Source organism: Telmatherina bonti (genome assembly GCF_933228915.1).
Source record: "Telmatherina bonti genome assembly, chromosome: 15".
NCBI lineage: Eukaryota > Metazoa > Chordata > Actinopteri > Atheriniformes > Telmatherinidae > Telmatherina > Telmatherina bonti.
Window position 1 is genome coordinate 6,829,821 of NC_136613.1, and position 144,179 is coordinate 6,973,999.

General features: G+C 41.5%; 4 protein-coding genes across 5 annotated transcripts; 1 reads left to right on the plus strand and 3 right to left on the minus strand.

Annotated features, from left to right (window-relative positions):
• Nucleotides 1-20,784: 20,784 nt before the first annotated feature.
• rgcc (regulator of cell cycle) lies at nucleotides 20,785-27,809 on the minus strand (the record flags this gene model as incomplete). 2 transcript variants are annotated; one of them, XM_079254115.1, is made up of 5 exons in its annotated part: nucleotides 27,679-27,809; nucleotides 27,426-27,599; nucleotides 25,188-25,295; nucleotides 23,200-23,262; nucleotides 20,785-21,514 (listed from the first exon to the last, which is right to left on the minus strand). In XM_079254115.1, exons 1-5 carry the CDS (start codon nucleotides 27,704-27,706, stop codon nucleotides 21,507-21,509), a joined length of 381 nt encoding a protein of 126 aa, XP_079110241.1. In that variant the 5' UTR covers nucleotides 27,707-27,809. The 2 variants fall into 2 exon arrangements, with proteins under 2 accessions (XP_079110241.1, XP_079110240.1); XM_079254114.1 differs by lacking the exon at nucleotides 20,785-21,514 and having other exon boundaries at nucleotides 23,189-23,262.
• Nucleotides 27,810-31,817: 4,008 nt separating this feature from the next.
• Nucleotides 31,818-47,446, minus strand: f5 (coagulation factor V; the record flags this gene model as incomplete). Its single annotated transcript, XM_079254302.1, has 25 exons — nucleotides 31,818-31,964; nucleotides 32,064-32,246; nucleotides 32,462-32,613; nucleotides 34,030-34,174; nucleotides 34,265-34,420; nucleotides 34,512-34,597; nucleotides 34,732-34,803; nucleotides 34,887-35,003; nucleotides 35,089-35,268; nucleotides 35,449-35,662; nucleotides 35,808-36,044; nucleotides 36,323-36,491; nucleotides 36,612-38,592; nucleotides 38,680-38,892; nucleotides 40,975-41,122; nucleotides 41,868-42,073; nucleotides 42,158-42,254; nucleotides 42,430-42,610; nucleotides 42,701-42,866; nucleotides 43,783-44,004; nucleotides 44,486-44,647; nucleotides 44,750-44,962; nucleotides 45,499-45,621; nucleotides 46,819-46,901; nucleotides 47,286-47,446. 25 exons carry the CDS (start codon nucleotides 47,444-47,446, stop codon nucleotides 31,818-31,820), a joined length of 5,814 nt encoding a protein of 1,937 aa, XP_079110428.1.
• A 5,393-nt stretch (nucleotides 47,447-52,839) lies between these two features.
• Nucleotides 52,840-76,989, plus strand: slc35a5 (solute carrier family 35 member A5). Its single transcript, XM_079254426.1, has 10 exons — nucleotides 52,840-52,889; nucleotides 54,694-54,853; nucleotides 54,992-55,090; nucleotides 58,825-58,958; nucleotides 59,147-59,214; nucleotides 70,350-70,538; nucleotides 74,072-74,272; nucleotides 74,339-74,466; nucleotides 74,687-74,955; nucleotides 76,648-76,989. Exons 2-10 carry the CDS (start codon nucleotides 54,727-54,729, stop codon nucleotides 76,714-76,716), a joined length of 1,284 nt encoding a protein of 427 aa, XP_079110552.1. The 5' UTR covers nucleotides 52,840-52,889; nucleotides 54,694-54,726; the 3' UTR covers nucleotides 76,717-76,989.
• A 2,519-nt stretch (nucleotides 76,990-79,508) lies between these two features.
• Nucleotides 79,509-101,372, minus strand: ccdc80 (coiled-coil domain containing 80). The gene is made up of 10 exons (XM_079253693.1): nucleotides 100,081-101,372; nucleotides 99,807-100,004; nucleotides 96,239-96,738; nucleotides 95,190-95,513; nucleotides 93,332-93,488; nucleotides 90,188-90,324; nucleotides 86,928-87,079; nucleotides 84,765-84,868; nucleotides 80,700-80,783; nucleotides 79,509-80,312 (listed from the first exon to the last, which is right to left on the minus strand). The coding sequence occupies exons 1-10, from the start codon at nucleotides 100,766-100,768 to the stop codon at nucleotides 79,990-79,992; spliced, it is 2,667 nt and encodes an 888-aa protein (XP_079109819.1). The 5' UTR covers nucleotides 100,769-101,372; the 3' UTR covers nucleotides 79,509-79,989.
• Nucleotides 101,373-144,179: the final 42,807 nt, after the last annotated feature.

The window sequence follows — 144,179 nt, forward strand, 5'->3', positions numbered from 1 at the left end:
AAGGGTGGAGTCGTTGACCTCAGAACTGTAGCGTCCGCAGACAATGCCTCAGCTGGCTTTCATCCCCAACAACAGCCCCGAGAAGAGACGCAGTAATGACCATAATGAAGATGAATGGTACCAGAAACGGTGACAGGTTCGAGGGGGATCTGTGGAGCCACGAAGGCCAGATCATCCACTTTCTGGTATGACAGAAAAACATTGTGCAGCTCTAAAACATTCCTTTACAGGAGTTTACAGCAGCGGTACAGAACCATGGCTCTTATCTGGCCTTTACTCCACCAAGGCCCGGGAAGTTCACCAAAGGCCAGTGCTGTTTTGGAACAGTCAGGAAAGACGTTTTCGCTCCTGCTCTGTCACCTCCCCACTTCCCTCCCCAAATATAATCACCCAAACAACTGCTACTGTACATTTATTTTTAACTTATAATAGTTGGTGACAATTTGTAGCCCGATGGGCCGAGAGATTAAAAAAACCATCTGACTCAGACTAAGAGTTTTCCTGTTCACTCCTACGCTAAATATTTGGCCAACTTGGGATTCTTCAAAGCTTGAGAGCACTAATGGAGTGTTAGTAGTGTGGCTGCTGTTATATTTGGTTGTTCTTGTGTGCCAGAGTCCTGATTCGGCCTAATTACCTCAACGGTCAGGAAATGCCTCTCTGAATGAGCAGTTTCCTTTTCTGCCAACTGACACAATCACATCTTCTGTTTGTTGACTCAGTGATCTCTCGGGCCGATCTCACAGCAGGTTTACACGTTGCTGCCATGAAATGTGTGGGGAAGTGACTTGTGGAGCACAAAGATGTGGCAATATCTGCATGCAAGTCTGGTGAATTCTGCTCTCTGATGAAATTCTGACAGTAAAACTCACCGTTCTGGGCTCGTTTTACGGCCCACTGACAGCTACCGGCATCCTGAAGCTGAGAAGCTGCACCATCATCTCCCAACATGCCACTGATATTGCAGCTGAGTTTTGCTCTCTCAACAACAATGGTTGTTTGGACCGTACACCATGGCTGATTCCGCAAAGGAATGGAAGAAAACACTGACTACGGTTACATGATGTTTTTTAATTTGGAATTAAAATAATTTGGAATTAACGTATTGTCCTACGAGTTTACATGGAAATAATAAATCCGAATGAACGTTTACATGAAACACGTCCTTAATTTCTCTTTAGAGCGGCGGGTTGGGAAGGGTTCTGATTGGACAGAGGGATCACGTGACGTATGATGTATACCGGAAATAAACAAAGTTGGCTCCCTGCTTCTCGTCTTTTCAGTCGTAACTTGTAAATTCTACATAATAAGTACCAGTTTCACCGCTATTTTTATTATAAATATGAAGTAGCAGCTCAACACCAACATAATACTTCCCTTTTAGCAGCAACTGAGAAGAAGAAGAAAGATAGACCACCGAACATGGGAGGCAAAACAACGCGCGTCATCGGGACAGGACAAGGTAACGAGCATGCTCAGAACGACCGGAATTAACTTAGAGCGGAACGAAGGTTTACATAACAGAGGAATTAAATAGATCGGAATTAAAATGAGAATAAACCAGCAGCTTACATCGGAATTAAGTTTAATTCCGAATAGAAATTAGCATTAGGAGTAAAATGGTCGTTTTTCATCAGTTTAAAGCAGAATGAACTTTTATTCAGAATTAAACAGGAATTAAAACTTCCATGTAATTGTAGCAAATGTGGTGTTAATTTACCAAGTTGAGTGACAACTGCCAGGAAAGCCAAAAAGACTGAAATGTGTGGCGCTCTGAGAGTCGACACTAACAGCAGTAGAATTATAAAAGACATGCAGAGACAAGGACAACAACCCTTCTGTGTGGAAAGTAGGACTGGGCAATTAATCTGGTTTTAATCTCAGTACGATCTGGGTTTCCAACGATGATAAAACTAAAAGGGTGTGATTATTTTTCTCTCTGCAGTTTCCTCTCCTGCTGTCTTCAGCTGCTAATCGAGCGTCTCTGGCGTTGCAGCGCTGTGCTGTAAACTCCTCCCACAGCCGCTTTGCTTTCATTCAGACACTGTTGCCAACTTGGAGACTTTCTCGCTAAATCTGGAGACTTTTTTTGTTAAAAGCGACAAATCTAGGAATTAAGTGTTTACATGGTCGTTTTTCATAAGTTTAAAGCGGAATTAACTTTCATCCCATGTAAACATAGCAGATGTCAGAGGAAAGTAGGAAAAGAAAGAGAGAGAGAGGCACAGATCAATAGATAAGATGAGAGTCAAGATAAGACTGTCTCTTATTGCTTAACAGAGTTCCAGCACAGGGATGCTGAATTAAGTGTGTGTGTCACTGAGAAAATCTGTAATATTTATGATTCAATCAACAAAACATTTTTCAGAAAGCAGAAACATCTTAGTCTTTATGCAACACAAACTAAATGCTCCAACGTGTCTCTTTTTACACTGGTGTAAAAAACCAACGTATTCTCATTACTGCTTCGTATAATATCTACGAAAAACTATGCTCAAAGTTACGTAGGATTTGCTACGTATTTCTAGCTACCAGTGCGCCTGCGCACAGCAAATGTACGCCATGACTGTAGTTTTTCTAAGTTTCACACCCACTCTTAAGCTAGGGTTTGGAAAACACGTATATGCTTCATGAGTCAAATACCTATAATATATGCTATATATATATATATATATATATATATATATATATATATATATATATATATATATACACTATATGGATAATGTCACTCAACACAGACAGCATCCATTTATTTTTAAAGACAAATATTCATGTATCATGATCCCATACGACGGATTAAATGTAATTAAGATAAAGAGAGAGAAAAAGGTCCTATTTTCTCCCAGATTTGGAAAACTGGCCCCATAAGACAGCCGTGATTGGACTGCAGTGGTCATGTGGTGCGGACATTAGTGTACTTTATACGTTCATATCAAGTTGTGCTGTTAAACAATACTTTACAGTTTGTTTTATTTTAAACATCTAGCAATGCAGCCGATACCGAAGAGCTTAAAAGCTTTACAGTCATAATCAGCGAGACACGATGCATTTTACTCAGACTTCAATGTGTTTAATGCTCCTCGTGGGGACAGAACCATAGACTGAAACGTCACGTGATGAAAGCGCCTGCTCAGGATTACGTTGGAAACGTACCAATGTCTGTGTGTTACTTTTCATATGAGATTGTACGAATGATTTGTGAGAGCAGCCTGAAAAAACACACTGCAAATGTCTGGCTTTTAAATGCAAAGTGTTTAATCACCATGCAATGTTATGTGAAATGACTCTGTAGCATGAACAGCTATCTGTCGGCTCAGGTCTGATGGGAACACAACCTCTGGGTGCACATATTAGGACACATCCACATCAGCCTGTTTGATTGGAAATCCTCGTCTGTTTGCTCAGAAAATCTGCTTCATTTGGGGAAACAAATTCTAAATCAGACCAAAGAAGCGGACTCAGATCCATTTCTAGTGAACCAAATACAGGAAGCAGACTACAAAAAAAGTGACTTCCTGCATTTAGCTTAGCATTGCATTGTGGGTAAATACATAGCGATGGCGCTAAGGGTCCTCTGCCTCGTCTGGTGTTCATACTGCGTCCATTGTTGCAGTGGATTTCTGCAGGATACTTGCATAAGACACAATAAAAACCTAAAACAGCCATAGTTTGGTCTCCATGTTTAACTGGCAGGTGGAGGAAACAGAGTTTTCTTCTTCACGCCGGTCTTGTCCTCTTTTGCTAAATACTAGAGCAGCGCCACCTCTGGTGGGAACGGGGATATATTATTCTGATGGTTTGGCTGGTTTCACCAAAGTGCAGCGTGAACACGATCTTTGTCTGCATGGATACACCCCCCTACAGCTGAACAGAGTCCCAAGTTGGACCAAGTCTAGCGGACTATCCTGAATTTTAAATGAGGGTGCTGAAATCAAGGCCTTCCAAGAGACCAAAGCTCACTTTTAACCTCTAATGAAGGATGTAAAGCTGAAAATAACAAAAAGAAACAAGACATTGATTTTACCGTCTGTGAGACAACTTATAGTTGAAAGAAAATTTAAGACTCCTTATATGTCATGTAATCAGTCTACAGTAGATCGTAGAGGGGTGGATAACTCCGCTTGACCTGCAAACTCCCTCCTGTTATCCTTCTGTTCTTCATTTTCTTAGTCTGCAAATATTCAGCCAATATTCGGGCTGCATGCAGCCGACTGCGGCGGGATCTGATGAATCCCAGCAGGCTGTTGGGGACGACAGAATTTACATCACATGGACTTTGCGGCCAGGCAGATGTACAAACCGCAAAATGCGTCTCAGTCCAACTGTGTGGAATAACATGTGTGGATCAGTCAGAACTCATAGATTTCATTATTTCATAAAGTCACCATCTCATGCTGTTACAGCTCACAGGTTTGCTCTCTGGAATGCAGCTGCTATTACTCCACATAACCTTAGTGTTGCTTGTGTTCAGTCATGTGATCAAACCAACCAAATGGATGCAGTCAGAGGGAGATGCTGGAGAATGTCAGAGGTTTTTCACAGCTTACATGTGAGTTCAGACAACTGAGGCAACCTGGTGAATGAAGCCAAAGTATCAGCTAAAATGAAAATGGTTCTCAACTCACATGTTGGCTTCTTGCATAGCAACCACAACAAGATAGCATCTCTGGGTTTTTTGGACCTGAGCTTCAGTTTACTCACTACCTATCAGAAGCTGTCAGAGGAGCCAGAAGCCGCCGGCAGACTTTTAACCGAGCGATCTACAAACCCTGGCATGCTTTAAGCTTCTTTTCAGACCAATCAAAGTCACTTTTCAATAGATTTTTATCAAATCTTTATCTTACTTTTCCTATTTTTTGACTTCATGAGAAACCCTGAAAGGTTTCTGGTGATACTGATTAAGTTTACTTCAGCCTTAAACAACCTCAACCATGATGTGAATCATTTAAACAGAGAAAACATCAGAAACATAAAGCTTTTTGTTAAGAACAAGTCCAGTATACATGCTGGGGTCTACAGTAAGCCAGGCTGACCACCACTTTTTGTTTTGCAGAACTAATGAGTAAAGCACACCATCAGGCACTGGAAAACAGTTGCTGGCGTTGTGGGCTGGTCAGAACCATGTTTAAGTCCCAACTCATCCCGTCCTGCAGCTTCATTGATGTGAACATTTTCAGTTTTAGCTAAACATTGATGATAAAACCAAACTCCTAAACTACACAGAACAAGCCTTTTTATTACCTTGACCTTCATCTGCACAAGGAAGGCCCTGGAAGTTCTGCTAACCTCTGACTGATAAAGAGACTACGTACAAATCCATAATAAACATGCATTTAATATTCATAAGATGCAGAAGTTGTTCTTAGAAGCAGAGTGTGATGAAACATTTTAATAAGTTCTTTTAGCACTAATGACCGATGCACAGCAGAGTTCAGGGAGGCTGCAGCATGTGGGGTCTTGTTCAGGCCTCATCTGCAGCTTTGTCAGACTGCACTCCGAGTGACGACAGGATGATAGAATCCTCTGCTTCCACCTAAACACATCCAGCTGATCAGTTGTGGATTTGCAAAGAGAAATCTAACAGGTATGAAGACAAATCCTAGCGACTGCACGCCTCGTTTCAGGTGGGATGCACATGCGGAGAGAGTAAGCTGGATTAACATTTTTACAAGATAAAACCTGCAGAGGAGGGAAGCTAGATGTTTGATTTCTTCATTCTGCATGCATAAAGAGGTGCAGATCAGTTCCTTCAGAGGAATCAACACACACACACACGAATAAATGCAAGACTTTGGCCTGAGGGCTGACGAGGTAACTCCAGGTAAAGTGTTGACACAAGTGCTTTAGAGAAACCGCCTGTCTCTGTGTTGAAATGATGGCTGCCATTCAAAGCTCAGTGTAACAAATAACTTAAGTATCATGACTTTCAACATGGCCTCAGTGTTTTCTTCCCTTTGGCGCAGTTGGCCCTTCCTCCTGTGTGTGTGTGTGTGTGTGTGTGTGTGTGTGTGTATTGTGTTTGTTTTGCAGCTCCTTCTGCACATCTGCTCATTGTTTCTTCATCAACTCCTGCCACACATCTACTCCTCTGACCCAAATCCTCCTGTCCCTCACAGTGAAGCCTGTACAGCTCTTTATGTTGGCAGCTCTACAGAAATGTACATTTCTGCAGGCAGGAGACCTGAGACAACACTCACTTCTTCATCTTTTGTTTCCTAACTTTCCTGAAATCTATTAAAGCGCTCTTGAGCAATAGTCCTCCAGGCTTTCTGCTGGCTGTGATCCTGAACCTGGTACGACTTCTTTTCTTTCTGAGTCTAGTCCTTCTACCTGATTGTTTCAAATTGCAGCAACTTATTAACCTCGAGGGATGAGCCAGCGTTGTGTCGACATCTAACAGCGCAGAATCAACCAGCTTTGACTGGAGCTTTGTTACTGTCAGAAACATCATTTAAACACGTCTTTGGTTTCATGGCTGAAAAACAGCAAAGATTAGACAGTTTAACAGGCGGACACAGGATTTTATCAGCAACAAGCAGCTGTTAGCTGGATTTTTGTCACGTCTCAGCATGGTGGCAGAAAGTGGACAAAAGGAGTGTTGATACTAAAAATCTATTTACAGCCGATGAAGAGGATCTTGGAGTGATTTCATAAAGAGAAAGGGATAAATCCAGACCTTCAGCTGATCCGTCTACCGTTGGCCGAAGTCTCATCAGAAGCGGTCTCCATGGAAACGGGGAGGAAAGGCCGAGATATTTCACATGAATCCTTCCCAGAAGCTGGACCTCAACGTTATTGAAGCAGTGTGGGATTGTCTGGACGGAGAACAGAACAAACATCAGTAACATCCAAAGAGCTTTGGGAGGTCTGGAGAACTGTTCCTGAACACAGAACGCTTGTCTACGATGCTTCACACAGGGATGAAAAATAACGCTGCTTACTTTCAAAGCTGCAGTGTAAATTCTGTGTTTAGCCTCAGAAGCTCTTCATAGATGTTCGCTCATATTTTGACAAACTCTTTAACAACAATAAGTAGGAGTGACTCAGTATATTTGCACAGAAGTTGCATGAAAATGGCTGAGTTAACACATTTTCTGCTCCACAAGTCTTCATTTTCAGAGATCTAAAGTACTAATCCTGTGTGAAACTGGTCATGGCTACATTTAGGTTTAATGAAAGGGTGCTCCCGTTAGCCTGAAGCTAAACCCTGACCCACTTATCGAACCTGGCCCCACGGGGCAAAGAGGAGGAACAGAAAGACTGACAGAGGTAATGAGGATTTAGATGGAGAGGTTAAGTAACCTGCCCTTCTTAGAAATGCCAGAAGCCAGGTGGTTTTACTGGTGAAAGGCAGGAGTTGAGAGGAGAGACTGAAAAAACTGCAGACGGGGGACAAGTGTACAGTAGCAGTGAAAAGGAGACATGCTCAGATAAAGGAGGAGGAGGGGGGAGGTCAGTCTGAGGAGGGGGTGACAGATAAAACACAGAAGGAAGGGAGGAGTAGTGAAAGCAGGAGGAGTAACTGTTTTAACTTCATTACTGACAGAGGTCCTTTTCTGCTGACGTTATGCTCAGTTTATTGGTGTATGAATAATGTTTTTACAGTTACAACTTTGCTGTTTTTTTTTTTACTGTTATTTCCATATTTTCCTCCATAATTTGTACAATTTGTTTGTGACACAGAGATTTGTAGTGCATAAACCCCCGCAATTGTTTATATTTTACATTTGATTCTTTATTTAACAGAAATAAAATAAATAAACTATTGCAGGGTTATTTATCTGACAGATTTACAACCTAAATACTTTAAAGAATAAAATAGTCTTTCTTCATACCTTCACACAATCTGTGTATAAAGATGCATATGACAGTCATGCAGAAAATGCTACATGGTATTTATTCTATGTATTGTGTAAATGTTTGCTCGGACCATGCTGAAATGTGTGTCTCATTTATTCCGTCTTTACACGGTGATGCTCCATGTGAAAGTCTGACTGAGATGGTTTCGCGAGCCCTCTGACTCATGGACACCATCATATGTAGCTCCCGCTGTGGGTTGGTCATCCTACTGGTAGCGTTGAGTTAAGACAATGCTATGCAATGTGCCGGGTGACGTGTCGGGAACCCTGTTTTTCAATTTGGGCTGCAGATAAGTGTCCCACATGGGTTCCCATAGTGGCATCACCTGTGTTGCCCAATGGGTTTCAAGTTCTGACTGGGTTTCAACTTGGTGAGCTGCACAGGACCCATGTCCCAGCAAGTATGTCCATGTGGGGCCCATAAAGGTTCCAGTTGGGCTACGTGGGTACTGAGTGGGCATGCGTTTGAACTGGGTAAATTTTGGAGGTTTCTGTCATGTTTTTGCCACCCTGATCTCCTGGCGCTCATCATTGATTACTCGATCCACCTGCTGGCTTCCTAATTGCCTCTGCTACCTCATTCAGTTCACCTGGTTTCCTTTTCTCTCACTGCCTACTTAAGCTCCCTCCAATCCCTCCTTTTCTGCCAGATAATAATCAGACCTATGTCTAGTTTTGTTCCAGCGTTCTACGGATTGTTCCTCAGTTGCCGACCCTCTGCTTCATGCCCCTGGATTACCCTCCTTGCCTTGCCCTCGACGGATACCGCTACCTTTCGGATCTTCTGGTTACCGACCCTGCCTGTCTTTGGATCTCTGAGCCTTGTCTTTGCTTGGATGAGTATTTTGCCATCCTGTTTACCTCCCAGCTGTTGCCTGGTTTCTTCTGCAGACCACTCCCCTGGACTGATCTTCTGTTCATACTCCTTCACCAATAAACTGGTCATTTGTCCAGAACTCCCTGTGTGAGGCTGAATTACGGATCCTCAGGGTAACTCATTACAGTTTCATGTGGATTCAGTCACATGGGGCCCATGTGTGAAGCCTGTATGGGCTGTGTGAGACTGTAAGGGATGTAGGTGGGCTAAGTGGGCATCAGGAGCCCATGTGGGTGGGCTAAATGTGCCCCAACTTGGGGAAAACATTGGTGGAAGCAATCCAAGTGGGACCTTTATACACCCCAAATTTAACCCTTAATGGTCCTGCATGGAGAACGAAGTTTGGCGATTTAAACCTAAGGTTTGAGATTTCTACTGCCTTTTTGGACACCAGAGGCAAATTTAAAACTACTCCTTTCAGTTTCAGCCACCAGATCATTGGTGGTGGACACCAGCAGCATGTTTAGGTTGCGAGTTAAAAACCCTGATCTGCAGTCCGCACTGAAGCTTTCAGGGGATCATGTTGCAGAGTAAATGGCTACCACCAACAGAAAATCTTTTTTGTCATGTCTGATCAACAAGCCAGGTCATGTGAGATCACTTGACAGTCGATGTTTGAATTGAACAGATCAGTTCAGGTAATTTCTGGCCCAAATCTGGGTGTTTTTAGTGGGTCCAAACTCATTACAGAGCGATAATGTGATAATTACAATCCTATTTGCCAAATCAGGGCCATAGTTAAGCCACAGGAACTCTATTTATCCACCAAGAACAAAATAAATCATCCTTTGGAAAGGCTTACAGCAAACTATCTTCCGTTTTTATTGGGATTGCATCAACATGTTCATGTCAAGCTCAATGAGGAAGTCAGAAAATGTGACCAAGTTGTTTATTGGCTCATAGACCTTGTGTTTGTAGAGCTCAGGTTCTTTCTTATTGGCTTTTTGCTACATATTAGCCACACCCAACCCTCCAGGATCCCCAACTGCATTGTCTGAGTGCTTCTGGGTCATGAAAGCTGATCATCTTACTGTTGTTTCCCTTCACTCGCTGTTGGAAAGTGTACATGTATATCCCTGAACTGTGCCGGCTCTCTTTCTGCTGCTGAAACTCCCTGTTAGCACCACAGAAAGGTCTGCTGAAAGCGGAGAAGGCTCATTGTGTCAGACATCGGGGCCTTTCAGGCATGAAGAGGAGGCAAATCCCAGAACTGCATGGCATCTATGGAGACTAACTGTCAGACGTGCAGTTGGACATCAGTGACTTTTCTTTTTCATGTATTTCTGTCTGCAGCGGAAGGGATTCTGTAAAATTCTAATCTGTTTAGCATGACATGTTTGATTTGTACAGATTCTCTGACATTTTGCATCACTTTGTGGTAAAAACTAATGCTGTTGAACACAACCTGTACTTGTCTTTTGCACCTCACACCCCCCTGACCATTACACTACAGTAAAACTGAAATGTCACATGGTGATAAACGGTAAATATACCTCAACAAATTTTTTTTATTTTCATGTTATGTTTTGTTCATTCATTTTCCAAACCACTTAATCCAATTCAGGGTCGCAGGAAGCTGGAGCCTATCCCAGCTGGCTTTGGGCGAAAGGCAGGGTACACCATGGACAGCTCGCCAGTCCATCGCAGGGCCACACAGAGAGACGAACAACCACTCACTCACCCCTAGGGGCAATTTAGAGTAACTAATTAACCTAACATGCATGTCTTTAGATGGTGGGAGGAAGCCAGAGTACCCGAAGAGAACCCACGCATACACGGGGAGGACAAGCAAACTCCACACAGAAAGGCCACTGACCAAACCTTGCCAAGGATCGAACCAGCGACCTTCTTGCTGTGAGTGCTAACCACTATGCCACCGTGCAGCCTATGTCATGCAGTTATGTTTTGTTAAATGGCAAAATAAGGACATTATCTTTTAAAAAAAAGGGCTTTTTTTAAATCAGGATTTTGGCTTTATAGACAAACGTTTTGCCATTTCCCCGTCAGCGCCCCCAATCGACGGCGAGCCTCCATCTGGCATCCTACCTGACCTGTTAGCTCTCTCCAGCAAGCAGAAGTCGACCTTATGAGAACTGTTGTTTTGATTCTTTCTCCCTTTTAATCTTCCACGACGTTGTGTGTTTTTGAGCGTGAAGCGAAACTCTGCTGCAGCGTCTGAAAGTTACGTGACGCGTCTTTAAAGGGTTAAGCTTGCTTAACTTTTTGACACTGGATTTCCAGACAGTGTCGCTTAGCACAACTAAACTAATCTCTGGTTTTACCCTGCAGACTGTTTCTCTTACTTTTGCATTAACTTGATGCTCACTTAGATTTAGGGATTAATAGCTGCTTATTTGACATCATGTCTTCCATAAAACAGTCACTGCTTTGAGAAAATCTCCTGTATTAAATGATAAGCAGCTCCTCCAACTGCAAACACTTAAAGCCATGTTGGCTGCAGAGTGTGTGTCCATCTCAGGGTTGGACAGATGCAGAGGCTCCGGCTTCGTGGATAAACACGTTAAATGTCCTCCCTGTGCGGGACAACGTGCTCATCCACAATTAGTTTTGGCTTAACCACACAAATAAAAGAAAAAAGTTGTTCATCAAACATCGGTGTCCAAACTTCACCATCCTGAGAGGTCAGCTTACAACTCGAATGGCAGGAAGTGTGACGGAAACAGTTGGAAATAAAGTTATTGTTTGATATGTTATGGATAATGCGCCTGAGGACAGATGGATAAATCGCAGGAAATGGATGGAGGAACAGATGGGAACCAGATCAGATTTAGGATCCTCCCAGTGTCTTTTTGTTTCCTTGAATACTTCCAAGTAGACCAAATTTCTGTTTCCATACCTACAATGTTCATTTGGCTTGCTCAGGTCGCTGACAGATGTGGAATGCAGTCGCTGTGTTTCCTCTTGGGTTCTATACATCCGTCATATGTGCAAGAGTCCACTGACTCATCAGGTGGAAATATGAGGTCATGCTAACTTTATGCTAATCAGCCGTAAACACTGACTCAGAGTCTGTCTGTAAAATGGTTCACAGGCCACCAAGATGTCCAGTGGGATTCACCAGTATTATCTGGTTTCTCTCCAACTATTTAATCACGTCTGATGCAACATCACCAAGAAATTACACAAGTTTACACCCTTGTCCTGATTCCTCCGACAAGGAAACTTTTTTTAGATTTGACTAAGCTAGCTGAGAGGAAGTGTTTGAGGTTTCTGAGGGAGACAGCTGTGAGTGCTGGCAGGTAATCAAATCCCAGTGATATCACCACATCTCCTCAGCAAACATTTTCCTATTTATGATTCATCATTTCTGATCCGCAACAGCCGAACTGCAGTCCAGGACTTCCATTTGTAAGTGGATTTGTTCAGAGTTTGGATTGGTGGATGGATACTTCATTCACCACCATGAGGGAAATCTCACTGTCAGACAATTTCACACTTATACACCATCTGTGTAATAAAGATCTACAACAGTAAGTGTTTCCATCTTCGGTTTTGAGCGGCGTGTTAAAAGTCGCTGTTGAAAAGGCTAAAGGCCGTAAAGATAAAAGACTCTGGATCAGTTTTGTGTTGAATTTATTTAAACCTGGCCAGAAAATTGATCCTCACCAAATAGAAGGACTCACAGCCCCCAGTTTTTGGCCAATGGATTAGAAGTGTGATGAGTTACATTCAGTTAGAAAAGATAAAGTTTACTATTAGAGGATGTGTTGAAAAATTCCATGCTTGCTGGCAAACGTTTATGGACTATGTTGAGATTATATCTGCTGCAGATATTGATTCATGATTTTATAGTTGTTTATGTTTATTAACCAGTGACCCATATAAATGTGAATGGTGTGTACAATCCTTGTTTTTTTTCTCTTATGGTTAAGATTTATGTGAGATCCAGTAGCAAGGGGTGGGATGGGGAAGCTCTATATGTTTGTATGCTGAAATGCTGTAAATTATAATAAAAAAAAATACCTTGATTAAAAAAATCATTTAAACCTTTCAATAGGTCATCTGGCATCTTCTGAAGGAACAGCATTTTTAATCCTTTAGGGGTTGCCAGGCCAGCAGGTCGGCATTGGGTTCTGCTCTCAGTTGGCAAGTTGTGATGGGAGGCTACCAGGTGGCGTCTTGCTCAGCTGCTCAGACGTTTCAGCTGATTCCTCTCAGTTTAATAAAATATTGAATCTTCTCCCAATTCCTAAGCCAAGACTGAGTCAAGCCACCCTCTGAAGGAAACTCCTTCCAGCTGTTCTCCTCTTGCAGAGAGATATACACGGCCCACATGAGTCCAGTTTGTAACTGTGTTCAGATAAAAACACCTTCCTCGCTAAGGAAACCAACAGACGACATCAAATCTTTGAGATTTGAGACTGAATCTTCTCTTTGATTCAGTTCCTGAACCTCAGCCTGTACAGAGGGATGACAGCGGGGAGGAGAAAGTCCAGCAGATCCACAACCAGGGAGGACTTCATCACAAAAATAAGGGGACTCCTTTCCAGGCCAGGCAGGCTTCAGTAAGTTTCAGAGCCTTCCGTCAAGGAGAAAAGCTCTGAAATTCACTGAACTGCGGTGCTAGTCCCTGGGTCCCTGCTTTTTGCGGATGACGTGGTCCTGTTGGCTTCATCTGGTCCTGATCTCCAGCTCTCACTTGAGCGATTCGCGGCCGAGTGTGAAGCGGCTGGGATGAGAATCAGCACCTCCAAATCTGAGACCATGGTCCTCAGCCGGAATAGGGAGGATTGCCCTCTCCGGGTCGGGAGTGAGGTCCTGCCTCAAGTGGAGGAGTTTAAATATCTCGGGGTCTTGTTCACGAGTGAGGGAAGGATGGAGCGCGAGATTGACAGACGGATCGGTGCGGCGTCTGCAGTAATGCGGGCTCTGCGCCGGTCTGTCGTGGTGAAGAAGGAGCTGAGCCAGAAGGTGAAGCTCTCGATTTACCAGTCGATCTACGTTCCTACCCTCACCTATGGTCATGAGCTGTGGGTCGTGACCAAAAGAAGGAGATCTCGTATACAGGCGGCTGAAATGAGTTTCCTCTGCAGGGTGGCCGGGCTCTCCCTTAGAGATAGGGTGAGGAGCTCGGTCATCCGGGAGGAGATCAGAGTAGAGCCGCTGCTCCTCCGCATCGAGAGGAACCAGTTGAGGTGGCTCGGGCATCTGGTCAGGATGCCTCCTGGACCTCCCTGGTGAGGTGTTCCAGGCACGTCCCTCTGGGAGGAGACCCCGGGGAAGACCCAGGACACGCTGGAGGGATTATATCTCTCAGCTGGCCTGGGAACGCCTCGGGATCCCCCCGCAGAGTTGGTAAATGTGGCTGGGGAGAGGGAAGTCTGGGCTTCCCTGCTTAGGCTGCTGCCCCCGCGACCCGACCCCGGATAAGCGGTAGAAGATGGATGGATGGAGGTGCTGGTCAGAGCCGGGATACTACTGCATGATCGTCCATCAGTTCCAATAAGTCCAGTTTCACCAGTTTTCTTCTCGTTTCCTTAAAAAGTGTTTAAAACGTTGTAGGCCGTTCTGTTGACGGATGCTTTAACAGAGTTAGAATATGGACAAAACCTCATAAAATAGTGTAACAAAGCTTGCCAACTGAGTCACAGATGTTAAAAGAGCACATCTATTACATAATTACCAGACTCAGTTCTGTTGTCATAACACACTCTGTTATGTGTTCTGTCCAGATTTACCCATCAGACGGTGTTACTTAGTAACAAAACAAGCCAAAAAGGCACGTCTTGCATGTCACCCTCTTTAGAAACCCGTCTAGCGCCTGCTACGCAGCTCTCCATTCAGCTGCCGGACATCCACAGCAGTAAATTCACTGCTTTGTCAGCTCCAGCACACACACATTGTCCAGACTTCCCAGTGTCTGGTGTGTGTGTGTGACGCATCTGCCTGCTTTCATTACCGTGACCTCATTCCCATGGTGGAGCTATGACACTGAGTCTTCATTTAACACAGACAGGAGGAGTCTGAGTAAGTGTTGCAGTTATTAGCTGTCAAATATTATTTATTTTAAGTTTCCGCTCGAGGTTTTAATGATGTTTTCATTAACTGGAGATGTGCAGCTGTTCCAGCTCAGACAGGTTGCTGCAACCAGTCTGAAAGCATTGCAGTTCTTCACATCAGTGTGTCTGAAATCTGCACTGATGATGAAAAAACCTCTTATGTAATCCTTTAATCTTTTTCAGGCTTTTCTGGAGCTCTTTCAAAGTCTGACTTTGCACATTTTCTGACTCAAATTTCTGTCCAGTCCTTTCATGTAAAACAGTTTTTTTTTTCTGTTTTTTGCAGCAACAAGGTGATTTCCAAACAGCTGAACGATGTAAACATGTCAGTATGGTGTGCAGAAACCGGACAAGTGGAGGACAAAAGAAGTCCTGACTAAAGAGCTACCGTAGCTACAGAACAGGATCTGACTGTGATGTCCTGAAGAAATAGGAACAAGTCCATCAAAGACCTGAACCAGGACCTAAAGGATACATCTGGACCTTCAGTTAATCCACCTACAGAAATGGTCTCCATGGAAACGTGGTGGTCAAGAAACCGTTCTTAAGTAAGGAAAACGGGTTGGCCTGTGCGGGTGTATGTGTGTGTGTGTGTGTGTGTGTGTGTGTGTGTGTGTATGTACATATGTATGTAGGGGGGTATGTATGTGTATATATCTGTATGCATTTATCTCTTTCTCTTGTTTTCTCTGTTTTCTTCTCTGATCTCTTTCTGTCTCTCTTCTGTCCTCTCCGGTCTGGTCCAGCAGCATGAACTCTGTAATACGAACAATTATCCAAAACAAATAGAAAAATAAAATAAGAATCCAGAAATACAAGAGGATCATCATATCTATAAAAGTTTCCCTTGGCAAAATAGATTTGCTCAGCAGAACACAGCATCCAGAACATCAGTCTGCTTGCTTAAATGCTGGACAAGACAATTAAGAAAGAAAGAAAAAAATAGGAAGGAAAACGGGAAGAAAAAGCTGAGGTGTGTCATATGACCGGTGGCAACAGGTCTGATGGAGGGATGGGTCAACTGCGGGATGATCTGGACAGACAACAGAACAAACGGATCTATAATGCTCACATTAAACATTAAGCAAAACACGTGTAGTCGATGCCATTTCCACATGATTAACATTCAACTTGAGAAAAATAAATAGTCAAGAAGTTGACAAGGTACACAGTGGACTCATGCAAAGTATTTTATTTTGTGAAGTCAAGAAATAACGCTGGTGTGCTGAAGACAGAGCAACATCAGACAATCTTTTTTTATTTGACAAAAGACAGATAAGAAAAAGCAAAGACAAAACAAACTTAAACGACGGGTCGATCTAAGATGAATGGAGAAGAAAAAAGAACGAATAAAAAAATAAGATAAGAAAATAAATGGAGTGTGTATATGTGTGTGTTTAATGTAAGTGTGACTATAAAACAAACATACTGAAGCTTTGGGGATGCTGTGGGTTGGGATCAGGAAGCTGGCAAGTCGCATGTGCCGCACCTGAGGATGGGGCTGCAGATGACCGGGGATCAACCAGGGAGGAAGGTGAAAGGTGGAGGTTTTCGCTTCTTTCACCCCATTTTTAATCCAGCCTTTCAACCCACCCCCTTTAGCTTCGGTTAATACGATGAGAAGCATTAAAAACAGGCGGAACATATGTAGATACTGCAGGAGAAAGCACAGTTTTCCAACCTAAACAAAGTTTTTAATAATAAACCCAAGTAAAGAAGAACTGAAAACTAAAAACATGTGAAGTTTTGCATCAGATGAGAAATGCCTGACCGTCAGGAGTATACAGGACAGTCAGAAGTCTGGACACGCTTACCTGTCAGACTTAGTGAGTGTCCAGACTTTGGACCGGTGCAATATGTGACCATCCTTCATCCAATCCATTTCTGTGTGTCTGCAAACATAAAACGTTGTCAGAGTATTTATGCTTCATCGTCATACTTCCCATTTATTTCCCATTTTACATCTACACATCAGTTACTAGCCAACCTCATAAAACCGGTTTAACCTCTCTGCTAGGATTTCCATCCCTCCTTTCTTTTACGTCTTGCTAAATGAAACAAGGGATTTGTGTGTTTGCAGACGGAATCACCTTTTCACCAGAATGGTGAAGAAGACTGAGAGCGAAGAGAGTTGAATTAGACCTTAAAGAGATGAGAGACGTGCACATGCTCATTAATGTTCCCTCTCTTCGCGTTGCCACTGGCAACATCTGGACTCCAGTGATGCGAGGAGACCCAGTGGAAAGCTGAACCTGATATTTGGCTCTGTGTCTTTGTGATGTGGACACACACATCTGTGTGTGTGTCTGCTCAGCCTATTCATAGCGCGACCGCTTGGGCAGTCATCAGCGGCCTCCCTTTGGGGATTCTTCTCCACGTAAAGACATGTGGCTGGAAGGTTTTCTGCTTCGCTAGAGCTGGCAGCTTCCTTCATTTTCTCCTCTAAACATTGAAGGTCTCTGTATTTAATCTATTTTCTTATCTTCACCATCCCTCTGCCAGCTGTGTGCTCTGCACATGCTTTCCCTACCGCTTCCAGCCCAACGCGCATGCTGGCTGAGCGCTGCCAAGGCCAACACTTGGACAGAACTGACCCATGCAGCCAGAAAGACACCAACTGCTGCCAGGAGCGGAGGTTGTTTTAAAAGAAAAGGGCACCACGTCTCTTTGCCCTCAGGGGGATCATGTGTTGTGTCAACTCGCTCTCTCAGAGAAGTACAAGCTGACCTCTAAAAACATGGCGCAGAGCATCGCTGATAGCTGGTGGGACCGTACCCCCCCAGCTTCAGCCTCTGCCAACTGTCCTGCAGAAACAACGAGGAAACTGTTGTTTCTGTGCCAGCTTCCTGCCATCAGATTAATCCAGACTGGCATGGAGTGATAGCGCGTTGGCAGGACCTACAGACGGAACCGCAGCTGTTTGCCTCGAAGCAGCCAATGGAAACTTTTAGCCAATATTAAGATTAAGATTTACTTTATTTGAATTGCAGCAGCAGCATATACATTAAAGATATAAATACAGTATTACTATAGGATATATATATATATATATATAATATGTATATTTTAGGTTTTTATTTAGTGTCTTCATAGATTTTATATGTTTTAAATGGTGTTTCCTTTGTGGGAGCTGTCTGCAACCGGGGTGGCGGTGGTGGATAGGGTACAGTGCTGCTGATGCCTTGGTGGATCTTTTTTTTTTTTGTTCCACACATGCCTCCTATGGGTGCCAGGGCCTGTGCCTCTGTGTTACCGCCAATGCGCTGCCCTGGTGCAGACGGCTCCTCGGATGGGGTTTCCACAACTAGTCCGTCTGCACTTACCTCTCTCATTTAGATGTATCTAAAAAGGGGGGTCGGAGGTTTCTATTTTATATAATGTGTCTGTTTGTGTGTTTCCTTTATGTCTAATTTTAAACTGTAAAGCGGTTTTATGTTGGAAAAGCGCTTCATAAAATAAGTTTGATTGATTGATTGATCTATTATCATGCACCATGGTGGTCTAGTGGTTAGCACTGTGACCTCACAATAAAAGGTCGCTGGTTTGAGCCTCAGAGGTTTGAACTGTGAACTTCCTGTGTGGAGTTTACATATCAATGCGTGGGTTCTCTCCAGGTACTTCCTCCCACCCACAAGACGTGTGTTAGGTTAGTTCAGGGGTGCCCGAGTCATTATGGGAAATGTAGGATCTGCAGCAGATCTTATTTTGCTTGTGAGCCTTGCTGTGTCTGCACCTGCTGGACTGTCTCCATGTCTCCCCAAAGTTAGAGACATTTGACCTCCGGTTGTCAGCAGACGGAGAGGTGCCTCTGACATCAGATGACTTTAGCTTCAGCTGCTGCCAAACAGGGTCACACCCTGCCGTCTCCCTCCTCCCCTGGAAATAGACCCTGGTAGTAAAGACGTTGCATAAGTCCTGCTTTGTTGAGTGACTGATGAAGATGTAAGGTTAGAGATGCGTGGTATCCATTTTCAGTCTCTCTGTGATGCTGCATGTGAGTTTCATTCTTGGAAAGAGGTGAACTTCCAACGTTTTTTGGTGTCTCTTTCTTTTTGGTGGACTTCATTGAAGTTCCACAGAAGATTCCGTGTGTGTGTGTTGAACCTCAGCTGGATGGTTCATCTGATTGACCGTCTTCACAGCTTGCTTGGAAGGAAGATGGAAATAGAAAAAAAGCGGGTTAATATCGTGCTGAGGGGGTCTCCAGCAGTGGATCCAGTCCAGCCAGTCAGCAGCTTTACACCCACCATGCAGAAGAAAATCACTGCATAGTGGTGTTATTTCATCTGACTGCAGATACGAGGACTTTGTTTCTGTGTGAAACACGCTGCTGTGAACTAAAACTCAAAACTAAACAAGCAACATTTGAGGTCAAAATTCAGAAAAACTGTGAAGAGCTCAGTCGTTGATTTTATAGAACTTTAGAGGGTAAAAATCAGCCAGGTGCAACGGAAAGTGTCCTCCTCTGCAGCATTCAGGTGTGTGTTAACAATGCCAAGGAGGAAAGACATCAGCAGTGATCTTAGAGAGGTAACTGTTGCTGCTTATCAATCTGAGAAGCTGTAAGATCATTTCCAAACTATCTAGAATCCATCATTCTTTTTTTTTTTTTTTTTTTTTTGTCTTGTCCAGCATTTAAGCAGGCAAAAAGGATTTTCTGGATGCTGTGTTCTGCTGAGCAAATTTGCTTTGCCAATGGAAGCATCATAGATATAATGCTCCCCTTGATATTCTGGATTTTAATTTTATTTTTCTATTATTTTGCATAATTGTTTGTATTACCAAGTTTGTACTGCTGGACCGGAGAGGACAGAAGAGGGACAGAAAGAGAATCGAAAAGAAGAAAAAACAGAAAACAAAAGAAAGAAAAAAAAAAGAAAGATTGAAGAAGAGAACAACCTACATACATTTGCGTGTATATAAGCACACTTACACACCCACTTATATATACACACATCCATACACCTATACACACTGGAGTCATGTTCCCCCTGCGGGAGGACGAAGCCATCAACTATCAGGAAAACCCAGAGCTTACAAGCTAAATCAGACACACAGGAATAAAAACCAGCCATTGTTAGTAAATAATCCTGCATACGACTCAGTGACTGTATCACATGCAGAACATACAGAGTGGAACGTGTTCAGAGAAGAGTGATCATGCCAATGTGGCCCCGCCCACACACAGGCAAGAGGAAGGCCCGGAGAACCATCCTTCTACTGAGAGGAAGATATTCACAAAGTGGAAAACATTTAAGTCAGATGGAAATCCTCCCAGGAGTGGACGTCCCAGTTAAGTTCAGCACCAGACTGGGCCGTGAAATGATCAGAGAAACTACAAAAATCTCAGACTCTAAAGCGCTGATTCAGCATGTTGAAGACTCCTTTAGAAGGGCTGCAGGAAGCACAGCTGAGGTTTGCAAAGCTGCATCAGGAAGAGAGCGTACCGACGGGGACACGTTTGGTCAGAATGCACAAAAAAACAAGCACCTCATACCAACTGTCAAGCACGGTAGTGGAGGAATGATGATCTGGGCTTGTTCTGCCGCTACATGACCTGGAACCAAAGCATTCTAGTCAGACGTGAGTCCATCTGTCTGACAGCTGATGGCTGAAACTGTCTCATGCAGCTGGACAACGATCCCAAACACAGCAGCAGATCTACGACAGAAGGACCGGACAGGAAAAGAATCAAGATGTTGATGTGATTCAGGCTGTGGGGAGAGCTTCAGAGAGCTGCAGAAACCGACGTACGGAAGCAACGATGGGGAGAAAAGCGCAGCAAAATTCCTCCACAGTGATAGAAGAGACGGATTATGTCACTCTGACAACCATTACTTCCACTTCTGCTGAGTCACTGGGCGGACTGCGGTTTCCACGAGCTGCTCGTCAGATGTCACGTGTTGCTCGTCATCTACAGACGTAATGTTGGAAACAACGAGTTTTATTCACAAAACTGCTTTTCATGTTCATTTCAGACATCTGAGTCAAAACAAAAGAATAAAAAACAGGAGAAGAGGCTTCGTTACTGAGACAAACAGTTTTTTCTTTGTTTATTATCTCTGGCAGGCGTCAGCTGAATTAAATACACATTGCTTTCCGGTTTTACGTTCACATTGAATCACCTTTTAATCACCGTGTTATAGCTCAACCTGGCGGTCCTGTCCAAACCCGGGCGAATACACAAACAGTATTTACATATGATACAAAAATATATTTCACAAAAAGAATCATACATTTACAATAAGAAGCTCTATAAAATTACAAATATAGTTTTCTTATAAAAAGCCTTTTTTTCTCTTTCTTTCTGCCTCGTATTTAAATCCTCTTCCAGCTGAGGGTGCGGACAGGGGAGCGTAGCCTGCTCTGTGTGTGTGTGTGTGTGTGTGTGTGTGTGTGTGTGTGTGTGTGTGTGTGTGTGTGTGTGTGATTTGGAAAATGTAATGAAAAGTATTCCAGTGATTCTTGGTTGCACGATCGACATCTTCATTCCTGGCAACTGTTCAGTTCTTGTCGTCATGGTGACAGACCCTCCTGCAGCCCACCGCAGCGGGTTGGCTGTGTGGTCTGGAGGCGGCGGTTCGATGCTGTGGTGGAGGAACTTGGCAGTTGCCGCGGCGCCCAGCTGCATCCTGTTGGGTGGCTTTTCTGTGTGCGGGGGGCAGGTGCATTTTAACGGCTCAAAGGGGGGTGGCGGGGGGGTCCAGACATCCACTCCCTCCTTCCATGATGACTGAGCCCCCTGTGTCACATGCCTAAGAGCAGACAGAGAGACGTGATTAGACCGGGCCCGCCGGCTCCTGGGTTGCTGGTTCTATTCTCAGAGCGGCAGACGGTTGGTTTTACAGGCCGGCCATCTATGGAATCAGATTTGTTTCAGAATCTACAAGCAAAACTTTTTAAAACTCAAGCAAAAAAATAAAAAATAAACAGTTAAAACCAAAACTTTCCAAAACTTGAGTAAAAAAAAAAAAGATCTCAAAATGAAAAATAATCAATCATCATGAAACCTATTAGGCTTTTATTTGGTTAAATTGAGTAGTTTTGTTTGTAGTTTCCTCTTCTTCTTTCTCTCTTCTCTCTATTTTGGTTGCGCTTCACCGTCTTTGGTTTTTTAGTCATTTATTTTACTTACAGCTGTGTTCATATGTCTTCATCCCCTTTCATTAAAGAAAAGCTGAATTTACAACAGTCACTCAAATAACTGGAGACTTAAAAAAAGGAACAATAACTAAAAATTTTCAAAAATATCATTTAGTAATATAAGACACTGTTTTTTCATTTAATAGAATTGAAAAAAGAAAAAACAAACAAACAAACAAATGTGTCCTGGACAAATGAGAGACTTTTCTGTTGAACAGTGGGACAAAATACCTGTCAACAGGTGCAGAAGTCTGACTGAGAGGAACAGAAAACACCTGACTGGAGCGGAAACATTAAAGGATTCTTCAACTAAATATTACTTTATAACTGATGGAATATGTAATAAATTATCTTATTTGTTTGCTTTATAAAAATATTTCTATTGAACCAGAATTAGAAAATAATGTCATGATTTTCATGAAATGTTTATTTATTATTACTTTAGTTAATTTCAGCTTATTTTACAGGCAGCTGTTTTTTTTCCTTCTTTAATGAATAAATATGAACACAACTGTACGTTTTTAGAAAGTTTTGGTTTTAATTGTTGTTTTTTTGCTCGAGTTTTCAGATGTTTTGCTTGGAGATTCTGAAACAAATCTGATTCCATAGACATCGTAAACCAACCTGATAAACGCGTCGTTCTTTTGAGGGGGAGCTGGCCGACTGTCTGGCTGAAAGTTCAGACTTACAGAGCTGTGAAAGGCGAACATTCAGGGGCCGAAAACACGGGAGCCAGGCGGGATATGGAGTGCACTTAACTCCCACTTCTGTCTCATTCCATTCCTGACATTTACAGCTGGAATTTCAGCTCTGGTTTGCACCGGCACACATTCCTCATCCTCAAGTATACAAGTTCCAACACAGGCCTGGAGCGAGTGTCCTGTAAGCTGCCACACAGCCACACGTTGCCCCTTCAGATGCATTTTTGTGGGAGTCAAGTTGAGGTTTTTCTTAAAACACTCGGAGCCTGTTTTGTAACTACGTGCTACGACGTAAACCTGCACAAAGCCGCCTTGCAAAGTGCTGCTGGAGGAAGTTTCCTCGCGGCTGAGTGACAGGTGGAAAAGGATACGCTGCCTTTCTCCTGCGTAACCTGAGAGGCCTCGAGGTCCACGTAACAGACCACAAGCCCTTCATAGTCCTGACACACGATTGTTTCTTGAAAAGCAGAGCGAGTGACTTCTGCGTGGCTGCACGAGCGGTCGTTAGCATATCGGCCACTGGGAACAAACCAGCGCGTTAATCCCTGGAGCGGGTGGCGAATTCGTCCTGACAGCCAGATCGCATTAACACTTACTCTCTAATGTCCTGTCCAGGTCTGCGATGAAGTCCTCCAGCTCTTTGGTGTCTCCCAGTTTGGCTACAGGGGAGAAAAAAAGATCCCAGTTTCAGAACAAGATCTTCAACACTCTCCCAGTCACACGGTGACACTCCCAGTATATCAGGACTCACATTCTTTCTGCAAGATTTATCACTCTGATGCACGTTTCACATATTTAGATTAGACTCCTGTTCCTCTTTTCTTTAATTAAATGACATATGGAATAATGTGAATGCCTTAAACCAACTAAATAAATAAACATAAATATTTATACAACAATATATGAATAAATGTGTAAATAAATGTTAAAAAATAGCAAAAATATACCAATAATTTTCTCTTTTTTTACATTTATTTGTTGATTTTTTTGTATATATTTATCTACTGCATGCATAATTTTATTTTCTGGCATGAAAATATTAATTAATTTTCTTATTTAGTAATTTTATATTTTTTCTTTTTATATTTTAGATGTTAGATGTTTTATTTTTCCAGATCAATTTAGCTATTTTTTTTATTTTTTACTTTTCCTCTCCAACTTTCTAAAAAAAACAACAAAAACAACAACAACAAACAAAACAAAAACAAAAGAGCAGACTTCAGCAACTGGTTTTGCACCACTAAACTACCTCTCACACGTCAGATGCTCTGAACCTACTCTATATGTTAACGTTGAGACACCGGTGTCTGCTCCTGCAGACATGTCACCATACCGTCTGCTTTCTCGTGAAGCACTTTGCATGACTTTTTTTTGTATGAAAAGGACTTTATAAGCAAAGATGGATAGATTTTGTTGCCACAAGCAAACAAAACATGAAGTAAAAATAAGAAAAATCCTCTCTAACATCTTCTGCCAGCTGTGCACGGCGTGTTTACGATGAGGAATTTCCAGCATTACGTTTGAGATGTTTGTCAGATTTACAGAAGCACAGCTCCAATACAGCAGCTGCAACAACTTCAGTTCAACGCACTCGTGCAGCGACCTTCTTATTAAAGATGAGAAATACTTTATTATAAAAGAGAAAAACACTTAAAACGGGAGAACTTATGTCTGCAACTCTCATCAGCAGAAAAGCACCTTAGTTGTATTCTGACATGACACCAAAAAGCACAAGAAATGTCAGAAATTTCCCCAGAAGGTCTGATGAGCTGCTGTAACACTGTCATGTACAGTTGTGCTCATATTTATTCATATCCTTTCATTAAAGGAGGAAAAAAAACAGCTGCCTGTAAAATAAGCTGAAATTACCTAAAGTAATAATAAATAAAAATTTCATTAAAATCAGGTATTTTGTCCCACTGTTCAACAGAAAAGTCTCTAATTAGTCCAGGACACATTTGTTTGTTTGTGTGTCTTAAATTACTGAATTATATTTTTGCAAATTTTTAGTTATTGTTCCTTTTTTAAGTCTCCAGTTATTTGAGTGACTGTTGTAAATTCAGCCTTTTCTTTAATGAAAGGGGATGAAGACATATGAACACAGCTGTAACTACCAGGACTTTCCAGGGGACCTGGGATCTCATTTCTCTCTTTTTTTTTCCAATTCAATTTATTTTTATTTTAAAGGGACAATGCCAGTTAATGAACGAGTTTGCAGACGTAAACAAGCCAGATTATAGCCATAAACTAATTTTCATCTGTTGTCGTCTAACAGATGTCCCCTAAAATTACTAAATAAAACATTGTAAAAGCATATTATTCCATTGTTAAACAATCATTATTACAAAAGTCATTAGATTCATTACATGAGTTTATACATTAGTCTGGGTAGTTTTTAACCCAAACTACCTTCCATCCATGTTCAACAAGTCCTCCTCAGGCTTTAGTTGCATTTTTCATGAATATTTCCATCAGTGAAAGAAGCAAAAGCAGATGGGAAGAGGTAAAAGACCAAGCAGAAAGTTTTAGAAAAACATCACCAACCAAACAGACAATAAAATGGCGATGAGTGTGTTATGCTCACGTTTGGGTGACATCAGCGGGGGCGTGCTGGTGGCGGGGGACAGCCCGGTGGGGGAGTTCAGCCTCTCGTCGCTGAAGCTGAAGCTGTTTCTGTTGAGCGACTCTGCGCCTGTCAGAAGGAAGGACAGGACAAAACAGCAGCGAATTAACCCCACAGAGCTGATGTGTGTCAGTGGAGCAGAGCTGATGTGCAGCCGCTGCATTCTCCTCTAATGACACGCTTCCTCTACGGCCTGTCAGGGTCATGCAACACGTGCACGTGGTGAGTCCGGAGGTGTGGAAACAACCTGCGTGGAGTGCTTATCTATAAAACTGCATACTTTCTGAAGCTAAGAGCTTCATCCAACCTTTTCAACCCATTTGCAGCAGAATCTGTTGCATCCATCTCTCCACGTGCACGCCGCTTTGGTTCCATCAAAACATACTTCAACCTCAACTCATAAATAATATTCCTGATGAAGAGATAAAGGAAGGAAAAGCAGGCAGAAGATCTGCGAAGAACTCCAGAGGAGCTGATGTCCAGCTCCTTATTCCCCTCTCTGACCTTCAGCTCTCCCAGCGCCGAACACAGCGTGAGATAGAAGGCACACACACACACACACACACACACACACACACACACACACACACACACACACACACACACACACACACACACACACACACACACACACACAAAACTTGGATCAGTCCTTGACTTGAACCCTGCAGCTTCCTCATATTCCTCTCTGTCCCTCCCCGTCTCCTGCCTCCTCCTCCTCCCTGCATCTCTTCCTCCACTGCTCCGTCTCTGCCTCCCTCCCCGACACACAAACACTACGGGGGGGGGGGTAGTTTTTGTCATTTATCTGCCCCTTCATCCGTCCATCCATCCATCAGGCTGTGAGACAATAGCTAATCCCTGCGTGGGACAGTTTTCTCCTCTTTAGACTTCCATGGAGAGGACGGAGCTCGTCCAGGAATCTGATCCTTTACGCAAACCGACACCTTCCCTGTCTTGTTTTAATCATTTGTGTTGTAACATGGATTACTAAACAATGTAGACACTAATGACCCCCTCAGAAAACCACTGGAGCTCCACTTATTATGCAACTACAACTGAAGAGAGACAAAAAAAAGTCTCTGCTCTTAAACGGTTCCACAGACTTTCCAAAACGCTCCTTTCACGCCTTCCTTTGGAAGTCCCAACCCACTCTCATGTGTGTGTGGGGAAACCATCTCTGCATGTGAGCCTGCAGGGGTGTTTTTCCTCACTGTGTCAGCAGATCAGGCGGTCCCATCTGCGCGCCTCGGGCCAGCTCTTCAGCTGGGGAAGCAGACTTGTCTAAACGCTGTGTGGTAGAGCAGCTTTAAATGTTGCAGATGTGCCAGAGACACGCAGCTGGAGTCTTATCTGATGCATCATCTCTGGTTGTTGATAAGGAACTTTCCAGAACTCTTTGAGGGTTGTGTGTTGGAGCATGCACACACACACACACACACACACACGTCTGCAGCAGCTTGTCAGTCACATCCGCCGCTCTCTGGACGATGAGATGCAACACGTTGCAGGTCTGGAGTCGCCGTGTTTTCCTCCTGCCAGGAAAACTTTGGTGCACTGAAGCATGCTTCACAAACTGGAAGGAACTTTTGGTCTGCAGCTTTATTCCGAACCTCTTGCTATCATTTCCAGCCTTCAGGAACAGTTCTGGCTTCATGGAGGTCTTTCCAAAGCTGATGTGTCTGCCGTTTGTCCCGTTCTCTGTCCAGATGGTCCCACGCTGCTGGACGGGGACTCATCCGTCCATCAGACCTGTTGCCGTCCCTTCCTTAAGAACAGCATCTTGTCAGCCGCCCTTCCATAGAAACCATTTCTACTGAGGCTTTGGCCAGCAGCAGATGGGTTCATCCCTTCAGCTGGGAGCCAGTTTCATGCTGGAATGATTCAGGTCAGACTTTAGTGGCTTAAAGCCTGATGAGGGGAACCTTGAACTTCCCCTCTGGGATAAATAAAGTATTCTTGATCTTGATTTTAACAGAGAAAGTTTCTTCTGAACAGAAGCAGAACTGGTCAGAAAGCCTGTTAGAAGCCACAGGATCTCCTGAAAACGTTCAGACCCCCAAAAAGCTGCTGTGTAAAGTACAGCAAGCTGCTGAAAGGCAGCAGGGATGAAGAAGAGGTTTCAGTTGAAAAGAAGTGTTATGCGCGTGCGTGGCCACGCACTGACCCGTCCTGTTGCGGCTTTGCGCGCGCACTTACTGTCAGAGTCGCTGATGCCGCTGTCGCTGACGCTCGCGCTGCTCCTCCTCTTCATGGTCTTCAGGTGTTCGTCGTACCTGAAGCGACGCTTCTCCACCGGAGACGAAAAGTCTTCGATCACCGCGTCGAACTCGCACAGCACGTCGCTCAGGTCCTCCGCGTTCACGAGCTTCTCTGCAAAACAAGGCGCGTGGTCAGGAGGTCTTCCTCATCAACAGGTGAGAGGGACGCACACACACACACACACACACACCTTGTGTTTTCAGCTTCGGGGACTTCATGATGCCACTTTGTCTGAGATGATCCAGTAACCCTCCTCAGTGGGAATAATGGTCTAACTGGGCCGGTCCGGGTCAGCAGCTGCTCCGCAGGTCTCCAACTAACCCTCCCGGCTCGCGACTGCCGCTTTTAAAGGCGCCGCTCAGCGGGGAGGAGCGCGCGGGAGGAGGAGGTGTGTATTCGCGCGTGTTTGTGTGTGTGAGCGTGCGCGGTGGCCCATAAAGCTCCCCCAGCTGAAATTACACCCCTCCTTCATAAAAAGTGTGTTTGTAAACAAGTTCCGTGCCGGTCAGGACGCGTCCACGCGGCGTCTCCACGCAGACCATGACGCACCGTGGACACACACCCTGACTGCACCGTGGACAAACTGTCACAGGTCGCTCTACCTTCTGATCCGGTCCATTAGATGGAGATTTAAGCAACATTTCCTTATTTATTTTCAGATTTTTGTAACTCAAACAACTTTAACTAGCTTTAAACTAACCATACGATAGTATTTCCTATAAAACCCAGTAAAAGTATACTTTTACTATGTTTTATTTAATTACTTATTACCACATTAAGTAATTTAAACACTTAATCTTTCACATGCTTCTATTATGACAATCGAAAGACCCAGAAAAAAAACGTGATTTATGATGTTTAGGACGACTTATAGTTGCGTTATTTCTATACAAGCAATATATTTCGTTTAACCTATAGATTTAAATCAAATCAAATCAAATCAAACTTTATTTCTTGAGCACTTTTCATGCCTCAGGCAACACAAAGTGCTTTACAGGATAAAATCAAGTCATAAGGATTAAAACAAACAGTGGATAAAAAGGCATTTAAAAATAATAGACACAAGCTCTTTCCACACACTCACACACAAACACACACACACACACACACACACACACACACACACACACACACACACACACACAAGGACAGAGCAAAGAACCCCCCCCCCCCCCCCCCCCCCCCCCCCCCCGAAAAACATCATTCCCTGAATACTGTCTCTTTAACTGAATTCTGGTTAATAAAACAACTAAAAACATTAAGTAAGTGATAAAAAAAATTCTGACTTTATTCAGTAATTAATCACGATTCTGATGTAAATGTGTAGAAATAAACGACTTGTTTGTATTAAAAGTAAAAGGTCTGGATTAGAAGGTTGGAAAGGACTCTTAACAACTACATGAGACTTCAGCTGTTTCATATCTTCTGATCTCCAGAATCTGAGCCGCTCCTGTCAGATGGAAGTCTGGAAGTCCATCATGATCATGGAATCAGCTCAAGCGAGCGAACAGTGACACCTGCTGGTGGAAAGCCGCAGTTGCATCGTGATCTTTGTTCAGAGTTGATCTGATGCGCAAAAGCAAACAGCTGGAAACATCAGTCCACAAGACAAATAGCTCAAAACTAACTTACATGAGTGTGTCAAAGCTTTCAGTTGTGTAAAAGTTCTCCTGTCTGTGTAACACAGAGTTATAATACCATCCAGCAAAAACCTAATTTTGTTCTTATTTTGGAGATAAGAGCACAATGTGTAAGCTTATTTATTTATTTATTTAAATGTTTTATTTTATTTATTTATTTATTTTTATTTTAAGAGTATATATATATGTTTTGTTTCTCACTTAATGTATACTCTGTACATCATTATACATGCATTTTAAGTTCAATCACCTGTTTCAGGTGACATGTCTTTCACACCCAATTTTGTTGCGTTTGAGAATTTTTCCACTTAATACGGGACTTGAAATGAGTGCTTGTATCAATATGTTTCCTACTAAAGTTTTTCTTTTATATTTAAAGAAATCTTAACAAATCTTATTTTACCTGATTAAAGTCATAATATTCAAATTTTTTCTTATATTGGCTCAATTTTGCAAAGTGTTGCAAAGTCTTACTTAATAATGAAACTGAGGCATATATATATATATATATATATATATATATATATATATATATATATATATATATATATATATATATATATATATTTTTTTTTTTTTTTTTTTTTTTTTTTTTTGGGTTTTAAAGTTTATTTTTACATCCCGGATACAAAAAAAAATAATTCTGCAGAGAATAAACATGTGCATCCTCCCTTGCAACCCTTCCTACAGCCTCCCCTTTACTCCAGATGCATCTTATAAACAATAACATCCTTTAACATGTTGTCTTGAAATACGTTTTGAGGTCACAAGCAGGAGGATGAAGAAGAGAGGAGACATGAGGAACAAAAATGACTGAATCCACTCTGTGGTAATACATCTGATTAATTAGTATTGGTAACGAAAAAACCTTCATCAAATATAAACGTCATGCTTTGCAAACTAGGCTCTGAGAAAAGTTTAAACACAATATTCAGGAACAGAGTTACTCCACAAAAAGCTTTGTTTCCATGCCATGTTTCCTCTTCTGGGTAGACTGATAACTTCTCTGAGCTAATTACCTCAGCATGGATGATGAGGCTGAAATCCTCCATTCCCACTGCTGAAAAGGTCCTCTTGCTCCTGATAAAGACTCTCACTGTAACATCTGCCTTTTTTCTCTCTCATTTCTCCCCCATTACACAGTAAAACCTCTACAGACGGTCAAGAACACAGCGCTGCATTTAATGTCTGATTGGCCAAGAAGAACATGTCACCCCATATAACTTCTAGGTCTCCCCATCAAGGTAAGTTATCAGCATCTGGGTCTGTAGCAAGTGATTTATCTCCCTGACGCTCCTCCCCCATCAGGAGTGTCTTCTGGTCCTTCCATCCTTACAGCCGCTCTCGGTCCAGGCTGGTTTAACATTGGCATTACGAGCAAACAGTCAAACAAGCAGACTTCACTTCTACCACTGAAGTCTTCAGCAACATAGCAACATCTCAGCTGTAGTTTTAGTGCCTGTGAGACAAATGTCACTTTTTCATACTTTTTTAGCATTATCTAATCAATAGTCTTGTTTTTTATAGTGTTGTTTCTGTGTTTACTTATTTATTTAATAGTTTTTTTTAACACGAGAGCGGTCTGTGTCACTTTCATTGCACTTGTGCAATGACAATAAAGTTTATTGAATTGAATTGAATTGAATTGAATTAAGCTTCAGACATTCTGATTGCTTTATACCAGGCGTATCCAGCGCTTGCCCGCAAGGGTCACAATCCTGCTGGTTTTCCATGTATCCCTGCTCCAACACATCTGACTCCAACTAATCAGCCACAGTGCAGAACTTCATTGACAGCTGGATCCACTTAATGGAAGCTTGGCGTGTTGGAGCAGGGATACATGGAAAACCTGCAGGACAGCAACCCTCGAGGACCGGCTTTATACTAACAAGACCAGGTGAACAGCTGGCTCTGATCTTTTACCCCAAAGCTCCACAGCTGTCAAGTAAAGTTATCCATGAGTTCATTTAGCATGCGGATCAGTAGCAGGCGGTGAAGCCATGCTGAGACTTTCACACCTCCAGCGCCCAGTTTAACATGATCAGCAAATGTGTAAACATAACATGTGTTTGCAGCTGCACATGTCTGTTGACTCTGGGGGCCCTCGGGTGCTGCTTTACCATGAGTCTGGCATCAGCAGAGGCGCTAAAAGCGACACCTTCACGACGCTGTGAGAAGATCACAGTTTTCCCAGACTCGTACTCGGGATACCAAGGTTCTTTATTTGGAATTTGTTGTGGATTTCTGTCAGGAAAAATCACTGAGACGGACACTGGGTGAAAAGGACAGAAATCATTTTTATTAAAAAATAAATTCCGTGATCTGTACTTACATATTTACATAAATCAATTTTCAAGTGCAGCTGATATTAGAAAAAACAAATAAAACTGGTGGTTTAGATTCCTCATTTAATCTAAAATATTTGTATAGCTTTTCACATCTCGCCTGATGCAAACCTGACAAAAAGAGAACATGACATTTCCTGGTGGCACACTGAGTTCATGCAGCAGCCAACGTCCATAAAAAGCCTCCAAGCTGCAACTGCATATATTCATGCCTGTAATATGGTCTCATGGTTGTATATGTGAGGGTGGATGTGCTTATGTCTGGACCTGTATTGTAAATAGTTTAATATGTGTTTATTAGCATGGCTGACCTGAACTGCCACCCTATCAAATATAAATATGCATCACTCAAAGTCGCAGCCCAGTAGCTCTACTCTCATGGTGATGGAGCCCATCCAGGACTGGGGGATGATTCGTATGAAGCGGGAAAAGATGGGAGGATAGATGTAGTTTTTCACATGATCGTTGTTGTTCGTGTTTCCTATGAAGGTCTGGAGTTTGTGTGCGTGAGAAAGAGAGAGACGAGAAATAGTTTAAAAATCCAGTTTTGTCCAGTTTACGTCCAGTGAGGTTGTATGATGGTTCGTTACCTTAACAGGTTGGTCTTCGTCATCGGTGTAACTCGTCCAGTGTATCCCGTTGTTGCTGTGCAGCAGAGTGTACGAGATGACGTACATCTCCTTCCCCATGGACTTGGCTCCCTGCGTTATGATGCCGGTGATCTTCTTGATCTTGGGCAGTTCTATCTGAAGCCACTGGTTCATGTCATTGTACTGAGGAAAACAAGGCAGATTTACAGTTTACACACATGACTGTAACATCCTAAACCGAAACACGTCCTGCTACATATGTAGTTAAATCACATGTGTTCAAGGCGTCTGCAGGTTCTGAGTGTCTATGCATCTGGTTGCTTATTATAATACAAAACCTGACATTTTCTGTTAAGACTGGATGCTTTTACTATAAATTTGCGTGTTGGGGTAATTACCTTAGCCCTCCATGCGTTGATGGTGCCTTGTAGGTTGAGACGAGCCAGGGAAGGTTTCCAGGATCCACCGAACCAGTTGGAACCAGTAGAGCTGGCTGTGATCTGATGGTCCGCTATCTGTCTGCTCTCCATCCCCAGAGGTACTGAGCAGCCTGACGAATCAGAAATGTTGCTTTTACAGGAACTCACTGGAAATGTCGTCTAAGCTTAGGGTTTCAATAAATCCAACATGATTCATTTGAACCCCCCACCCCCCAAAAGGAAGTCCAGCAACAACTTATTGATCAACTTCATTCAGTACATGGATTAGGATTCAAGTGCATTAATGAGGGTTGTGTTCCACTTCGGCACCAGTTAAAGGGGAGTTTTTTCCTTCCCACTGTCGCCTTGTGCATGCTTTGCAATGTTTCGAGCCACAACCCTGAAGACACCATATGTTGCATGTTTATTACCATAATTATAATAGAATTCCCAAATTATTTTGATAGATACAATGAAATGATCATGAAACCCCAGTTTGTAAAAAGCTGTTATATATAAAACCATTTAGAACATTCCGACCAGTATAATCCAAGTCTTTTACAATGTGGAAATTGCACAGATTGACACCCTGATAATGATCAATATTTCAATGTGCAATCTTTATTATTACAACAGTTTTATTGCCTGAATCTAAAATGATCTAAAGTCTCTGATAAATCAGAGAGGTTTGGTTTTTGATCTGAGCTGCTGAGTAAAGGATAAATTATGCTTCAGCTGCTCTAACAAAAACCATCCATGCGGCACCTTCCCGCAGGGCTGAGTCCTGTTTCTATTGGTGCTTTTAAAACTAATCAGATGTCTTTGTTGTTTCATTGCTTTATTCTGATGATCGCTGCTAGAACTTATTATTTTTCCTCTTACCTGTTCCTTAGGGCCATATTTGTGTACTTTGTAGTAATTTCAGTTCAGGAGTCATTAATTTGGGTTATATAATAGTTTCATGATTTAACTGGATTTAAAATAGTTCATTTCAGTTATGTTCATTGCTGATTTATTTCCACTAAAACTGTACACAGATATGAGTAATTCAGATATTTGCTTGTTTTTACATATATCTATTTGCTATGAGTATATGGACAAAAAGTAAGATCCGGAGACTTTAAGGTTTCGACTTAGTTACCGACTGCTGGAGGTGTCAGTAGTTTTCTCAGTTCTGGTTTTTGTGCAGTAGGACATGAAGGTTTAGAGAGCTCACATTTTCTCTTCACTTTGCTGCAGGTTTTCCATTGAAACTTATCTAAATCTAGAGTTTATGGTGTGTTTATTTGTGTCAGGGACAAAAATAGCAGTGAATTACTTGAATTTTTCTGGACTTTTTCAGGAACATAGTCAGCTATAAGCTCCAGATTTTGATGGGCTTTTGATGAAAAAACCTACACCGTTCGAACAACCACACCCCTCACGTTGTACTGTCTGTACGTTCCTAAGTGGAAGCGCATGGTGTTGTTGTTACGACAATCTCTGTCCAGTTTCCTTCAGCATCAAAAACACAAATAACTTTTTCTTCCACTTATTTCCTGGCATACCGTCAAGCTCACAGCCGTAGAACTCCATCCGGACTGTTGCTGTGTTGTACCAGGTGATAGGGTGGAGCCTAATGAAGCGTCCAGTCACAGGAGGGAAGAAGGTGTTTACGTTAGTCTCGTAGGCCTCTGTGTTTCCAGGGAACACCTAGTTGGAAAAATACAAAATTACATATAGAAGAAGTGATGTCATGCTAGATTAATTCCTAATAAGCGAGTTAAACTCCGCCCCTCCCACCTTCCAGAAGTCTTTGCTGTCGCCTTTGTAGTAGATCCACTTCCGACGGTCATTGCTGTATGAGACTGAGTACTGTGTGACATACTGGGACTGGAACATCTGCTTGGCTCCCTGAGTGGCCACCTGGCTGATCACAACTGGCCGCTGGAAGTCCACCTGGACGGAATAAGGTCCACAGAAGGCAGATTACGTTTGAATATGATGTAAGTGAATGAATGTTTGCAGACAAACGTGTACAACGTGATACCTGAATCCAGCTGTTGTTCTTCTCGGTGCTCCATGCGTTGTATTTGCCGTGATTGTTCAGCCTGGCAAGATGGGCCTCCCAGTATCCTTTAGAAACAGAATGATTGTCATTAATTCGTGAATTCATGAACTGATTTTGATAAATTCACCAGTTGTTTTAGTAGAAATGGTGCGTTTGCTGTAAAAGCAGATGGATGCAGAGAAGAGCAGGTACAGTTTACCTCTCGTGTTGATTGCTGTGATTTGGTTGTTATTCACGCTGCCAGACTCGAGACCCAGGGGACGGTAGCACTCTGGGAGTCACAGCAAAAATATTCCAAAATAAAGCACAATATCTCACAGGAAAAGGAAAATCATCACGCAAAATAAAACTTACCGTTATCTAGAACCAGAAAGAGGGTCTGCATGCCCTTCTTTTGGTATAAGCCAACTTCTGTTTCCAGCTGCCAGAGGCCCGGTTTGGATGGATACATCTCCAAAGTTGCAAAACCCCCTGCAAAGTCGGCGAATAATTAGAAACACAAAGTCTCTGGTCTGTTGGTTACATCAGACACAGCTGATCTCTGCGTGCTTCTCACCGGGAAGCAGAGGGTAGACAGCCTGTCTGTAACTTTTAGTCTTCTTGTGGATAAATGTTTGTCCGTGGAAGTGGACACTGTGATAGTCTGTAGGAGAGCCCATGTTGATCATGTGCCAGCGCACAAGTTGGTTGGTGTACATTCTCAGCCCCTTCAGACTGAATATTATTCCATTGATGGCTACAGAAACAGACAAAAAACAAATTTTTCACTAATAAGTCTTAATACATCAGTAATAATATAGAACTCAATCTCCAGGGTCATGTTTAAATTAGCATGTTATGTGATTCTTGGTTATTTAATTAAAAAAAGGTTAATCATTTAACCCAGACTGGATGAAAGGAGGTAATAATATGTTACAGTGGAACTTGAGGCTGTCCTTGTCGACATTCAGAGCTTTCCTGCGACTCTTCCTCTGCATCAGTTCGCGGTTCTTCTCGTAATACCAGCTCTGTGACTCATCAAAGGTCATGAAAAGCAGCATGAACTCCCTCGAGTTCACTAAGCTTTCATTCAGGGTCCCCTTTCGACACACCAGTAAAGGTCCAATCAAACCAGAATGGATATCCTTCTCCTAAGAGACAGAGAATTTACAGGATTGATAGATTTTTTTCCTTTGTGTATAAAGATACAAATGAATATTATAAATTCCTAAAGTTCTTGACATTCTACATGTAGTTTTTACAGCAGGACATTTGATCTCTTCTCATAATACTCACAGGATTGACACCCGAGTAGTAGGCCCACGTCCGACAATTCGACTCTCCTTGGGAAGGTCCAACCATAGGGCTGACCTTCCATGAATATGTGTAGGTGGTATTGGGTTGAACCTCGTTGTCATATTTAAACCAGTACTTGGAGCCATCCTCATACGACAAACCCTCAAACTGCTTCATATAAGAAACCCCGTTGGGGTGAATAGAGTATGGACGGTTGGCATTGTTCCTGAACACCACCTAAACAACACAAAGAATGAGTCAGTGTTTGGGTACTGATGACCTGATGCAGCCCCCTAGTGATGGCTAATTTAGCATCTCTCTTCATCCTGTCTCTTCTCTGAGCTCTTTCCAGCCAGTAAAAGTCAGTTCGATCTTGACTTTTATTTTGCTTATTTAGTAATTTCTTGTTTATTTCTTTCTTTTCCTTGCATTTTAATTTTATTTCAAGATGCATGAAAAGAAGGGTGTGAAATTAAAAATCCTTTAAAGGAATTTGGCAAATGCTTGTTTCTTACCAAAATGCTTTGTCCAACCTCTGCCTTGATGACAGGCCCCAGGATTCCTAGATGCTCATCCAACTCCCCACGGACATCAGGAGTGCTGAAGCTTCCATCCAAGTAACTTCGGAAAACGACCTTCTTGAATTTAGTTTCTCGACTGTTAAATAGTGACTTTTCTTGCCTCCTGTACAAATAAAAGTACCCTACTTTAGCTATGGTTAGGGTCTTGCATTAAAACAATGAACAGCAGTCATATCCTTTCTTGTTACAGAAGGTTTATTTAGGTTCTTACTTCTGAACTTACCTTTGCCCGTAGCCAGCGTAGTCCCATTCAACCTCCTCCGCAGCGATGAAGTAAGTTTTGACATCTGGGCCTGATAACTTTAAGTAGTATTTGGTGGTTTCATCCAGGTTGAGATTCTTGATATCTTCGTGACTACTGTAGGGGTCTTTGTACATCACATACTCATATTCATTAGCGGTCACATCTTGATCATTCAAATCTAGATGATCTGGTTCATTTCCAGGAACATACAGCTGGTAGTCACTGAAATCAGGTCGGGGAACACCAATGATTACAGATGCATCATTCAGATCTTCATCATCTGGGAAGGGCTGCGGTGAAAGAGGCCGTGACCCACGAGGGGTCATCCCTGGATGAAATCCACGTGGGGAGAATGGTAGACCACTCCTAGCCTGAGGTTTGTATTCTTTTCTCTTCTTTGTTTTCATACCTTGGCCTTTCTTGGGTCTTTTTCTGAGATTTACCTTCTTGGTTCTTTTTGGGGGTGGGGTTGTTTGGGGGGCCTCTTCCTCAAAGTATTTCTTGATGTGGTCAGGAATCTCCTCAGGTACCATGTAGTGGGCTCCGTCATAGGTCCAGTTATGTCCTTGTGGTTTGAAGGAGGATGTTTTAATAACCTCTGTTTTGTTTTCTTTGAGGTAAATAAAGACTTCCTCACTGCTGTCTGAAGAACTTAACTCCTCTGAGCTGATTTGTTTCACCTTACCACCAGAGAGGGGCAGATTGGGTGAAACTTCAATCTCCTTGGAATCACTTTCCACGGAAGACTTATTGTCCAACTTGCCAAGACCCATTGTGACATTTCCCCCACTCTCTGAGCTATTCCCGCTTGACAGATCTGATCTGGAGACATTCACAGTCATATTTGAAAGCAGTCCAGTTTGGATCAGAACATCTGTAGAATTTTCAAGACTGGAATTGGCTGAAATTGTCACAATCTCAGAGGAATTTTCAAGATCAGTAGCAATGGGGGACACACTGCCATTGATGCCTGTGTTCTCAGCAACTAACTCAGCAACTGTCAGGTTGTGTGTGTCTGTCCTGGTGATGTTAACCTCCTCAACATCAAGTTCAGGAAAAGACAATGAGTGGTTTGTTCCCAACGCTGACATGTTTGCTGCTGTGTTATTCCTGTCCTCCAGTATTATATCCAGAGTCGCATTGGATACACTGCTGTCTGAAGTATTGTTTGGACTGTCAGGCTTGGACCGGGGCATATCATAAGAGAAAACATCTCCTCTGGTCAATTGTTCTTCAGAGTTTTCAGCAATAGCTCTGTCCACAGTCGCATGGCCATCGCTGGGTAGGCTTATATTGACTGTTTCATTCTTTGAGGGGAAGCTTGAATTTCCTGGCTGTGTCATTGTCAGATTGGCTGTTTCTTGTAAAGGTATATTCAGGTTGGTACCCTGCAAGGACATGGTCTGATTGCCTACTTCTTGTAAGGCCATGGTAAGATTGGTGGTGTCTGCAGATATATTTCCTGCTAGTGATGATGCTGTAGCATTGTGAACGGTTGTGTTCAATGACCGAGACATGGAATTAGTGCCTGTAAGATTATGTGGTGGACCTGGATCTTGAGAAGGTTTAGTTATAGTTTTTGTCTCCAAGAAGTTAAGGTCGCTATTCACATCTCCATCTTGCACGTCAATTGCATCATAATCAAGAAAAGACAGGTCTAGCCTCTCCACATCTGAGCCAGTGGACTTCTTTTTCAGAGATCTGAGACCCAATTCATTTGCAAAAATTTCTGTATAAATATCTACCTCCACTGGGATTTCTTTTTTAGGCGTCGGTGTCGCCTCTTCCTTTTTTGTAGCATCCAAGACTGGAGGCTTCCACACAGTAAATTCTTTGTCTAATGCGGGATCTTCGTCTTCATACTCGTATTGGTAGTCACGAAAGCATTCAACATCTTGGAACTTAACACGCACTCCTTTTGTTGTCTCATGAGTGTTCAGGGAAGCTAAAAGCCAAACACCTGCCACAAGAAAAACTTATTAAAAATCCTTCACGTGGTGCTAAAGAAATTTCAATATGAACAATTTTAGGGTCAGTTCTGACTCACCAGTGTTGTCCATATTCATAGTTATGGTTTCTCCAGTCATTGGGTAGAGGCTGAGAAAGTCTTCTGTCCTTTCGTTCAGCTCAAATGGGTGTCCATAGAAGGTTGCCGTCTGAATGTAGTCTTGAGCGCCAATGCTGGACACATGCCATGTTGCAACTTCACCATTGCAGAAGCCCAAGACTGGTCCACCCTCAAAGGAATAGCCATTAATGGCTGGAATGCAATTTGCATAAGGATTAGTTGCCTAACTAAAGGGTGAAAACTGAGCTGCATGTAAAACAAAATATAATGATTTCATAATGTCAATATATTCTTATATACACCGCCTCCCAAAATCCTGCTACTTCTTGATGAGCCAGCCACTGGCTGCTTGTAAGAGTATTGATTGTGATCTCATGTCTTCTTAAAAGCAAACCAAACCATCTAAATCTCAATTTATAAATTGACTGGAAAGTGCAAATTCTCAAACTCCTTCATAAACTCCTTCGTAATTGAGCCAAACATCCTAACATTGATTTAAGATTTAGCTGAATAATATAATAACATTAAGTACATTATGCCTGATTTTGCAAAATACTAATTCAGCTTCTGTCAGGATGTGATGTTTTGTGTTCTCTTTAATTCCTGGTTTCCTGTTTTAGTTTGTAGTTTTCCTGGTTTAGTTCCCTGATGTCTAGTTTCCTGTTTTGCTTTCCCGTTTATTAGCTCACCTGGACTCATTAGCTAAGTCATTCCACCTGTGTCTCGTTCTTTTTGTGTGTGTATATACACAGCTTGGCTTCTGTTTTTAGTTCCTGGATCATTGTGTGTGTTAGACCATGTTTCCCTGGTGAGTTCTGCTTTTAGTTTATTCTGTGATTAAAACCTTTAAGTTCTGCATTGTAAGTGTCTCTGAAATTACAGAGAAGCCAATTAAGAAGATTATTATTTTATTGCTGTTCCAAATGCTAAGGTGTTTTTTTTTTGTTGTTGTTTTGCCTGAAATTATTATTCTTCATAATATGAAAAGGCATTTCATTAATCATTATAGTGTTCATAAGAATATTTTATTGTATTACTGCTAATATTGCGAGGTTTGGCTCAGTGTAAGAGGCTTCGAGAGCTGCATACGCTCAGACATACAAAGGACTTTGACCGAGCCACATCTATAGCAGCTAGGCTAATTAGCTAGCTGCACAAGACTGCCCCCAAACCGCGAGTTTACCTGATTAGGACCTCCAAAGTGGCAGGCAGCCACGAGGTAATACTTTTCTAGCATTTGTATGTTTCTGTTGATGATAAAAGGTGTTTAAAACTACTGTCTTTTATTTCTGTAGTTTTCACGGCGTTTGTTAAGCCACAATAAAGCGCCCATCTTGAGAAACCGTGCCAGCGTTGTCATTTCGGAGCCACATGCATCTCATCGTGACAGCTTCTTGTTGACATGCTATTCAAGACTTCCAGGACTAGTCAATGTATAATAGTGTCATGTACATTTATTGTGTCTTTTTATCTATACATGTACACAAAATTAACACAAGTAAACTGCAATCTACAGAAATAGTAGTGAGAATAGTTAATGTGGATTTTATGTGCATTTTGAGTGTGCAGTGCTCAAATAGTGGCGTAATAATGCAAGTTAAACATGGTGGATCCTGTTCTTACCACTCTCGCAGGACGTGAGGTTTCTGACTCATGATGAAAAAGCTACCTTCGTTTACTAAACAAATTCAATTTAAAAACTAGGCGTTGCATTCATAAAACTGCAGCAACTACTTTTAGATGTTTAGAAACATTTAGATTTGTTCATGGTCAAAAAAACTGTAGTTCCTTGTCCTGCTCCATCTACTAAAAAAACACTCAACATCCTCGACTATAATCTAAATGTAAGATATTAAATAGGAGCCAAAAATAGCTGTGATAAATGTGATATGTATAGTAAGCTAGCTAACAGGCTAACTAGCTTCTGTGATAAAAATAAATTGCAATTCTTTTGTAGTGCTTTGGTTGGACTTGGTGGATAAGCAACAAATAAACCAACGCAAACTTCGTTCAGGAAATAAACTGTATAGCCTATACACAATATAAGGGTCTTTTTCTAGCATTTCCTTCAGCTGAAGGCTAGTTCGACCTGCTAGTTGCAGTGAAGTCTGACCTATAAAATAACATAGGTTTAAATGTTTTGAACCATGTAACAAGGAGACGCTTGTTTCCATGGCAATGCAGTGACTATAAATCTGTTAAGTTGAGACACAATGAGTAAATTCATCATTGTTTCCCTGGAATTAAAATCAGTGCAATTGCAATAAAACTTACTGTGCATGACATTGGACTTGTAAAAATCGGGGTCAGCTTTGTTGACTTTAGTTCTGTCACAATATTGACGAATGTTGTCATCCAGGTACCAGCTCTTGTTTTCATCGAACACAGCAAAGACGGCATGCTGCTCCTTGTCTGCTCTCAGCTGCAGAAACAGACAAATGATCTGAATCTTTTTTAGGATTTTAAAAACCAGAGGATGCTTCATTTGGTTTGGTTTCTTTTCACCCTGGACCTTATCCAAGTGGACCACCTGGACAACATCACATAGTTACAACAACTGCTTACTAGGGGCGGTAATCCCTTAAAGGACCCAAACTAAGAGTTAGAAGAAAAGCAGGCAGCGAATGAGCCATTTTCAGTTCTGGTCTATCAACAGCCACAACTGAAAATGGCTCATTCAATGGCTAATTTTCTCATCAGCATGTCATGCAGCTCTTCAGTGACCTGAAAATGAGAAATGAATGGTTGTGTACGCTCTCCAGGACCAGACTAGAGTACCCCTGCTACAAGCGAACTCCACCAGGGTTCATTGGCAAGTGAAGTGAGACCCACTGGAGTTCATTTATCATGTCCGCTTCATAGTGCAGATGAGCCTTTACTCTAAACAGATATTATCATCCATAGAAGCACATCTGACAGTGTCAGTGAAAATATCCTCTAAGAGTCGGTAAAATATTAGATTTCAATGATCAAATATAAATATTTATGTCTACTTGTAAGAGAATATAACTCCTTAATGGATTTTCCATAAAAGTCTACCTACTTCTTCGTTGGCTTCTCCAATACAACATTTTTAATCCTTAATTAGAAAATACAAAAAGTAAAATCGTACATTTTTTGTTCAAGAATAATAACAAATAAAAACAGCCCTGTTTAACTTTGTTTACCTGTACATTCCTGACGTTGAGGGACTGACTCTTGCAGATGAGGATGGGTCCTATGAGGCCCGAGGCGATGTCTCTCGGCGTGTCCACTGCACTGTGGTACATTCTTGTCAGACATCGTGGATCTTCATCTAAAGGTTCGTCCTCTTCCAGCACTTTCCACACGTAGGTGCGCGTTTCACCTGGCTGAACGGCATGAGACTGATTCCCTGGAAAACACATACAAAGCTTTTCATCACTTGTTCGGGTCAGAGTGGTTTGTGCTATTGTTTCAGAATGTGAGACATCGCTACCTCCTTCTGGGTAGCTGACTCCCTCCTCTGACTTTTCTATTTCCAGTCCATGAGGGTAGATACTGTACGGCCTGGAGGCCATGTTTTTAAAAACAATCTAGAAGAGGAAGAGGGTGCATGAGGACACAGAGTCTGTAATCAGCCTTAAATGTCTGTACACTGTGTACCGTCCAGTTCAACGTTACATTAGCTTCATGTTCAGAGTTAATACTGCTGATTAGCGTGGAAGTGTTGATATTTTATCAGCAGAGCGGGACTTGATGTGGCCTCACCTTGATGACGTCCCTGACTTGTGCTCTGATCACTGGACCCAGAATCCCCAGTTCGTTTTTCCTCTGCTTGTCCTCCATTTTTTCAGTGAACGATGCATTTTTGTACTTGGTGTAGACCGCCTTCTTGTACTTTCCTCCTATTCGTGTTGATGAATGTCTCAGGTACTGCTGCTTGAAGTTTCTGTACGAAAAAAGACATTTCCACCCACCTTTAGGACACCGGCTCAGTTAAAATTACTGATGTGAATAAAAGGATGAAGGTGGTTTTTACTCGTCCATGTGGTCCGGCATGTTGGGGGTGTAGTCCCAGACTATTTCCTCAGCAGCGATGTAATACGTCCACTCTTTGCTATGTCGTTTTTGTGCAACTGTCATCGTCCTCTTCGGTTTCTCAAAGCCGTCACACTCCTTAACATCCACAAAACCGTGCATGCCAGCTGCAGCGGTCGGAAAATCAGGCATTATTCAGTCAAACAGAATTTAATTAAAAAGCTCTTTTCATGTCCATATAAATGTTGCAGAGAGTAGGATTACATTTAACCCCTTAACCATTGGGGATCCACACTTTTTATTAATTTTTAATATAAAATTTCTACAATCTGTCAGACATTTCATGTCTGTACGACTGCAGATCGTCATACGCCTGGTGGTTCATCAGTAGCACTGAAATACAATGTCAATGAAGGTATCAGTGCTTTCCTGATATAATAATAATAATAATTAACTCTATGTGTTTATTGTCCACAAGGGAAGGGAGAGACCTCTCTCCTGGGACCTTAAAATACACAAGCCTGCACCATCATCTTCACACCAACCCGTGGGCAGCCCCCCCCGCTGGGTAAGGGGTTAAATAAGAAGAAAATACAAACAAAAAACATAGCTTACGTAATAAACAGCAAATTAAGATGAATCGATTAAATAAATAATAGTTAACTGAGATCTGAAGACTTATTTCAGACATATCCATTTACATAAAAAAAGAGAAGAAAAGCAACATATTCAAATAAAAAAAAAAGAGAAGCAACATTTTAGTCCACAATATTGGAGTAGGAAGAAGCATAAGTCAATCAAATTCCTACCACTACTCCATTATTCAGCCTTAATCCTTAACAGCCCATAACACACAACACACCCTGACCCATTGGTATTTACATATTTGTAAATAATTACACACATAGAAAACAAAAAACAATCAGCTATAAAATCACTTGTCTCAACGTGTCAGAGTAACAAATAAAAGGATATTTTATTATTATTATTATTATTTGTTATTTATTATTATCATCATCAACAAAAGCAACAAGAAGTTCCTGTAATTGTAATACTAACTGACTACGAATCGGTCCCATGTACCTTCCATGTGTTTGACGGTGTGTGAGGAGAGCAGCCACCGGCCGGGGTGGAGAGGTGCCATGCTGGCGCTGGCTGTGGATCCACTGATCAGCCCCACTGAGGACACTTTGTGACCAGTCTGATTCAGAACTTGTCCGTTCATGTGCACCGAGAACAGCTCGGGCTCTGAGCTCATACCCAGCAGATGCAGGCTCACGGAGGTGTACGCGCACATACTGACATCTGGAAGGAAACTCAGGGTCACTTTGTGTATGTTGGACTGGACATTTCATGCATCATTTCCTGTTCCAGTCAGCAGTTAGACATATTCACACTGCTAGGAAAAATATTCACATCATATATTCTGGTAAAAGTAATTCAGTGACTAGTAAATGTTTAGAGTTAGACATTAATTTGGCATGTTTCCTGTGATGTGACAGGAAATACGTTTCTTTTCCTCCAGGACTGCTTCTTCTTTACTTTGCAAAGTGCAAAGAAACCTAAAAGCATTAAACTTTGCAACATGGTCCAAATAGAAAATTACAGCTTGGAGCCCTAAACCTGCAGGATTTCTGACAAAGCTGTTGCTGCAAAGTTAACAAACCACTGGTCCACAGCCTCAACTTTAATCTCTTACCGCTCTCTTTTACCAGGGTGGAAGCTCATTATAAGAGAATCTGTTGCAAACTCCCACACACTCACACTCACACACACACACACTAACCAGGCAGGGATCCTTTTGTGTATCCATTGATGGTGTATTTTACATGGTCGTCCGGGGCGTGACCCTTTGGACTGTACATGCTCTCGTTCTCATCGAAGACCCCAAACAGGAACACGTACTCCTGATGGATGCCCACCTGTCTGCCCGACTCATCCAGACTGCCTGCAAACAGACAGAAAAGGGATAAAAACCAACAAAGTCATCAGGAATGAGAACGTCATGCTGAGACCAACGACAACACCCATCACACATTTCGCCTCTTACCGGGTTTGCAGATGAGCAGTGTGCCGATGAGGCCAGAGTTGTAGTCTTGTAGCACGTTTTGATGGGAGATGTAGGTGTAGGTGAGACAGGTGGGGTCCGCCGGCTGTGGAGAAACCCCCGGGGTCACCTCCCAGTAGTAAACGTGTTCACCGTTTGGCAGCACTATGTCATCCTCTTTTTCTTTCAGCGACGTGTTGTCAAAGTAGTTGGCTCCTGTGGAAAAAAGGAGATGCAGGTCCGATAAACGTTGTCTGCATTACAGATTAACAGAGAATTATTAAAGACAACATTTCAGGATGGTCAGAATAATTAGATTCCACTGGAGTGAAGCAAAGGTAAGCGGACATTATTGCTTCACTCCAAATCTGAGTAATGAAATTCCTCCAACTGAATGAAAACATCATGTTGATTCCCTCCCAGCTGCTCTTTAACTTCATGCTTCCTCTTTCATTTAATTTGTGCATTAAGTGCAAATTAAGCAGCATTTAGTCTGAATTTCCTAAAAGCGCATTCCAGTAAAGCTTCTTTTTCTGTGCAAACAGCACAGACAGTGATTTCCAAAGGGCTTCCTGTTGGACTTCAGAACCGCCTGCTTGGATAATCTGCCTGTCCTGGTTAATATTTTAGAAAAGACAAACAACACTGTTTGTTGTTCTGGCTAATGTGTAATTCTTCTGATGATGCACCCGCTGCGACACGAACGGATGCACTGTGTGGATCTTCAGGTTAGAAACATCTGCAGCTCTCACCCTCTGACTGTTTCCCGTAGGCCACCCCGTGTGGGTGGAGGCTGTACGCTCCAGTCGCCATGTTTCGGAAAGTGACCACAATGGTCTCCCCCTCCTCCGCCCTCAGCGTGGGTCCCAGCAGACCTCCAGAGACAGAAGAACCACAGTTTATTTTCTCAGTTCTTTGCTTTGGTGCATCATCTCAGACTGACTCTGCCTTTCGCAGTTGTTGTGTTAACAACCGTAGCTGAACAGCAAGTGAAATTTCCTATATATGTCTAAAACTTCTTTGCAGTAACAACAGTAGTACAGTACATTTAGACTTTCCATTTGCTGTATTGCAGTGTTTCCCTCCAAGGAAAATAATATGTAACTTGTTTTCTTTCCTAGAAAGGAAAGTGCACTTTGGCACAAGGTTTAAAGGGGAAAAAGAAGAAAGTAAAGAGAGTGGGAGGTGTGTGTGTGGTGAAGTGTCCACACTCATCCACTGAGACCTTCAGACACAAAGCAAAGACAGTGATGCAGGTTTTGTAACTTGTATCAGTATTTCTGCATGTGTGAAAACAAGCACAAGTCAAATCTACATGTCTGCAAGAGGGACTGATGTTTAAAAGAATGAATTAAATGTAGAATTATGAGTCTGAAAGTACAGATCAGCTGTATAAACAATCCCATCTACTAATATGGATGCAATTTACAAGCAGAGACCAGATCTGCAAGTATTGTCAGAATCGAAAACTTGTGCTTATATGGTGAAAATAAAAAAACAGTTTTTCAAGTGCAAAGCTTTGGTTCTGCATTTTAAACTGATTTGCGTTTGTTTTTGCAGTGAAATACAGCGATGCAACTTGCAAAACATATTAATCAGACACAGAAATGATGCCTATCTTTACTACCTGCGAGGCTCCGCTTAAATCAAAAACCCAAAGCCTTATTTTTAGGATGGAGAATGTTTCATTTTCTCCATCTAAAGCATTAAACAAATTACATAAAAACAAACTGTAAGTTTAAAACCTCATTTTTTATTCTACATGAATCCTGTTTCCCTTCATCAGCCTTGAAAACAACACGACACTATGCTGCTGCATTCACTGACAACCCGTAAATCTGACAAATAACTTTTAGGACCTAAAAATAATCATTTAGTGCCTTCATTAAACCCATCTGAATTTTAGTCTTTAACTGTTCCAGCTTTTCTTGTAGGGGAACCTGTTGCACAGAGGATATTACTGCACACAGTAAACGTTTATGTGTCTGGGAAGTGACTTTGGAGACAGGGTGTTTCCTCATAATTGCATACAGACAGGCAGTGTGTTCATACAGATCTCAAACATCATTTACCTAACCAGGATGGATGAGTCTTAGCCTGTCTGAAGTCTTTGTCATACTCCCGAAAGACCACTTTCTTATAGGTGGGACTAAACCTGAGCAATGAGGGAAAAACACACATTAGTCAGCTTTAAAAAAACAACAACAACGCAGCAGTGCATAGATTTCAAAGTGCAATCTTTTTCCTGATACACCGTAGCTTGTACTGGAACTAATGTCCCTGTGTGTGAAGGAGTGTTTGTGTCACAGTGACTATGATAAAACCAGGCGAGGAACAGGCTGCTAAAGAAAGACAAACAAGGTCAAATTGGACTGATTTCAGTACAAACTTGTTAAAAGTCTGAGTGAAGACATCTTCAACGGACTTAGTAGGATAGAAACAGAATAGATAAATACAAAAATATACATATATGACAATAAAAGAGTAAAGTTCTTCACTTTTGTTATTCCTTATGAGAACTTTTCTAGACATGTCCCACCTGTTTGCATCGTTGCCAGAGTAGTTCCAGTCTATCTCCACAGCAGCAATGTAGTAGTGTCTCTCTTTGGCGTGATTCTGGTCCGCTCGGACACTGAGAACCGTCAGTAGAACCAGGACAGGCAGGAGACGGCAGGCTCCAGCCCAGAGACAGAGCCTCATGTCTGGGATCAATCCTCCAGGTGAGAGCAGAGTGCACTGAGAGTCTGCTGGCTGCGATCTGCCGGGGAGCTCCACTCTGGGCTTTATCTGTCACTGACACACTCACACACATGCACGTTCACACGTTACGTCCCAGGGCAATGAACTATGCTTTTTTTCCCTGTTGTAATTGAAAGCATATGTCTTGTCGTGAATGACGGTTCCCACCCTGCCTGAAAAAAACGAGTGTTGAAAGATTCGTTGGAAATTTCTCTGACCTCAGAATGTCCTCAGAACATCTTCCCGCAAAACCACGGCATGGTTCAGGACTAAGACATCACTCACAGACCCCCAGCTTGTTTACTTCTACGTTCTAAACAAATACATGCACATGTGATTTCTTTCTACATAGTTTATCAGGTTTTCTCATGTCTGTTAATTTTGTATGAAAAAGGTTTAAAGTTTCAGATTTACAACAATTTTGCTTTGTTTCCTAAAATAAAAAGATTAATTTGCACAGTTACTATATTTACCCCCCCCCCCCCCCCCCCCCCCCCTATTCCTGCCTGTTTTTACTTATTTATGTGTTTTATTGTTCACTTTCTAATTCTATTTCTTGGATACTTACACATCATCAAGTTTAGTTCGGAAAGTTTATTTGAACATAATGAAATCTAAAAAAAAAAAAAACAAGAAAAAAAAAAAAAGAAAAAAAACCCGTTAAAAATGAGTGGATATATGTATAAGCTTATATGTAATTCCGCCCCAGTGATGAGCAATACACTATCAATAACAACAATAGTAACCCAAAGCAATACAACAGTAGCAACCCAGTAGTAATACCTGTATAGTAATAATAATAATAATAATAATAATAATGATAATAATAATGATAATAATAATGATAATAATAATAAATGAGATAGTATTGAAATACTTCTATATTGGACAAATAAATATTTACATAGTACAGTATCTACAGGTTTTAAAAGTAGCTGAATATTATAACATTTACATTTCCATCCATCCATCCATCCATCTTCTGCCGCTTATCCGGGGTCGGGTTGTGGGGGCAGCAGCCTAAGCAGGGAAGCCCAGACTTCCCTCTCCCCAGCCACATTTGCCAACTCTGCGGGGGGGATCCCGAGGCGTTCCCAGGCCAGCCGAGAGATATAATCCCTCCAGCGTGTCCTGGGTCTTCCCCGGGGTCTCCTCCCAGAGGGACGTGCCTGGAACACCTCACCAGGGAGGCGTCCAGGAGGCATCCTGACCAGATGCCCGAGCCACCTCAACTGGTTCCTCTCGATGCGGAGGAGCAGCGGCTCTACTCTGAGCCCCTCCCGGATGACCGAGCTCCTCACCCTATCTCTAAGGGAGAGCCCGGCCACCCTGCAGAGGAAACTCATTTCAGCCGCCTGTATACGAGATCTCCTTCTTTCAGTCACGACCCACAGCTCATGACCATAGGTGAGGGTAGGAACGTAGATCGACTGGTAAATGGAGAGCTTCACCTTCTGGCTCAGCTCCTTCTTCACCACGACAGACCGGCGCAGAGTCCGCATTACTGCAGACGCCGCACCGATCCGTCTGTCGATCTCGCGCTCCATCTTTCCCTCACTCGTGAACAAGACCCCGAGATATTTAAACTCCTCCACTTGAGGCAGGACCTCACTCCCGACCCGGAGAGGGCAATCCACCCTATTCCGGCTGAGGACCATGGTCTCAGATTTGGAGGTGCTGATTCTCATCCCAGCCGCTTCACACTCGGCCGCGAATCGCTCAAGCGAGAGCTGGAGATCACAACCAGATGAAGCCAACAGGACCACGTCATCTGCAAAAAGCAGAGACCCAATCCTGAGGCCACCAAGTCGGATCCCCTCAACACCTCGGCTGCGCCTAGAAATTCTGTCCATATAAGTTATGAACAGAATCGGTGATAAAGGGCAACCTTGGCGGAGTCCAACCCCCACCGGAAACGAATCCGACTTACTACCGGCAATGCGGACCAAGCTCTGACACCTGTCGTACAGGGACCGGACAGCTCGCACAAGGGGGTCCGGTACCCCATACTCCTGGAGTACCCCCCACAGGAGTCCCCGGGGGACACGGTCGAATGCCTTCTCCAGGTCCACAAAGCACATGTAGACTGGTTGGGCAAACTCCCATGCCCCCTCCAGGACCCCAAAGAGGGTATAGAGCTGGTCCACTGTTCCGCGACCAGGACGAAAACCACACTGCTCCTCCTCAATCCGGGATTCAACTATCCGGCGGACCCTCCTCTCCAGGACCCCTGAATAGACCTTACCAGGGAGGCTGAGGAGTGTGATTCCCCTGTAACTGGAACAACATAAGAGTGTCCATATGTACACCTGGCATCAGGATTCCCTGGGCCGCAGTTCGATGATCGATTTTGTAGTCGTATCATCGGACCTGCGGCCACATGCCTTGGACACTCGGGTGAAGAGGGGGGCGGAGCTGTCAACTGATCACCACCTGGTGGTGAGTTGGCTCAGGTGGTGGGGGAGGAAGCCGGTCAGATCTGGCAGGCCCAAACGTGTTGTGAGGGTCTGCTGGGAACGCCTGGCTGAGTCCCCCGTCAGAGCGAGCTTCAACTCCCACCTTCAGCAGAGCTGCAACCATGTCCCGAGTGAGGCGGGGGACATTGAGTCCGAATGGGCTGTGTTCCGTGCCTCTATTGCTGAGGCGGCCAGCTGGAGCTGTGGCTGTAAGGTCGTTGGTGCCTGTCGTGGCGGTAATCCCAGGACTCGTTGGTGGACACCAGCAGTGAGGGATGCCGTCAAGCTGAAGAAGGAGTCCTATCGGGCCTTCTTGGCCTGTGGGACTCTGGAGGCAGCTGATGGGTACCGGCGGGCTAAGCGGCATGCGGCTTCGGCTGTTGCCAAGGCAAAAACTCGGGCATGGGAGGAGTTCGGCGAGGCCATGGAGAAAGACTTCCGGACGGCTTCGAGGAGATTCTGGTCCACCATCCGGCGGCTCAGGGGGGGGGAAGCAGTGCTCCGTCAATACTGTGTACAGTGGAGATGGGGAGCTGCTGACCTCAACTCGGGACGTAGTGGGCCGGTGGAAGGAAAACTTCGAAGACCTCCTCAATCCTACCAACACGGCTTCCGATGAGGAAGCAGAGCTGGCGGACTCAGGGGTGGACTCTCCTATCTCTGGGGCTGAAGTCGCTGAGGTGGTCAAAAAGCTCCTTGGCGGCAAGGCCCCGGGGGTGGATGAGATCCGCCCGGAGTTCCTTAAGGCTCTGGATGCTGTGGGGCTGTCCTGGCTGACACGCCTCTGCAGCATTGCGTGGACATCAGGGGCAGTACCGCTGGATTGGCATTTACATTTCATTAGGGCATTTCAGTCTGTTGTAAACCATAAGCTTTATTTAATCGTAATAATGAATAAAACCATCATACTGAGGCTGAGTTTGACATTTTGGTAGTTTGGCTGAAAGTAAACATGAACATGTTTGGACAGGAAGGGTTAGCTGGAAATACGTGTAAAGATTATTAAACAAAAACAACCACCTACACAGAAGCTGATGACTTCTAAAAAAAAATGGTAAACCTAAGCTTTGCTTTTAACTGCTAGCTGACATTTTTCCCCCAAATTCTACGTTTGAATGAATTAGAAATAAACCAGCAAATCATTCGTTGCATTTAAATTATGAAATGAGTGGACTCGCTGACTAAAATGATGCGCTTTTTTATCTTTATTTATTTCTTTTACATGTCAGAGCTTCATGTTATTGATAATATCATAAGGCAGAAATCTGATCACATCATCTTGTTATTACATGAACTGGTAACTGTTTTACATACAGTAAAAAAGGTTAAACACGGAGTTCCCCAAGGGTCAGTGCCTGGACCCCTACTTTTCCCCTTGCATTGTCTTCTTACAGTGATATTGAAGTTTTATCAGTAACCAATTCATTCACTTTCATTTATTGTAACAGGAGCCCCTGCCATGTTCATCTATAAAAACCTTGTTGCTCATATGTTGCACTGAGAATTCTGATGAAAACTACATAAAGAAAAGAAGTTCTGCACTTACCAGCCTGTCTTGATTAGCTCCCTGTGAAATAACAAGTTGTTTTGTCATGGGAGAACTCATAGTTACACTTCTGACATGTAAACTCTTCAAATCTGAAACTGTTCTGACATCAAGACACTCTGAAGGAATAAATTAGTTCATTAATACATATTCTCAGATACCTTTTTAAATGCAACATTTGATGAAAATATGCATGTAATCTGCTTTTATATATTGTTTATGTACTATGGCTTTGTATTTTGCTGGTTTAAGTCCATCTACCTCCTTAGGGAGGGAAGGAATTTAGTTATTTAGTCATAATAAAAATGTACTTTTAAATGCCATGACACCTTTTTTTCTGTTTTGAAATGCAATGAATTAAAATGGGAATGTTGCTGTGAAGTGTACCAACATGTAAGGACTGTTTTATTATTGTATGTGTGAAGAATCATCGCAGCCCAATGAAGGGATCCTATTGGGGGGGACTTACAACTACAACTGCATATTTCACTTTGAGAAACCCTCAATCTTCATACAAAATAAATAAATAGTTTAGAACTGTGGGTTCTAGCGTTCATTTATAAACAAGCTTGAGTTTAGTTGAAAACAGCCATTAACCGCCCAATTTTATGATTAGACTTCGAACTTTACTGTTAAATTAGGTTTTATGATTCCCACTGGCACATAGAACACATAGAACAGAAAATTAATGCTTTCTTTGATACTCCTAAATCAGATTTTTGTCCAAAAAATTAATCCGAGATTTTCATTTTCCATTCCATTTCCATTTTTTTTTTTTTAAACAAAACTTTATTGACAATTGGACATTACAAAATATGAATGCAGTACAGAACATGAACAGGGATCAGAGAGTATGGAGTACAAAAGAATATATGTTTTCCAGTAGATATTGAATAGCAGACATAAATCAGTGGTTTAACAGCTTTCTTATTTTTAGAATGTTTTATTGTTGTGAGGTAGTTTGAGTTCTTTCGTAAAGATTAAAAAGGAGGGTTTTTTGTTTGAGAATATACATTTATGAATATGGTATTTTGCCAGCATCAAAGTTAGATTGATTATAAAATATTGATCTGATTTGGCAGGATTAAAGGAAAACAAAGCCAAACAATACATCTTCATATATACAAGAGTGAAGTCAAAATCAATTTTTTGGAAATAAATGAACACACATTTTGCCAGAATACATAGGATTAATCACAGGACCAGAATAGATGAAGCATGTCTTAATTAGAGTGATTCCATTTACATTAATAAATTATAAAATATAATTGGATTTGCTTATTATGCAGTGCGTGTCAGATTACGTCAAGACGTCACCTGCGCCAGTACGCATGCGCATACACAAACCGGAAGTCTTTGACGTGTTTTGTTTATTATGACTTAGATAAAGGGAAGAGAACTGGTAAGCTCTGAAATGGAGTCTTTTTGTTTAACATTTGTTACCATAAGTAATAAATAGATATATGAATATTCACATAGTTAAAGACGAACCGCGTTTGTTCGGGAATACAGCGGGCGCGATGCGTAAAATGTTCATTTAGTGCTGATTTCCAGACCTGCGGAGATACTTCCCATATGTTGTGTCTGCAGACCAGTTTATGTCTGTGACAGAATTACTTCTCATATGTCTGCAGACCAGTTTATGTCTGTGACAAAAAGCCAAATAAATACATAAACGAAAATTCCTGGTATGTTAAAATGTAATGGCTGAATAGTTTGGGGCGCAGTAAGAATCTTTGCACATTAGTTTCAGAGCCTAAAATAGGATTTCTCTTTCTGTAATTGACCAACATGTGTAATAAAACCTATTTTACTACAAAACAGTCATGTTAGACTCACGAAGCGACTCAAACGGTGTAAAACAGCACTGATACCAGCTGGTAAAGTATATAATATGACAGTATTACTTGTCTAAATGCAGTACTGATAATTTTTATGCCATGCTACCACCTAGTTTTTGTTGTTGTTTTTACTTTCTGAAGGTCTTTTAAAGTTCTCATTTTTTCGTCATTGTCTGCTGGTTTGCTTATAATCCATCCAACACTTAACTGGGACTATGTTTTACACGTAAAAGGCAAATAACCAACTTTAAATTCAGGTACTTTGTCATAAAGAAACATGATTTTATGCATTAGTTGCGTCTGTGAAAAATTCAAAGATAGCAAGCATCTGCTTTTGTTATTGTCATATAGAACAAAATTACATCACAAGTCTGCATAGTATATAAAATAAAGTACATCGTAACAAGTGATAGTAAGTGCAAAAATCCCTAAATACTAGGGGGTCATTGTTATTGTTTTTATTGATCTTTTCACTTGTATTCTTGGGCGTTATAGCAGCAGAATGATGGTCTGGCTTCTGTGTTGTTTCCTAAGTGAAATAAGGAAAAATAACAAGCAAATTAAAATTTTAATACATTTTTTTTTTAATCAACAAAAATCAGCAATATCGAAGAATTGTCGAAAAGTCGAATCGGCACCCAAAAAAATTGGAATTGAATTGAATCGGGACAAAAGCATGTTGTCACAGCCTTACCAAATACCCACCAAATAAACATCGGCACAACCATGAGAGTAGCTGCTGCAGGGACAAGTGGAATAAACAGTAAATCTTAATAGGTCATAAAGCGGGAGCTAATGGTGAGGTTATGGAGTTGGAATGATCAATGCTGCAATGCAAAGTATATTCACTGTTATTGTTTGGGTGGGGTCTGGTTCACTGTCTGTGGGAGGACAGGAGAGACACTGCTGAGTCGGACCAGTCTGGCTGTCCTGGCTCGCATGGCCTTGTACCTTTTGCCTGACTGCAGGAGATGGAACATGTAATGGGTTGGATGCTGTTGGTCACGCAGGATGTCATGCACCTTTCCCATACACACCAGCAGCTGATGGCACAGTTGTAAAACTTCACCATCAGCTGTTTTGGAATCCCAGCGTTCCCTAGTTTGTCTCCGGTAGTAGAGGCGTTGCTCGGCCTTTCATACAGCTGGGGTGGTGTTGATGCCCCTGGACAAGTCCTCAGTCACAGTCCCACAGTAACTACAGTTTGACTAAGAATCTTAGGCTGAAAAGTGAAAGTGATGTCCTAAATAAATAGTAAAAAGGAAAAAAAAGCACCTTGTGAGGCATTGGTCCAAGCCAGGGACACTTCAGACACCAAAAACCAAACCGATACCGCTGAGTTTTGTCTGCATGTTTATGTTCCAGCAGGTTGAACTGCATCCGGTTCCAGTTCCAGCCATGGTGTGCTGCCAGCCCTGCCCCAGGCTTTGCTCCCGCTCTTCAGCCTACACTCTGGTGCTCGGCCTGGGCTTTGTCACACTAGGGACCAGTCGCATTCTGCTTCTAAAATTCTCCGTCAATAGCGGTGAGTGACGGCTTGTATCATCAAACCAGCTCGCGGCTTAAAATCACATGGAGCCATTTCTGTTATTTACTTTGTTCTGGATTGGAAGTAGTGACAAAAATATCCAGGCTGACTGTTTTTCTTTTGGTTTTCTTTCAGAAAACAAGTATGACTTCCTCCCTGCATCCGTCAATCTGCTGGCTGAGGCGCTGAAACTGCTCTTCTGCCTGGTTATGTCAGTCAGGGTCATAGTCCGAGGTGAGTCACAGCTCTGTCGGTGTCTTTGCATTGAGTTTGGCATCAAGGTGATGATCTGTTCTGTGATGGATTCTGTTTTTCTGTTTGTTCCTGTAAACATGCTCACTCTGAGCGAATTTCGTGGGTTTCTCTCGGTGTAAACTGTCTTGAAATGGACGTTTTACCTCCCTCTTTTCAACCAAACAGTTTGAGTGGGTTCTAGAGGCTGGTTCTGGAGCCACGTCACTGATCCAGCTCAGAACTGGTTGAGTTTTCTGCACCCAGAGAGCCACAAGGTCTTTGTATTTTCAAACTGCATCTTCCAGTGCAGCTTGGATCCTTTCTGGTTTGACGTAATGAGATTGATGCTTCTGAGGACTGCAGAGAGGCGTGCATCCCGTAGTGAAACACTCCACTCGTATTCCTCAGCTGCAGTTCGGTATATAACCTAAGTTTTGAGTCGGTTTCATAGACTGGAATTGCTCCTTTAATTTAGTTGTTTACTTGTGTTATAATGACATGAAAGCAATTTTGAATTTCAGTTTTGAAAGTGAATCCAGATACATGAACAGTCTGTTCAGAATCTGTCCTCCTCTTCCTGCTGACGTCTCCTCCTCTCCATGCCGCTGGGATCAGACTATGTTCTGGTGTCCTCCCATGGTTCTGCAGGTGTCACCATCAGCGAAGGTGCACTCAAATCAGCGCCTCCTTTCCAGAGCTGCATTATTATTTATTTTATTTTATTTTATTTTATTTTATTCATCATCCTAATCGCTTAATTCAATGAAGGGTTGCAGGGAAGCTGAAGCCTATCCCAGCCGTCTTGGGCTGAAAGGCAGGGTACACCCTGGACAGCTCGCCAGTCCATTTTATTTTATTTTATTTTATTTTATTTTATTTTATTTTATTTTATTTTATTTTATTTTATTTGATTTTATTTTGTTTTATTTAAAAAGAAGGGTAAAGTCTCACCAGACTGCAGATTTTTCTTTTTTTTTCTTTTACAGGGAGTTAGTATAATTTAATAATCTGGTTAAATCACGTGTCGCTTCACAGATATGCCAACGTTTAGCTGATGAAAGCTGCTTGTTTGACTTCCTTTTATTTCCTGGAAATAAAACTGATCTAAAATCCGTTCTCCAAAAGTGTCCTGGTCAAGACAGAGGGCAGTAATAAATATGACAAAATTTAATTTGATTTTTTTGGATTAAAAACAAAATAAATGTATCAAACCTTTTTATTTCCTCGTCATTTTTCTTGATTTCAATTAGAAAAAAAACAACACAGTAGCTAATTCAATTCAATTCAATTCAACTTTATTTATATAGCGTCAAATCACGGCAATGCCATCTCAAGACGCTTTACAGGCAGAGAAGAAAACATAATGAAGGCCAATTCATAACAGCCTATATAAGAAAACCAACAGATTGAGTTTGAGGTCCAACTCAATCTCCCATCCTGAGCAAGCACACTGGCAACAGTGGGAAGGAAAAAACTCCCTTTTAACAGGAAGGAAACCTCCGGCAGAACCCGGCTCAGGACAGGCAGCCATTTGCCTCTGCTGTGTGGGGGCAGATTTTAATGTTCTGTTTACAGTAGTAAACAGAACAATAAAAACGATAAAAATGACAAAAATTTTATAATGGATTATTTTGATTTGTTTGAAAAAAATAATTTTTTAACAAAAAATCGATTTTAAAATTGTGAAGCAAAAAATTCCAGATTTTTGATTTTTCAATTAGATTTTTCCACCCCTAATAAAAAGATGCCATCAAATCATGAAAACGGTAAAATGCTGAAACCCCAGAATATTTCATCACCACGGTTACTGCAGATCAAAATGCAGCAAAACAGTCAAACCAAAGCTGATGTATCTGCCTGTAAAATGTCTACATTCACTGAATAAACCATCTGTTGAAGACTCAGATGATATCTGCTGGAATGTTTTTGTTCAGACAGACATCAGGGATCGATGACGGAGAGAATGAATATGTTCTAGTTCTTTCTTGAAGGATTTCTCCACAAGATTGAACCGACCTCATGACAGTTCTGTAAAAAGGAATGTCAGTGTTGGAGCATGAAGGAGGACAAAGAAAGCAACTCCAACCTGCGTGCTGTGTGAGGGTTTAAAGCCTGTTTCTGCAGGTTTTCCTCATTTCATACCACAGGTCCCCAGTAGAGGGCGCTCTTAAACAGAGCATGAAAGCCTTAATGCTGATTTTTAAATGACTTTAAGAAGCTCCTGCTGTAAATTGACTGCAGTTTAAATCAAAATCTATAAATCTGGGTGTGGATATGGTCTGTAGTCTTCATCTAGAGGCATGTACACAAACTTTATTCCCACCTCGTGTTTCTACATGAATGAATATTTCTCCCCTAAATATTCTTTTGCATGGAAAAGCAACGTTTTGAAGCAAAAGCAGAGCAGGTGTGACAACGAGAACATCCAGAAAATAATAAATGCAGTTTCACTAAATGTTGATGTAATGCTCACCGGAGCAGCAGAGAAGATTAAGTCAGTTTTATCATTTATTTCTAAAGAGAATAACTGCTGGATGGGGAAAGAAGCAAAGTGAGAAGTATCAGCTCCGTCAGCTGGCAATTTTATTTCTACATTTCATTACATGTAAACTCACTGCTCTGCTAATAAATGCTGAGTGTGAGGAAACAACTGCAATCATACGTTACCATGAGAACATGCAGCGTAACCATAGATACAGACTCTGTCTAGGGATGGATATGGTCAGCAACAACACGCATGTAGACTGGTTTTTAACCAAGTCATGTTGGTACTAAGGGGACCAAAGTGGGCCAAGAAAACCTCCCCCCACCATCCCACCAGCAGCAACGTTTCTCCATCTTCTATTGTCCAGTTCTGGTGAGTCTGTGTGAATTGTAGCCTCAGTTTCCTGTTCTTACTGACAGGAGGGAACCTGGTGTGGTCTTCTGCTGCTGGAGACCATCTGCTTCCAGGCTGGACGGGTTTTATTCTGTATATCTTGGTTGGAACCAGTGCTTACTGGGCTTTCTGTTGTCATTCTATCATCTCCAACCAGTCTGTCCAGTCTCCACGACATCAACCAGACATTCTGGTCAGGACAACTGCTGCTGGCTGGATATTTTCTCTTCAGATCATCTCTGGGAACGCTACAGATGAGCATTTAGATAAAATCAGATCATTTCTTGTTTTTTCTCACTGTATCAATGCTGGATCAGTGATTTCAGTTTGGATGGATGCTATTAGCTCGCTGATCTTTGAATCGATCTAGACAATTACACCTTCAGTTAAACACACAGAAATCTGTGCAGGTGGTCTGAAAAACATGAGAGGTTTGCTGATTTTCTGCAGATATTCTCACTTCATAATTACCAGTTCATGTGCAGCAAAAAGCGCTCACACATGGTTTCTGTGTGTGGATCATGAACGCACATGGCCTCCAATGTTTCTGTCATGTGACGTTAGGTGCGAGTGCACCACTGGGTCTCAACAAGGTGTCTGTTACGATCACATGACCTCAACGCTAGTGGAAGCATTTCCACCCTTCAGATAATCCTGTCAGATTTGCAAGTGTGTGTTTGTACACAGCATGAGCGCTTTTACACAGTCGTCTGTAATGAAGACAGTAGTGTGTGTGTGTGTGTGTGTGTGTGTGTGTGTGTGTGTGGTTTGGGATGTGCAGAACCAGTAATGTCTGTCCCATGTGAATCATCCAAACCACAGCAGAGACAACCGGACTGTTTGTGTCTGTTCTCAGAGGGGCGATCATGCAGAGAGTTGGGATGCGCCTCCAGCTCCTCCTTCCTCATCTCCCTGAAGTGGGCCGTCCCCGCATTCCTCTACTTCCTGGACAACCTCATCATCTTCTACGTGATGACCTACCTGCAACCTGTTAGTTAAGACTCAGATCTGTTGTACGACTTCTGCTAGAACGAGATATTTTGTGATGTAGTTACGTTTCTGTGGATGAGCTTCAGTTGTTCAAGATGCAGTTTCAGGATAATAGTTTGTTCCTCTGAAAGCAGGGTGTCAGATGCACTTTTAACCTGAGATCCTGCTCTTCTCCCTCCTGTTTCCAGGCCATGGCAGTGCTGTTCTCCAACTTTGTCATCCTGACCACAGCCGTACTCTTTCGAATCGTTCTTAAGTAAGTTCTCAATCTTCCTGACGCTACAGAAGGTGCTTAAAGTTGAATCATTTTCAATCAGTTTGTGACTTTTTGACACTTATTCAGCACTATGAAACTTCCCAACACTGAAATGTTCAGGAATTTGTCCCAGTATCGTAAATTCAGAATTATTGCTGCTGTGTTACATTTCAGGCATGTTTACATGGACATATGTTTACATGTGAAGCATGTTTACATAGACATATGTTTATATGTGAGGCATGTTTACATAGACATATGTTTATATGTGAGGCATGTTTACATAGACATGTTTATATGTGAGGCATGTTTACATGGACATATGTTTACATGTCAAGAATGTTTACATAGACATATGTTTACATGTGAGGCATGTTTACATAGACATATGTTTATATGTGAGGCATGTTTACATAGACATATGTTTATATGTGAGGCATGTTTACATGGACATATGTTTACATGTGAGGCATGTTTACATAGACATGTTTATATGTGAGGCATGTTTACATAGACGTATGTTTATATGTGAGGCATGTTTACATAGACGTATGTTTATATGTGAGGCATGTTTACATGGACATATGTTTACATGTGAAGCATGTTTACATAGACATATGTTTACATGTGAGTCATGTTTACATAGACATATGTTTACATGTGAGGCATGTTTACATAGACATGTTTATATGTGAGGCATGTTTACATAGACGTATGTTTATATGTGAGGCATGTTTACATAGACGTATGTTTATATGTGAGGCATGTTTACATGGACATGTTTATATGTGAGGCATGTTTACATAGACATATGTTTATATGTGAGGCATGTTTACATAGACCTATGTTTATATGTGAGGCATGTTTACATAGACATATGTTTATATGTGAGGCATGTTTACATAGACATATGTTTACACGTGGGGCATGTTTACATAGACATATGTTTACATGTGAGGCATGTTTACATGGACATATGTTTACATGTGAGGCATGTTTACATAGACATATGTTTATATGTGAGGCATGTTTACATAGACATGTTTATATGTGAGGCATGTTTACATAGACCTATGTTTACACGTGAGGCATGTTTACATAGACGTATGTTTACATGTGAGGCATGTTTACATGGACATATGTTTACATGTGAAGCATGTTTACATAGACATATGTTTACATGTGAGGCATGTTTACATAGACATATGTTTATATGTGAGGCATGTTTACATAGACATATGTTTATATGTGAGGCATGTTTACATGGACATATGTTTACATGTGAGGCATGTTTACATAGACATGTTTATATGTGAGGCATGTTTACATAGACGTATGTTTATATGTGAGGCATGTTTACATGGACATATGTTTACATGTGAAGCATGTTTACATAGACATATGTTTACATGTGAGTCATGTTTATATAGACATATGTTTACATGTGAGGCATGTTTACATAGACATGTTTATATGTGAGGCATGTTTACATAGACGTATGTTTATATGTGAGGCATGTTTACATGGACATATGTTTACATGTGAAGCATGTTTACATAGACATATGTTTACATGTGAGTCATGTTTATATAGACATATGTTTACATGTGAGGCATGTTTACATAGACATGTTTATATGTGAGGCATGTTTACATAGACGTATGTTTACATGTGAGGCATGTTTACATAGACATGTTTATATGTGAGGCATGTTTACATAGACGTATGTTTATATGTGAGGCATGTTTACATGGACATGTTTATATGTGAGGCATGTTTACATAGACATATGTTTATATGTGAGGCATGTTTACATAGACCTATGTTTATATGTGAGGCATGTTTACATAGACGTATGTTTATATGTGAGGCATGTTTACATAGACATATGTTTACACGTGGGGCATGTTTACATAGACATATGTTTACATGTGAGGCATGTTTACATGGACATATGTTTACATGTGAGGCATGTTTACATAGACATATGTTTATATGTGAGGCATGTTTACATGGACATATGTTTACATGTGAGGCATGTTTACATAGACATATGTTTATATGTGAGGCATGTTTACATGGACATATGTTTATATGTGAGGCATGTTTACATGGACATATGTTTACATGTGAGGCATGTTTACATAGACATATGTTTACATGTGAGGCATGTTTACATGGACATATGTTTACATGTGAAGCATGTTTACATAGACATATGTTTACATGTGAGTCATGTTTATATAGACATATGTTTATATGTGAGGCATGTTTACATAGACGTATGTTTACATGTGAGGCATGTTTACATAGACATGTTTATATGTGAGGCATGTTTACATAGACGTATGTTTATATGTGAGGCATGTTTACATAGACGTATGTTTATATGTGAGGCATGTTTACATGGACATGTTTATATGTGAGGCATGTTTACATAGACATATGTTTATATGTGAGGCATGTTTACATAGACATGTGTTCACACGTGAGGCATGTTTACATAGACACATGTTTACATGTGAGGCATGTTTACATAGACACATGTTTACATGTAAAGCATGTTTACATGGACATATGTTTATATGTGAGGCATGTTTACATGGACATATGTTTACATGTGAGGCATGTTTACATAGACCTATGTTTACATGTCAGTCATGTTTACATGGACATATGTTTACATGTGAGGCATGTTTACATAGACATATGTTTACATGTGAGGCATGTTTACATAGACACATGTTTACATGTAAAGCATGTTTACATGGACATATGTTCATATGTGAGGCATGTTTACATGGACATATGTTTATATGTGAAGCATGTTTACATAGACATATGTTTACATGTGAGGCATATTTACATTGACATATGTTTACATGTGAAGCATGTTTACATAGACATATGTTTACATTCGAGGCATGTTTACATAGACATATGTTTATATGTGAGTCATGTTTACATGGACATATGTTTACATGTGAGGCATGTTTACATAGACATATGTTTATATGCGAGGCAAGTTTACATGGACATATGTTTACATGTGAGGCATGTTTACATAGACATATGTTTACATGTGAGGCATGTTTACATAGACATATGTTTACATGTGAGGCATGTTTACATAGACATATGTTTACATGTGAGTCATGTTTACATAGACATATGTTTACATGTGAGGCATGTTTTCATAGACATATGTTTATATGTGAGGCATGTTTACATAGACATATGTTTACATGTGAATCATGTTTACATAGACATGTGTTTACACATGAGGCATGTTTACATAGACATATGTTTACATTTGAGGCATGTTTACATAGACATATGTTTACATGTGAGGCATGTTTACATAGACATATGTTTACATGTGAGTCATGTTTACATAGACATATGTTTACATGTGAGGTATGTTTACATTTACATATGTTTACATGTGGGGCATGTTTACATAGACATATGTTTATATGCGAGGCAAGTTTACATAGACATATGTTTACATGTGAGGCATGTTTACATAGACATATGTTTACATGTGAGGCATGTTTACATAGACATATGTTTACATGTGAGGCATGTTTACATAGACATATGTTTACATGTGAGTCATGTTTACATAGACATATGTTTACATGTGAGGCATGTTTACATAGACATATGTTTACATGTGAGGCATGTTTACATAGACATATGTTTATATGTGAGGCATGTTTACATAGACATATGTTTATATGTGAGGCATGTTTACATAGACCTATGTTTATATGTGAGGCATGTTTACATAGACGTATGTTTATATGTGAGGCATGTTTACATAGACATATGTTTACACGTGGGGCATGTTTACATAGACATATGTTTACATGTGAGGCATGTTTACATGGACATATGTTTACATGTGAGGCATGTTTACATAGACATATGTTTATATGTGAGGCATGTTTACATGGACATATGTTTACATGTGAGGCATGTTTACATAGACATATGTTTACATGTGAGGCATGTTTACATGGACATGTTTATATGTGAGGCATGTTTACATAGACCTATGTTTATATGTGAGGCATGTTTACATAGACGTATGTTTACATGTGAGGCATGTTTACATAGACATATGTTTACATGTGAGGCATGTTTACATGGACATATGTTTACATGTGAAGCATGTTTACATAGACATATGTTTACATGTGAGTCATGTTTATATAGACATATGTTTACATGTGAGGCATGTTTACATAGACATGTTTATATGTGAGGCATGTTTACATAGACGTATGTTTACATGTGAGGCATGTTTACATAGACATGTTTATATGTGAGGCATGTTTACATAGACGTATGTTTATATGTGAGGCATGTTTACATAGACGTATGTTTATATGTGAGGCATGTTTACATGGACATGTTTATATGTGAGGCATGTTTACATAGACATATGTTTATATGTGAGGCATGTTTACATAGACATGTGTTCACACGTGAGGCATGTTTACATAGACACATGTTTACATGTGAGGCATGTTTACATAGACACATGTTTACATGTAAAGCATGTTTACATGGACATATGTTTATATGTGAGGCATGTTTACATGGACATATGTTTACATGTGAGGCATGTTTACATAGACCTATGTTTACATGTCAGTCATGTTTACATGGACATATGTTTACATGTGAGGCATGTTTACATAGACATATGTTTACATGTGAGGCATGTTTACATAGACACATGTTTACATGTAAAGCATGTTTACATGGACATATGTTCATATGTGAGGCATGTTTACATGGACATATGTTTATATGTGAAGCATGTTTACATAGACATATGTTTACATGTGAGGCATATTTACATTGACATATGTTTACATGTGAAGCATGTTTACATAGACATATGTTTACATTCGAGGCATGTTTACATAGACATATGTTTATATGTGAGTCATGTTTACATGGACATATGTTTACATGTGAGGCATGTTTACATAGACATATGTTTATATGCGAGGCAAGTTTACATGGACATATGTTTACATGTGAGGCATGTTTACATAGACATATGTTTACATGTGAGGCATGTTTACATAGACATATGTTTACATGTGAGGCATGTTTACATAGACATATGTTTACATGTGAGTCATGTTTACATAGACATATGTTTACATGTGAGGCATGTTTTCATAGACATATGTTTATATGTGAGGCATGTTTACATAGACATATGTTTACATGTGAATCATGTTTACATAGACATGTGTTTACACATGAGGCATGTTTACATAGACATATGTTTACATTTGAGGCATGTTTACATAGACATATGTTTACATGTGAAGCATGTTTACATAGACATATGTTTACATGTGAGTCATGTTTACATAGACATATGTTTACATGTGAGGCATGTTTACATAGACATGTTTATATGTGAGGCATGTTTACATAGACGTATGTTTATATGTGAGGCATGTTTACATAGACGTATGTTTATATGTGAGGCATGTTTACATGGACATGTTTATATGTGAGGCATGTTTACATAGACCTATGTTTATATGTGAGGCATGTTTACATAGACATATGTTTATATGTGAGGCATGTTTACATAGACATATGTTTACACGTGGGGCATGTTTACATAGACATATGTTTACATGTGAGGCATGTTTACATGGACATATGTTTACATGTGAGGCATGTTTACATAGACATATGTTTATATGTGAGGCATGTTTACATAGACATGTTTATATGTGAGGCATGTTTACATAGACCTATGTTTACACGTGAGGCATGTTTACATAGACGTATGTTTACATGTGAGGCATGTTTACATGGACATATGTTTACATGTGAAGCATGTTTACATAGACATATGTTTACATGTGAGGCATGTTTACATAGACATATGTTTATATGTGAGGCATGTTTACATAGACATATGTTTATATGTGAGGCATGTTTACATGGACATATGTTTACATGTGAGGCATGTTTACATAGACATGTTTATATGTGAGGCATGTTTACATAGACGTATGTTTATATGTGAGGCATGTTTACATGGACATATGTTTACATGTGAAGCATGTTTACATAGACATATGTTTACATGTGAGTCATGTTTATATAGACATATGTTTACATGTGAGGCATGTTTACATAGACATGTTTATATGTGAGGCATGTTTACATAGACGTATGTTTATATGTGAGGCATGTTTACATGGACATATGTTTACATGTGAAGCATGTTTACATAGACATATGTTTACATGTGAGTCATGTTTATATAGACATATGTTTACATGTGAGGCATGTTTACATAGACATGTTTATATGTGAGGCATGTTTACATAGACGTATGTTTACATGTGAGGCATGTTTACATAGACATGTTTATATGTGAGGCATGTTTACATAGACGTATGTTTATATGTGAGGCATGTTTACATGGACATGTTTATATGTGAGGCATGTTTACATAGACATATGTTTATATGTGAGGCATGTTTACATAGACCTATGTTTATATGTGAGGCATGTTTACATAGACGTATGTTTATATGTGAGGCATGTTTACATAGACATATGTTTACACGTGGGGCATGTTTACATAGACATATGTTTACATGTGAGGCATGTTTACATGGACATATGTTTACATGTGAGGCATGTTTACATAGACATATGTTTATATGTGAGGCATGTTTACATGGACATATGTTTACATGTGAGGCATGTTTACATAGACATATGTTTATATGTGAGGCATGTTTACATGGACATATGTTTATATGTGAGGCATGTTTACATGGACATATGTTTACATGTGAGGCATGTTTACATAGACATATGTTTACATGTGAGGCATGTTTACATGGACATGTTTATATGTGAGGCATGTTTACATAGACCTATGTTTATATGTGAGGCATGTTTACATAGACGTATGTTTACATGTGAGGCATGTTTACATAGACATATGTTTACATGTGAGGCATGTTTACATGGACATATGTTTACATGTGAAGCATGTTTACATAGACATATGTTTACATGTGAGTCATGTTTATATAGACATATGTTTATATGTGAGGCATGTTTACATAGACGTATGTTTACATGTGAGGCATGTTTACATAGACATGTTTATATGTGAGGCATGTTTACATAGACGTATGTTTATATGTGAGGCATGTTTACATAGACGTATGTTTATATGTGAGGCATGTTTACATGGACATGTTTATATGTGAGGCATGTTTACATAGACATATGTTTATATGTGAGGCATGTTTACATAGACATGTGTTCACACGTGAGGCATGTTTACATAGACACATGTTTACATGTGAGGCATGTTTACATAGACACATGTTTACATGTAAAGCATGTTTACATGGACATATGTTTATATGTGAGGCATGTTTACATGGACATATGTTTACATGTGAGGCATGTTTACATAGACCTATGTTTACATGTCAGTCATGTTTACATGGACATATGTTTACATGTGAGGCATGTTTACATAGACATATGTTTACATGTGAGGCATGTTTACATAGACACATGTTTACATGTAAAGCATGTTTACATGGACATATGTTCATATGTGAGGCATGTTTACATGGACATATGTTTATATGTGAAGCATGTTTACATAGACATATGTTTACATGTGAGGCATATTTACATTGACATATGTTTACATGTGAAGCATGTTTACATAGACATATGTTTACATTCGAGGCATGTTTACATAGACATATGTTTATATGTGAGTCATGTTTACATGGACATATGTTTACATGTGAGGCATGTTTACATAGACATATGTTTATATGCGAGGCAAGTTTACATGGACATATGTTTACATGTGAGGCATGTTTACATAGACATATGTTTACATGTGAGGCATGTTTACATAGACATATGTTTACATGTGAGGCATGTTTACATAGACATATGTTTACATGTGAGTCATGTTTACATAGACATATGTTTACATGTGAGGCATGTTTTCATAGACATATGTTTATATGTGAGGCATGTTTACATAGACATATGTTTACATGTGAATCATGTTTACATAGACATGTGTTTACACATGAGGCATGTTTACATAGACATATGTTTACATTTGAGGCATGTTTACATAGACATATGTTTACATGTGAGGCATGTTCACATAGACATATGTTTACATGTGAGTCATGTTTACATAGACATATGTTTACATGTGAGGTATGTTTACATTTACATATGTTTACATGTGGGGCATGTTTACATAGACATATGTTTATATGCGAGGCAAGTTTACATAGACATATGTTTACATGTGAGGCATGTTTACATAGACATATGTTTACATGTGAGGCATGTTTACATAGACATATGTTTACATGTGAGGCATGTTTACATAGACATATGTTTACATGTGAGTCATGTTTACATAGACATATGTTTACATGTGAGGCATGTTTACATAGACATATGTTTACATGTGAGGCATGTTTACATAGACATATGTTTATATGTGAGGCATGTTTACATAGACATATGTTTATATGTGAGGCATGTTTACATAGACCTATGTTTATATGTGAGGCATGTTTACATAGACGTATGTTTATATGTGAGGCATGTTTACATAGACATATGTTTACACGTGGGGCATGTTTACATAGACATATGTTTACATGTGAGGCATGTTTACATGGACATATGTTTACATGTGAGGCATGTTTACATAGACATATGTTTATATGTGAGGCATGTTTACATGGACATATGTTTACATGTGAGGCATGTTTACATAGACATATGTTTACATGTGAGGCATGTTTACATGGACATGTTTATATGTGAGGCATGTTTACATAGACCTATGTTTATATGTGAGGCATGTTTACATAGACGTATGTTTACATGTGAGGCATGTTTACATAGACATATGTTTACATGTGAGGCATGTTTACATGGACATATGTTCACATGTGAAGCATGTTTACATAGACATATGTTTACATGTGAGTCATGTTTATATAGACATATGTTTACATGTGAGGCATGTTTACATAGACATGTTTATATGTGAGGCATGTTTACATAGACGTATGTTTACATGTGAGGCATGTTTACATAGACATGTTTATATGTGAGGCATGTTTACATAGACGTATGTTTATATGTGAGGCATGTTTACATAGACGTATGTTTATATGTGAGGCATGTTTACATGGACATGTTTATATGTGAGGCATGTTTACATAGACATATGTTTATATGTGAGGCATGTTTACATAGACATGTGTTCACACGTGAGGCATGTTTACATAGACACATGTTTACATGTGAGGCATGTTTACATAGACACATGTTTACATGTAAAGCATGTTTACATGGACATATGTTTATATGTGAGGCATGTTTACATGGACATATGTTTACATGTGAGGCATGTTTACATAGACCTATGTTTACATGTCAGTCATGTTTACATGGACATATGTTTACATGTGAGGCATGTTTACATAGACATATGTTTACATGTGAGGCATGTTTACATAGACACATGTTTACATGTAAAGCATGTTTACATGGACATATGTTCATATGTGAGGCATGTTTACATGGACATATGTTTATATGTGAAGCATGTTTACATAGACATATGTTTACATGTGAGGCATATTTACATTGACATATGTTTACATGTGAAGCATGTTTACATAGACATATGTTTACATTCGAGGCATGTTTACATAGACATATGTTTATATGTGAGTCATGTTTACATGGACATATGTTTACATGTGAGGCATGTTTACATAGACATATGTTTATATGCGAGGCAAGTTTACATGGACATATGTTTACATGTGAGGCATGTTTACATAGACATATGTTTACATGTGAGGCATGTTTACATAGACATATGTTTACATGTGAGGCATGTTTACATAGACATATGTTTACATGTGAGTCATGTTTACATAGACATATGTTTACATGTGAGGCATGTTTTCATAGACATATGTTTATATGTGAGGCATGTTTACATAGACATATGTTTACATGTGAATCATGTTTACATAGACATGTGTTTACACATGAGGCATGTTTACATAGACATATGTTTACATTTGAGGCATGTTTACATAGACATATGTTTACATGTGAGGCATGTTTACATAGACATATGTTTACATGTGAGTCATGTTTACATAGACATATGTTTACATGTGAGGTATGTTTACATTTACATATGTTTACATGTGGGGCATGTTTACATAGACATATGTTTATATGCGAGGCAAGTTTACATAGACATATGTTTACATGTGAGGCATGTTTACATAGACATATGTTTACATGTGAGGCATGTTTACATAGACATGTGTTCACATGTGAGGCATGTTTACATAGACATATGTTTACATGTGAGGCATGTTTACATAGACCTATGTTTACATGTGAGTCATGTTTACATGGACATATGTTTACATGTGAGGCATGTTCACATAGACATATGTTTACATGTGAGGCATGTTTACATAGACACATGTTTACATGTAAAGCATGTTTACATGGACATATGTTTATATGTGAAGCATGTTTACATAGACATATGTTAACATGTGAGGCATATTTACATTGACATATGTTTACATGTGAAGCATGTTTACATAGACATATGTTTACATTCGAGGCATGTTTACATAGACATATGTTTATATGTGAGGCATGTTTACATAGACATATGTTTACATGTGCTACACACTGTTTGTCCCTTAATCCTGCGTGATTGGATGGTGAATAATAATGTTTATTCATGTATTAATAAAACTGCGCTTCAGCCTCATTCTTGAAATTTTTAGAATATTTCTGTGACCTTTTTACACTTGTTATGTGTTTATTTACAATTTTATTGTTTTATGCCTGCTTGTCTTTTCTTTTATCTTCTTCCCTGCGTTGAGAATACAGATGAAAATGAGAATTCCTGGCATGTTTACGTCTCATTCACCTGAACTATTCCAGTCAAATAAATAAATGAATATTAACGAACGACCCATTAAAGTCATGTTTTACCTCTTTGTTATCTTCAGGAGACGCCTTTCCTGGGTCCAGTGGGCGGCGCTGCTTGTCCTCTTTTTGGCCATTGTTTCCTTGACAACAGGATCTGGAAGCAGCCAGAACTCCACGGCAGTGCCGAGCCTTCACTCAAACCCTCTCTCCACCCCCTCCAACTCCTGCCTCCTCTACACACGACTCCTGGAGCAGATGAAAAACAGCAGGTAAAAGATCTGGAGAGAAAAGAATACAGTAGCAAGAGTCGTAAAAGTGTGTATCTTTCCACCCTTTCTCCTCATCATCTCTGGCTGTCACGGCAACCATGCTCCGTCTCATGGTAATCCAAACGTCCTTCTCTTCAGCAACACTTTCTAGTTCTTCCCAGTAGATCCGAGGTGTTTCCAGGCCAGACTGGATGTTCAGGTGGCTTCGGGTTGGAAAAGACTCGTTGTTATGATTTGGCTCCTTCTGAACATGAGAAGTCATCACCTGGGTTTCTCCAAACTCCTCTGCTGAACTGAGGAGGAAGGGTGTGCAGCTCACAGTCTGGAGAAGAAGAAGATTTTCTACTTTCATCGTTTAACTAACGACTAAAAAGAAAGAAATGCTGAAAGATTTTCAGGACGAATTAGGTAGAAAAATACCAAATTACACAAAATGCAAATGGACAAAACTCCCCCTGAAGGAGCGGACGTCTCCTCCGTCCCGTCTCCTGCGGGACAAAACTCCCCCTGAAGGAGCGGACGTCTCCTCCGTCCCGTCTCCTGCGGGACAAAACGCCCCCTGAAGGAGCGGACGTCTCCTCCGTCCCGTCTCCTGCGGGACAAAACTCCCCCTGAAGGAGCGGACGTCTCCTCCGTCCCGTCTCCTGCGGGACAAAACTCCCCCTGAAGGAGCGGACGTCTCCTCCGTCCCGTCTCCTGCGGGACAAAACGCCCCCTGAAGGAGCGGACGTCTCCTCCGTCCCGTCTCCTGCGGGACAAAACTCCCCCTGAAGGAGCGGACGTCTCCTCCGTCCCGTCTCCTGCGGGACAAAACTCCCCCTGAAGGAGCGGACGTCTCCTCCGTCCCGTCTCCTGCGGGACAAAACTCCCCCTGAAGGAGCGGACGTCTCCTCCGTCCCGTCTCCTGCGGGACAAAACTCCCCCTGAAGGAGCGGACGTCTCCTCCGTCCCGTCTCCTGCGGGACAAAACTCCCCCTGAAGGAGCGGACGTCTCCTCCGTCCCGTCTCCTGCGGGACAAAACTCCCCCTGAAGGAGCGGACGTCTCCTCCGTCCCGTCTCCTGCGGGACAAAACTCCCCCTGAAGGAGCGGACGTCTCCTCCGTCCCGTCTCCTGCGGGACAAAACTCCCCCTGAAGGAGCGGACGTCTCCTCCGTCCCGTCTCCTGCGGGACAAAACTCCCCCTGAAGGAGCGGACGTCTCCTCCGTCCCGTCTCCTGCGGGACAAAACTCCCCCTGAAGGAGCGGACGTCTCCTCCGTCCCGTCTCCTGCGGGACAAAACTCCCCCTGAAGGAGCGGACGTCTCCTCCGTCCCGTCTCCTGCGGGACAAAACTCCCCCTGAAGGAGCGGACGTCTCCTCCGTCCCGTCTCCTGCGGGACAAAACTCCCCCTGAAGGAGCGGACGTCTCCTCCGTCCCGTCTCCTGCGGGACAAAACTCCCCCTGAAGGAGCGGACGTCTCCTCCGTCCCGTCTCCTGCGGGACAAAACTCCCCCTGAAGGAGCGGACGTCTCCTCCGTCCCGTCTCCTGCGGGACAAAACTCCCCCTGAAGGAGCGGACGTCTCCTCCGTCCCGTCTCCTGCGGGACAAAACTCCCCCTGAAGGAGCGGACGTCTCCTCCGTCCCGTCTCCTGCGGGACAAAACTCCCCCTGAAGGAGCGGACGTCTCCTCCGTCCCGTCTCCTGCGGGACAAAACTCCCCCTGAAGGAGCGGACGTCTCCTCCGTCCCGTCTCCTGCGGGACAAAACGCCCCCTGAAGGAGCGGACGTCTCCTCCGTCCCGTCTCCTGCGGGACAAAACTCCCCTGAAGGAGCGGACGTCTCCTCCGTCCCGTCTCCTGCGGGACAAAACTCCCCCTGAAGGAGCGGACGTCTCCTCCGTCCCGTCTCCTGCGGGACAAAACTCCCCCTGAAGGAGCGGACGTCTCCTCCGTCCCGTCTCCTGCGGGACAAAACTCCCCCTGAAGGAGCGGACGTCTCCTCCGTCCCGTCTCCTGCGGGACAAAACTCCCCTGAAGGAGCGGACGTCTCCTCCGTCCCGTCTCCTGCAGGACAAAACTCCCCCTGAAGGAGCGGACGTTGATATGAAGTTATATAATAAAATGTAATTTACTCAACAGAACAACTAATGATGAGAACAGTGAGGCTGATCCGTCGCCTACACTCCCATGTTCCACATTACTGCCAAACATTCGTTCCTGAACAACTGAAGAAGTACGCAGGGTTTTATATTTTGCTGCATGAATCATTTTTGTAAAAATGAATATTTTAATTCAGACCTAGTAACATGGTAATGTAGGAGCCCCTCTCTGATACCCACCCCCCCAACCTTTCCAGTCCTTCAAACCTGGAAATCCAGTTCCAGTTTCAGCCTGGGTCTTGTTGAAGAGACCAGAAGTTGCTGTTTGGAGCTCTGCAGCCTCCCACCTTCACAAGTCTTCCTTTCACCCCTCTGGTGCATGAATTATTAACAAATAATAATTCATGCAATATTTAATTCCTACAGACACTTTTCTCTCTCTTTAATATTATTGGAGTTTTTATTTAGTTTATTTATTTGATCCATTCTATAAAAATATTTATAAAATAATATATGGTCATATTTATATTACAGAAATATTCCATAAAAACTAACTAGTATCATTTTCTGTTTATTACCGAGGTAAACATGCTTTTGTTCCGATTTGATTCCAATTTTTTAGGTGCCGATTTTGATTTAAATTGCTATTCTCACAATTCTTCAAAATTGCTGATTTTGTAGATTTAAAAAAAAATGTCCAAAACGTTTCTTTGCTCGTCACTTTTCTTGATTTCCGTTTGGAAAAACCAACCCAGTAGCCAGACCATCATTCTGCTGCTTTAATGCCCAAGAAGACGAGTAAAAAGATTAACAAAAAAATAAAACTGACAAGGTTTTATAATGGATTAGTTTTATTTATTTGAAAAAAAGAAATAGATTTTTTAACAAAATAAAGTGATTCTTTTTAACAAAAAAAAAACAAACTATTTTTTTAACCAAAAAAAAATCGATTTTAAAATTGTGAAGCAAAAAAACTTTTTTTATTTGATTTTCCCAGCCCTGGTAATTCCATGTACGTGTATATATGACTTTTGATACGATATTAGTTTATTCTGCAGAGTGGCAGTGTGTTGGTGACTCTCCTAATGTCCACCGAAGGGGATCATTGCAGATAAACCTTCCTCACTTCTGAATATATTAGAAAACAGCTTTTAAATAGGCGTCCACTGTAGTTAATGATGATCTGCAGAGTGAAGGTCAGGTGATGATGATGATGAGCTTTTCTGCTGAAGATTCGGCTTGTATGTTTTGCAGCAGGGGATGGTGCTTTGTCTTCACTGCAGAAGGAACATTCAGTTCATTTAGAAACTCTGAACCGATTCAGTAAAAGCCCCCTTAAAGGGTCCTTCCGCTGCAGAATCATGTGTGGTACCGTTTAATTAGACAAATTATTATGAAGCAGCACACATCAGATGGGCTCGCAGGCTCCTGAATCTGACTGGTTTTCTGCAGCGCGTCTGAATCGTGGACGGCGTCGCTGCCCGGTCAGGCCTGGAGAGACAAGGTGCTGGAGAAGCTTCGGTCTCTCGGCGTGGGGCACATCCTGCTTCTCCTCCAGTGCTTCATCTCTGCCATGGCCAACATCTACAACGAGAAGATCCTGAAAGAAGGCGACCAGCTCACCGAGAGCATCTTCATCCAGAACAGTAAACTGTGAGGAGCCGGTGATGAAGACACACTGAAGCTCAGCTCGCACCTAATGGCAGTCTGTTTCTGCAGGTATGCCTTCGGTGTGGTGTTTAATGGTCTGACCCTGGGGCTCGGCAGTGAGGCGCGAGGACTCACCGTTCACTGTGGCCTCCTGCATGGACATAACATCTATTCCCTGGTTCTGGTGCTGGTTACTGGTAAGAACATCAGAAATGTTATGTTGGAAAGTATCGGTTCATGCTCCTACTGCCAGTTTTATGTCCTACATGTTAAAGTTATGCTGATATCATAAGACAATGAAGTCGTCCAGCTACCAGAGGAAGTACTCTTCCAGTTCAGTGAGCTTGTACTGAAGTCTGTGACTGAGAGGAGAGATTTGGAAGCAGAACTTCACACCTCGCTCCGTCCTCTCCCCAGCTGCTTTGGGCTTATCTGTGGCCTTCATCTTAAAGTTCAGAGACAACATGTTCCATGTGCTGACCGGGCAGATCACCACCGTCCTGGTTACCGGCCTCTCCCTCTTCCTCTTCAACTTCCGTCCTTCGCTGGACTTCTTCTTGCAGGCGCCCATGGTCCTCCTGGCCATCTTCATCTACAACGCCAGCAGGCCAAAGGACCTGGAATACAGCCTGCAGCAGGAGAAGCTGCGGGTCATCAATGGAGAGGTGTTCGAGAGGTCCAGAGGGGTAAGAAGCAAACCTCAAATCTCCAGCATACAGCCACTTCCTCTCCTCCCACACACACACACCATGTCCTCTGGAGGAAACGTGGCTCTTATTTCCCTATAATGTGATTTCTTCAGTGCAGGAGGGAGGAAACCTGACTCCCTGCAGAGAAAACTGCATCCAGACTGGAAGCATAGCTGACATTACTTACAAACGGAAGTGATTTATACATCCAGGACTTTGTTCAGCAGGACTGTGTAGTGGTTGGTGTCCCAGACATGTGGTATACATGCAATGCACACTTTCAGATGCATTCTTCTTCTTCTATGGTAGAGCTCTAAGAATAACAAACAGCAGGACAGCAGCTAGCTTCACAATGCAAAGCATTTCCCCTTTCTGGTCTGGAGGCAGTGAAACTAAGACGTCAGCCCTAGAATACCTCAGGAAGAACGTTTATGTGAAATAAAAACACGACTTTTAAAAAGCATTATAATCCGACTAAAGCTGTATGATACAAAGCTTTTAAAACCAGGCTAACGGACCTTTTACTGTGCAGTTGGAGGAGAAGAATCAGTGTCCATGCTGCATGTCAGCATGGAGCAACATGTCAGGAATGTTTGCAGCACCTTGCTGAATCTAAGATGCTTCTGGAGGAAAAATGTGGGCTCTAACCCTGTAGGTGTATCGTTTACCGGACAAATGGGCCTTTTTTATTAGAGCCAGATTCCCAATAAAGCTGCTCTCATTTACATATTTAAATGAGAGGGTGTGATGATAACTGTATGCATCATCATCAAATGATGTCATGTTGCAGTCGATTGATCTGATTTGTGGCATACCTCATGCACCGTTACATAGGTACTTACATACTTACATGGATACTTACATAGATACTTACATGAGCAATGAGATACTTACATAGATACTTACATAGATACTTACATAGATACTTACATGAGCAATGAGATACTTGCATAGATACTTACATAGATACTTACATAGATACTTACATAGATACTTACATAGATACTTACATGAGCAATGAGATACTTACATAGATACTTACATAGATACTTACATGAGCAATGAGATACTTACATAGATACTTACATAGATACTTACATAGATACTTACATGAGCAATGAGATACTTGCATAGATACTTACATAGATACTTACATAGATACTTACATGAGCAATGAGATACTTACATAGATACTTACATAGATACTTACATGAGCAATGAGATACTTACATAGATACTTACATAGATACTTACATAGATACTTACATAGATACTTACATAGATACTTACATGAGCAATGAGATACTTACATAGATACTTACATAGATACTTACATAGATACTTACATAGATACTTACATGAGCAATGAGATACTTGCATAGATACTTACATAGATACTTACATAGATACTTACATGAGCAATGAGATACTTACATAGATACTTGCATAGATACTTACATAGATACTTACATAGATACTTACATGAGCAATGAGATACTTACATAGATACTTACATAGATACTTACATGAGCAATGAGATACTTATATATCTAGATATATACACCTAGATACATACATAGATACCTACATGAGGATGAGTGTGTATCCAGTCTGAATGCTAACCGTTAGCATGACTCGTTCTGCACTCTTCCTTCTAACTCCGCCTGAATCCTGTGTTTGATGCTGCAGGATGGCGAGGAGGTGCAGCTCCTGGCAAAGACCAACACAGACAGCGAATCTGAGGAGGATTCCTTGTAGATCTCCTGCAGATGTCCTGAAGACATTTCTGCTGCTAACACATAGCTGCAGGGAGGACTTCGTTCTCTTCGCAGCAGGATCACGTCAGTGGGTCCACATCGAAGTGTTTGGGAGGCTATGGTGTATATCTTTGAAGCGTGCCTGCCTGAGCGTGACTCTGCCACACATGTAGTGACAGAATGGTCATCTATGACACAACTGGCGCCATGTTTGCCATTCTGTGAGCCTTTAAGGTTTCCCTCTGATGATTCCAGATGTTTCTGCTGCTACCTGGCTGCTGTTTCCACCAGGATTATATCAGACTTTTAAAGTGTTGCTAAAGTGAAAGTGTTTCTTCTGTTTAAGAGTTAAAAAAAAAAAAAGGGTTTAAAAAAAAAGTTTAGCAGAAATTGTGATTATGAATAATACATAATTGAATGTTTACACATACAGATGCAGCTGCTTGCAGGGATTTCTTTTTTCTGAGCTCACAGAGTTGGTTGCAGGGACCAGTGGCCTTATTTAGAGCCACTGCAGAGGATCCAGACTCAGCTGAAGTGACTATAGTCTGAAAATGTCTTAACATTATTAGACACGTAAGGACTGAACAGTAAATCTGTTGTTTTAATTATTATGTTGAAAGTTCTTAAATAAAATTCAAAGTAAGACAAAATAGTTTCTGTTAGTCGAGTCTGATGCAGATGGTTAGAAAGGCAACACACCAAGTTACAGGATGCTAACTTTGGGCTTAAAGGTCACCTGACCTGTTAAGCAGCCATCAGGTTAAACACAGAAAAATGAAGGACTTATTGATCTTGTGGTTTGTAAGTAAAAATAAGGGACTACACAGTGCGTTTTTAACTTTACATCTTAATAATCCTGCAAAGACTTGATGCATCTACTTACTCTGCAAACCCAGATGGCTGGTGCTGAGACTTCAAGCAGTAGAGTGTTGTTATTGTGCTTTTACTTTGTTGAAATAATAAAAATATGTCATTTTCTTTCCATTTAATTATGCCTGCATTCATTTTGAACTAAAATCACATTTTTGTTGCAACAAAATCCCAGCAGCGGTTCAAAAAATTAAATATTATTAGAAAATACAAAGATATGAATGCATTGACTGTAAAAGAATTGTATGGCCATTTCAATCTACAGTGCTACTAGTGTAAATAACCAGTAAAATACCATTTATTTATGTTGCTGCTATGTAAAACCATCTGATGATCTGGTTTAGAGCTACAGCTGCCTCACTCCAACGTGTTATTATTTTAACTTTGCTTTTTGCATAAAAAAAAAATGGTAAAAGGGGAGGTGGCACTGCTTCAATAACATCCAAAACTCTGCCACCAAACCTGCGGTACTTAATCAATACAACACTTTTGAACATCATGCCATTGTTTTTAGCAGTCCATCAATCTTGATTGTCACAATCTTTGGACCTCCAAAGAAATGTAGAGCTTTTATAGGTGAATTTTCAGAATTTTTATCAATCATGCATAATTCCTATAACATGATAGTTTTAAGCGGTGATTTTAACCTACACATGGACATCCCCTCAGACCCTGTCACTAGTGAATTTTTAAATGTTTTTAACGATATGGATTTTAGTCAACACGTAAGGCAGCCGAGTCACAACAGGGAACACACTCTGGATCTGGTCATCACACTTATTTGTAAGCAGGCCTGAACTTTATTTGTGCTATGTTTTGTCCTAATTTATTCTCCAGCAGAAACAAAGTGATATTCACGCGTTCAGACTGACTCTGTGGCTGCAGACATTTTCCATTGTGTTTGTCAACTTTCAAGCAGAGGCTTAAACAAGGCAGCACCTGGCTCAAAGGGTTAACTGGAAAGAAGAGGAGAAAGTGGTTTTCTCTGACTTCCTCTCATCCCTCCATTCAGAAACACCAACGATGCTGCGCAGCTTTGATTTATCAGGTTAAAATGCCAAGTTTACTTTCTATTCATCTCCAGACTTCAGGTTTTTTAACACCACAAACATGTTTTCTATTAGAAGCCTGTCGTTTTAGTAACTTCTTCACTTTTTATATGGAAACTGGTAGACTTGATGTTGATATAATGGAAATAATGCCGTCAATTTTCCACATCTGTACAGTTGCAGCTCCACCGCTCTTTTTACCCCCTCCACCCCTGTGGGACTACGAAACTGAGGCAAAGCACAGAATCCTCTGCTGGTATGTTTATGTGGAAGATCTGTAACGCGACATGAAACAAGCAGGTTCTTATTTCTACAACCTGCTGCAGTTCACCTCCTCAACATCTGTGTCCGATCAGCGTCCCGGGTCAGACTTTAAATACTGACTTGGGCGTTTCGGGCAACTTGCACTGATAAACGACACTTCAGATGCAATAACTGACTGACTGAACCCCTACTGGAAGCACAAACTGCTCGAGCTTTCTCTTACTTAAATGTGTTGACATCAGAAAATATGGTGGAAGATCTCTTAAAACTAAAATATGTTGCTATGAGGTTCAGTTCTGCACCAAAGACAAAAATTAGTTGTTTTATGTGAATTATAAAAAAAAATAAAAAAATCCTGATTATGTGGTTGTAATTATAAAAAATATTCCAATTATAATTTTGATTATTTAAAAAAAAAAATGCATCCTGTTATTTTTTCAACGCAATAAACCAAACTTAAAAACATTTGATGACCTTACAGTATGGCACCACTAGGGGGAGCTGTAGCTCTAGCTTGTTGGAATAAAAGTATTGTGGTTTGAAGTGAAAAGCCTGCGACGCTGGTGGTAAACACATTTTTATTCATCATTATTGTGAATTAAAGTATAAATAAGAACATTGTAGAGCAAAAGAAACTTAAAAAAAGAGAAACAATGTTGAACACAAGGATCTGTAATTGCACTTTAAAGGCAAAAGATGTTTAATTAATACATCTATAGCCCTATAAAAACATCTGGACTATGTAGATTGGACCTGGGAGTTACGAGGAGATGACAGGTGATATACAAGCATGTCTGACGCTGGAAAAAGATGTAAGCTTTAGATAAATCCCTGCTCCTCCAGACTTGCCTACAGATGGACAGACTAACCAGCTCTTTACGGCTCACCGTCGCTCGCAGCCTGCTGTTGCCATCTGTGAATGAAGGAACTGTGTTGGTGTGAAGCAGTTCTGAGATGTCTGCTAAGTGCTACAAAACATTCAAGATGTTTCCTCCACCTGCGATGACGCCAGGTGGAGAATGGGGTGGAAAGATGGAGATAGATTATGGGTTTCAAGAAGTAAGCTGTAGGTGACCAGCACACCAAGGTTAGTAACCGTAACCTTGGTGATAGCCACCCTGATAGCCATGTTCATATCCATGTTGATGATAACCGTAGCCGCCGTACTCGTCCTCAGGGCAGCGCATTCCCAGCGACTGCTGGATGGCCATCTCCTGTCGGCGCAGCTGCATGGAGTCCACCAGGTCGTAGATGATGGCCATGGACCACATGGGCGAAGGGTACCAGGACTTGACGTTGCCGTCCTTCCCGACCAGCAGCATGGAGAAGTATTCCGGACTGATCTGGAAGTAGTTCCTCATGTCCTTCACCAGGGTGGCTGAGAGTCCCTCCCGCTCCACAGTGGCACTCCCTGGATGGAGAACAGGTTCAGGATGGATGTGCATAAATGTACATATATTTGTGTATATGTATATATGTAGGTCTATCTATCTATCTATCTATCTGTTATATGTGTGTGTATTTATATATGTGTGATCACTCGATTTCCCACACCTAGAATGTAAATGTATGTGTGTATATATATATTACATAGATATATATATATATATATATATATATATATATATATATATATATATATATATATATATATATATATATATATATGTATGTGTGGACACACTTATTTATTGGTTTTAATAACTGGTACCTCTCGCCATCCTTAGTGTGTATGTTTGGCTCGTGAGTCCCTGACACATACTTCCATCTTAACGTTTTTATTGGAGTGAATTCTCACCATTGATGGGGTAAAGTTCCAGGACTCCGCCCATATCCGGCAACTCTGTGCCAACCAGCTTCAGGATGGCGATGTGCCTCAATCCTGCATCGCCAGGAAAAACACGAGAGAGACATGTAAATATCACACACAGAAGCAATGTGTTACATTTCTCCCAACGGTTTCTGAGTCATCGGCCTTTCTGCTGATCCCAGCTGATTTCATCCCCCCCCCGTTTGTTACTGGAGCCTTCCTAAGCAGTGGTTTCTAGGTAAAGGGAGGAGAGCGTGATTGTGGTCTGGAGAGTCCTGCCAAGAAGCTGTTCCCTCTGAAGCAAGAAAAGTGGCTTTAAACATGGGAGAATGCTGGCTTTACTGGGTGAGTTTCTAAGTGGTGAATACCAGGATGAAACCTCTCAGGCCTCCAGCCCAGTCAGCAGGATGGGGCTTTGTCTGGGGCTGGGAGGGGGGTTAGCTCAGCTCGAGGTGCTAGCTTCGCCAAAATCAACTTGCATTCGTGCCAATGGCCTGGGCAGCTTCCACGTCTGTGAAGCTCCACCAATGCTGAGAAGTACGTGGAGGTTTCAGTGTGACATCTGCTCCCATCCAGAAAACATCTCTTTCAGGGAAGATGCTGCAGATGCTGACCTGAATGGGACAACATTACTCTCCTAAAACTCCCGCTCCTCGCTTCCTAGATGTTTACAGACAGATCGTAGAAGGAGAGGAGATGCTGACGATCCGAAACATCATCCTGGAACTACTTTTTACAGATGTGTTGCTGCATCAGATTCAGACTGAACTCATATTTCCTGCTAAATTTTCCTTCCTAAATGTTGTCCACGTTCTGTTGTGAGTGAGATTTATAAACCATGGCTCTGTTTTTATTTATTTTTTACACATCATCCCAGCTTTCTGGGGGAATTTAAGTTGCTATTTCTTAAGAACCCGAGGTGCAAAAGTCAAAGTCATAAACATGACAGATGTCTGCATTTTTTTTGTCTTAATTAATCAGAGAAGACGAGCAGAGAAATGCCAGAGCTGGAGAATTCATGTGAACGACTCTGGAGGATAAAGCCGAGCTGGGGTGGAGAATCCAGATGACAGAATCTATTTAGTTTTACTGAGAAGTAAAGTTATCCACATGCTGTTTCAAGTTTACATTCATCCTCCATAAATCTGCCAGATTGTTGAGTTTCACAAAGTTCAGATAAATGCTTCTTTTCGCTGTATACAGTCATAACTTCAAGTAACTGTGGAAACGCTGACTAACTGGTGGGCTGAAAAGGCCATCGCCAGGGGTGGGGGAAAAGGAAAGAACTGTTCTGTGCCAGTTCTGTCATCTGGGATCCCTCTGCACATACCTCCGTGCACATAACGCGAACACAAGCAGATGATCTCAAAAGAGCTGCGGTAACAAAAACAGCCTGTTTAATCAGCCTCTTTGAGATGGATAAATTCCCAGGCAGTCGGCTTGGTTTAAGCTGGAGCCTTTGCTTGCAGTGCTTTGCAGACGATCCCACTCTCTGCTGGTTTTCTGGCTGCAGCAACAGGAAGGAGTGCAGAAAAACCTAAAGTATTAAAAGAGGAATCCAGTCTACCTTCACTCCCTAATCCAGGCCTACACTCCCTCTCCACAGCTACGTTCCACCAGTTAAAGACACCTCATGTTACCACCACAACGTGGGACTAAATCACCAGCCAGACTCTTTTCCTCTGTTGTTCCACGATGGTGGAATGATCTCCCAAACTCTCTCCGCTCTGCAGAGTCCCTGTCTACTTTTAAGATCAAGCTGAAGACTCAGCTCTTCAAGCAGAACTTCAACACTTAGTATAGCTGTATTTATTAGAAAGTTGGAGAACTTCGCCCAGTTCTTTGCAACAAACTTTATGATATTAATTCTTTGTATTGTAACATAGGTGATATTATATGGTGGGAAGGAAGTAAACAAAAAAACAAAAACAAAAAAAGCCTGTAGCACTTCATGCAAGGATCTGCATCCAAGTGGACAGTCCACTAGCATCTTCCTACGATGTCCTCTACTGTTTAATTTCATGCTTGTGTTGTTCTCACTCATATGCAAGTTGCTTTGGATAAAAGCTTCTGCTAAATGACTGTAGAATAGAATAGAATGCATCTCATCCTCATGCTTTAGCATCACTTGCTTATATGATTAATTACTTTAGTGTCCACTCGCTGACTGCAAGGAGCTACAGAGCAAGCCCAGATCATCATCCCTCCACCGCCATGCTCGACTGTTAGTATGAGGTGTTTGGTTTTCTGCATTCGGAGCAAACATCTCCACTTTGGTCTGATGAGGAAGTCTTGTGGTTTGTTCAGATGCAGCTGTCCTGCTGTGGTCTTTTAGGACAGACAACACGCCATACTTGTTCAGGTTTCCTTGTAATTCCTCTAGCTTTATCAGCTACATGCCAACTGAGGCTCGGAGAGTCTGAGATGTAGCTCTGGAGTTTTTTCCAGTTTTTCTCTGAGCATTGAAGCGTCTGATTTGGGCTGAACCAGCGGGGACGTCCACTGGGGAGATGTTGTGAATAATCTGTCTCTGGAGAATGATGGATTCTAAATGATTGACAGGAAGAGCTGCTTCTTTAACATCACTGCTGACGTCTTTCCTCCCTGGCTTTGTGATAAAACACACCTCGATGCTGCAGAGCAACAATCTGACAAATCATCTGCCTTTGGTCTCTTAGCCACAGGGTTGGAGTTGGGCGGCCTTCTCGGTCCCTTAGAAAATAAATTCTAATCTCAATGAAGTTTTAATCTGGTTAAATGAGAGAGAAATGTATAATATTTTATAGACACTCACACTTGTTGTGATAATTTCATTCAGCTGCACTAAGCAGCTACTTATTCTCTTGATAAGTCTGGAAGCAGTACGACTCTGTTAAGTAGTTTTACCAGTTTAAGATCCAGTAAGTAACAGATTATTTTATGTTCTGGCCAAGCGGCAACCTCCAGAGGTTGAAAGTGGAGCCTATGCGGAAGTGCATAAAACTGCAGTTCCCCCTTCATCCACTAGGGGCTGCAAAACAGAGCAAATCCCCATAGACTCCCATGTTGAAAAGACCAACTTCACAGCAGAAATAAACATGTTTACAGCAGAAATAAACATGTTTAAAGCAGAGATAAACATGTTTACAGCAGAAATAAACATGTTCACAGCAGGAATAAACATGTTTACAGCAGGAATAAACATGTTTACAGCAGAAATAAACATGTTTACAGCAGAGATAAACATGTTTACAGCAGAAATAAACATGTTCACAGCAGGAATAAACATGTTCACAGCAGGAATAAACATGTTTACAGCAGGAATAAACATGTTTACAGCAGGAATAAACATGTTCACAGCAGAGATAAACATGTTTACAGCAGAAATAAACATGTTTACAGCCTGCTTCAAAAATCTATTTTAGGTTTAATAGGTCAGGTTTACCTTCATGACAACTGTGGGGGGAGTGAATTTTTTTCTAACTCGCCCGTTTAAAAATAATTTAATCTCGAAGTTTGCCATATTTAGGGGCGTGTCCTTTTGATTAACAGGTCCCGATCTCGGCTTCAAGTAAGAAGAACGTAGAACAATGGTTTTTATCCGGTTAACAACGTGACTTAGCTTTAGCCCGCTTAGCTGGTTAGCTCCTGTTATCTCCAGGTTAGCTCGGTTAGCTCTTAGCTACAGAAAGCTCGGAGTTCGCTCGATGTCAATCATCCACCATGACGCTCCCAGCCCCCCTCTCAGCTCCACCTCTTTGCCCATATTTGTATTTTCCAGGAGAGACGACACGCATGATGCTGCCAAGATGGTGATGGTAGGAACCGCCCACCGAGCTTCAATTCAGCTTTTCAGAAACCTAATGGTGACATCACGGAGGCTCCGCCCATCTCTTTATAAACAGTCTATGGTCCTGGCAGATAAACCTATTGATATGTATTTTACTTTCTTTCTTACAAAACCTTCTAAGATGAAGCTGGTCAGAAGAATGATGGTACGTAGCAGCTTCTTGGGACAACCGTTGCTTCTGTTGCTCATAGCAACGGACCACTGCTTGGTTTCAGTCAACTCACCCAGATTACAGGCCTGGCTGGACAGGGCGTAGAGCTGCTGCTGATAGGACCACTCCTCGTCGCTGGGGGCGGAGATGATGAACAGACGACGTCTCCATCGGAACCTGCAATCACAGACTATTTCAGCCTGTATTTAAACGGCACTTCGGTGCTGCAGGGAAAGCTCTGTGCAAAGACAAGCACTTCGTCCTTGTACTTTACATATCCCCATACAATTACTGCCAGAAGGTGACAACCCCGAATTATGGTCAAAAACCTGCCAGACTGCAACACGCTGGCGCTGGAACTCTGTGGTCTCCATGGAAACTGAGGACAGCCCGTCTGCTTCAGACATCTCGTGAAAATATGCCAAGGCAATCATTCAGCCTAAAAACCAGCAGGGCTTTGCGTTCCTCTTAATCACTGCAGGACACACACAAACAGGCAGCTGCAATCTGCCGAATGTTCTCAGGATCGCCGTAAATTCTGCTCCAGATGATTACTGAGCGGAGCAACAGATGTTTGAGGGGCGAGGAAAACGCCAGATCGGAGCGCTCACTCTGTTGATGATTCATTCAGCTATCAGATGCTGCAAACTTCACATTCTCTCTCGACAAAGTAGAAAGTCCAAGTCCCAGTAAACCAATGGAGTTTGCATGTTCTCCCCGTGTGTGCGTGGGTTCCCTTCAGATTCTTCCTCCCACCGTACAAACACATGCATGTTGGGTTCACTGGTTACTCTAAATACTCCCTAGGAGTGAGTGTGACGCCCTGCGAAGGACTGGCGAGCTGTCCAGGGTGTACCCTGCCTGTCGCCCAAAGCCAGCTGGGATAGGCTCCAGCTGCCCCGCGACCCTGAATTGGATTAAGTGGTTCAGAAAATGAATGGATGAATGAGTGAGTGTGAGTGGTTGTTTGTCTCTGTGTTGGCCTGCGATGGACTGGTGACCTGTCCAGTGTGTACCTGCCTCTCGCCCAGTGACTACTGGGATGAACTCCAGCTTCCTGCGACCCTGACATGGAACAAGCAGTTCAGAAATGGTTGGTTGTTTCACCTGCATCAGCAACAATGCAGAAGCAACAAATGTCCGTTTAAGCCACGCCCAGCTCAAATGTCCGACCAATCACTTCTCTGAGACTCAGGAGAAGAACATTCTGGCGTCTTCAACCACTGCCGCGAGAACAAAATGGTGTTTTTTTTCTTCTGGGTGCCTCGAGAACACGAAAAGAGTTGTCCCTTCTCGCAGAGTAGCAAGCTTTACCTCGACTCTAGTCTTCTCTTTGGCTCTGACACTTTACCCTCTTCCTTTCCTCTCATGTCTTCCTGTGTTTGTTTGCTGAATCAGCCACGGTGCGCTTCCAATGCGTGTGTGTGTGCTTATGTTAGCAGGCTGGTGTGTAAAGCGGTGCTCAGCTGCAACGTCACACAGTGTCCCATCACAATAAAGTTGTGGACTGCGGCTTCTCAGACTCGGGACAGTTTTACGATGGGAAAGTTCCTGTTGTGTTCATATGTCTTCATCCCCTTTCATTAAAGAAAAGGCTGAATTTACAACAGTCACTCAAATAACTGGAGACTTAAAAAAAGGAACAATAACTAAAAATCTGTAAAAATATAATTTGGTAATATAAGACACTGTTTTTTCATTTAATTGAGTTGAAGAAAGACAAAAACAAACAAACAAATGTGTCCTGGACAAATGAGAGACTTTTCTGTTGAACAGTGGGACAAAATACCTGTCAACAGGTGCAGAAGTCTGACTGAGAGGAACAGAAAACACCTGACTGGAGCGGAAACATTAAAGGATTCTTCAACTAAATATTAGTTTATGACTGATGGAATATGTAATAAATTATCTGATTTGTTTGCTTTAAAAAAATATTTCCATTGAACCAGAATTAGAAAATAATGTCATGATTTTCATCAAATTTTTATTTATTATTACTTTAGTTAATTTCTGCTTATTTTACAGGCAGCTGTTTTTTTCCTTCTTTAATGAATAAATATGAGCACAACTGTGTGTAATGTATCCTAAACAAAAAAACGAGGATGTCTAATCACCAACTGTTCCTGACTAACTGACTGATGCGGCAGAATTAGGATGAAGTCTTGTAGCAACGATGTCTGTACATCCACATAGTTTTCACCATGTGACGGATTCAGGATGTTTACAGACAACCTACCTGGACAGGAAGTTCTCCAGAGATCTGGGCTTGTCCTCTTTCTTGCAGACGACTCCATCTCTCTTCTGCTGCTCCATCTCCCGGATGCGGGAGGAGAAGGTGTCGATGTAGTCAAACACAGCCTTCATGGCGATGGGAACCTCATAAGATTGCTGGAGAAAGAAAATAAACCAGTAAGAACCAGTCGTGCTCTGCTGAAGGTTTATGTGAAATGTGGCGAAGCCACAAGATAAATGAATCAGTAATCTGCTGGGAAATAAAACAAAAACTGGAGGCATGTTCCCAGAGAGGTTGGAGCATCTTCATGCATGTACTGAGACCTCTGCAACACCACCATAACACTACATGGCATTACTGTCACCTAAAAATCACTTAACAGAGACTGCATGAACGTCTCACACATGTACGGAGATGCGACAATCATCTTCCTCGCTCTTTAAGTCGCTGCACAGCTAGTTTTCTTTCACACCTTTCCTTCCACTGCACTTTTGCCTTTTTCTGTCTCCCACACACACCCCGTTTCCACTCACACACTCCCGTGTTTCTGCTTCTGTCAGCACAGGATGTGAACACTGCCGTCTTTGATGAATCTGTCCAAAAACAGCCTTGAGATTTACTCTGGCTCACACACACACACACACATACACACACACAGCTGTTGAACAAATGTCATGCTGTGTGAATTAAAATTGTGTTTTAGTAGAGCTGCTGTGTTGGCAACATGGGGACAAGTCGCCTTGAAAGACAGATGGACCTGCGAAGCTAAATCACCATTTATATGCAAAGAAAAGTCATTTCATTGTCCTTAATGGAAAAATCAGCTTTGTTGTATCCAGATAAAAACTGAGAAGTGAAGATGATTCATGCTTTATTCACACTCGTCCAGGTTTTTCTGTCCACACTGAACAAGCTTCAGTCCAAGCAGCAACACCTGCATGAAGGAGGAAAAACGGCTTCATCTCTGCAGCTAACAGCACGGAGCCTAATTGTCAGTTAGCTTTTCTACGTCGTGAAAACACACACAAACTGTCTCTCCTGTGGCAACTAGGCTAAATAAAGAGCTGGAGATAACCTTGATTATACACATGCAATTATACACATTTATGTAGAGAAGCACAATATCTGACGTGTCGATGTTTGGCCACTAACAGGTAACTGATTCTTCATACACATATTTATCTAGTTTCCTCTGTAGTGGAAGTAAAATACAGTATCCTTCTGCGTGCTCTTTGTCATGATGGCCTGCCACGTTAAAAAAAAAAGCTGAACGATGATGAAATATTCACTCTCTGTGTAAGTCACCTGAGTCATGACAGTTGTTTTAATACAAACCAGGTAGAAATGTGCATCCTATCTTCCATAACGCAGAGCTGGATCACGTTTTTCCAGTGCCTGGTATTTTATTGGTTAATTATATCAGTGGAAAGGCCGATATGTAATCTGGAAGGAGATCGGCCGATACCGATGTTGTGCTGTTAATACTCAACTTAACTTTATTTATAAAGCCATAATAGAACAACCAGAGATTAAACTGAGTTCTGTACACAATCAGCCAAAATAAAAACAGAATAAAATGGTTCAAATGCAAATAAATAACACAATAAAACAACAGGTCATACAAGGAATGAGGTAAAAAGGTGAAACAAAATGAATAAATAGTAAATAAAACAAACATAAAAATAAAGTACAACACACTGACCAGAAGCTGTCTCACACTGGATTATAGACCAAGGAATAAAAATGGGTTTTAAGATAAGATTTTATAAATAAACAGTGAGGAAGCTTGTCTGATATGAAGGTGGAGCTCATTCTGCAGTTCTGCACCGGCAACAGAAAAAGCTCTGTCCCTTCTGAGCTTCCGTTTGGACCTCGGTACGTCCAGGAGGAGCAGGTCAGCTGACCTGAGGCACCGGGCAGGAGTGTGGGGGTGGAGGAGCTCAGAGAGGTAAGGAGGAGCCATTTAAAGACTTAAAAACAGATAAAAGAATCTTAAAATGCATTTCTATGTGTGTGTACTAATACTGGTTTGGTTGCATAAATAAAACCTGCTGTTCCTAAATCATAAAGATCCTCCCTGCAGGTCTCTGTACATGTCGGCAGGGTGGATCTATATTCTGACACTGTATGTCTATATCACCTCATTATTAATGTGAATACTCGAGAGGTGTCGCTACATGACGACCTAAAGAACATTTATGGTAAAAACAATTAAAAATTGATAATTGTATAAGTGCTATGCTGTGCTATATGTCACATACACACCAGTATCTTAGATATGTTTTCATTTTGCATGTACGGGACCCAACTGTCCAGGTTCTGCTCATTGCTCTTATAGTTATGGGTAGTCTAGCCAACCTTTACTTATGTAGCAATGGGGACGTTACCTGATGCACGGAGATGTACCGCGCTCTATTTCTCTAATATATTAATGTATAAATATATGCCAATATTGCCGTCTCTAACTTATTTCTCCTTTTTTCTGCAGGTCTTCCTGAATAAGTGCAGTTGTACATGTTGATCTGTCTTTCCTGTCGTCTCCATCCCAACCAGTCGAGGCAGATGGCTGCCCTCCCTGAGCCGGGTTCTGCTGGAGGTTTTCTTCCTGTTAAAGGGGAGTTTTTTCCTTCCCACTGTCGCCTCCTGCAGCTCAGGATGGGGGATTGGTTCATGCAATGATTTGATGCAATCAACTGGTTTCTATTATAGGATATGTATGAATTGGCTGGAAATGATGTGTATGTAAAGTGTCCTGTGACAACACTGTTGTGAAGTGGCGCTATACAAATAAACAAGGTTGAGTTTTAATTTCATAAGATCTGATCATTGATGATTTACTTTGAACTACTTTATGAACTTATTGGGCTCCGAAATATAGAAAAATCATCAGATCCGAAAGGGAAAAGTTTGGTCTGTGGGGTCAGCTGATACAACAGACATTTTTTTGGCCCGTCCAATCCCACATTTGCATTTTGTATTATTAAATAAAAACATAATATTTCATGTTTTACACATGAAAAAAAGTTTCACATCTGCACTTTGAAGAGAAGCTGTGTGTTTGTTTAGGACCTGGTTTCTGTAGTTGAGATGGAAAAGACCCTTTAGTTCCTGGAAAAGGGTCTCAGTAGTTGAAATATATATTGTGTCTATCTACATCAGGGATTTGGAACTGTGATCCTTTAGAGGAAGGTGTGAGAGGTGTTGCAGCAGGAAAACATGTAAAACCTGCAGGACAGCAGAGGACCAGCGTTCTGGCTCCATACCTTGACTCTCATATCGGTGTCAGTGAGGACCATGTAGAACTCGTCAAACATCATCCCGAACTCTTTCCTCAGCTCAGTGATCAGGTCTTGGTTTACCAGGTCCTCCTGACGAAGACCCTTCATAGGCTTGTCATTCTCTAGAGAAACAACGACACATCAGTCAGATGTAGTGAAAGCAGTTTGTTAAATCAGGCTTTCAGTCCTGGGAAGTGAATGCGGAGGATTATTTGTCGGCGTGTCTTTAGAGTCCCAGTTTTTATTGGGCTCATTATTCAGTCGTCTGCTGAACGGCTTTTTGCATTGTTCTGTAAAAAGACAGAAAGTAAAAGTGACAACATGAAGCTGTCAGCTGTCACATGAAAAGCTGGAACTGCCAATCCTCTTTAAGTAAAACAATTCACAACTGTCCTCCTGGCACACATAACAAGATAAAAACCTACTGACTTGAGAACGATGTTGAACCAAGCGAAGTCGACGTGAAGAGCAGAACGGGAACACGCAGAGGGAATCAGGGACAAAAAGCACTGAGATCTGGAGGGTTAGAAATGTACTGTAGCTGGCGTTTGTACAGCCTGCAGCAGAAGCCTTTAATCACCCGTCTCCACGGATGTGTGCACAACACACAAACCACAGAGCGACTTGCTCTGGTGGACGGCTCGCGCACTCTCGCCTGGGCGATGTGCACGGGAAATGGCATGACAGAGACACACTGCGACTTGCTCGACCTGCAGCACATGCCGTTAGCATGAAGCCACATTAACTGAGGGAGGGGCAGCGCTGAAAGAAGCAAGTTGTGTGTTCTCCGTACATGTAAACACATACAGTTGTGCTCATATGTCTTCATCCCCTTTCATTAAAGAAAAGGCTGAATTTACAACAGTCACTCAAATAACTGGAGAATTAAAAAAGGAACAATCACTAAAAATTTGCAAAAATATCATTTAGTAATATAAGACACTGTTTTTTCATTTAATTGGGTTGAAGAAAGAATAAACAAACACAAACAAATGTGTCCTGGACAAATGAGAGACTTTTCTGTTGAACAGTGGGACAAAATACCTGTCAACAGGTGCAGAAGTCTGACTGAGAGGAACAGAAAACACCTGACTGGAGCGGAAACATTAAAGGATTCTTCAACTAAATATTACTTTATGACTGATGGAATATGTAAGAAATTATCTTATTTCTTTGCTTTTTAAAATGATATTTCTATTGAACCAGAATTAGAAAATAATGTAATGATTTTCATCAAATTTTTATTTATTATTACTTTAGTCAATTTTCATCTTATTTTACAGGCAGCTGTTTTTTTCCTTCTTTAATGAACGGGGATGAATAAATATGAGCACAACTGTATGTGTCACGTTTTGTCACTTCAAAGAACAAAACACGACCTGACCTCATCGTTAACCTCGATGTACGGATACCTGACTCTGAGCTTCACCCTAACCCTAACCCCGACCGTCAACCACAGATTCATGCTGAAGTTTAGACAATTACATCATCACAACTAGATTTCAGCATGTCTGTGTGTGTGTGGGTCACCATGATGCAGCTGTGGAAACATATTTAAGACTCCACAGTATGAATAATACACAGACTGGGACACACACTCTGACCGTCTGGCCAGAAAATGGAAAAAAAAAACTGTAACTGAGCCCAACCATGAGTCGGGTGGTGGGCGGATGACGTCACCGCGGCCGCTTTTTCCAGCATTCCATGTGGATTAAACCTCGCTGTCATGTGGAGTGACACACTCATAAAGAGGGTTTGCTTACTGTAAAGTTAACACACATTCGCCGCAGCTTCGGACTCGGGACAGCCGGGGAACGGTGAAGCAGATGGCGAGCGCCAATGATGCAGCACAGCTAATAAAAGCATCAGCGGTTTTGCTGCTTTTCAGCAAGCTGGACGTAGTTTCAACTGGACACTCCTTATGACAGCTAAAACTCAGCGGCATGTCAGGAAGGAGTCAGGGTTGGGTATAAAAGGAGCGTCCGCTGAAAAGCCTGCGAGGAGGCGAGCGTCCTGGCTCACCTCTTGGTGCCAAACTGGATCCAAGTTTGGAAGGAATGAAACAGTAAAGATTTCTGGCTTTTCAGTGTTTACATAGTAGGGTGAAGTTAAAGGTTTCAAGGATGAAGGACAACGATGCAAAATGCTAAGAGAAACAGTCATGTCGCCATGAAGATGTGCACGTTGAGCCAAGGAGGAACAGAATCCAGAAGTCATATAGCACATCTGTACACAAGCAGCAGGACACCAGCTCGTCTCAGATGGACGGAGAGACGTCTTCTGTGGACATACGGGTCCACGTTTCACCACAAGTCAGCTGAAAGATGAAAACGTGCATCCAGGCTGTTACTAAAGAAAGCTGTGGTGGTCCATCAGTGTCCATGCAGGACTTCATATGGCACCACAGCAAGTCTGATGTTATTTCAGCAGGACAGTACAGCTCGACTGGCTCGCCTGCAGTCTACATGTCACTCTCAAAATTTTGGATTTAGCAAGAGTAGACACACATTCCTCTGAAAAACCAAACCAATCAACAAGCTGGCACACCGCGGTACAGCTGTGTTCATATGTCTTCATCCCCTTTCATTAAAGAAAAAGCTGAATTTACAACAGTCACTCAAATAACTGGAGACTTAAAAAAAGGAACAATAACTAAAAATGTGCAAAAATATAATTTAGTAATATAAGACACTGTTTTTTCATTTAATTGAGTTGAAAAAAGAAAAAAAAAACAAACAAACAAATGGGTCCTGGACAAATGAGAGACTTTTCTGTTGAACAGTGGGACAAAATACCTGTCAACAGGTACAGAAGTCTGACTGAGAGGAACAGAAAACACCTGACTGGAGCGGAAACATTAAAGGATTCTTCAACTAAATATTACTTTATGACTGATGGAATATGTAATAAATTATCTTATTTATTTGCTTTTTAAAAGAAATATTTCTATTGAACCAGAATTAGAAAATAATGTCATGATTTTCATAAAATTTTTATTTATTAGTTTAGTCAGTTTCACCTTATTTTACAGGCAGCTGTTTTTTTCCTTCTTTAATGAAAGTATATGAATAAATATGAGGCAACTGTACCTTCTGTACTGCTATGAAAAGTGCATGTGGACGTACTTACCTATCTGATAGTGGTCAATTTTCATGGTGGAGTTGGTCAGGGAGCCAAAGATGGTGATGATGGAGACTTTTCTGATGGCCATCTCACACACCGACTCCAGGTACTCGTCCCTCTGCTGAACGTACATGCTGTTCTCCTCACTGGGGGATGTTATCAGCTGCAGGGAGGGAGTTGCACAGGGTAGAGTAGCAGGCATTTGTAAAGAAACACACACAGCTGATGCTTCCATTAACCTGCAGGCGGAGGAAGGGACATAGTTTCCCTGCCTGACCTCAGCAGTGCCGTGATAAGAATCTGTATGAGCTGCAAAACAGAGACACGCAGTCTCTTAGCACACAGCTGTGTAGGCTGTGCACGGCAGGAAGTTGGATGTACAGAATTACTCGACACTCCTGTGTGAATTTTAAGGAATAGTATGATGGAAAAACAAAGCGAGTGAAGGATTTTCTTCCCCTTTAGCAGTAACTGACAAAAACTAGGTTACTTCTGCAGATCCAGATTGTTTTGGTTCTTAAAACTTTCAGAACTTTAAAAAAAAAAAAAAAGACAAACTCCGTCCAGCTTGACGACTCATTTTGGCCGAAAGCTCTGAAGTGAAAAGTGGAAGTTAAGTGTTTCCTGCTGCAGTCAGATGCTTTCTGCAGATGTTTGCTTTATTCTCTCCATTCGCAGCTCATGTGGAACAGGTAACGTGCTGACGCTTTCCCTGACACGAATAGTTCATTTGCTGACTTAACAAGAGCCTCATCCTTATGAACACACGCAGTTGTAAGAAATCCATCTTTTAATAGACTTCTAGCCTTATTATTAGGTGTCCGAATGAAACGCCTTGCTGATCTGTGTGACTACATTTCTAAAGTATAAAGGCCATCTAAAGAGACTGGAGGAAAAGATACAATATAAATTATATACAAGGAGTAAATCTGGTTTTAACCTTTGCATGCGCATTATGAAATGTTGGTAAAAATGGCATGTTTATGGGTTTCTAGGCAGGAATCTGCTGTAGCTGAATGTGTCAAAAGCAGGAGAAGAAATGGCATCTGCTTGTGGATTAAGACCTTAAACAACAAGCCTGAGACCTTTTTCACATGACATGACAACCTGTCAGACGTCAGCAGGCTCTTATAGCTGAAACTGGCGTCGGAAATGACTTTAAAACTTCATATTAAAACACAAATACTGTTTCCAGAGGCTGTCTGCCAGGAATCCAAACTAACCCTGCGGTCAAGAGACAAACACTTTGCATGCTGAGCTGAAACAAGAACCTTAAAGACACCCTCAACAGTTAATGAAATCACACTTAAGGCACTGCAGCTTAACTTAACCGAACAGAAGTGGTTTGCTTGGATTTAAAAGTAAGGATTTATGGCGCTGAATGAGACAGAAAACAAAATCTCCAACTTCATTTACCTTCCAATCTCAAGTTTACAAGTATAAAAGCAAGAAAACGAACTTTGGGACAAGGAAAAAACAAACCTACACTTTCAACATCGTGCATCTTATCATATATAAAATATCATATCTAAAATCCACCCATCACCAGACCTGAAGCGCACGTCCAAACAGGAATAGGAGAAAAAACATCAGGCCACCGCAGAATCATTTTAGTTTCTATTACTGAAGCTAGAACTGATGTTCAAGCGATTCCTCCAAACAAGAACCCAAACACGTGAAGCACACCTCCTTAGAAACTCGCCTGACATTCAACGTGGCCACACGCATCATAAGGCATAAGTTTAGCTCGAAATAAACTCTTCTCACAAGCGGAATAACGGTGTCTGCACACCATCATCTCCCTCTGCCTGACGTAAGGGGAGCAAGCTCTTAATGAACTGGGAATATTACGTCATGCTCTCACCACCAGTCGTCTCCTGTTCTCAAAGTAGTCCAGGAAGGAGGCCAGAGATCCCTTCGGAGGGGGTGTTGGCTTCTTCGTAGGCTTTGGGTAGCTCTCTTTCTCCGGGTATTTTGGCAGCTTCTTTCCATTTTTCTTTGTTCCAATCTTTCCGTCCTTCCCAACCTTTCCTCCTCTCCTCTCCGCTTTCTTGTCATTCTTTTTCTTCTTCTTGTCGAGCTTATCGTGCTTGTTCTTGGCCTTGGTGGGGCTGGCGGCGGTGAAGGTCTCTGGGTGGCTGACGGTTGGCTTGCTGGGCTCGTATTTGTCCTCGTTGGTATTTAGGATCTGCACACAGAAGCACGTGTAGTTATATTTCATTAATGACATTATGATGACAGATGTGTCCACCCAGTGTATTGATAATGCTGACTAATAATGTTTGCTCGCGCTAGCAGCGGAGGCAACACATCAAGCTAAGTCCTCAAACAGGAAATATGTATATGTCTAAATAACAGGCCAGAATGTGGAGAAAAATCTACAAAGCTAGATTGTTGACACAAATATCTAAGAAATATCTCTAGAAATGATGAAGATAACTTGCTGAAGTTCAAACTGAGCTTCAGAATGAGGAAGAAATGAGATTTAAGTAACTCTAAATGTTGTTTGTTGTTGATCTGAGTATTTAATGGGATTTTAACACACAACCATCTCTGGTGTTTACAGAGAAATTCTGAAGAAGAGAAAATATGCAGCAAGCAGCAGCTTTCTGGACCACGATGTGTCGTTTGGTGTTTGTGGGTGCTGTATGACCGAGCTTTTTTTTTTCTCTTTTCTTCTTTAGTACTAGTCATTAAAAGAAACAAAGAAAACATTTTGAAAAAATAACTAAATGTCTTGTTGATGTCAGAGGAGAAAGCACAGACTGGTTGGAGGTGATGCAAAGGCAACAGGAAGAAATGCACAAGAGCGTCTGTAACAAGTCCAACCATAACAAACCCACCGAACAGCCGAGCGGGACGCCGGTCTATGTTCACCCAGCATAAACGCAGAGATCAAAATGATTCATTCACCTTATCTCCCCCATTCTTCTTCTTGGGGGTCTTGATCTTGGGGGGTTTGGGTGTAGCAGGAACAGGCCTCCGACTGTGTGGATCTCTGATGTCCTTGTCGGTGCGGTTGCCTGCAGACGGGCTGGTTTTAGCCGGATACCTCTGTCTGTGGTGGTAGTAGGGATCAACGGTGGTTCTTGGAGCCGGGAGCCACAGCGCTGTGGTTGGGGGCCGGGTTGGCCTCTGGGTGGTGGTGGTGGTGGTTGGTCTTTTTGTGGTGGTGGAGGGGGTGGTGGTTCTTCTGGTGGTGGTAGTGGTTGGTTTGGTGGTTGTTGTAGCTCTGGTGGTGGTTGTAGTAGCAGTAGTAGTAGTAGTAGTAGTAGTAGTAGCAGTAGCAGCAGTAGTAGTAGTAGTAGTAGTCGTGGGGCGGGTGGTGGTTGTAGTTGTTGTGGTTTGTTGTGTGGTTGTGGTTGTTGTTGAGGACTGAGTGGGCTTTCTATGGATGAGCGGTGGTCTTCTCTCTGGAGGTTAGTCAGGAGCAGTTCAACACAGATAGATTAGAGAACACAGCTTCACCTCTGAATCTTTCTTACAGGTGAAAACATGGCAGGAATGTCAGCTGGAGCTGAATGTCCAGAAAAGAAAAAGCTGCCCAACCTCAGATCTTTCCACTGCTTTGTCAATGAGCTGAATGTTTTAGAACCACAAGTCATTCAGTGTCTTTTGGTTTATCATGAATTAACCAATAAGGATGAACGTATCGATACTCTGGAGTGGATACTTCAATATCAGCCTGTCAAATTATCGGATATGATACTTTTTTATGTATCGAGATACCACTCTGCTGATACAAAACATTTTAGGCATGAAATTGTGTACAAAGGCCAGCCAGAGTATCCCTTTTGTGTCACATGATCATGGCAGCCTATCAGATGTCATGATGATGTAGCTACTGTCACTGATGAGGTTTGGTTTGGACATTTTATGGTTTAGGTTATTACACATTCTGTGATATTTTAGTTACATTCATTTATTCATTATCCTCACCGCTTAGTCCGATGAAGGGTCGCGGGAAGCTGGATCCTATCCCAGCTGTCTTTTGGACGAAAGGCAGGGTACACCCTGGACAGCTCGCCAGTCCATCACACGGCCACACAGAGACAAACAACCACTCACACTCACTCCTAGGGGCAGTTTAGAGTAACCAGTTAACCTAACATGCATGTCTTTGGACGGTGGGAAGCCAGAGTACCCGGAGAGAACCCACGCATACACGAGGAGAACATGCAGACTCCACACAGAAAGGCCACTGACCAAACCTCAACCCAGCTGAGGATCATTAGTTACGATAACACTTTAACATGTTGCATGATTTTATTTTCTATTTAATAAACATGAATTAGATTATAAGACTGCACAGTGGTGAAGTTGTTAGCACTGTGGCCTCACAGCAAGAAGGTCGCTGGTTTGATCCCCAACTGAGGAAGGCTTGACTGGTGGTCTTTCTGTGTGGAGTTTGCATGTTCTCCCCGTGTTGGGTTGATTTCTTACTCTAAATTCCCCCTAGGAGTGAGTGTGAGTGGTTGTTTGTCTCTGTGTGGCCCTGCGATGGACTGACCAGGGTGCACCCTGCCTCTCGCCAAAAGACTGCGGGGATAGGCTCCAGCTTCCCGCGACCCTTCATCGGACTAAACAGTTTCAGAAAGTGAATGAATAAGATTATATGAATCCAGTGTTTCCTAATCCAGGTCCCCCTGCCCTCCAAAAAACTAAAGTCAGATTACTGAACTTCCTCATCAACAGCTTGTTAAAAAGCCTTTGTGTCATTCAGGAGTGTTAAAGTAGGTTTACCTGTAAAACATGCAGGGCAGGGGGTCCGAGAACCTGGATTAGGAAACATTATTAATGAGTTTACTTACTTTTATCATTATTTATTTAACATTATTATAATTCTACTAACTCATCTGTGTATTTTCTTATTGTTTATAAAACATTTCTTTCAAGTATTGATGTTTTTTTAGTTTTATTATTACTGTATTTCATATTGTCCTCATATTAAAAGATATTAATGTGCGCTGTATGAAAGTTTTTCCTTTAGGAAGTAAGAAGTATCAATATATCAATGAAAAAGTACCATAAACTACTGGTGTCATCCTGAGAGGTATCGGCCATCCTGACAACCAGACCCCCTCAGAGTCAAGTCTACTTTCTGTCCTCAGAGTCAGAACTAAACCTGGAGGCGGCGTTCTGTTTTGATGCTTCTCACATGTGGAACAAACCTCCAGAAAACTGCAGTTTGTTTCAAACCAGGGTTCAAACTTTATGAGCTGCCTTTCATCAAACAACCGTTTATTTCTCACACTCTTACTTTTATTTCTTGCATTTAATGTTTTTCTACTTTAGCTTTATTTCTTTTTAATGTACATTTTAGTGCTTTCTCTGCCCCCTGCTGTGATGCTATCAATGTCTATGAATTGTCTTCTACATGTAATGTACTGTATTTTACACCTTGCCTTGGATTTATCTGGCTGCAGCAGCTGTGCAGCCCCCAGACGTTGTTAATATACTACTGTATATTTACTATAAATTCCCCTAATTGTTTTCAGATGTACGTTTGTTCTTTGTCCCCAGAGTTTTTCCATTGTTAGTGTTTCTTAATCCAGATAACTAAATGACAGCCTTATGTTCCCTCTGCTTCATAGATCAGGCCAGCGGCTCTTAAACAAGCAGACTGAATGAGATTCAGGGTGGACGGAAAAGAGATTTTATAAATCTTAGACACTTAATCAGCTTTGACAAACAGACGTGTCAGATTTCTGGGACCGATCTGAAACAGTTTCAGGAAACATAATTGATAAAGAACTCATTTAAGTTTCTTTTGTGTTGGCGGTGATGTCTGCCAAGTTCAGGCTGTTTACAGCTGCGTCAGCCAAAAGGGGACTCTCATTAACCCAGAGAGTCCTGCAACGTTTCTGGACATGTTTAGATCGTGTCTCAGGTCTGAAGGGTGTTAATAAGTCCTAATCAGGACTGCTGAGTCAGGAAGTGCCAGAGACTCACTTTAAAAAGATTTTACAGTAAAATAATCCTGTAATCGATCTAATGACCCCACCGACAAGAAGCTCAACACTGTTCCTGTTCTCCTGAAACAGTTTCAGACTTTTTTCTGAGGAGTGGCTGGATAAACTACTCCAAATGCAAGCAAATAATCTGTTCTGCTGGAAAATAACAACAAATCTGGACTTTTTGGTTCCATCTTTTTTTTAATGTTTTATTTGTTTTATTAACCTGTGTTCGGTTAAAGACACAGTATTCAGGGAATGATGTATGTTGGGGAATGTGTGTGTGTGTGTGTGTGTGTGTGAGGGAGTGTTTGCTCTATGTCCTTGTGTGTGTGTGAGTGTGTGGAAAGAGCATGTGTCTTTATTGTTTTTAAATGTCTTGTTCTCTACTGTTTGTTTTAACCCTTATGACTTGATTTTATCTTGTAAATCACTTTGCATGAAAAGTGCTGAAGAAATAAAGTTTGATTTGATTTTTTCTGGGACTTGTCACTTTACGCAGAAGTAAGACAATGAGCTAAATTCACCTGTGTATGTGCCTTCCTCCACCTGACCTTCCACACCTGCTCCTTTGCACTTCTGGACGAAGCCTTTCTGGCGCAGCTTCTCCAGCCTCCTCATGGGGGACTGGTCGATCACCTCGTACATGGCCTCCAGCCTCACAGGGTACGGGTACTTCTCCTCCACCTGCAGGGTTTTCTTCAGCAGCACCATCCCGAACTTACCTGCAGGTCAGAACAACAGCAGTTAGGACTGATGTGCATGTGGTGCTCAGATCCAGCTGCTGCCTCGTGCACGCACCTTTCTCCATCTTGAGGAAGCTCATGAGTCTGGGAATGAGCGCTGTGTCCAGCGGCTCCTCCAGAACCTTCCCCTCAGTGGTGATCCTTCTCACCTTGCCCCCCATCTCTCCCTCCTGATGAAACATGACTACCTGGTGGACGTGTCTCTCCGCCAGCTCGCAGTACACATCTGGCTTCAGGAGGGACATCATCAGCCGGTAGTAACCGTCCGACTCGTGTGGCGCGGAGATCACCAGGACCCGGTTCTTCCCTGCAAAACTGGCCAGCAGGTTGGGTGACCCGGCGCTGCTGGGCATCCGGGTGATCCTGGCTCTTGCTCCTGGAGTGCCCTCGTCATGCGGGACGTCCGGGCGGCGGGGGAGGCCGATCTGTCCCGCGCCCCCTCTCCTTGGCACCAGCCCGTGGACCCCGGTTCTCCTGCCCTGTGGAGACCCTCTCCTGCCGGGTACTGAAACGCCTTCATCGGCCTGTACATTTTCTGCCTTACTGGAGCTTTGCACAGCAATGGCAGAGCCAAATCCGGGGTGCGCGCGCCTGGCAGAGCGCTCCTTGTCCGCTGCGTCGTAACGGACACGTCCCGTCCGCGCGCGCCGGTGCAAAGCCACGCGCTTCATGTGGGTCTGCCTGTCGGCATCGGTCCAAGTTAGAAGGTAAACCAGAGCTGAGAGGAGGAGAAAAGCCCTCATGGTGAGAAGATGGCAGATTCAGAAGGCAGATCCGGGTTCTGGTCCAGCGCTGGAGCCTCGATCCGGTCGCGTCTTCACAGCATCTAAAGTCAAATTAATCCCAAACGAGGACGTGCAGTGCGCAGGAATGTCACATAATCGTTTAAAAGCACGACTTTCATGAGCATGCCTTTAGTAGATGCAGAAAATCCTCCTCACTGCTTTTACTGCAAACTTCCAAACTCTGTGGCGCGTAAAGAGTTCCATCCACAGCCTCTCCAGCAACACTTCCGTCCTCAGGCGTAGCAAGCAGGGGGAGAAGCCCGGACCAGCGCTGCTTTACAGAAAATACTGACCTGATTCATTCCTCAGAACAGAAAAACAGAGAAATCTTTCGGAGACAACTTCACATCACCACAGAAAAGCAGCAGATGAACTTATAGCCTCCATGAATCCCGGCTGGGTTTCCTTCCAGAGGACTGTGGGACAGTCTTCTGGACGCAGGAAAGAGAAGTTCAGTCTGCAGCTTGCTGGACCTTTCCTGGGACTGCACAGAGAAAAACAGCTCTGCCTTTTCCCAGGTTCCCCTCTGGCAAATGTGAGCTTTGGAGGTTTTCCCAGAAATGTCCACAGAAACCTCAGCCTCCGGGCTCCTGGCGACGCAGTGTCAGGACCTGCCCCAGGACTGACGGACCACCTCGCTCTGCAACTCCCCCTTTTCTCTGCAGACACACAGGAAAGTGGTTTATAGTTTGCATATGAGGCGACTGATCAGGACTTGAAAGAAAAACTGCAAACAGTTCATTATACTGGACACATTCTGAAACAGAGACATGATCAGATCATTTCCTTCTGTAAGGACAAAACCAGATCTGTCTTTTTCCACAACATTGCTGCTCTTTCTTTTTTTTGGCAAGCAGAGATTTTACAGACACAAACAGCAAAGGGAAACACTGAGCTAAACCTGCTCAATTTTATGCTCAAACTGTGAGAAAAATGACTTTCCAGAGAATGTCTTTGCTCTTTTAACGCTCATTCAAGTCCAGTATTTTTCCATTTCCTTCATGAAAGTTTCCCAGTTTGGCTTGTAATTAAGTTCTAAGTAAAGAAAAGTGAACCACTGAGTCTGCACCACATCCACTCTCACAGAAAAAGCCATGCTGTATGTAGGTGCCAGCCTTTTTCTGATGCTTATTGGTCAGAAATGGGACACAGCACCGAATCTGAAGCAGATCTTCCACTTCTGATAAAGCGAAGCTAAAAATACTGTGAAAACAAGCAGAAATCTCACTGTAAACCAGTCACTCTGCACGCACCCAGTCTGAGCCACTTTTCACCACTGGACCACATACTTTCTGTTCCTTCTTCCTCCAAACCGCCAGCAGGAACAAAAGACGCCAGATGTTTATTTACACCATCCTGTGAGGACTGGACGAGCTCTCAGCAACCTGCCAGGAAATCAGAGATGGACTCAGGTTGTGTTTGTGTGACGGTCTGACGTGCAACAAGAACAGAAAAAATGTCATGTTTTACAAAAGACAAGAAAAAGCAAAGAGAAGATATTGTTTAAATCGTTTCGTCCCAAACTGGCCTGTAAGTTTTCATTTATTTAGCGTATAAAATGATGCATAAAAGGAGCCGATGGTGCCAGATTGAACTGGTCATCATCAGAGTAGGGCTGAAGACTTGCATGTGTCTCTGTTGACTTCCTGGTAACCCTTTCCTGAACTCCACCAAAGAAAGACCTTTTTGTTTTATAACAGCTTTTTAAAACAATGAAACCATTATTTCAAGTGCCCCCCCCCTGCATGGTCACTTGTGCAGTTTGTTAGAGGAGTTTCTGCTGCATCTTCACCTCAGGACAGCAGCTCTGCTCATCAGATGGTCTGCTGATGAAGAGCAGCCACAGAACTTGCAGTGTTCCTCCTCATGTTGGCTGATAAGAACAGCTGCAGGACAGAAAACAGCTCTGGCAGATTTGGGTGGAAGTTGGGAGGGTGGTTCGCTTTCTGGAAGCCTGAACTCACCAAGATAGACCATGGATCTGTTCTGGCTCTTTTACGCAGAGCAATGACAGTTGCATCTTTTCTGAACGTCTGCGCATGTCTCCATGATTTACTCTGTAATTACACTTCATTCCCCGAACTGCCATCTGGACTCGTCTTACCTCAGTCCAGATGGTTCTTTTACACACTTTTATTTCACTCAGACAAACCTGTTATGTCAAAGCGTAAATTCACAAGCAGAGCTTTATGATGCATTTAAAGCACATGTTGCATTTTCACTTGTACAAGCAGAGTTCTAATATTCCCATGATTTCTGTGTATCGATCTTCACAACCTGGACGCTAGATGACACTTCTCATCCAGTCCATGTTTTATCAGGATACGTGGTCTGAGAAATAAGCCCACGCCTTGTGATATATATTAGTTGGAGCATTAAAACGCTGCATATGGAGTCGAGGATGAGAACTTGCTATAATAACATCCTGGAAGCTTCATGATGGCAATGTTTTGTAGAGCTTTTACATATTTCTGGGAATGTTCATCTCCATGTTAAGGCGGTTCCCTGATGACGATATCATGCCATGTGTTCAGTTCTTTTAAATTCAACACCTTCTGATTGGTTTTATTTTGCAGTCAGACTTACAGGACATGCTGGAAGGCTTTCTGTTTGTGGTCATTATCATTTCCAAGCAGCTATTTGTTTCTATTACAGGAAAGACAAGAAACAGCAGAAGCATTTTTCTTTAAATATGCACAGACGTTTATTTAAACACAGTATATAAGACAAAAAAAAAGAGAAATACTCAGGAAAAGTTCTCCAGCCTTGTTTTGTTTTCAGAAGGATGATCCATCCGTCCATCAGAGCTGTTGCCACTGACAGCCCCGTTTCCATGGAGACCTTTTCTGACGAGGCTTCGGCCAGCAGCAGATGGATCGGCCGAAGGTCCAGATTCATCTCTCAGGTCTTTGCTGGATTCTTCTTCCAGGTTTATCTGCTGTTGATAGTTTTTCTTTTGTCCTCCACTTGTCCAGTTTCTGCAAAGCATGCTGGGAAATGCCGTCTGCTCTAACAGCTCTCTGAGAATCACTTTGTTGCTGCTAAAGTCTGTTTTCTTTGTCTCACTGTATTTAACAGATACAGCTAAAGAATGTAGCATGATCAAGTTTAAATTAGGTTGTTGAATTGTATAAGGTGTCGACACAGAACCGGTTCTTCCCTGAAGGAGCCTTTTAATGCCTGAATGACTCCAGTCAGAGTTAAATGCTTTAAAAAGATCATTTTAAAAGATCTCTGTGCCACACAATTCACATTTTGAGTTTAGATTGTTTCCTGTATTATAGGGGATTTTCCTCTTGTCTAATTTCTTTCTTCAAGTCAGTCCAGCTTGTTCTTACATTCATGGCTTTGGTTTTAGACCAATTCACCGTCCAGGGAGCTGAGCTGTTTACCTAAACTGCTGTTTGTTGTACAGAGTTAGTGGAAATGTTTCAGAAAGTGTGCTGGTCTCAAATAGGCTCCTTATATGAAATATAGACATAATTTATTATGCTTGTTACACATTTATTCAACTGGAGTTTTAGTTTCTCTACTAAAAAAAGCCTCATGGAAGGAAGGGGGCACTTCCTGATGTCCATCATACTGGTGTTGTTGCCCTTAAACAGCCTACGAGTTTCTGGAGTGAAAGCTATCCTCAATGAATAATATGCAGCCATTCTGTGTGTGTCATGTGGGTTTAATAAGACCTGACCATAGGGCTGGGCGATATGACAATATATATCCTCTGGACGATAGAAAATGTCTATAGTTTCATATGAGGCTCTGTCGTTTACGCCACGATAAGCTGCTTTACTGCAGAATTTTACATCAAGATCCGCTTTACGGCACGCTTCAATACATAAACAAACATGGAGGAAGACGGTAGCAGACGTGTTTCAGAGGATAATTCACTAAAAGATGAGCAGCCAACCCAACCTGATGAGCTTGTTCCTAAAAGAGGGAAATTTCAGTCTGGATGCGGTTTGGATGTAAAAAGACCGACGTGGAACCGACAACAGACTAGCTCACAGTCCCAACAACGGACTCCGACACAATTAACTCATTTTATCACCTGCTCAAGAATCAGGATAAAGAATACAGAATAAAGAATAAAGTCAACCAGCAAAAGCAGCGTCAAGTGAAGGCGAAAGCTCGTAATAAACTCCAGACCAAACGCTGCAGCAGGTATTTACCTGTGGAACGTCATACGGCCATAGTTCCCCCAGATGGAAGGAGATGACTGCTGCTGTTGCCTAGCAACATCTGACACATAACTGATGACTGACACAACATTATACAAACAATTTTATATCGTTATGGGGATATAAAATGAGCGACATGTGAGGTTTTGGTCATATCATTCTGCCCTTCCTGACCATTCATGTTTCTGCCTGAGGAAGGGATTTCTCTCTGAGTGGTCCAGAAAAACAGCAGTTTAGGTCATGTTCAATAAGCAGCTCTTTTGGGAAACACTTTGTCTTATTTTTGCTGTTTTTCATAGATGAGATTAAAAAAATGGTAACAAATGATGAGTTTTTGTGACAGGCTGTTGGGGAAAAAGGATCAAACTTAATTTGGTTCGTTGCTAAGTTGTGACCATCAATGATTCATCCTTTGAGTTAGGAGGGTTTTTTAATGCTTGGATGAGTCATAGGTCAGTAATAAGTGGCTTAACAACAAACAAACAAAAACAAATTCCTAGCTATAAGAACTGGACTGTACGTCTCTACGTACAGAATCTGTACGCAATACAGTGCTGCCTTTAATGTAAACTAAAACTTTAAAAAGTAAAATCATGATAGTCAGAAGTAAAGAGGACAGTTGTTTACTTTGTCCTGACTTCCATCTGGCTGGTACTGTACTGAGTGTGTGCAGTGAGGTTACACACTTGGACCATGTTTTTGCAAATGACTTAACAGATGACGAAGATATTTATATGCAGCGGCGGAAGCTGTAAGCGCAAGCAAATGTTTTATGTCGTAATTTCAACATTTGTGTTCCATACCAGTGAAGATCTCCCTTTTTAAAGCATTTTACACTGCAATCTGTGGTGTCAATATAAACAAGGAAGCCTGAGAAAACTCACGGTGGCTGATCATGACAGTATGAGGCTGCTGTTGAGAATGTCAGGAGGTTCCAGAGCGAGCCATGTGTTTGTCAGTGTCGGGGTACCAACCCGCTCTGTTGTCTTTCGCAACTTGATGTACAGATTTATGTGAAGGGTGTCTAAATCAGAAAATAATCTAATTGCTGTGTTGGTTAATCCTGATGCCAGATTCTCTTCCAGATTGTGGAACCACTGGCGAACCTCATGTTGAACATTGACCATTGTGGAGTACCTGTGTGTTTTCTTTTCTTATGTGTGTTTTTTTTTTTTTTTTCTTTGTTGTTTTTTGTGATATGGATCCTTCTGGGTCTGATATAAAGAATAAAGAACCTGGGAAAGTATTGTAAAAGGCCAATTTAAAAAAAATCACATCAAAGCCTCACTGCTTCAAAACAAAATATAAAAAAATAAAGAATAACTTACTGTTCAGTGACACTGTCGATATGACTACGTTCAGTTCCAGTTTCACAAACTGCTGTTTGGTGTTTTGTACATGTAACATAAGAAAGCTCTTAGCTTGACACAGATTACTAAAACAAAACAATGGAAACTTTGTTTCTTAGGGCATTTTGGATTTTCTGCACCGCCCCGCTCCTGTTGAAATGAAGTTCTTCACAGAGTCCAGCATCCCACACAAAGATTACAGCCATCTGTGGCTCACATGTTCTGTAACGGAGTGTAACACGTCTGAAACTTCACTGGCATCTCGAGATCTCTCTTAGATTTAGAGCTCAGAAGGTCCCGATAATTCTCATGTGGCTCATAAAACAGTGAGTGGTGTGTGGGTGAATGGCAGCCTGCTACATCTGTAGGTTTAAGACAGGCGAGCTTCTGTGACCTGAGCGTTTATTCCACCAGCTCAACTAAATGCCCACCATTAGCTATCGCAGAGACACAGAGGCCGAAGCCTCATTTCTGAACATAGAACCTGCTCACCGGCACATTTCTAGACATATCTAAACGCCCACCTACCTGATGGAAATACCAGTCTCACATCCTGGCCCTAGAGGATATTTGCTGACGCAGCTCTTCCACTTCCAGGGTTGCGTTCATAAACAAGGTGACCTTTCACCTTGCTTGTTGGCCTCTATGCTTCCCTTCCCTTCTGTTCTCTGGCAGGTCAGTGAGAGGGAAACCCGTCACGTTACAGACACGCACACGACAAAACAAAACTTACTTTCACTGAAAGAATTCTCCATGACGTTGAAAGACAGCATGCCATTAATAAACCACGACACGCCTAACGGAGACAAGCGAAAAGTCGTAGAGAAGCATCTTTAGAAGCAGCAGGAAGCCCCTGAGAAAAAGGACCTGGTACTGACATAAAAGTGTCCGTTCTTATTTAACCAAGACAACCCAACAATTCCCATATGGCATCACTTAGTGACGCGCAGCTGGAAAGAAACAGAAAAACCATGTGACACAGCAGCGTGAAGAGGCTGATGCCCATCAGACTGAGGAGAAGAGTTACTTCCTTCATGTTTGTTCCTGTAACTTTTCTCAGCTTCAGAATGGCTTACTTCTGGGTCATGTCCTCTGTTTAAAGATCTTCTGGTTTTTTTCCTGCAAAGCATGCATGTGTGTGTGTGTGTGTGTGTGCACGGGTTGGCTGTATATATGTCATGTGACTGTGAGATCTTGGTGTTCTGCTGAAGGCAGAGACCCATCCAACCTTGCCATGCACGCCTTGTGTAAACAACACAAAATAAGGAGTGGACATTGAAAGATTGATGTAATTCCTCCTTGGTTTTTGCTCTTGAGAAAAAAAAAAAAAGAAAGGAAAGCGCAGAGTTCTTGAGAGTCAAATGAAAACACTGAGCAATACCACAGCACAGCCACAGTATTTCAGAAAAAACACAAACAACAAAACCAGAGGAGTGTAGCTCAAAGAAAGATCCACACACAGACAAAAGGTACGTGACCATTTAATCATCCGTTATCCTGCTCATCCAAGATGCAGATGCAAGAAGGTTAGGAGGAAAACCCAGAAATCCCTCTCTCTAGAGCCACTCTTCAGTTCTTCCTGGAGGACTCCTTGGGGTGCATTCACATCAGGATAGTCCACTAGACATCTGAGTAACTTCACAGATGACAAATGGAGGAATGAGGAAGTTTATCCTTATCAGATATATTTAATCCTCAGCTTTTTTCCCCTCTTTAAGGCTGAGCTCCGAGCTTGTCCTGGATTTCCACATTTCTCCGCAGATGCTGCAAAGTAAAGACTGTGACATAATAAACAGAAACAGAACTTTGTTCTTGCAGCTTGTTTTCATCAGAGAAGAATTTAGTTCAGAGAATTATTGTGCAATCAGTCAGAAATTTTTGTTTTTGTTTAAACACCAATAAAAATTCTTATTCTTTAGCATGTTATCCTTTAAATTCCCTTTTTTTTCCCATAACAGAACTCAATCAATCAGTTAGGCTTGTAAACCAGGATTTGGGAAATCATAGAGGTCTTTATCATGAACAAACGTACTTTAGGATGCATTAAAATGAGGACAGTCCACTAGACTCGGTCTGATTGGGGACTCGGCTCAACTGTAGGGAGGTGTATCCATGCGGACCGAGATCGTGTTCACACTGCACTTTGGTCAAACCAGTCAAACCATCAGAATAATAGATCCCCATTCCCACCAGAGGTGGCGCTGCTCTAGAATTTAGCAAAAGAGAGGACAAGACTGGCGTGAAGAAGAAAACTGCAGTTTTATGCACTTCTGCATAGGTTTCACTTTTTACTGCCGAAGGCTCCGTCCATCTTTCATACACGGTCTATGATCAATATCTGTTATAATTCTACTGACTCTTCCACTCCAAGCACGATCTTATTCTTTTAATGATTACCAACATCTCATGACCATAGGTCAGGGGTGCCTCAAGGTTGCCATCCTGCAGGTTTTAGATGTCTCCCTGATCCAGCACATCTGATTCAAATTAAAAGGTTCTCACCTTGTGTGGTTTTGCCCCAGTCATCTTGACCCATCAATCTGATTCAGGTACTGCAGCAGGAATTATCTAAGTCCTGCAGGGGAGTGACCCTAAAGAACTTTGGACACCCCTGCCATAAGTGAAGGTTGGAACAAAAATTTACCCGTGAAGTGGAAAATGTTACCTTTTAGCTCATCTCGTCACTACAAGATGAGGTAGACAAAGACCTTCATCAGGTGGAGACTCATTCCTGACATGAAGGGAGTACTCCACCTCTTGTCAGTTGAGAACCAGGGGCTGATTTTCTTCCCGGCTGCTTCACACAAAACCTTTCCAGTGCAAGCTAAAAGGTCAGGGCCTGTAGAGGCTAACGGAACCATATCATCCACATGAAGCAGAGATGAAACTAGGGCTGGGCGATATGGCCGCAAATAAATATCATAATATCTTGAGCAGCGATAAATGGACGATAACTACTAGACTGATACGATACTTCAGACTGATGTATGGAACCATTGTGCGACTGGTCCAGAGATGGGATGTAACTGCAACGTGCTTAACGTATCTTAACTCTGCAGCGACCTTTTCTCTCCATTTTGTACATGCTGGGAATCACAGTTTTCGAAAAATATTTCCGCAATGGCGGGCCATATCTTTTGTCGATGGTTTTCATGAAGTGTATAAACCATTTGCGCTCCACAGTAGCAATGGGAGCCATGTCTTTTGCTATGATAGACCATCACACATTGGTAATTTCAATTCATCTGTTGGACGTTCGCTCATATTGTTGAGAACTAGCAAATGCTTCAGTTAGTGACTGCTGTCTTAATGTGGGAGCACTGTTTGATTGCTTTGATGATATGTTTTCATCTCAACTTGATTCCATTTTGATTTTTTGGGTGCCGCTTTGATTTAAATTGCGATTCTCATGATTCCCTGATATTGCTGATTTTTGTAGACTAAAAACAAACAAAAAAAATGTACAAAACTTTTTTTTACTTCATTTTTCTTGATTTAAATTTAGAAGAAACAACCCAGTAGCCAGACCATCATTCTGCTGCTATAATGCCCAAAAAGACAAGTAAAAAGATAAATAAAACAATAAAAATGACAAAAATGTTGGATTAAAAAATTATGGATTATTTTTATTTATTTGAAAAAAAAATTTTTTTTTAACAAAAAAAAGTATTTTAAAATTGTGAAGCAAAAAAATCCAGATATTTATTTGATTTTTCCACCCCTAATATTCGCCATCACAGCAGCTGCTTCAACTAGCCATAAGTAGCTTCAACGGGCGCTTCCCTCCTAGTTACTGACTGGATGTGGCAGAGTCACATGACCACACAAGCTGTACACGTAGTAGTACGCCATCTTAAAGGGACAGGAACACAGCCTATATACAAAAGAAAACAGCTTTCTTTTTCTTTTTTTTCCTTTTTTTTTTTTGCTCACTGAAATTCCCGACATGAGCAAAATTATGTCAGTTATCATTATAAATTTTGGTATCGGTAAATTTTTGGTTTATTGCCCCTAGGTGAAACCCAGGTCATCAAACCAGACACCCTCCCCTCCCCAAATGCACCTCAACATGCTAGTCTTTCATGATGCAGTGGACAACCCACCATTGGTATTACTTTAATCAAACACTTCAGTGTATTTTAATTGTTGTAATCAGCACAAAAGATTGAGATGAGATGAGACGAGATATAAAATGTGCACACCAGGCCAAACTGATGACCTCCTGGCACTGACTCAGTTTCCCGCTACTGAGATTGAAGCAATTAATCATGTCATTAGCGAGGCTTTCATATGACAGGGAGCACCATAGAGGCTCTGTAGTGTATGAGGACAGACTATGAGTCAAACCCCACATGGTTGTGAAAAGGCCATGACTTTCCAAGTAATGACCATAACATATGGGGCCCAACTGCGTCTATCTTCGAGAAGATATAGCATAGAAAAATCTCATTGAAGGTGGAACCTGATAAAAGATACCAGAGGGGGGATTATATTTTCATAAAGTTGTAAATAGCATCTCCTTCATTTGTTGGTTAAAATAGTGTTCATGTGAAAAATGTGCATGATATCTATATCTATGTCTATTGGTAATCTCAATTAATCACTTGTTAATCGCATAATGAAATTTGACCCAAAAAGCAACATTTCTGTCATTTAAATGGATTTTAAAAAGGTAAAATAAATAGGTTGAAGCTTTTTTTTTTTAACTAAGTAATGAGAGGACATTACTAAAGTCTTCAGACTAATTCTGGTGAAGCTCCACAAGGATTACAAAATATTCTTCTACTATGTCATAGTAACGAACACATTTTAATATCTGCCACTTCAGTGCGTTATGTAGCGTGTTAATGTGGGTGGAGTCCAGGCTGCATCCCCAAACTCAGCGGGACATTCCTGCATTGCATTAGGTTTGTATAAAGAGGGAAAGAATGCTGCCTGATTCAAGTTGTGTATTGGAGCGATGCACAGAGAGCTGGTATCCCAAATCAGTCCCACCTGAAGTTTATTTGCTGTTACGTTAATGGTTTTAGAGTCTGGGAACTTGTGCAGAAAGCTTTGGAACCCTGACACCTGGGTTTCTTTAAGGAAAACACTGGCCTTATCTATTAAACATCTAGAAAAAGTAAAGGAAATACACTGAGAGAAAAGAGAACTGCATGCAGTATTAGATATATGCCGATCAGCTGTATGAGCTGTTTCTGGACTCAGTGGTTTGTTGGTTTCACTGCAGCAGAGTTTGGATAATGACTTGCAGGCTTCCATGCTGGGAAAGGGAGTGGGACAGTTAACCTTGAACACCAGCCAGACAGACAGGCACACACTGTTCAACGACTCTTACTCCAAATGCATGTCAACACAGAAATCTTCTTCTAGGTGGAAGGAAATGGCATCCCTCTAACAGAACACAGACGGGGATGAAAATGAAATGAAATATTAAACATGTAAAGAGATCTTTGGACAACATGCACATCCATAAAGGATATTGGATGTTTTAATTGAATTTTGAGGCCAAATATTTTGGATATGCATCTTTAATAAGCCAATAAATGTTAAGAGCCTAAGAGATTATTCGGTCTTTGGCTAAGTGCAGCTAAATAAGGCATTTCCTTTTCCGTAAATGTCATGTAGTTTTTGCTGGAATAAATGACTGTCTCTGTTTTTCTTTTGTTTGTTTTTATTATCAGTAGTTTTTCTTAGTTATGTTCCCATTAACGCCAATTTATTTAAAATCCCCCCTGATCTTATATCAACTTTAATGCCTTCATGTTTTAATACAAATTTCAACATGGACATTCCAGAATTACTTGAGTTTATGGCAACGATCCGTTGGATCACTAGTAATTATATGCAGTAGTTTTATTTGCTGTTGGAGGGATAGAAAAATGCTTTAAATAAGTATTTACAAGGATAAATATCTTTTGAAAAAAGGGGTAGATATTGTTCCAACTTTTCTTTCATAAGGAGCAGCATCTTATACAAAAATTTCTGATTGTATTTCCTGTTTCTGGGAAAATGATATGAAGATGCATATGATACAAACATGAGTATAAAAACGGTGTATGAAAGACAGAGTTGATCAAATTTTAAGGAACTTGAAGGTTAATATTCGATCTGAGCAGATTTATTCTTCAACACAGTCTGGACCTTATTAAGAGAAGGTTTCTGTTAAGTAGTCTTCATAAATACAGCAGGTCTCCAGACTCCTTAATGGACTTCCCAAAGCTCTTCTTTAGATGTTTTTTGTGGTGTTCTCCGTCCAGATGATCCCACACTGCTCCAGTAATGTTGAGGTCTGGGTTCTGGGAGAGGGATTCATCCCTCCATCAGACCTGTTTCCACTGATCTTTAGTCCAGTTCTTGAATCACGCAACATTACGCAGCCTTTTCTCCCTGTTTCTCTTCTGTAAGAGGGACTTCTTGACAGTCATGTTTCCATGGAGACCATGGAGATGGATCAGCTGAAGATCCAGGTGGATCTCTCTGGTTCTACGCCAGTTCTTTGCTGGATATGTTTTTATTTTTTCAGGACATTCATTTCAGGTCCTGTTCATCTGATGAAGGTAGCTTTTTAGCCATGACACTTCTTCTGTCCTCCACTTTCTGCAGACTATGCTGAGCTAGGCCAAGTTTTCAGTTTATATCTCTTTGGAAATCAGCTTGTTGCTGCAAAAATTCAATTTCCCATCTTTCAAATTGTGTTATCTTTGCTGTTTTTTTTTAATGTAGTTAAAGACATACAAATAAATGATGCGTCTTGTGACACTGACATTCATATTTTAGGTCTGCTTGGCTTTTTTCTTGTTTTGGCCTCATCATTCTTTCCTTCTGTCCATTGGTTATTAGTGCTACACAAAGCATGCTGAGACCTAATCACTGCCCAATGAACTGAGATAAATGCTTAAACGGCTGTTTATTCTGGGGCTGCTCGATTATGACAAAAATGATAATCACGATTATTTTGACTGAAATTGAGATCTCGATTATTTAACACGATTATCCAGTATTTTTAAACAACGCTGCGCGTCGTGGTGTTCTAGACTCCGTGTTGTGCATTATAACCGTCTAATGGACGGTTCCGAGTTGTTTAATCCGCTTTTACCGCTTATATAGGAACTATTTTACGTCGGCCTGGATGTACGTTTTATACCAAACAACCGCTGTCAGGCTGCAGCGCGTTTCTCTCGTTCACCTGTTAAAAGACGGCTGATCTGAACCAGCTGGTTAACGCGTTGCTATGGTAACGCCCCGTAACGGAGGGACATTAAAGTGTTTAACTGGCCGAACTATGTATAGGAAAATAATGCAGCCAGTTGTCACTGACAATGGTATAAACTGTGTTTAGGTGAACTTCCACAACCTACTGCAGTTATTCTACATTGACCTGCAGCCGGAGCCGACTGAGACTGGCCGCCTGGGAGTGCTTTAGGACGGGAGAGGCTCCCGCTGCTCCTTCCTTACAGTAACTGCAGAACAATATGTGCCTTCAAGTCAGTCGCCAAAACACCAGAAAAGTCTCTAATAACTCCAGTAAAAGTTGCTAGATTTGTCGCTTTTAACAAAAAAAGTCTCCAGATTTAGTGAGAAAGTCTCCAAGTTGGCAACAGTGTCTGAATGAAAGCAAAGCGGCTGTGGGAGGAGTTTACAGCACAGCGCTGCAACGCCAGAGACGCTCGATTAGCAGCTGAAGACAGCAGGAGAGGAAACTGCAGAGAGAAAAATAATCACACCCTTTTATTTTTTATCATCGCTGAAAACCCAGATCATAACTGACATTAAAATCAGATTAATCGCCCAGCCCTAGTTTATTCCACATGATTGTTTGAGAATGCAACACTGTGTCGGTCTCAAATAGGTTACTAATGGGAAATAGATAAATCCACTAAAACTTCTTGCTCCAAGTTTTTTCCCCTCTAAAACTAAAAAGCCAAATGAAAGAAAAGAGTTCAACAGGGGCGCTCCTTTATGTCAAACCAGACACACTGGTGTCGGTGCCCTGAAGCAGCCCACGAGTTTCTGGAGAGAAAACTGTCCTGGATGAGTAATCTGTCAGCCATTCTCCTTCTGTCCTTTGGGTTTAATAAGAACAAACCATAAATGTTTCTGTTTGAGGAGGGGGATTTCTTTTCTCTGAGTGGTTCAGAAAAACAACAGTTTAGGTCACAGGCAGGGGAAAACCTCCCTGGGATGGAAAGCTGTGGGTCAGAGGAGAAGGTTCCTCTCAAAAAGAAAATAGCGTGAGAGAAATGCTGAACTTAACAGATGAAAAAGGTGCACACTTAACTATGAGATGCAGAGATGCTCTTCGCTGAAGGAATGGGGCTTTGGAAGCAGCCTTTGGCTTTTTTCCAGAGAATTTATGGGAGAGCTTCATCTTGTGACAATAAAAGATAAGAACCCACACTTTGCAAAACATCTGGCATGACGATTTATTCCGTAACTCCAGCAGGAGGTTGGATGATATGGCAATATTTTTTAGCTCTATCCCAAAACATAATATATATCTCAATGTTCTGAAAGACTGCAAAAGCTTAATTCAGTTTCATTATGCAGAAAATAGTTACCAGCAGGATTTAAGTAAACTCTGTTAGAAAGGAATCATCACTGTGACCCATACATGAAGACAACCTGCCAACTCCATGGAGAAAACAGCGTCTTTTGAACCCCTTCCCGGCTGAGTGAAGCTTGAACCAGGCAGTGGTGTTAACCACCACACCACAGCGCAGTCCCATTAGTCTAACTGGTCAGAACACTTTACACAACTAGAAAAAAAATCACTCAGAGAGTGCGAACCTTCACCAAGGGCCACAGTTCTCCCCACATTGTGACATGCATAATAAATACTGGCCCTACATTTATTGTATCCAAATTTGCATTTTTCTTTTTTTTTCTTTTGCTTGTCTTTTTTATTGTGTTACTTTTTTTTTTTTTTTGCTGCACGCTCTCCATCATAGATAGAATATTATGATACATGAATAATATACATATTACTTTTTATTTTAGAAATGCATTTATCGTATCTGCCCTGCGATGGACTGGCGAGCTGTCCAGGGTGTACCCTGCCTTTCGCCAAAGCCACCTGGGATAGGCTCCAGCTTCCCCGCGACCCTGAATTGGATTAAGCAGTTCAGAAAATGAATGAATGAATGATTTATCGTATCTGATTTCACAATCATAAAGTTTGTTGCGTGATTGTAGCTTCATTTGTTCTTTTCCTACGATGAAAATTCCAAGGGTCACCTATTTTTCACATTCTGGATTGTTTCTGGAAGTTTAGTGATTTGCAGCATAATATCACCCTTACATTTATTTTATTAAGATTTTCTGATCCCATCACCATGAAAACATATTACGTGGAACATCATCGGATAAATAGTTCTGTAGTTATTCATGAAAATAGCATTTTCCTGTAATGGTGTTTTTCTTTTGGATCCAGCTAACACATCAAATCCGTTGATACTACAAGTACCAACAGTGTTTTGACTACATAATGGTGTTTATTAAGTAATTATACCCACAGACAGTATATAAAGACATGGACGGCGCCTCTGTGACGTCACCCGTAGGTTTCTGAAGAGCTGAATTGAAGCTCGGTGGGCGGTTCCTACCATCGCCATCTTGGCAGAGGCATGCGTGTCTTCTCGCCCGGAAAATACAAATATGGGCAAAGAGGTGGAGCTGAGAGGGGGGCTGTGAGCGTCATGGTGGATGATTGACATCGAGCAAACTCCAAGCTGCCTGTAGCTAAGAGCTAACCGAGCTAACCCGGAGCTAACAGAAGCTAACCAGCTAACGTAGGTAAGCAGGCTAAAGCCAAATCACGTTGATAACCGTGTTCTACGTTCTTCTTACTTGAAGCAGAAGATTGGTGACCTGTCAATCAAAAGGACACGCCCCTAAATCTGCCAAATTTTGAGATTAAATTACTTTTAAACGGTCGAGTTAGAAAAAAATTCACTCCCCCCACATATGTCATGAAGGTAAACCTGACCTATTAAACCTAAAATGGATTTTTGTACCAGGCTGTAAACTGGAGGCTGGGTCTATGATTATACCTTCATGTTTTCTCTTCCTATGATGAAAATTCCAAAGGCCCTCTATTTTTTATACTCTGGACCATAGTGTCCGGAATGATTCATATACCTGGATCTGTCTTCGATATATTTTACAACCTGCTAGAAGCTTGTCCTCTAATTTTTCCTTAGCGCTCTGACCATTTTCGTTGGAATTTCGGCACAAATGTTGAAAATGGCCCTACGTTAAAATGTTAAAGAATCCTTTAAAGAATTCCTGGATCCAACGGTGATCTAGATTACCACCAAAATTAAATCAGTTTTTCCTTTTTCACGTTTTCAACAACTCCTGAAAATGTCATGAAAATCTGTCCATAATTTTTTTGAGCAATCTTGAACGCAAACAAATAGATAAAGGCCGGTAAAAACATAACCTCCTTGGTGGAGGTAACGATTCTGAGGAGGTAAAGCGCAACAGTTTAGCTAAGTTTTGGCCTCACACATTGTAACAGAGTTTTGGTTTGGATAAAACCGTAAAGGTTTGAGAACTGGCTCTAGAGTGAAAGTCTTAAAACATAAAGTGAATCCGGTCCGTGGAAACAGAAACTGGAATCTTTTGGTGAAGATGCCGTCTGTCACATCATCATTTCTATTTACACCCAACAACAAAACAAGAACAACAACAATGCCGGACTTCCATGTTCCATTAATGCAACTACAGTTATTTTGGTCTCTTAAAGCAAAAACTGCTTATTTAGTGCAACATTTATACTGTCAGCAAACATGTGCTAGATAACCAGTGCAACTTTATTCAAGCAGATTTTATGTCTCCAGGTCTGAGCAGGATGTAGTGCACATGTGAGGTGTGTCATTGCAAACTTTCACCGCCCACCAGCACACACCACTACTTACCCATCAAATCCACTGCAAAAGTGTGTCCATACTTTTGACTGGTACTGAGCATTCATTTTAAAACCAACTAAAGTGATTAATATAAAAACAAAATAAATTAAAGGAAATGTGAAATGACTGTCCAGCATGGCATTTGATTTGATTGAATGCTTTTTTTTTTTTTAAATCATGTGACTTCCCTTCACCTTGTCCATCTACCTGAGAGCAAGTTTAAACTCAGCACCACAAGTATCTTAAACAATATGACTGCCTGAGATTCTAATGATGAGTATGATAATTATGATAAGTATCAGCTATGACAAGTATGATAATCACGCTGCAGATTAGTCATTGACTCCATTCAACGCGTAGCAACAGACAAACAAAAAGAAAAGAACGGAAAATGAAAGGAGACTAGATCTACATAACGTAGACATACGTACATGACTTTCACTACTGAAAGATTCTCCTCATGCAGCAAATAGATGACCAGGAAATTCCACTGCTTGTCTTTAACCATCATATTCTGAATCTCACTTTCCACATATATCCTCTGACATGCCTGTTGATAAACTCTTACAGGCAAGTGCTCTGTTTTCATGCATTTATGTTTTAATTGTTCAGTTTATTTAAAAGGGACAGAGCACATAAATCAACATTTTTTTTTTTTAAATTTCAGACTGGTCAACATTATTTATATATTTTTTTACATACATATAGCCTCTACAATACCCATGTATTCTGTTGACAGGTCTAAAACGGGGTAGGAAGAAGTAGAACTTATTTGCTCCAACCCCTACACACATGATTAATGATTAAACTGAACATTCATCCTGTTTTCCATATCCAGTGTTTTCCATAGAGCATATATATACACATATATACCTATACCTACACATTCATATATATACATACACATACATACCCATATGCATACCTACACCCATGTTTACACCTTCTTCATTCATTTCCAATTTAAAATGTAAATGTGCCAGAGTTCACAAATGATCTATATATGGTCCCTTGGCAGGTCATATTCTCTCCTCACCAAAGAAAAAAAACACACTTCAGCAAAACTGAATAACAGATCTGATTTTATACTATTGAGCAGCCTCCCTGATGTTTTCTATCAGCATGTGAAGGGAATGTAGTACAGTGTGTGGGTAAGTCTATAATGTTTAAATAGTGCATTCCACAGTCAGGCTTTAGAATAACATTCCGTTCATGCACAGCTACTGGTACAAATAACTCCAATTGCTCGATTAGCTGAAGATTTGGACGTGTAGGTTCTCATATGTTTACACATCCAAGAGTTCAGGAAATTCAATGACACAAGCATTTGTCCATTGTGGAGTGTTAACAGAAACTATTGTTAACAGTCAAATAATGATTTGTTTTAGTTATCTTTACTTATTGCAGCATCATTTTATTTAATTAAACATAAATTTGCTTTGATTATTCCTAAGGATTGTCAGAAATGATGGAAAATGTCACTTATGTAACAAAAATATACATTTTAATGGAAGAATTCAGAGAAGAAAAATAATTTCTTTTTAAGAGTATAAATCCCCCCCCCTTTTTTTTTTTTTTTTTTTATAAAACACATGCACAATTTATGTTTCAAACTAGAAAAGCACTCGGAGAGCGCAAACCCTCCACCAAGGGCCAATGACTCTATCACGCAATGTTAAAGAATCCTTTAAATAACTCAAAAAGTCACGGACAGATTTTCATGAAATTCTCAGGAGTTGTTGGAAATGTGAAAAGGAAGAACTGATTTAATTTTGGTGGTGATCCGGATCACTGATTGGATCCAGGAATTTTTAAGGATTTCTGCTCTCAGAGTGCTTTTCTAGTATTGGGTTAGGTTTTAGCATGGCACTCGGAGAGCGCAAACCTCCGCCAAGGGCCAATGGCCCTACCTCACAATGTGAAAGAATCTTTGAAAAAACTCCTGCTTCAGAGAATATTCTTTCACGGAAGTAATTGTGGATGTAAGCTTTTTCATTTTGTGGGAATGTAGTAAACATAGTTTTCATTATTCCATGTTGGGCACCAAATAAAAAGATTGCTGCACATTCAGGTGTGTTTAACTGATTTTTAACTCAAACAGGGTAGTGGAACACAATATGGAACTGTCACATAACATCAGAGTCTTGACTCCGATCACAAAACGTACCACATCCGGTTCAGTACAAACTGGAACACTGTTTTGTCGCTACTACATAATTTACTTGTTAGCATTTCTTTTATTTAGCACAGGTTTATAAAGTTAATCAGATACGTCTGTTTGGTATCAGCATGATTGTTTCCAAAATTTCCTCTGAAACTTGCAAACTGAAAGATGTAAAGATTGACATTTGCATATTATGTTTGAGTTTCATTATTAACTGACAGCTTGATGACAAATTGATATAAATGTTGGTGGGGACAGAGATAGTAAATCAAAGCGCTCTTCTTTATGCCCATCATCATTTAAGAAGCTTCTTGATCGATGACTCTGCTTCACGGATGGTAACGCTCGTCTTTCAGACCCCAAATTCAAGGAAATACACCCAGCTGTTGTTACAGTTTTTAGTATCTGCTTGCACTCCCACATGAACCATACTTTACATTAAAAAACATTGAAATAACAAAACATGTATAAAACTGTATACATTTATTAAAATTCAGGCCAAATAAACAGCTAATTTTTTTCTGTTTTCAAACACCCATAATCTATTCAGAAAAGCTGCTCTGGTTAAAAAACATGAACTCATCTGAGGAAGTAGAGGGAGGTGTCAACATCCTGTCTGATACAAAATGTCCCAAGGCCCCCGCAAATCTGTTGGTCAAGTTTGCTTTTGTACAGAGGAGGCAATTCCTGGTCCAGAAAGTAAAAGTTCTGCCATCTACCTGTACATTTAGAACAGGTGTTTTCACTAACAGGCTTGTTTACCTGGCAAATAAACTCTGCTCATTAAATTCAGCTGGTTTGGTGGCTGGTTGGAACAGCTGCCGGACTGGACTTTTACTTTCTGGACCAGGAACTGCCACCTCTGTTTTTGTAGGGATTAAGCTAAAACAGGTTTGCTCTTTTATTAGGCATGCTCAGAGTTCCTCCGTGTCTTCGTTCACCCTGACAGACATCTCTAGGTGCCCGTTCCCCCTGCAACCAAACAAACACTGGGCACCAAAATGTCTCCGATGTATGGAGATGGTTGAACAAGCTCCTACCAGGTTAAATTGTAACTCAGATTTTTCAGGCAGTTTTATGAAGACATATTGACGCTGAAAACAAAGTCATTCACAATCCTACAGAAACAAACATGCTGCACATGCTTAAATACCTAATTAAGGCACAATCAAAGCAGAATAGAGAGAAATTGTACCTTAGAACATGATTACTCTCCCAATATACAAAAGTGCAAATGCACTCAACTGGATCCTTAAAATATTCATCCTCCAGCCGTTTCATCAGGTTCACTTTGCTAGTACAAAGTTGGATTTGATGAAGTTCATTTATCTTCAGAATTGCCTTAATTCTTTGTGTCATAGATTGGAAATATTCCTCAGAGATTTTGCTCCATATTGACATAATATAATCAGCAACAATACTCAGGTAGACTGTATGGTAAAACAATATAGTAGAAATTAGTCCAAAGTTGAGTCTTTGTGTGAATTGTAGCCTCAGTTTCCTGTTTTTAGCTGACAGAAGTGGCTCCCAGTGTGGTCTTCTGCTGCTGTAGACCATCTGCTTCCATGTTGGACAGATATGCTAAACAGCATCTTGCTTAGAGTCATCTGCAACCAGTCTGTCCATTTTCCTCTGACATCAATGGGATATTTTGGTCCAGAGTGTCATGGAGCATTGGCGAGGACCCAAATACAGACCAGGAGGCAGGATCCAGAGCAAGGATGTTTAACATAACTTGGCTTTGAGCAGGGATCCTCAGTCGAAGTCCTCAAGGGCCAGTGTTCTGCAGGCCTTTTAAGTGTCTCTTCTGCAAAACACATCTGATTCAAATCAGTGTGTATTTAGCAGACATGTGCAGAACTTGTCTAATTCTGAGTCAGGTGTGTTCCTGCAGGGACACTTGGAAAACCTGCAGGACACCGGCCCTGGAGGACCAGGATTGAGTATCCCTGGCTTGGAGTAAATGAACAAGACAAAAAACTAACCCAGAAGGACAATGAAATGGGAAGTATACAGAACACACAACAAGACACAGGAGGAATGGATAAACTAAAACAGGGATGCCCAGGTTCAGTCCTCTAGATCTACCATCCTGAAACTTTTAGATGAAACCCTTGTCCAACACACCTGAATCAAATGAATGGCTTGTTACGAGGCCTCTGCAGAACTGGATCACATGCAGAAGAGGGAGTTTGGTTATTTAATTCAGGTGTGTTGGGTAATGGTTGCATCTAAAAGTTTCTGCACGGTAGATCTCAAGGACCAAACTTGGGTACCCTTAAAGGGGTCCTGTTATGGTATTTGGAGTTTTCTGAGCTTTCTACAGTGTTACAGTGTTGAATCCTCATCAGACATGTGAACGGCACCGTTTTTTTTTATCACCTAAACGACTGTTTGAGTTGTAGTTTGAGTTTCAGCACTCTCTCCGTTTGGTTTCCATGGCGACGAAAAACGCGTCAATTTAGAGAGTTTTTTCTACGTGGAAATCCTTGTGACGTCCCGGGGGATAAGGTTCGGTGATTGGTTACCTTCTACTGGTTAACAAGGGCATGTTCATATCAGCCTAATCCTTCTGTTTATGAGATGTTACAATGACGGAGAAAGCAGGTGCGGTGCGCGCTCCCGATGTAGTGCAGTGGCGGGAGGCGGGGCTTAATGCGGAAGAGTCTCAATCCACTCGTTTTGCCCGCAGGCTGATCTGACAGCCTACGGAGAGGGTCGGTCTGAAGTAAATAAAGCCGTTTGTGACACGAACTCGATCAATCCCAGCCCTTCTGGTCTCAGAAATAAAAATAAATTAGCCTGAAATGCACATAATAGTTCCACTTTAAAGAAAGCTAAATGAAACCAGGTGAAATAATGAACAAGGCTAGACAGAAGACTAAAGGAAAACTACGAAATTAAACCAGAACTAAAGACCAGACCATGTCACAGACAACTGCTGCTGGATATTTTCTCTTTTCTAGACTTTCTCTGTAAACCCCAGAGATGATTGTGTGTGACAATCCCAGTGAATACTCAGACCAACAACCATGTTCAAAGTCACTCCACTATCTTCCTCATTCTGGTTCTCACTATAACTTCAGCCAGTCAACATGAATAAAGTCATTGAATTGCAGCAATATGATTGCCCGACTAGCTATTTGTGTTGACATCAACGATGCAGGTGAACATAATAAAGTAGCCAGTCTGTCTATGATGCGGTCAAGCAACCAGCAAATGTTTTTTTGGTTTACTTTTCATAGGTTTTAAAGTTTAACCATCTCAGCTTGCTTTGGAATTTGATGCATGGCTGGATTGGATGAATGAGTTCAACAAAGGAAATGAAGCTGATGAGGTATTATGTGAAACATATTGGGTTTATACTGTAAAGTCAAAGTCAGTGTAAGAATCACTGTTTCTGTCTGTTGTTTCCTCTCATCCCAACATCAGTGGAAACGGAGATCCTAATCTGAGACATGTGCTCAATCAGTTTGATGCTGACCATCCTTCTTTTTCTAACAAGCTGGCAAGTCTCATTGATCACACTATATGTAGCCGCAGGGATTCATTAACAAGCCTTCAAAGGACAGTATCAGATCCTCATGTGAGAAGAGAGGGCTGTGGATATCCGAATAATCACTATCAGTTGTTGCACATTTCCAGGGACTTCAAATATTCTCTTTCATGTTTGATTAAACATTGTAGTTTCTGCTTAAAGCATATTTTGATCATCATGAAGAGGATTTTGAGAAAGTCATGACATGACAAAATTAATAATTAAATAATGGTGACTTGTCTTTGTCAGATGTGGCTTTCAGAGTTCAGAACAAAGCTTTGAGTATTCTGCAAAAAAGCACATGTATTGCAAAACAGAGCCGAGCTAAGCTTTCAAGTGTCTCATGCTTTGAAGACTTTGTCATGTCTTTGACGGTGAAACAACACTCCCATTGTGCAGCGGCGAGGCAGACAGTCTGTGCTGTACTAATGTTGACATTTCACAGAGACAACAGCGGTGTAACTGCTGCAGCCATGGATCTAGGCCGCGCAAAGTGGCTTCAATGCAGACTTTCTCACACCATTACACAAATGTCCGTGTGAAGCGGGTTCACTTTGATATCAACTGGGACCAGATGAAGGTGTGAAAACATTGGGATTATTTACTGTGTGATTCACTTTCAAACTGAATGTAGGTTACTGAATGTAGCTGGTGGATTTTTTCTATATAGTTACCTGCTTCATGGCAATAAATCTCCTAAATATCTGTTTATTTCCCCATAACATGGAGCCCCATTTGTAAGGAAGATGCATCTGTGGGATGAGCAGCAGAGTTGTGCAAACTTGTGTTCGTTGCTTTGACATTAACAGCAGCCCAAGCTGGTCCCACAGGTGTCTGATGGCGTTAAAGCCATGATTAGAGGTCATTCCATCCTCTAAAAAGCCAGATCTTGTCTCTGAGGAAACTTCATCTCTTCTCCATCTCTTTATAGAGACATCACCTCCAGTAGGTTTCCAGTCAGGGAGCGTTCTCCACGTCTTCGTCACACTTTGACCCAACGATCCAACTGGAAGGATCCAAACGCATCGCTGAGCATAACGTTCTTCCACATGTCCAGGTTCCACATGTCACCTTTGCAAACAAAGTCAAGTCAAAGTCAGACAGCTTTATTCATCCCAATAGGCAACTCAGCTTGGCGGTAACCACCTAAGAAACCAATCATTAATAAGATTTAAAAAAAATTCTATACAACACAAACAGACAAGGTGTCAGTGCAGCAGCTTGGGCTTGTATATCAGCAGCCAATGATCTTAATGATAAAGATTATTTATTGCCATCAGAAGCATATAAGAGTGATTGCAGAAAGGATAAAGGAGAATAAGTATTGGTTAATTTTCTGACGCAGGGCAACATAACGCCTTCCGAAGGGCATCAGCTGAAACTCCAGTTCCACAGGATGACTTAGATGCACCTGGCTTTCTTACGTTATTACCTGTTTTCTGTATAAGGTTCCTCCGTCTGCCAGCTGGACACCAGTAATCACGTCGTTTAAATGGTTTTTATCTCGAACAGACACGCCTGAAGCCAAAAGTTAAAAGCCTCTCAATAAAAGAATGACATAAAATCTCTTCAGAAGCCTGAAAAGAATTCAGCTTCCGCATCAGGTGGATCCTCGGATCACCTTTTATAACAGTTATCTTTGTGTGTTTTTATCACATTTTAGAATTGAGTCAAAACATTCTCAGGTACCTGTGAGAATCTACAACGTCCACCTTGTCACTGTGAATGACGCTGGCAGAGCTTTTTCCTAAAATCAACCATTACGCTGTGTTTGACCAAACATGTTTTGAGTATCAAGAGCGTCAAGAGCGGCATGTTTACATGTAAAGTCTATATTTGAGCGTTTTGACACTCAAAACGCGTTTGGTCTGAACACACCGTTATTTCCTTTGTTTTTGTAACATTTAAAAGCGGCTCAATGATGCTATTTCTAGTTTTCTGAGGTTTCTACAGTGTTAAAATGTTGAATCAGACATATGAGCATTTTTTATCACCTAAATGCATGTTTGAAGTTTAGTTTCCATGGTGACAGAAACAATTGGTTTTAGAGAGTTTTTTCTACTACGAAATTTTAGTGTCTCTCGGTTGTACAGGTTCACAAGAAGAAAGCCACGCCCACTTTCACTACTCAGTATTACTATTCCGAGCAGTCAACCAATCAGACACAGCCTGCAGACAGAGGGCGGAGCTTTCTCTGTTGGCGTGTTTCTGGCAGAGGCTGATCTGAGAGGATCAATACAAAGTGAATGAAGGGGTTTGTGGAAAATGCTTAATTATTTCTTTCCCTTCTGGACTTGCATATTAAAATAAATTAGACTGAAATGTGCATCATAGAGACACTTTAAGTCCAGATAATTACCGTGACACCTCTGAACAAACATCTGATGATGCAGCACCAGCGGCAGTCAGCAGAATAAGCTGTTTAGCATTAGTACAAAATATCTGGCAAGTTTTCATGGGCCTAACCCACATCCTTCTTCCCTTTCAGCTTTGTCTCAAGGGGTCGCCACAGCAAATCACCTGCTACCAGTACAGAAGCCAGATTCACGTGTTTACACTGGCATGTTTTATGCCGGATGATGGGCCTAACCCAGTGTGGCTTCATTTAAAAGGGAAGTAAAAATGCTTCCCAACAGCATCAGATTTGTTTCCAAGAAGCATTGTTACAACTGAGAAATGATCCACCAAACTCTTATTTGATTACTTTTTGGGCTGCAGCCAAGCGGCAACTTCCAGCGGTGAAAAGTGAAGCCTATGCAGAAGTGCAAAAAACTGCAGTTCCCCCTTTCATCCACTAGGGGCTCCAAAACAGAGCAAATCCCCATAGACTCCCATGTTAAAAAGACCAACTTCACGGCAGAAATAAACATGTTTACAGCAGGAATAAACATGTTTACAGCCTGGTTCAAAAATCCATTTAAGGTTTAATAGGTCGGGTTCACCTTCATGACAACTGTGGGGGGGAGTGAATTTTTTTCTAACTCGCCCGTTTAAAAGTAATTTAATCTCGAAGTTCGGCATATTTAGGGGCGTGTCCTTTTGATTGACAGGTACCGATCTTCCGCTTCAAGTAAGAAGAACGTAGAACAACCGCGGATTTTAGCCGGTTAACAACGTGACTTAGCTTTAGCCCGCTTACCTCTGTTAGCTGGTTAGCTCCTGTTATCTCCAGGTTAGCTCGGTTAGCTGTTAGCAACAGAAAGCTTGGAGTTCGCTCGATGTCAACCATCCACCATGACGCTCACAGCCCCCCTCTCAGCTCCACCTCTTTGCCCATATTTGTATTTTCCGGGCTTCAATTCAGCTCTTCAGAAACCTATGCGTGACGTCACGGAGGCTCCGCCCATCTCTTTATATACGGTCTATGGCTGCAGCTGTCTGTAGTTATATGTGGCTTGAGAGTGTAAAGCATTGCTTAGAAAGACAAAATACTCTGTAAAGTTATAATAAGACTTGAAATTGGTTGAGAATAATACAAAGTTATTGGAATGAGATCTGGTTCTCTCTTTACTTAAAATCCTCCGTCTTTGTTGAATATGAAATTGCAGAATTGCTGATGGTTGATTTAACGAGGAGGCCCCAGTTAGCAGGTTTACCCCTTCACTTCCTCCCCCCTGCAGGCATCCCTGCACTCAGAAGCTTATGGTTTGTTAAGATGAAAAGAATCCTGCACTGAAACACATGTGTTATACACAACATGTCAAACATGAGGCGCTATCAGTAGCTTTGATGCCCAAAACTTTGAGTTTCTGAGGGAAATATTGTCTCAAGACAGGGTGTAAGACTTAAGAAGAAGAAATAACGTATTTTTATAAAGGTTGGAGTACTTTCAGATGGACAAATATAAACAAGACATTGCAAAAGAAAAATAAAAAAATGTGTGTTTGATTATAGAGAGGAATATTTAGACAGAAATAGTTGGCAGCAACATAAAAGAGACAGAAGTGGCTGCTTTTAAAGCAGCCCCAGAGGTTGTCCACTCAGCTTGGAGTCTCTTTCCAGGGACATCTGTGTCTGACTCAAATGCTGGTGAAGTCACACGCCAGCTCCACAGCTGGTTTAACAACTGAGAGCCATGAGAGCGGTTCGGCGATGAGGCTGTGGATGGTAGACGGGCAGACTGAGAAGAGGCGGTGGAAGGATACGTCTAAGTTTACAGCTTTTTGCGGTGTAAAGAGCACAGATTGTCACGACTGCACGCTGAGACTGAGAACAAACACGATGATGTCAAATCTGAGCTCCAAACTTTTCATAAAGTTTTAGAAAAGTTGCATTTGATTTTCTTCTTGCTCCTCGACAAGATGAAAACGTGACGCTGCTAATGAGGAGCGTCCAGATGCTGCATCTGGAAACTTGACAGAAAACCTGTAGTCTAAATGTTTTCAGTGGAAGGAAAGACAGACTGAATAACTTTATGGCTTATTATCTTAATGATTATACCAATCTGGAATACAAATCACTTTGATCAGTACTTGTGGACAACCTGCTGGCTTTGAAAAGCTAATCTGATTAAGGAATGCAGAATTACTGAACACATGTATCCTGATAAATGATCCACTCCAGTGATTGCCATTACTATTATTGAAGGTATTAATTTTCTAATGTTTTTAAAAGAAATCACAAAACCAGGCAGCGACCCTGTGAAAATCTGCCATTTATTTACTTCTACCATGGCTTGGTTTGAGCATGGGTCAGTTCATAGTTGGTCATAAAGAGGATGTGGACCACCTCAGAAAATAATCCATAATTAACTCCTATTGATTGTACAGTTTTTCAGTTCTTTGTTATTTTAGTTTCTTATTGTATTTGAATATTTTATATATTTACAAAAGTTTGGATGCCTATAGTTAGGTATAGTTTGGGTAGGGTTACAATTTTCCTCAGGGGTTTATATTTCATATCCCTTTGTACACACAAGTGCACTGGAGTGGTGGAACTGAATACATTTATGTCTGATAATATTTTTTTTCCATTTTTACTTGTTGTCATCACTGGTCATAGCCAATAGAAATGAATAAAAAAGAAGAGTAATAATTTTTTCCCTCACAATATTCTAGCACTCAAGCAGGAATATGGAAACTGAGAGCGACCATGCCTGCAATATATTCTATTTTTTATCTAGAGATCACTTGTTAATTATGCTGTTAGATCACAGAATCATACAAGAATAATTTCCACATGATAAAAAGTCAATTTTTCTCATCTCACAAAATCAGCCTGTCATTTCCCCAACATAACCACATGCTGTAAATGTTATCTCAACAAAGCGAGCTCAACTTTCTCCATGTCCTGAGATGATCGAGGTGTTAGCACCTAATTTAACCGGTAATTGTCACGTCTGCTGAGATGACAGGAAGTGAAGGCGTACATGAGTTATTCTGATAAAGAAGAAAAAAACAAAACATTGAAGCTAAAAGTAGAGCCCATGTTTGATTTGTCCATTTCAGGCTCCTGTGAAAACATGCTGCTGTAAACTAAGACGAGGAAGAACTGTATAATCTCTGGTTTCTGAGCAGAAAAACTAAATTTAAGTACAGTTAGACCCTAAACTTTAGTGGTCACACTTGGTGTTTTGTGCTGGGTGGAGTCAAAGTGCACGATCGACAGTCAGCTGAACATTTATGCTGAATATGCTGAGTCATATTGCCACTATCCACAGGCTTAATGACATCAACAAAAGTGTGAAACGGAAAAATAAAGCGATGCAATAATGAGTGTAAATAATATATGCAAAGATCTCCACAAAGGACAACAGTGTGTGAAGCTAGTGCAAACAACATGTGGCTACAGCTAGCATCAACTTACAGGAGCCCAGTTTACACAAAAGCTGAGATAATAGATATAAATACCAGTTATTTTAACATGCTAAACATGGCGTGGTCCCTGTTAATTGAAGCCCCGTTTCCACTGAGCAGCACGCTCCAGGTTGCATGTTCCCATTCTAAAAGAGGTCCATACATCCAAACCAAACCACCTCAGTCATGGGCTCCATTCAGCAGTAGGTCCTTAAAAAAACTGGTATGTTTGTTTAGCGTGGCGCTAATGATAAAACACAGTGGAAAAAATCATTGTCCAAAACAAAGGCAGGCACAAAACATCAAACACCACAAACTCTGGATGACCTTCATTGTTGTTGTTTGTAGCATGTTGTCGTCGTGCTAGCATGACACTACACTAAGCATGTTGTCAAAGCCCTGCATAACCAGTGGGAGTCTAACTGGCACTGGAAACGCTTACTTTAATAGACTGGACCAGTGGACTGGAGCATTCTAACCCTTCCAAACGCCATCGCCCAAAACCTTTTTCAATTAGGTTGATATGTACAGACAAGACAATTAAAGCTACACTTAGAGAGACCATTAGGAGGCAGAATTGCTTCTAAAATGGTTTGTGTGACATGAAATTGCTTGATTAAAAAAAGAGAGTGAGAGAGAAATGAATGTTCAAAACATATTTACACATTTTACATAGATTTTAACACTTATGAAGTCACACATCATCTGCTTTTTGTGGATGACGTGGTCCTGTTGGCTTCATCTGGTCCTGATCTCCAGCTCTCACTTGAGTGACTCGCGGCAGAGTGTGAAGCGGCTGGGATGAGAATCAGCACCTTCAAATCTGAGACCATGGTCCTCAGCCGGAATAAGGTGGATTGCCCTTTTCCGGGTCGGGGGTCAGGTCCTGCCTCAAGTGGAGGAGTTTAAATATCTCAAGGTCTTGTTCACGAGTGAGGGAAGGATGGAGCGCGAGATCGACAGACGGATCGGTGCAGCATCTGCAGTAATGCGGGCTCTGCGCCGGTCTGTCGTGGTGAAGAAGGAGCTGAGCCAGAAGGCCAAGCTCTCGATTTACCAGTCGATCTACGTTCCTACCCTCACCTATGGTCATGAGCTGTGGGTCGTGACCGAAAGAAGGAGATCTCGTATACAGGCGGCTGAAATGAGTTTCCTCCGCAGGGTGGCCGGGCTCTCCCTTAGAGATAGGGGGAGGAGCTCGGTCATCCGGGAGGAGAACAGAGTAGAGCCGCTGCTCCTCCGCATCGAGAGGAACCAGTTGAGGTGGCTCGGGCATCTGGTCAGGATGCCTCCTGGACCTCCCTGGTGAGGTGTTCCAGGCACGTCCCTCTGGGAGGATGGATTATATCTTTCGGCTGGCCTGGGAACGCTTCAGGATCCCTCCAGCAGAGTTGGGAAATGTAGCTGGGGAGAGGGAAGTCTGGGCTTGCCTGCTTAGGCTGTTGTCCCCGCAACCCGACCCCGGATAAGCAGCAGAGAATGGATGGATGGATGGATGGATGGATGGATGGATGGATGACGTTACATGTCAGCATCTACATCTAGACCAGTGAGCATGCTAGCATTTAGCTCAGAGCTGCGTGCTACAACCGAGGCCGTAGACTCTTCAGGAAATACCTGCTGACTTTACAAGCTGCCGTTTCAGTATTTGCTTTTCTGTTTGAGTTCTGGAACAGAGTTCTTCAGAAAGCATGAGCTAAATCTGTTGCTCCAAAATAAACAGAACCTCTGCAATATGATTAAAACTATGAAAAACACACATAATGTTTGTGTTAAAAACAAACTCACTGCTAAATGTAGAGCAAGATTATTGTGCAAAGTTCTGTGTGCACCATAAGGAAACCCTTTGACACAAGAATTCTGCACCATGTGCAGAAAATCCTGGTAAGTAAATAGTGAATATTTCTTTACCCCAGACAATTTTGAATTGCCGTGAGGTATTCTAGTGTAGGGTCGAGCATCATTTCAGAAAAAGACTTAAAAACTCTTCTGCAGAGACTAAAATTAAACCACTCGTTTCTGGTCTCATGGAAATTTTCCACAGAAGTTTTATCACCCCAGTCATGTAACCCTGAAGGTCTACAGCTAATGTGAGCAACAGGCTTCCTGCTTCCTATGTTAGACTGCCGACATCCTGGAACCTGTGGAATCCCGGCCTCAGTCCCACGAGACTGGTACTTGACCCCCAGCTGAGAGACCACTGAACCGCTCCACAGCCACTTCCTTCCCTGTGTTTCCACTGACATCACTTATGCAGACTCACAGTCAGACTTGGGGGAAGTGAAGTTAACTATTACAGCATCCGTAAGCTATGAGGTTAAGTCCCGACAGCTTCTTTTTCCTTCTGGAGTCCTGCAGTCATCTTGGCATCAACTCAAATTACTTTAATTACCTCACAGGCTGGCCCTGCGATGGACTGGCGAGCTGTCCAGGGTGTACCCTGCCTGTCGCCCAAAGCCAGCTGGGATAGGCTCCAGCTTCCCCGCGACCCTGAATTGGAATAAGCGGTTCAGAAAATGAATGAATGAATGAATACCTCACAGGCTGCATGTTTCCTTTAAATAATTAGATTTGGCAGATGGATAAATGTTGAAATTGTAAATACTGATTTACGTGAGTTACTGTACATCTTACACCATATCATTATTTATTAAATGAAAAAGAAGCAACATTAAAGAACCAGTGTGTCCACCATTGTTTCCATTGGCATCAGCAGGAAAAGTAATTTTGAGCTGATGTATTTCAACAGAAATAGCTGTGCAATTATGAACAAAAGTAGAAATGCACAAATTTAAATCTGCTACAGAGTCAGCCTAGCAGCTAATTTGCAGCGGACTGTCCATATGCAGGTTGCAACAATATGCAAAACAAGGTACAAACAATGAAATGTAAAGTGCAAACCAGTCACGGTAAAGGTTTTCTAAAGAGCATTAATTAAAGCGCAGAGGGTTGGAGTGTAGCTTTGGAAATACAAGATAAAATACAAGCATTGCATTGACAGAATAAAAGAATATCAACATAACAGCAAGGCAGATGTACAAGTCAAAAGTTTGGACACACCTTTGCATTACATTCAATATATGTCAGAACATTTGGCAGGTAGTGGACTTTTATCTGTCTAGTTCAGGGGTATTCTACTCGGTCCTGAGGTCCGCAACCTAGCAGGTTTTCCATGTATCCCTGCTGCAACACAGCTGACTCAAATGAATGAGTCTTTGTGCAGAACCTGATGGACTGTTAGATGCATTTAATTTGAATCAGGTGTGTTGAAGCAGAAATACATGGAAACCTGCTGGACTGCGGACCTCGTAGAACCGGGCTGAATACCCCAGGTCTAGTTTTTAACATTTAAAAATGGTGTAAGTGGTGTGTTCTTTCATTCCAGATGTTTCTACCAATCAGTGGCAGCACGTATTGTCCAAACGTGGTGCGTCTTTGGGGGACCGCATGGTCTTTTCTGGTGATGGTTCTAGTGGTCTCTCCAGTGAGCAGTTTCACTGAGGTGATGCAAGTCCATTGGATAGTTGGTATCTAGGTCTCTGCCAGACCTCCATCAGCCGTAACATCATGACACCCTGGCTACTATGATGTCGGTCCTCCTCACGCCACCAAAAGAGCTTTGTCCAGATGTTGAACCGTGATGTTAGCAGCATATCATGTTGGGGTCTTGGTGGTGTGGGCATACTTTCCACTGACACCAGCATACTTCACCTGACTCGTATGAGAGGATATCAGAGTTTTGTCTCACTCTTTGGTCATGTATTCAGTTACTCTGCTATAAAAGTAATGATAACTTTACTGTAGTGGTCATATGGCTGGACATCCAGGGTGTGTTCTGTCTTGGCCATTTTCAGACCGTGGCTCCATTATTGGACTGTTTTTGTGTTCAAAACACTCAGATCAGATCGTCAAGACGAAAACATGAATAAGTCATTTTAGCAGCATGTTGGTGACTATAGTTTTCATTTTTGAGGCTTTGACAGATTTATTAACATAAATTCTTGCTTTAGAGGAAAGAAACATGTATTTTGCAGGTTATCCACCAGGTTCTGCAGTTTGTGCTTATTAGTTTGAGAAATACACAAACTGTTGTGCAAATGCTGACTCTGTTGTGAAAAAAAGCACCAAAGCCAATTAGAAAAACTGTTATACACATTTCTGAGTATGAGTTTATCAGCTGGTACTGATGCAGCTCAGCTTCCTCAGCTCTCTGTGAAGGCAGCCTTTCCTCTAGCTTTTTTCTTTTTTTACATTAGACACAGCATAATGGAAGCCTTTCATGTTTGCTTGCCAGAATATCTGCCCAGCTGTTTGTTTTCTTTAAATAGCAAAGCAAACATAACGCCCTCACACACCTGAACTTCGCCAGAAATGTCAGAGTCTCAGTTCTGGTGAAGACAGGGAGCAGCAGGTTTTTGAAGATTGTTTTCTTTCCTCAGACGCAATCACCACAGGAATGCACTGCTGAGATGTAAAGGTCAGAATGTGTTCAAAATAAGACTGAATAGAGCCACAGGAGGAACAACATCTTATAGTTTATCCAAAAATCACACAGAAAACAGCTCCAGGAATGTACCTGTAGCTGTGATACTGCTAATCCCTGCAGCAGGTTCTCTTCACTTACAGAGAATGCATAACTTGTTCATGACATAAATCTGTTGTTTATCCACTCAGAGTAGGTTTAAATACAATCATACAAAGTCCACATGAATCTGTTTTAGCTCGTGCAGTTTTGTCTTTGTGTACTTCTGTAAGGCAGAGGTTTGTAAAATGATAAGATGTGCAACGCTGCCACCCTGAGCCGCCGTTCCAAAGAACAATGCTCTGATGGACGTCACTGCATGACCTCTGACATTCTTGGTAACTTTCCAGTTTGTCCCAGGACAGATAAAAAGGAACTCCTGCTGCCCGTATTCGTGTCCTGTGATCAGCCTGCCGCCTCTTGGTAAGTCTGAGAACGACGAAAACATGACTGATGATGAACAAACATGTGCACAAGAGGGAGCTATAAGCTCAGCAAACTGCCCTCAACCCAGCTGGTAATGCAGAACTCCTGGTACTGTCATGCAAATACAGATGTGCATTTACAGCAGATAGATAGATAGATAGATAGATAGATAGATAGATAGATAGATAGATATGTAGATAGATAGATAGATAGTGTGTCCATTTGACCAGGCTGTTCAACTAGAGGAAAGCAAATGTGAAAGGATCAATAGGACAAAAGGATTGATAAATAAATTAAATAAAAAACAAATAAATGAATAAATAAATACACGAATAAATAAATAAATAAATAAATAAAAGGTCATGTTGGTGCATGTTGTAACATGCAATCCAGTGTGATGCAGGTCTGTCAGACTGGAAAGAGGAAAAGATGATTCAGGCAAGCCTCTGAAATATTTTACATTCTTTTGCATAAATTTACTGAATTTTATTTGCTTTGTTTTATTTTTACTTTATTTTTGTGTTTTCGAAAATCTCCTTCCAGTCTTCTAAATGAACAAAGCTGTTGTTGAGACTGAATAAATCGTGTAGGAGGGGCTGGAAATGACTCTTGATCCTCCATTTATCTTTACTTCTTCATTTACCTTAGAAACCAGTTTACAAAGCTGCTACAAGATTTCCAGTGGTTTTTATTTAATAAAAATGGACAGAAATCAATGTTTCAGGAGGGTTTAAAGGGTAAAAATAAATGAATATAGCAACATATCCTAATCATTTTGTGGACATGTCTTGTGGACATGAAAGATGAAATAACCTGCGTGTGGCGTTCAGGTTCCTGGGTGGTCCCAGTCCCTGCACCGTGATCTACTGGCCTTTGGCAATCTATGACACAGTTCAGGAGCATTAAATGGATTTGGTCTCTGCTTTATCTGTAGCTGTTTTAAGGCTGTTTTGACAGGATAAAACATGATATTTTACAGCACAGCATTTTTACTTGATCCCTCTCTGATGCGTTTTAGGTAACAACATTTTCGTTACATAAAAAGAAGAGAAGCTTCTTCACTTTTCTCATAAAGCCCTGCAGAGAGGCAGTAACCGTGTGAGGAAGAGTAAAATTCATCCCTGCTGTCTGCTGAAGATTTACAGTATTTGTTTGAGCCTGTGTGTCCGCTCCCCCTGTACCCCTGCATTCCCCGGCTCTCCCCTCCGTTGCCTCCCCAGCCACCTTCCGCCCGTCCCTTCTCTTTTCCTGAGGGGCCTGCAGTCAACTTTGACCTGCACAAAGAGCTTGTTAAATGCCTGCGTAATCCCTGTGTCTGTGTTTACGAGTGTGTTTTCATTCACTGTTTTCTGCAAGCGGCGAGTCCGTGTGTGTGCAGGCCCGTAATCCTCCGGTCGGTCACGCAGGAGACATCTTGCTTTGCTCCAACAGATCAACATGACTGATCACACAACATAAACCTTTAACTCACTCCCCAGCAAGCTTTTCCTAAAGCCCGAGGGCGGCTTCCTTCAGCCAGATCAATATTTCCACCAAGTCTCACCACTAGCCAGTGCTTTCTGTTTGACATACAGCCCCCTGGAGGGTTTACAGGAAGAAGAAAAATGATGAAAATTCTGCACCGAGTCCAAACAGCCACCAGTGCCAATTGTGGCGGCCCCTTTGAATGAAGACAGATGAGCCAAAGTAATCTGACAATGAGTCACTGACAACCACAGACATGCTTCTTCTCAATCCTGGTGTTCACCTCAGCATGGAATGCAAAGGAATGCACTTTGGTTCTCATGGCTAACAAACCCAGGATAAGCATCAACTCGCCCCCCTTTCACACTCGCACATGAGAAGATGAGATGAGTGTGTGCATGTGTGGACACTGGCAAACAGATTTAGAAATTCTCCGGGCGAGAGTCATGGTTTGAAGGTTTCAGGTTTGTTGTGTAGAAATATGCAGTGGAACAGTTAAAATAAGCATGTTTGTGCAGGCAGTGCAAATAGATGTGCATGCATACCGCGCACGTTTGGCAAATACATCAAGATATGGGTTGAAGTTGAAGATTTTTCTTGATGTTGATGGTGCAGAAAATGTCAGTTTCACAGATTGTTACTGAATCAGTTTACACTCTGCATCCGTTTTCTGTTCTTAATGGAATCCTTTACAAGCTCACACAGGATGTCAAGAGTATAAACGGGACATTTACGTATGATATGCCATGAGTTTTAGTTTTTGTTTAATCAGGCTTTTGTTCGCAGGAGAAATGCAGATAATTCTGTTAGACTGATAATGTAAAAAAAAAACATCATGCAGATTATTCCTCAATCCATTTTTGCACCTTTTTAAAATTTATATTAAAGATAAATGTGATAAAAACCTGCTTAAAATAAGTGATTAGGTAAAAACAGACATTAAGTTTTACAGGTCAGTCTGTCCAAACTTCTGCACGTCTACTTGATTCCTCCTTATAGAGTCACCTTTTCTTTCTCATGTTCTCATCCCCAATCCTCCCCTTTCCCTTTGATCCAGGGATCACACCTCAAAGGAGGGTGTCCTGCAGGGATTGATTGTTTCCCTCCTGCAACACACCTGATTCTAATAAAAGTGATTTCCACAAGTTGTTGTGAACTGTGATGTTGTTGTGAACTGCCTCTCGCCCGATGACTGCTGGGATGGATTCCAGCTTCCAACCTTAATTGGACTCAATGTTTTGGAAAATGGATGTATGGATGGATGGATGAGTGGATGGGTGGGTGAATAGATGGATGGATGGACGGATGGATGTATGATAAATAGATGGATGATGGATAGATGGGTGGATGGATGGATAGATGGGTGGATGATGAATAGATGGATGGATGGATGGATGGATGGATAGATGGATGAATGGATGGATAGATAAATAGATGGATAGATGGGTGGATGGATAGATGAATAGATGGATGGATAGATGATAGATGGATGGATAGATGGATGGATGGATAGATGGATAGATGGATAGATGGATGAATGGATGGATAGATGGATAGATAGATAGATAGATAGATAGATAGATAGATAGATAGATAGATGGATAGATGGGTGGATAGATGGATGGATGGATAGATGGATGATGGATGGATGGATGGATAGATGGATGGATGGATGGATTGATAGATGGATAGATGGGTGGATGGATGGGTGGATGGATAGATGGATAGATGGATGGATAGATGGATAGATAGATAGATGGATAGATGGTTGGATGGATGGGTGGATGGATAGATGGATAAATGGATGAATAGATGGATAGATGGATAGATGGATGAATGGATGTATAGATGGATAGATGGATGAATGGATGGATAGATGGATAGATAGATGGATAGATGGATAGATGGGTGGATAGATGGATGGATGGATGGATGGATGGATGGATGATGGATGGATGATGGATGGATGGATAGATGGATGGATAGATGGATAGATAGATAGATGGGTGGATAGATGGATGGATGGATAGATGGATGGATGATGGATGGATGGATAGATGGATAGATGGGTGGATGGATGGGTGGATGGATGATGGATAGATGGATGAATGGATGGATAGATGGACAGATGGATAGATGGATGAATGGATGGATAGATGGATGGATGGATAGATGGATGGATGGATGGATAGATGGATGGATAGATGGACAGATGGATAGATGGATGAATGGATGGATAGATGGATGGATGGATAGATGGATGGATGGATAGATGAATAGATGAATGAATGGATGGATAGGTGGATGGATGGATGGATAGATGGATAGATGGATAAATGGATAAATGGATGGATGGATAGATGGATAGATGGATGGGTGGATGGGTGGATGGATAGATGGATAGATGGATAGATGGATAAATGGATAAATGGATGGATGGATAGATGGATAGATGGATGAATAGATGGATGGATGGATAGATGGACAGATGGATGGATGGATAGATGGATAGATGGATGAATGGATAGATGGATGGGTGGATGGATGGAAGTTGTTGTGAAGTCCATCAATGATCATTTTATTTGAATCCGGCGTGCTTCTGCAGGGACACATCCGATACCTGCAGGACAACCTCTAGCAAAGATTCAAGCCTCTGAGAACGCTCAATTCATTCACAAACTCATGATGGGGAGGGACAAATGGCAGCTGAGACTAATATTTTAAGGTTCTTCATGTGATTCCGTTGCTGTAATCGATGCGTTCATCCATCCATTATTGTCCACATATCTGAGATCAAGTCATTGTGAAGACGACTCTTCTAGACTTCGGCCATCATTGCATTGTTTTCTGGTGTCGCTTTGAGCTTTTAGCTCCGCTGTCTGACATCCAGAGTATAATCTTTGCACTCAACGATCGCTTCTTGGAGAATATTGCTGATGTCTTTCCTCCTTGGCACTGTGTTAACACACACCTGAATGAAACAAGTTTTACAGAAGTCCTCACACAGCCGATGATAAATTAATTAGTGCATGTGATCAACAGCACCTGCTGCTGTGACAAGCTCCATACTTTTATACCCCAGCTAATGACTGAGATGACGATTTTCATCATTAAATTATTTATTTGTCCTTTCTTGTATTTTCCTGTTTGTCATTTTTTTTTCCTTCTTATAAGCTGTTTATGTGCATGTCATCTATAATATGCATAATTTTCCTCCATTTTCTCTTAATCATTTGCTGACCTACTCCACTTTCTGGTTTATTTTGCTCTCCTTTCTCTCTTCTGTACGTTAGCATAATATATCATGTCTCATTTTTGTCCATTTGTAAATGCACACCTTATTACAATAAAATAAATAAAAAAGAATCCGGAACCTGGATAAGGTAGAGAAGCTTTTGCTCATAATGAAGCATGAAATCAGATGTAAAGCTGTCAGGAGGTGAACAGGAGGAGCACCAGACTGCAGATCTGGGAGGTGAAAAATCTAAAATAGGGTAGCACCGTGCTTGAAGGAAACTGTTACAATCACTAAAATCTATTGTCCATATCTCTGTTTTCTCCATCAGTTCAGCTTTAAAGTCATTGCAGATGAAAATACGGGCAAAATGCGTCACACATACATAATTATTATGCACAAATCAAAACGTGTTCATCTCTGGGGATATGATTAAAAGAATCCCAGACATAAATGTACAGAAATCCCAACAAAATTCACACAAGTTCATCATATTCCACCCCATTTCCTGCAGTTTAGAGCAGCCAACTCACTAAACAGACATCAAATAAGAGCTAAATAAATAAGATTAATGATATTAAATACATAATGAAATATTCTACATATCAGTGTTTTTTCCTGTGAGTGTGTAACATGAAGATGCAGCGTCACACAGACCACCAGCTGTGTCTCCGGACATAAACTGCTCATGAAAACACAAAGTTCATGTTTTCACTTGAACAAAAACATTTAGTTCTCTAAATGACACGTTTTTCTTCTTTGTTTCTATAAAACTGAAACCTCTTCCAAGACAAACCTCAACGTTACTTTTACAGTCTTTCTGACAGCGGGCGAGACGCTGAACGATCACGACGAGCTCCTCTTTCATGTGTTTCGTTGCTGTCATCAGCTTTATGTGAACTTCTGCTCTGTGTTGATATGAGTGGGTGGTCCATTTTGACAAGATTCTCATGGTTCCCAGAGGATTTAACGGCCTGACGGACAGAAACTGACAACCTCTAGTTAGTTTACAACAAGATCTGTGTGTTTTGCATTTAGCCAAAGGCCACATACCAAGGTGTGTGTGTGTGTGTGTGTGTGTGTTTTGGAGCACTTGTGTGTTGGTACCCTGTGAGCTGTGGGGGTTTCTTCCAGACTAATGTTATCTAAAGTAGCCCAAGAGGCATTTTATGTGATTGGGCAGATAAAATCGCCCATCAGTAGTCGCTCCATCCTTTTAGTGGTTGAATAAAACAGGAATGCAGGGTGGAGCTGAGGGTTCGCTGTCTCTAAAGCTTCGCTCGGTTCAGCCTCGGGGAATAATAACTCAGTCCTCGGATGCAGGGCTCTGGATCCATGCACGGGCTTTCAAACTACCCAGCATGTGCGCTGTAATGATAGATACCTGTTATTCATGGAGGGGGGGGGGGGGGTTAGGGTTGCAGGACAATGCAGGACTCGGGATGCAAATATGTAGAGGCACTCCTGCAGGAGTGTGAGATGGAAGCCTTCATGAACTGCCAGCGAGCTCTCTAAGCCAAAGGTCAAGCTACTGATTTGCCCCCCACCTCCTCCATTGCCATGCTTCAGAGGGAGAGTGCTGAGCATATCATGACCTGACAGCCCCGTTCACTTCCACCGCCAGGGGTAAATACACAGGAGATGACCCCCCCTCCCACACTGCAGCTTTCTTCATGGTCGCTCTCCTTCTTCAATGCCCTCTCATTTCTGAAGAAGATGACAGCAATTCTTAAGATGTTTCTATCTTTTCCATGCCCTTTGTGCCCCCCCCCCCCCCCCCTCTACACACTCCACTCCTCTCATTTTGTCTTTCTTTGCTTCTGTCTCCTCCGTGCTCTTTACTCTCCTTGTCTCTTTCCCGCTGTAACTGGTGGAATCCCGGCCCCATCCACCTAAGTGTCACTGAAGAATGTTCCATCATTTAAGCGGGGGGAGAGAATGCTCCGCTAATATATAACCAATTACACTGGTCACATTTCCTGTGGCTCCTTTGAGCTCCCTGCAGGCTCAAAGTGCCAATCAGGCCTGGAATGCCAGAACATGGCTCTTATTTGCCAGGGGTCAGCGCACCAGTAACCTCACATTCTAAAGGACCATTGTTCCCATGGCCAGAAAACTCAGAGAGGCACACATACACTACCAGGCTGAAAGACACACACACACACAAGCCCTGGCCCCTGGAGGCCCCACATCAAGGGCCCGCTCTGTTTAAACAGCATCCGCCTGCACAGCCACCCGCCATGAAAGGGATTAAACAAGGTGTGTGCACGTCTGTGTGTGTGCATATACATTTAAACACTGCAGAAATATCTACTTTGGTTTGCTGCTGCTGCGCTCACCTCCATGGAGCGCCGAGCTTTGTTTGTTTCTCTAAAGGTGCTGATAAACTGACACGATGCAGCTCCGCTCGTCTCTGTGTGGAGAAGTCGGATTTTACTGAATAAATGTGAGATATCACCTTTCAGTGTGCAGGTTTTTTCTGCGGGAGACATATAAGCCGCCTGGCTGAACGGAGCAAAGACGCTTTTCATGCACGCTGCATGCTGAGTCGTCTGGATGTAACGCTTCCTCTCACCATCTTAAAAACACAAACAGCCCATGGATGAACCCTGGTCATTAAAGTGTGTGTCAGGACTTTATAAAACATTAACACATCCACATTCTCTCTCTTCCTTTCATTCTTACACATCTTTACAACCAGATGCTGGTTAATCTTCCAGGGATCTTCATAAACATTCATTGGAGGATAAAACGCTCTTTTATTTGGGTAATGATCTTCTGGTTTAACACCTCATGCTTCCTTTTCAGAAGCTTTTGGAGCCTGGCTTCACAATTTTGCTGCAGCTCAGACACAGTATTAGTGGGGTTCAGCAACTCAGGCAGGTTATTACAGTACAAGAGCCCACTTAGCACAACATGCTTTATAGATTAGAGCTTTTGTTGGTTTGCATAACCTTGTTTCAAAACAAAAATATAAAAACAAAATCATTAAAACCTTTATCAAAAGTCATAACATGAACTCTGCACACATGTGCATTTAAAGAGCCATTATTATTAGTATGCTGGTGTGGAGGAGCCAGGGTTAGCTAGGGTGAAGCCATGTGACTTGTTTTGTCATGTCTGACCAATCACAGGAGGCCATCAGCTGCTTCCTGAATGGCTTTGATGATGCAAAGTATTTTACAAATGATGCGATCATTATCAATATAAAAACAATCAGAACATGTTTATTTTAAAATATCTAAAGTCCAGTAATTTGGATCAGGACTTGACAAGGTATCAAGCTGTGGTCTGAACATGGTTTTCAGCTAATGGCTCGCAGGTGAAGGTATTTGCTGGCATATATCTCCAAAAGCATGTTGACAAACTTCAAACCAATCTATTTTCATAACCGCTTAGTTTAATTCAGGGGGACGGGAAGCTCCATGGAGTCTAACCCAGCAGTCATCAGGCGAGAGGCAGCGACTCCCCGGACAGGTCACCAACAGCACACAACTTCTGGAAATCAGTTTTATTTGGATCAGGTGTGTTGCAGTAGGGAGACATTCGATCCCTGCAGGACACCCTCTCTCAAGGTGTGTATTTGAAGATCCCTGGATTAGAGGGAAATGGGAGGATTGGGGATAAGATGCAGGTAAAGTTGTGCTCATATTTATTCATACTCTTTCATTAAAGAAGGAAAAAAAACAGCTGCCTGTAAAATAAGCTGAAACTGACTAAAGTAATAATGAATAAACATTTTATGAAAATCATGACATTATTTTCTAATTCTGGTTCAATAGAAATATTTTTTTAAAAGCAAACAAATAAGATAATTTATTACATATTCCATCAGTCATAAAGTAATATTTAGTTGAAGAATCCTTTAATGTTTCCGCTCCAGTCAGGTGTTTTCTGTTCCTCTCAGTCAGACTTCTGCACCTGTTGACAGGTATTTTGTCCCACTGTTCAACAGAAAAGTCTCTAATTTGTCCAGGACACATTTGTTTGTTTGTTTTTCTTTCTTCAACTCAATTAAATGAAAAAACAGTGTCTTATATTACTAAATGATATTTTTGCAAATTTTTAGTTATTGTTCCTTTTTTAATTCTCCAGTTATTTGAGTGACTGTTGTAGATTCAGCCTTTTCTTTAATGAAAGGGGATGAAGACATATGAACACAACTGTACACCCTGGAGGGGTCCATTGCACACAGAGATAAACAACCACTCACATTCACACCTAGGGACAATTTGTAGCAACTATTTAACCTAACATGCATGCCTTTGGATGGTGGGAGGAAGCCGGATAACCCGGAGAGAACCCACACATACATGGAAAAGCATGCAAACATGCAAAAGTCCCTGTTTAACCCCCCCAGCTGAAGCTCAAACCAGCAACCCTCTTGCTGTGGGGCCGCAGTGCTAACCGCTACACCACCCTGCAGCCCCACCTGACACAAATCAGGCTAATCAGCAGATCAGCACTGAGCTTGACATCAAGCTGCACCAGTTTGCTAATTACCCCTTGACTAGAGTCAGGTGTGTTGCAGCAGGGAAACTCCTAACCCCTGCAGGACCAGGGTGTCCCACCCCTGTTGTATATAGACTGGCTGATATTTGACTTCTGCCCCCTGATAGGTGACTTCTTTCACCACAATATATCATAATGTTTACTTTTATTATCAAATTAGTTTTAGATTTTATTAAAGCATCAAATAAAAACATCAGATAGAAAAAAAAGAGAGACTTTCTGTCCATTATTTCTTTGGCCAATCAGACATGTGTCATTCAGCCCCTGCAGGACACAGATTGACTCTGTTTGGGGGGACGTTAGCTTTCAGAGTCCCAAACCAAGCATTTATCCAGCATGCTTCTAAAATAACTCCCAACTGACTTTATTTTTACCATCTACAGGCATTTTAAGATATTCTGAGTGTCATGGGGAGAACAGAAGTTGTCAAAAGGTGCTGCAGCTACGTCTAGTCTGAGTAAAATGATCTGATCTGAAAATATTAAAGCATTTAAACAAACTATAATGTATCATTAAACACTCTGGACATGATCGCTGAAGGTTGTCGACATGTGATTAACTGTTCCATGTAGATCAGACAGTTAAAAACATCCTCTCCAAACACAAACATTTGCAGCACTTGTTATTTAGCTGCCATAAGCATATTTTACTGTTTATGTAAAATATATCTGGAGATGATTCGTACCTCCTTCTAGCAGTGAATGTGAAGTGCACAGCTGGCAGGAGACGTAAGAGTTAGCTCAGAAGGTAAAGAGGAAGGTCAGGAACATACAGAGCTTGACTGCAACCCCCACTTTCCTGTAGATGTCTCTGATTGTGAAGATATGAGGTAAAAATCTGTGAAAGTTTCACTTTTCAGCTGAAAATGGCCTCAGTATTAATGAACATGTAATAGACCTCCATCTGTTGTTGTTTGTTGTAAATATCATGTTGTCCACTGGGAAGCTTGTTAAACTAATTTTTTAATTAATAAGTAGAAGACTGTCTTTATTGCCTAAGTGTGATATATATATATATATATATATATATATATATATATATATATATATATATATATATATATATATATATATATATATATATATTTTTTTTTTTTTTTTTCTTTCTTTATTTTAATTTAACTGAATATTCAGAAAAAGAGAAAAAAGTTTGTGTCTTAATTTAACCGATGATAAAAATAGTAAATCCAACTTTTTACCGTATCGGCTTCATTAACACAGAGATCAATATGACAATCAATTTTCATCTATTTTTATTTAGGTAAACGGCT

What these genes read in the sequence shown, in the direction of transcription:
- ccdc80 (XM_079253693.1), bottom strand. Translation starts at nt 100,768, where the DNA reads ATGAGGGCTTTTCTCCTCCTCTCAGCTCTGGTTTACCTTCTAACTTGG. An exon ending in CTTCCTCAAGATGGAGAAAG is followed by an intron (nt 100,005 to 100,080) that starts GTGCGTGCACGA and finishes TCTGACCTGCAG; the next exon opens with GTAAGTTCGGGATGGTGCTG. An exon ending in CAGCCAGGCCTGTAATCTGG is followed by an intron (nt 80,784 to 84,764) that starts GTGAGTTGACTG and finishes CTGGCGATGCAG; the next exon opens with GATTGAGGCACATCGCCATC.
- slc35a5 (XM_079254426.1), top strand. Translation starts at nt 54,727, where the DNA reads ATGGTGTGCTGCCAGCCCTGCCCCAGGCTTTGCTCCCGCTCTTCAGCC. An exon ending in GGTTCTGGTGCTGGTTACTG is followed by an intron (nt 74,467 to 74,686) that starts GTAAGAACATCA and finishes TCCTCTCCCCAG; the next exon opens with CTGCTTTGGGCTTATCTGTG. An exon ending in TGTTCGAGAGGTCCAGAGGG is followed by an intron (nt 74,956 to 76,647) that starts GTAAGAAGCAAA and finishes TTGATGCTGCAG; the next exon opens with GATGGCGAGGAGGTGCAGCT.